The 144,179-nt window shown below is 45.7% G+C and overlaps 1 protein-coding gene across 1 annotated transcript; it reads right to left on the bottom strand.

Moving 5' to 3' along the window:
• Positions 1-24,557: 24,557 nt before the first annotated feature.
• On the bottom strand, positions 24,558-103,090 carry LOC148532065 (scavenger receptor cysteine-rich domain-containing protein DMBT1-like). Its single transcript, XM_088468289.1, is given in 6 exon segments — positions 24,558-24,787; positions 32,819-32,872; positions 46,042-46,350; positions 60,122-60,442; positions 102,773-102,901; positions 102,904-103,090. Coding segments are annotated over 6 exon segments (1,230 nt in total).
• Between the last annotated feature and the right edge of the window lie 41,089 nt (positions 103,091-144,179).

The raw sequence follows: 144,179 nt of genomic DNA on the forward strand, positions 1-144,179 counted from the left end.
CGCCATTTTGCGAATGGCCGCCTAAGCGCCATTTTAGATAAACTCACATTTTAGTACATATGGCGATAATACCATTAGCATCATGCGAGGGCATCTGTGACCATTATCATATGAAGCAAGTGGCCAGGTGACAACTGGCTTGGGTAGATAAGTTTCCTGCATAAGTGTTTGTTCACTACGGGTGGTCTGGCTAGAATAAATAAGCTAGCTTCCTGCAATGACACAGGAAAGGTGGGAGGGCCTGCTGACAGGAGATGTAGAACTATCTGGCCCAGCATGCTAAAATGTTAGAGACAAGGCACTTATCCTCACACACACATTGAATATGTCTTTATATCAAATCCCGAATACTCACACATTTCATATTCACACATAAGTTTCCATAAGCATCAAAATGTATGATTCAAGTTGGTTAAGTTAGTTTAAATGCTAAGAAATAAAGGTTTTTGATAACTAAGGTATTATACATGATAAGCAAGGTGTGTTTGGTCTCGTTCTGATGCATACGCTTTTTACAGCATCCCGGTGTTATCGGTGGAGAGATCGCATCATGCAAACTCAAGTTACGGATCGCAGAACTTACAAGCAACAAAATGTTTAGCTGATGGAATGTTACAGGAGGCGTTACTAGAAAGACCCCTGTTGTCGGAGGCAGGGAAAGTCTATTTGAAACAACCTGTTAAATGTGTCGTAACATATGGTTCTCCTCTGGGAACCAATGAGATCAGCAGGAAGTTTTCCCTTTGTCCTGTTTCAGTCTGGGGGGGAATAAATACATGTGCCCATATACTGGTTTAGGGGTCCATGCTGAAGGTTGTATGTACTAGGGGTCTCTAGTCTGAGGTCTATCTCTGGGTCCGGAGGCGCAAGCATATGTATACTGTACTTGGGTCTGTATTATTTCCTTTTTACGCCTAAATTATGTATGTATAGATTGCGTGTAACTGACTGTACTTTTACCTGAATAATACTTGTGCGTTGGAACCACAGATTCCACTCCTGTCTTTATTTGCGGTCATACTGCGTATGCAATTAGCGTTGTGTTTAGAGGTTTATAGGAAGGTTTTCAGAAGGTATAGGCAGGGGTATATAGAGGTTCATTTCTAATATTGTTAGTTGGGGGCTCGTGAAGAAGTCACTTACCTGCTCACACGGTACATACGGTCATCGATATTTCAGCAAAGGGTGGAGTGGCCACATGCAGGGTTTGCCTGCAACCGCTTTGTGCTGAAAGATCGCTATCCGTCTCCGTGTGAATTAAGGAAGCTGACTAGAATCCAGGGACAAGAGAGGAAAAAGTTTGTTTTCCTCTGTTGATAGAACCTTGTGTTTAGAGGGGTGCCCCAGTATTGCGTACGCGGCTAAAACGCATTTTTGCGTACGCAGTTAAAAAAGTCATTATACGGTTGTGTGGTAGTCACATTAATGTGTATGCGGCTGGGCACACGATAGCGTATACGCACTTCCGGTTCTGCTGCCACATGTTTGAACAAAGCCATTGAGGTTTACATTTTTTTTTTCTATCTACTGTACCAATATCTGGGTAAACATTTATTTTCTGCGCAGAGAAAAAGTGTGTAACAGTGAGTGTATTGTTGGTAGGGGTAAATTATTCCCTAAAGTTAAGGGTACCGTATGATCCTTAAGGGCTAGGTGCAAGGGTTAGCCTAGTCGCTCGGTAAGCAGCTTTACCGTTCTAAACACAGTAGCAGGTGTACATGTTGTCTTTGTTGTATAGAGGTGCGTGAGAGTGGCCGACATATAAACTCTCATAGGTTTGGAAGTTACCTTACTAAAGCTTATCCGGGTCTGGAAGTTGCCTGTTTCAAAACTTATCTAGGTGTGGAAGTGGCCTTACGAAATCTTATCCAGGTGTGTGGGCGCCGCCGACTTAAATCATTCACAGGTAAGTGAAAGTATCTTGATTGTCTTTAACCAGTTTAAATTTTTATTGAAAAGCGTAGGAGTTGTCTCAGAATGGGAGCCACGCAAACAGTAGAAATGTTAGACAATGATGTGCTGCTAATGGAGACTCCAATTGGATCAGCCCGTCGTATTATGCATACTAAGGGCCTGATTCAGACCCACTCACGAGCGGCTGTCCGCTCGCAAGTGGGTCGATGTTATGGACTGAGCATGTGCACGACGGAGGGAGCTCCGTCGTGCGCATGCGCCAGACGCGACGAGCAAAGGAAAGTCCTTCGCTCATTGTGTCCGATCAAAGGGGGCGTGCTGTCAATGTTGATTGACAGCACGCCCCCTTTGGTGGGCGTGCCGGGGGCGTGCCTCCCTGACGGGGGCGTTCCCACGGGAACGCCTCCCGTCAGAAGCCGGCCCACTGACATCACTAGTGATGTCAGTGGGAGTGATTTTGGCTCTGATAGAGCCAAAATCACACCGGAGCTTGCGGTTGAAAACCTCAACCGCAGGCTCCGGCTCGCAAATTCGATGGTCGCGATGGTCTCGACCATCGCGACCATCACAATGCACGCTCGTATAGCCTGTGGGTGGTGACCCACAGCTATACGAGTGTCCAGGAGGACGCTCCATGAAAATGGAGCCCGGCCCTCATTCAGAGCGTGCGCTCTGCTCAGAGCGTACGGCTCTGAATGAGGGCCTAAGTACGGTACTTATGCAATAAGGTATTGTGATATATGGTTTAATATGACGAGAAAGAGTGTTAGACCGGTTCCCAGAATTGGTAGTTTTGACAAAAATGTGTTAGATAATGTCCAGGATCACATCAGTATGGTGCGATCCCGAGAGAAAAAGATTAAGTATTTTGAATGTTTAAAAATATGGCAGCATGAAGGGGATGCTTGGCTTAAAAATGTGCAAATGACGCAAGCTAGCGTTGCGAACGCATTGCCAGAAAATACATCCACGACGCTGAGTTGCAATACGGGCGAGCCGCAAATTGGCGCGCACGTGCGGCAAAGTAGCGTTGTGGAGAGTATTGCCAGCAGTTCACGCTCACCTCCCCCACCTTATGTGGACGGAGGTGCAAGTACAGTTACCAAAAATACCAACAAAAATGTAACAAGTAATTTGTACCCCCTCTTAAGTAACCATAAAGAAAATGTTTATGACGTAGATGATGAGCCTATTGTAATGTCTGCCATTTCCCATGCTGTGCAAATGATAGATGCTGCATCACCACAATCACGGGTGGTGCCGCCATCTCCATCGGTAACAGCAAGGGAAGTGTTAATACACTCTGCACCCATTGAGGAAGTTGTTAATACCATACGTAGCAGCAGCAGATTAAACTCCCAGCCAGGTAATCAGGTCAGAGGTAGCAACGCTGCCGGTCTGCATCCCATTCGGACAATAACTGTTCCGAATGGAAATGCGGATGCAAACGGTGTAGTGCCCACGAGGGAAGTAGTAATGCATTGTCCATGGACAAGGGCAGAACTAAATTCCATCATAAATGATTTCCCTGATCCAAAAAAGGAACTAGCCAAATGTCAAAGATTTTTGAGAAATTTGGGTAGTTCTCATGAGCCCACTAATAAAGATTGGCGTGTGGTGTTAAGGGCCTGCCTGCCACGCAATATCGGCGTGACAAAATTTATCACGGACTGTGTATTGGATGGCGACGTTCCCTTAACAGACCAAGTAAACCAAGGTAACATTTCCCGCATTGTGACTCAATTGGGGGTATATTTTCCAGTAGTAGTTAACTGGAACAAAATCTTCACAATCAAACAAAAAGAGAGTGAAACTGCAGAAGAATATTGCGACCGGGCTCTGCAGGCTATCACCCCGTACACTGGGATAGAAGAGATTAAAGATAGCATTCACCACAGGGGAATGATAGTCACGATATTAATGGACGGGTTAAAAGAGAATTTAAAAACTCGGGTTCAGACCTCACAGCCTGGCTGGCGGGGACTTACAATAGATAACCTCATAGAGTCTGCCATAGAACATGACAAAAACATCTCAAAAAGAGGGAGACCCAGAGCAAAAAATTAATGGCTGTCAGTATACAAGCTCTTCAGAGAATGACGTTAACATCACAGCCAACAGACACGCTTGCACTTGCACACACACTCATGTCAGAACAAGTTGCTCTCACTAACCCCACTCAACAACAAACACAACTCTATCCCACTAACCCAATGCAACCACAGGTCCCAGGATATCCACCCACGTCTTTTTCCCCACAATACCCTTACCCTCCCTATCCTTACCCATATCCACCACCTTTGCACTCTGCTCAAACTTCACAACAACACATGCTTTCACCTGAATCACGGACATGTTTTAATTGCAAACAAACAGGACACTTAAGTAGAAACTGCACAGTAAAAAGAGTATGGACCCCACACCAAGGGAAACCTGGATATCCCCATAAGGGATATGCATGAGATCAGCAAATATTCAGCAAGCACCAGCTCCAATTGTAGCCGTAAATGCTTTATTGGAGAATGGTAGCCAACGCTAGGGGTCAGGTCATACCTGTAGTCTACAGATAGTCAGGTTAACGGGAAGTACTAGGGAAGAACTGGTCTTGATGGTTGATGTAGCTGGCACTGAATATCCTTTTCTTGTAGACACAGGGGCGACCAAGTCAGTGATGAAATCTCCCGTTAATTTACAGGTGACCAACGAGACAATACCAACAATGGGTGTGACAGGTAAAGTGGAACGTTATCCTTTAACAAGGCCTGCAGAGGTTAGTATTGGGCCGTTGCATACCAGACATTCTTTTCTTCTGGCTGCCGCGGCTCCTACTAGCCTGCTGGGCAGAGACTTCTTATGTAAAATGGGATGTGTCATATATTGCACCCCTGATGGTGTATATTTAGATATCCCAGAGAGAATGGTATACGAGGTGCGGGATATGTTAGACACCCCTCAAAGGATAATGTACCACTCTACAGTTTTAAAAGAAAATCCATCACAAGTAGATGAAATGTTGTCCCAAATTCCAGATTCCCTTTGGACAAAAGATGGACAGGACACTGGATTAATGGCAAACGTAAGCCCGGTAATGATAAACTTAAAAAGCGGTAGGCAAGCTCCAAAAATTCCCCAGTACCCACTAAAACAGGAAGTGGAACTAGGGGTGTTTCCAATAATCGAGCGATTATTGCAACAAGGAATTTTAGTTCGTACAGCTAGTGTAGCCAACAGTCCCATCTTTCCAGTAAAGAAGAGTGGTGGGAGGGGTTATAGGCTGGTGCAAGACCTTAGAGGTGTTAATAAGGTAGTAGAGAGCCAATTCCCTGTAGTGCCAAATCCAGCCGTCATCCTGATGCAGATCCCACCAAATGCAACCCATTTCACTGTCATGGACCTCTGCTCTGCTTTCTTCTCTGTGGCTCTCCACCCTGACTGTCAGTATCTATTCGCATTCACATACAGAGGTGTGCAATATACATGGACACGATTGCCCCAAGGTTTCATAGACAGCCCCAGTATTTTCTCCCAGGCATTGCATGACTGTTTACAAGCTTTTCAACCTGCCAATGGATCAGTTCTAATTCAATATGTGGACGATTTATTGCTATGTTCTGACTCATTTATGTCATGTGTGAATGATACTAAACTTTTGTTACTTCATCTCTCGCAAACAGGACACAAAGTGGCTAAGGACAAGTTACAGCCGTGCCAGCCCAGAGAAAAATATTTGGGACACTGCCTAACCCAGGGGTTACGACATCTCACAAATGATAGAATCCAGGCCATACAAAACATGACACTGCCGCAGAATCAACAGCAAATTCGTACCTTCTTGGGAATGTGTGGATATTGCCGAATGTGGATACCAGGTTTTTCTATTTTGGCCTTGCCTTTACAGGAACTAGTCTCTTCCTCAAAGCCCGTCGTGTCATACACATAGAGGAATCAGAACAGGCTGTTCTTAATCTTAAGGATAGTCTGACAAAAGCTCCTGCATTGGGAATACCCGATTATGAAAAACCTTTTGATTTATATTGTACGGAAGCCGATGGTTGTGCTGTAGGTGTCCTTACACAAAAACATGGTGATGCCAGTAGGCCCGTAGCATACTACAGTGCCCAATTGGACACGGTAGCAAGATCACTCCCCACCTGTTTGAGAAGTGTAGCAGCTACCGCTTTATTGGTGAGTAAAAGTGAGGACGTAGTATTGGGCCATGATATGATTGTCTACACTCCCCATGCTGTATCTGCTCTGTTGAACTCAGCTCAAACCAGACACGTCTCCTCGGCTAGGTTCACCAAATGGGAACTAGCCCTAATCGAGCCTGCAAATATTACTGTTAAACTTTGCAGTACGCTGAATCCAGCAACATACCTACCATATGTACAACATGATGTACAAAGGGTGGAAGGAGAGGAGTTGCTGGCGGGAGGTGAGTTCAGCAGACATGATGACACTCACGATTGTATGACATATCTGAATCAGACCTTTACTGCTAGACCTGACATACATGACACACCTTTAGAGAATGTGGATGTGACTTTCTATACGGATGGGAGTTGTCATAGACAAACAGACACAGGTGAATTATGTACAGGTTATGCTGTTGTAAATGACACAGACATCATGGAAGCTAAACCTCTCGGTCCTCCTCACTCAGCCCAGGTGACAGAGTTAGTAGCACTGACTAGAGCATGTGAACTGGCAGCAGGCAAATCTGCTAACATTTACACTGACTCGAGGTATGCGTTCGGGGTGGTGCACGATTTTGGGGCTCTATGGCGTCTGAGAAATTTTATGACAGCAGCAGGCACACCAATTGCACACTCCCAACACATAAAACATCTCTTAGAAGCAATCCAACTGCCGAAAGCAGTGGCAGTAATTAAATGCAAAGCCCACACATGTGAGGATGACCCAGTGTCACTGGGCAACAACAGAGCTGACGAAGCTGCAAAATGGGCAGCGGGGTTAAAAATGCCTTCTCCAATTGAAACAATTATGTCATTCCAAACCATTGATATGCTGAAATTAATTCAGATGCAAAATTTGTGTTCAATTCAGGAAAAATCCATTTGGAAGTCCAAGGGGTGTGGGCAAGAGTCCCCAAGGCATATTACCCCAGCCTGGCTGAAGCAGCACACGGTCTGACTCATCTGGGTAAACAGGGCATGTGAAAGTTGGTGAGGGCATACTGGTGCGCACCAGGGTTTTCTTCACAAGCAGAGAAGATAGCAATGTCCTGTCTGACCTGCTTGAGAAAAAACATAGGGAAAGCGATCCCTACCAAACCATCCCACATTCCACCGACTGTATTAGTGTGCACAGACGTATTCTCTAACTGGGTTGAGGCCTACCCAGCAGCCACTAATACTGCTGCATTTACTGCCAAGAAAATAGTTCAGGAATTTGTATGCAGGTACGGTATCCCTAGAATCATCGAAAGTGATAGGGGTACCCATTTCACAGGTGATGTTTTCCAAAATATGTGTAAGCTGATGGGTATTAATAGCCGACTTCACACCCCCTACCGACCGTAAGCCAGTGCCAAGGTAGAGAGGATGAACGGGACTATTAAAAATAAGCTAAGTAAAATCATGGTGGAGACTGGACTAGGATGGCCAGAGAAGCTTTACCTTTGGTCCTACATAGTATAAGGACCACTTCTAGATTTCCTCTGAATCTGTCCCCATTTGAAATATTGTTTGGTAGACAACCTCATTTGATTATAAGTCCACAGGAAGATCTAAAGGGTAACAACGAGGTAACTGTGAAGTATCTTATATCAATGAGTAAGCAGTTAAAGCATCAGCAGCAGAAACTGAAATTGTTGTCCCATGATATGCCTGAAATGAACTGCCATGATGTTGAACCAGGAGAATATGTAATGATCCGAAATTTCTTACGTTCAGGTTGTTTGACTGATCGGTGGGAAGTTCCATACCAGGTGCTGCTGACAAGTACTACATCTTTGAAGGTGGCCGAGAGAGATACCTGGGCCCATTCCACACTGCAAAAAGGTCAATCAACCGGTGGAGAAACAGGTCGGAGACAAAGCTGATAGTGTGGATCTGTCACTCGCGAGCTTGTTCCGGGAGGATTGAAAAGGTTGTAGTGAGATACCTGAACTGAGAGAAATTTGCAGGTCTTGTTGTGACAATGGACGTGCCTGCTGTGTTCATTTTCATATTCTCTTTTAGAGTGTTCACCATCCTGGTCAGTTCGGGAATATCCAGTGTCTGTGATGGGGGACCTATTGAGGAAACAGGAGCTGATGGCAGTGCTGATGGAGTGGAGAAAGAAGGAGTGCAATGCCAATCAGGGGAGTGTCTGACCAATCTTAGTACTGTTATTGTTAAGAGAGCTGTCATTCCGGATACTCGGGGAAGGTGTGGAGGGTTATCGTCTGAAGATTCCTGTATTTGTGAGTTTTGTGGGTCCCTAGTTGATGAGAACTGTATTCAACGGTGCCAACCTAAATATAACCCGTACTGGGGAGGGTATCCTTTAGAGGATTATCACAGCATGGTAGGCAAAGTGTTAAATCAAACCGATTGCTGGGTGTGTTCACATGTGCCACAGGGACAGCATAATGTAGGGTTGGTGCCATTTCCGCTGAATATCACGGAAATTTTAGAATTACAAAAGGGGAAAACATTGGATGGAAAATTCCTCTCATCCAACCGCCTCATTTCAAACTCTATCAATTTCAAGTAGATAAATCACTTTTGTGTTTAAACATAACCAACCCCAATAAACCCGGAGGTTGGGAAGTGACGGGGAATAATCAGATGATGACCTTCTCACAAAGAGCTGATAATGAGTCCATAAACTATGATCTGCTACGCTCAATTAAATCAAGTGGGAAATATTTTAGGTACCGGTATACATTGAGTTCCACCAAAGAAATGATTGGTAAAGTACCAGATGGTTATTGTGCTAAAATAATACAACCAGAAACTTGCATATACCAGATGGAAGAGCCTGAGATAGGATTGTTTGCAAGAGAAATGTGTTTAATGATAATGATGCATACCATTCCTTATATTCTCCCTGATAATGTATATTTTATATGTGGAAGAAAAGCGTATAAATGGCTCTCCCCGACTTCCGAAGGATTGTATTATCTGGGAAGAGTAGTCCCAGAAGTTATGACCCTCACACATGTTGAAATGTTGGGAATACATAAAAACACACCGTCACCATATCTTCACACATGATATGAACACAGAGGCAAGAGAAATATGATTCCTGGTGATATGCATAAAGCCGCTCAGTTAATCAGTGAGACAACTGGCTTCCAAGTTTTAGCCGCCCTGGATCCCACCAGAATTGCTAGGGGTACATTAAATTTTAGATATATCCAGGAACTTGCTAAATTAATAGATAATATCACCGAGATGTACGATGACACATTCAGGTACACAGGGAGAGAATTGCAAGCGTACAAGAAAGAACTAGTGCAACACAGGCTAGTGTTGAATTATTTAACTGCTGTTACTGGAGGGTATTGCATAATGTTAGCCACCCAATTTGGACTAAAGTGTTGCACTTATGTCACCAATGATACCAGCGACCCTAAGGAGGTGATAGACCAGAAGATGGATGAGATTCTGCAGCTAAAGTGGGAATTTCGTAAGAACCATAATGCATCAGTGGCTGAAGCAGGGGAAAAGATAGAAGGATGGGTGTCATGGTTCTCGGGTCTAGGAGAGTGGGTCCAGGAAGTGATCGCCAGCGTAGGCAAATTCTTGATCCTTATACTGATTGTCATCATAGTAATTGGCATATGCGTCCAGTGTGTTCCTATTGTGTTGAAGTGTGGAAAGTGTGAAAACAGAGTGAAACGAAGGAATGAAACTATGATGGTGGTCAGAAATTATAATATGTATACTGAGGTAGATACAGAACTGCACTACAACCCTGAGCTAGGAAGTACCATCATTTAAATGTATAATATTTAGACATGCATAGAAGATATTATTGAAATGTTATTTATAGAACACCCAGACAATGTAAAGTCTCAAATTCCCCTTCAAGACTGCTGTTATAAGACTGGTGCATTCCCACACCTGTCACATGATCTCCCAAGATCCGCGGTGTGCGTATAATAGTAGTTTTATGTCCCCACCCAGAGACACATTATTGATGGATTAAGGAACACTAAATAATATGTAAATGTAAGCCTAAAATAAATTTATATAACAGATTGTGATAGCATGTTGTTTGCTATCAAAGGGTGGACTATCGAAGCTGAATAATCGAGTAAGACAAGTTCAGTTTAAAATTCAATCACAGCGACGCCATCTTGCGACTGGCCGCAAGACTCCATTTTAGAAATGCGATCGCAAGACGCCATTTTGCGAATGGCCGCCTAAGCGCCATTTTAGATAAACTCACATTTTAGTACATGTGGCGATAATACCATTAGCATCATGCGAGGGCATCTGTGACCATTATCATATGAAGCAAGTGGCCAGGTGACAACTGGCTTGGGTAGATAAGTTTCCTGCATAAGTGTTTGTTCACTACGGGTGGTCTGGCTAGAATAAATAAGCTAGCTTCCTGCAATGACACAGGAAAGGTGGGAGGGCCTGCTGACAGGAGATGTAGAACTATCTGGCCCAGCATGCTAAAATGTTAGAGACAAGGCACTTATCCTCACACACACATTGAATATGTCTTTATATCAAATCCCGAATTCTCACACATTTCATATTCACACATAAGGTTCCATAAGCATCAAAATGTATGATTCAAGTTGGTTAAGTTAGTTTAAATGCTAAGAAATAAAGGTTTTTGATAACTAAGGTATTATACATGATAAGCAAGGTGTGTTTGGTCTCGTTCTGATGCATACGCTTTTTACAGCATCCCGGTGTTATCGGTGGAGAGATCGCATCATGCAAACTCAAGTTACGGATCGCAGATCTTACAAGCAACAAAATGTTTAGCTGATGGAATGTTACAGGAGGCGTTACTAGAAAGACCCCTGTTGTCGGAGGCAGGGAAAGTCTATTTGAAACAACCTGTTAAATGTGTCGTAACATATGCTTCTCCTCTGGGAACCAATGAGATCAGCAGGAAGTTTTCCCTTTGTCCTGTTTCAATCTGGGGGGGAATAAATACATGTGCCCATACACTGGTTTAGGGGTCCATGCTGAAGGTTGTATGTACTAGGGGTCTCTAGTCTGAGGTCTATCTCTGGGTCCGGAGGCGCAAGCGTATGTATACTGTACTTGGGTCTGTATTATTTCCTTTTTACGCCTAAATTATGTATGTATAGATTGCGTGTAACTGACTGTACTTTTATCTGAATAATACTTGTGCGTTGGAACCACAGATTCCACTCCTATAATAATAATCTCCTATAATACCCACTAATCCCTAAGAAGGCTCTCACCTGCTTATTAGTCAGGGGTCGTGGCCAGCTTTGTATTGCCTCAATTTTATTAAGCTGTGGATTTATGAAACCTCTGCCAATGGTGTATCCAAGATACTTTACTTCTTACATCCCTAGACAACACTTTTTTGGGTTGGCTGTCAAACCTGCTTTATAGATGGAGTCCAACACCACTTGTACTCTGGGCAAGCTAGACTGCCAGTCAGGACTATGAATGACCACATCATCTAGATAAGCAGCGGCATACTGTCTATGGGGCCTTAGATCCTATCCATCATTCTTTGGAAGGTAGCAGTTGCCCCATGTAGCCCAAAGGGCAACATCTTGTATTGGATCAACCCCTCTGGTGCAGAAAAAGCTGTCTTTTCTTTGGCATTCTCAGTTAATGGCACTTGCCAATACCCTTTGGTTAAGTCAAGAGTGGTCAAATATCTGGCTGTCCCTAGCCTTTCAATTAGTTCATCTACCCTAGGCATTGGGTAGGCATCGAACTTTGACACACTGTTCAATTTCCGGAAGTCATTGCAGAAACGCACACTCCCGTCTGGCTTTGGAATAAGCACAATGGGACTTGACCACTCACTATGCGATTCTTCAATTACATCCAACTCTAACATTTTTTTTATTTCTTTTGACACTGATTCTCTTTGGGCTTCTCTTAACCTATAGGGCTTTAGGTTAACCTTAACCCCTGGGTCAGTGATTATATCATGTTTAATGACCATGGTTTTTCCTGGTATGTCAGAAAACAAAACCCTATTTCTGATAAGAAATTCCTTAACTTCCTTCTGTTGACTTGCTCACAGGGTTTTTGCCACTGTCACTTCGGGAACCAAGGTCCACGGGTTTACTGGAGGGGCTTGGACAACTGACAGAGCTGCTCTATCCTTCCAGGGTTTTAAAAGGTTTACATGGTATATCTGTTCTGGCTTTCTTTTCGCCGGCTGGTAAACTTTATAATTAACCTGCCCCACTTTTTCTAAAATTTCAAAGGGTCCTTGCCACTTAGCCAAGAGTTTACTTTCTACTGTGGGAATCAACACCAACACTATGTCCCCAGGAGCAGAGAGGCGTAACTGAGCATTGTGGTTGTATACCCTCTGCTGTGCCTGTTGGGTCTGTTCCAAGTGCTCCCTCACCATCGGCACCACAGCAGCAATTCTTTCTTGCATTTGGGAAACATGCTCAATAACGGTTTTATACGGACTGGACTGCCCCTCCCATGTCTCTTTGGCAACATCTAGTAACCCCCTTGGTTATTTCCCATATAACAAATCAAAAGGTGAAAACCCGGTGGAGGATTGAGGTACCTCTCTTATGGCCAACAACAAATAAGGCAACCAGTAATCCCAATTTCTACCCTCCTTGTCGACTACTTTTCTTAGCATATGTTTTAACATCTTGTTAACCCTCTCCAACAACCCATCGGTTTGGGGGTGATAGACCAAAGTTCTTAACTGTTCAATTTTGAACAGGCGGCATAACTCCTTCATGACTTTTGACATAAATGGGGTACCCTGCTCAGTCAGTATTTCCTTAGATATTCCCAACCTGCTAAAGACATGGACTAACTCTCTAGCAATGGACTTTGTTGACGTATTGCGCAATGGTATCGCTTCTGGGTACCTGGTAGCGTAATCCATTATCACCAGAATATATTGATGGCCCTGGGCAGACTTCATTAAGGGTCCAACCAAATCCATAGCTATTCTTTCAAATGGCACCTCTATAATAGGTAATGGGACTAGTGGACTTTTAAAATGTGGTCTGGGAGCATGATACTGACAATCAGGGCAGGATGCACAAAAGTCAGATACCTCCTTATGGACCCCGGGCCAGAAAAACCTCTGCAAAATTTGCTCAGTGGTTTTCTCTACCCCCAGGTGGCCTGCCGTTTTATGACCATGAGCCAGATCTAACACTGTTCTTCTATATACTTTGGGAACTATTACTTGTTCCACAATATCTTCCCCTTTCTTAGTCACCTGATACAAAAAATCCCGACATGCTGCCATGTGAGGATATGACAAAGGACTATCGGGGTCTATGGGTTTACCATCGATCACTTTGACATTCTCCCTGGCTTTTACCAGACTAGGGTCATTTAACTGCTCCACGGCAAAGACCTCTCTTCTGACCTCTAAATCAGGCAAACAATCAACTGGCTCAATAATACTTCCCACCTCAGTGGGAGGCACATCACTTTGCGAGCCACCAGCATGCTCCGCATTTTCTAGTTCGCCAATCATACTAGAAAAAGGGAACATCTCTGACACTGCTATTACACCAGTAACCTTCTCAAACAGGTCAGGGTGAATTAAAATTGGCTTTCCCACAACTTCCAGAAGTGAGCAAAGTCTCTCCCCAATATTGCATCATACATTAAGCTATGTAGCAAACCCACAGACTATTGCAGAAGCACATAGTGTCTTGAAGTTCACTTCTGCAGTAATATAATACTGAGTATCCCCATGTATGCAGGTCACACCAACAGTTTTTAGGGGTTAGCGGGTTCGGATTTCTGAAATCCGAACCCCCCCGAGCCCCCCCGATCCGAGGCAGATCCGAGTCAGGCTCGACTTTTCCCGCCTGACTCGGATCTGAAATCAAGGCAAAACGTCATCATCCCGCCTACCGGGTCTCGCGGGTTTTGGATTCTATATAAGGTACCTGCGTCGGCGCCATTTTCTCACTCGGCTGTGGACAGTGTAGAGGGAGGGTGGGAGTTAGGACTGGCTGGGCTGTGTAGTGTAGTGCAGTGTAGTGTTGTGCTGTGTTGTGCTGCGCTGTGCTGTGCTGCTGTTGTCCATAGGGGCTGTGTCCACTCCTCCAAAGTCCATAGGGGCTGGCTGTGTTGTGCTGTGCTGCTGTTGTCCATAGGGGCTGTGTCCACTCCTCCAAAGTCCATAGGGGCTGGCTGGACTGTGTTGTGCAGTCAGTTGTCCATAGGGGCTGTGTCCACTCCAAAGTCCTGTGCAGTGTCCCAGTCCTAAAGGGGTGCTGTAGTGCTGTCCAGGGGGTGCTCTGTCCATCAGGGGTGCTTCCCCCAAGTGCAAAAAAAATAAATATTTTTTCTGTGTTTGTGAATTGTGTGCGCAGTAGCCGCACATGCATCAACAAAGTAGTGCCAAGCGTCCACCTGTGTCCCATAAGTAAAGGGCCGGCTTGCTTGAACGTTAAAGGGTGCTGTAACCCCCAAAGTGCACTCCAAGCCAAATAAAAAAATATTTTCTGTGTTTGTGAATTGTGTGCACTGTGGCTGCACGTTCATCAACAAAGGAGCAGCGCCAAGCGTGCGCCTGTGTCCCATAAGTAAAGGGCCGGCTGGCTTGTCCGTTAAAGGGTGCTGTAACCCCCAAAGTGCCCTCCAAAAAAAATAAAAAAATAAAAATTTTTGTGTTTGTGAATTGTGTGCGCAGTAGCCGCACGTGCATCAACAAAGTAGCGCCAAGGGCCGGCTGGCTCGTCTGTTAAAGGGTGGTGTAACCCCCAAAGTGCACTCCAAACAAAATAAAAAAATGTTTTCTGTGTTTGTGAATTGTGTGCACTGTGGCTGCACGTGCATCAACAAAGGAGCAGCGCCAAGCGTGCGCCTGTGTCCCATAAGTAAAGGGCTGGCTGGCATGTAGGTTAAAGGGTGCTGTAACCCCCAAAGCGCACTCCAAAAAAAATAAAAAAATATTTTTTTTGTGTTTGTGAATTGTGTGTGCAGTAGCCGCACGTGCATCAACAAAGTAGCGCCAAGCGTGCGCCTGTGTCATAAGTAAAGGGCCGGCTGGCTCATCTGTTAAAGGGTGGTGTAACCCCCAAAGTGCACTCCAAACAAAAAAAATATATATTTTTTGTGTTTGTGAATTGTGTGCGCAGTAGCCACACGTGCAACATCAAAGTAGCGCCAAGTGTGCGCCTGTGTCATAAGTAAAGGGCCGGTTGGCTCGTCCGTTAAAGGGTGCTGTAACTCCCAAAGTGCACTCCAAAAAACATTTATATTTTTTTTGTGTTTGTGAATTGTGTGCACTGTACGTGCATCCTCAAAGCAGCAGCGCCAAGCGTGCGTCTGTCTGTTAAAGGGTGGTGTAACCCCCAAAGTGCACACCAACAAAAATAAAACATTTTCTTCTGTGATTGTGAATTGTCTGCACTGTACGTGCATCCTCAAAGCAGCAGCGCCAAGCGTGCGTCTGTATGTTAAAGGGTGGTGTAACCCCCAAAGTGCACACCAACAAAAATAAAACATTTTCTTCTGTGTTTGTGAATTGTCTGCACTGTACGTGCATCCTCAAAGCAGCAGCGCAAGCGTGCGTCTGTCTGTTAAAGGGTGGTGTAACCCTCAAAGTGCGCTCCACAAAAAATAAAAAATTCTTTTTCTTACTTTGTGAATTGTGTGCACTGTAGATGCATGTGCATCAACAAAGGAGCAGCACCAAGTGTGCACCTGTGTCCCATAAGTAAAGAGCCGGCTGGTTCATTTCTTAAAGGGTGGTGTAACCCACAAAGTGCACTAGTCTCCAAAAAAATAAAAAAATATTTTCTGTGTTTGTGTGCACCTTAGCTGCATGTATATATCAATATAACATAAATGGAGGACCAAACTTTCTCCGATAAAAATAAAATAGGGAAAGATCAAGAACCACTTTCTCCTAGTGCTGAAGCTGCTGCCACTAGTCATGACATAGACGATAACATGCCATCAACGTCGTATGCCAAGGCCGATGCCCAATTTCATAGTAGAGGGCACATACAATCCCAAATGACAAAGTTCAGAAAAATGACCTTAAAAAAAACATTTAAATCATCTGAGAAACGTAAACTTGCCAATATGCCATTTACGACACGGAGTGACAAGGAATGGCTAAGGTCTTTCCCTATGCTCATGACTAGTGGTTCAGCTTCACATGATGATGGAAGCCCTCCTCCCACTAAAAAAATCAAATGAGTTAAGCTGGCAAAAGCACAGCGAAGAACTGTGCGTTCTAAGAAGATATCACAAATCCCCAAGGAGAGTCCAAGTGTGGTGGCGGTTGCGATGCCTGACCTTCCCAGCACTGGACGGGAAGAGGTGGCTCTTTCCACCATTTGCACACCCCTTGCAAGTGCTGAAAGGAGCACCCACAGTCCATTTGCTGATATGCAAATTGAAGATGTCACTGTTGAAGTACAATAGGATGAGGATACTGGTGTTGCTGGCACTGTGGAGGAAGTTGGTGAGGAGGATTCTGATGGTGATGTGGTTTGTTTAAATCAGGCTCCGGGGGAGACAGTTGTTGTCCGTGGGATGAAAAAGCCCATCATGGTCATGCCTGGGCAGAAGACCAAACATTCCACCTCTTTGGTCTGGCAATATTTCTATCCAAATCCGGACAACAACTGTCTTGCCATATGTACCATATGTAAAGGTGAAATAAGTAGGGGTAGGGATGTTAACCACCTAGGAACATCCTCCCTTATACGGCACCTGCAGCGCGTTCCTAAAAAGTTACTGTCAAGTTCAGAAACTTTGGCTAAGACCGTAAGCAGTCCAGGGTCACCTAAATCCCTTTGTCCTGTTATATCCAAGCACCTGCAAACCACACCGTCAACTCCCTCCTCGTCAATTTCCTCCTTAGTCAGGATCGGAAGTAGTCCTGCAGGCCATGTCACTGGCATGACTGACTCTCCTATCCGGGATTCCTCCGGAGGATCCTGCATTGCTACGCCTACTGCTGCTGTTGCTGCTGGGAGTCATTCATCATCCCAGAGAGGAAGTAGGAACACCACTACTTTTACTAAACAATTGACCCTCCAACAGTCCTTAGCGAGGAGGATGAAGTACGACAGCAGTCATCCTGAAGCAAAATGTATAACTGAGGCCTTGACTGCTATGTTGGTGTTAGACGTGCATCCGGTATCCGCCATTAGTGCAGTGGGATTTAGACAATTGATGGAGGTAGTGTGTCCCTGGTTCCAAATCCCGTCTAGACTCCACTTCACTAGGCAGGCGATACAGAGACTGTACAGAAACGTCAGAAAAAGTGTCCTCAGTGTCCTGAAAAATGCGGTTGTACCCAATGTCCACTTAACCACAGACATGTGGACAAGTGGAACAGGGCAGACTAAGGACTATATGACTGTGACAGCCCACTGGGTAGATGTATCACCTTACGCAGCAACAACAGCAGCGTCACCAGTAGCAGCATCTCAGAAACACCAGCTCGTTCCAAGGCAGGCTACGCTGTGTATCACCGGTTTCAGTAAGAGTCACATCGCTGACAACCTCTTAGAGAAACTGAGAGAAACCTCTTAGAGAAATCATCGCCAAGTGGCTTACCCCACTTAGACTCTCCTGGGGATTTGTGATATCTGACAACGCCACCAATATTGTGCAGGCATTACATCTGGGCAAAATCCAGCACGTCCCATGTTTTGCTCACACAATAAACTTGGTGGTGCAGAATTTTCTGAAAAGCGACAGGGGCGTGCAGGAAACGCTTTGGGTGGCCCGAAACATTTCTGTCCACTTTCGCCATTCAGCGACTGCGTGCCGAAGACTGGAGCACCAGCAAACACTCTTGAACCTGCCCCGCCATCACCTGAAGCAAGAGGTTGTGACGCGGTGGAACTCAACCCTCTATATGCTTCAGAGGATGGAGGAGCAGCAAAAGGCCATTCAAGCCTATACATCCACCTATGACATAGGCAAAGGAGGGGGTGTGCACCTGACTCAAGTGCAGTGGAGAATGATTTCCGTGTTGTGCAAGGTTCTCCAACCCTTTGAACTTGCCACACGTGAAGTCAGTTCAGACACTGCCAGCTTGAGTCAGGTCATTCTCCTCATCAGGCTTTTGCAGAAGCAGCTAGAGAAAGTGAAGGAGGAGCTAAGACGGAGCGATTCCGCTCGGCATGTGGAACTTGTGGACGAAGCCCTTCATTCGCTTTGCCAGGATTCCAGGGTGGTTAATCTGTTGAAATCAGACCACTACATTTTGGCCACCGTGCTCGATCCTAGGTTTAAAGCCTATGTGGTGTCTCTCTTTCCGGTCGACACAAGCCTGCAGAGGTGCAAAGACCTGCTGGTGAAAACACTGTTAGCTGAAGCAGAACGTGACATGTCAACAGCTCTTTCTTCATTTTCTGCATGTCCTGTTTATACAACATTTTCCAAGGACAATTCCATCTTGCACCTCTTTTTTTTCTTTGCAATTTGTACTGTTTGGGGCCTAGTTTTTCAAACTGCCATCCTGTCTGCCACTGCAATGTCACTCCTAGCATAGTCATCCAGCTACCTCGGTGCAACCTTTTGGACATAAAAACACTATTGTGAGGTGTATGATGTTCAGAATAGACTGGAAATTAGTGGAAATTAAGGTTATTGAGGTTAATAATAGCATAGGAGCAGAAAAACCCACAAATTCTGTGATTTTAGCTGTTTTTATGCTTTTTTAAAAAAAAATACAGATACAAAACACGAAAAGTGGCCGGTGCACACCCCTAACAGTTTTCCCCTTACGCTTCAAGGGGTTCACCAGTTCAGCTTTCATAAGTGTAACCAGGCTACCAGAATCTAATTTGTTTTTTTATGCCAAGACCCTGGATTGTCTAAAGAGGACAGATCCACGCATAGGAGGAGGTGAGTATGGAATTTTTATTATAGGTACTCCATAGGATTATCTATTTAGAGAAGAGGACAATGTATACAGGGATACATAGGTGAGTATGTGAGATAGTGTGTGCATGTGTGAGTACATGTGTGTGTGCATGTATGTTTTAATTAAATTTTACTTTGCAATGGTGTGTGTGTTCTGTGTTTTTTTAATATTGCTTTTGCTATGGAACTACAAGTACCAGCAGGCCTGTAATGCCCCAGCATGCGGGGGAGGCTTGCTGGAAACTGTAGTTCCACAGCAAAATACAATATTTTACCTTTACTTGCACAACACTGCACAATCAACCCGGCACCCAGGGGTGCTGGGGATAGCCCTGGGGTATTAGCCTGGGCCTGGGGTGCCCTGGAGGGGGGGACCCCTTTATTGGGGGTCCAAAGCTCCTCAGGGATTCCCGGCCTGGGCTGACTAGTGGTCAGGGATGATGCTGCTGCTGGGGAGCCCGGTGAAAGGGCTCCCCTGGCTGTGGCATCACCCCCCCACTAGAGAGAGTTCGGTGCTGGTTCTGGTAAATACAGGGGGACCCTATGCATTTCTTCCCTTTGTATTTCCAGAACCAGGGTTGGCTCAGAGCCCAGTGCCGGTTGCTCTGAATACGAGGGACCCCTATGTCATTTGAACCCCGTATTTTGGCAACCAGGACTGGTTCTCAAAAGCATGGTGCTGGTTGTGCTGAATACGAGGGATCCCTATGTCATTTGTCTTCTGTATTTAGCACAACCAGTACTGGCTTTCCAAACCCGGAGCTGGTTGTTGTTTTTGGGGAGGGGGCCACGCCATTTAAAAAAAAAAAAATGTACATAGGTTTTTTTTATTTCATTAATCACAGAGGCACAGACGGGTCTCATTACCCCGTGCCTGCTTCTGTGTTTGTTTTTTTAAACACAGATGCAGGTATTATGGATATTCCAGATTCGAGCCTGCATCTGTTTGCTGCTACCTACACCGGGTCCTAATGCCTGCACCACCACCGCCCGCACTGCTGCCGTTAACGCCCTCTACCATCCCAAGTTTCTGGCCGCAGCTAATGCCCGCTAACCCCTACCCCCTCTCCCCCGCATCCCGGCTTCCTTCCCCTTCTCCTGGACCCGGCCCCCGCTACCGCCTGCAAACAACGGCCATCTTGGTACACCCAACTGAAGCCACAGTGAATACACCTGCTGGAGGCTCCTACTGTGGCTGCGCAAAAAGTTGAAAAGTCCTATCAATTCAATGGCGCATTCTTGAGATAATAGTTTAAAAACTGTAACTTTCTAAGTTACCTGAACCCCAAAAGCACGTACCCTGGCACAATACCTACCTAATAAAACAAACCCCAAGTCTAAATTCACCCCCTACCTTGAGTTATGCCTTCCCCAAAAAAAGCCCATATGCTACAGCAGAAAAGTGGTCCAACTTGAGAATGTCAGAAAAAAGTGACAGTTGGAACTTTAGATTACTCCCAAATCCTAATTTTTGCCCTGAAAGTTGGCAGGCAGCACCGAGCGACAGTTCTACCCGTTCGTGCCACATTTTAGCTTGGTACCTCCAATAGATTTAGAGGTGTAGCCCCTTAAACACCCTGCCTCCCTCCAGAATTCTCTATGGGAGAATTAGTTTTTTACACGCAGCCTTAATATAAGGGTATAACTGTGCCTTTATAATATAACACACAGTACTGTACAATAGTTTTACACAGATTTTTAATCAATTAGCAAAATGCTAAGTGAATGAACAGAAAAGAAATCTAAATCAAATCAATATTTGGCCTGACCACCCTTTATCCTTCATAAACAGCATCAATTCTCCTAGGTACACCTGCACACAGTTTTTGAAGGAACTCAGCAGGGAGGTTGTTCCAAACATCTTGGAGAACTAATCACAGATGATCTGTGGATGTAGGCTTGCTCAAATCCTTTTGTCTCTTCATGTAATGCCAGACAGACTTGATGATGTTGAGATCAGGGCTCTGTGGGGGCCATATGATTCCTTGTTCTTCTTTACGCTGAAGATAGTTCTATGTTTGGGGTCATTGTCCTGCTGCAGAATAAATCAGGAGCGAATCAGATGCCTCCCTGATGGTATTGCATGATTGATAAGTACCTGCCTGTATTTTTCTCAGCATTGAGGACACCATTAATCCTGACCAATCCCCAACTCCATTTGCTGAAATGCAGCCCCAACCTTGCAAGGAACATCCACCATGCTTCACTGTTGCCTGCAGATACTCATTATTGTAACACTCAGCCCTTTGGCGAACAAACTGCCTTCTGTTACAGCCAAATATTAAAAATTTTAACTCATCAGACCAGACCACGTGCTGCCATTTTTATGAACCCCATGTTTTCATGCATGGTTTAATCGCTTGGGGGCCTATTCATCAACACTAAATTAACGTTTTTAAGGACATTTTCCTTAAATAACGTTATTTTAATATTCATGAAGTATCTTAATGCAGGAGATATCACTGATATGTCCTGGTTAAGTTCCCCTGCGTTAATTTCCACACTCCCCATACATTAGTATGGGGATGTGGAAATTATGATATTCATCAAATTCCAAAAATTATGTATTTTTGGAATTTGATGGAGGTACTATCCGCCACTGTGAGGTGGCGAATAGCAGGTAACACTTACCTGCTTACAGCTGGACAGGTCCCCCGACAGCTCCCTCCGGCGCTCTGGTGCGTCCTTTGGCTCCGGAGGCTGGTCGCACACTGTGTTCTCCCAGCAGAACACAATAAAGATTAGAATTTTTTATTTTTTTTTCTAATCTGTACAGTGGTCTGCTGGGAGACCACATGACAGACCAGCAGGACGGAGCCGGAGGCTGCTGCGCGGACAGGTAAGTGCGGGACGGGGGGAGGTGTGCGGAGGTAGGATTGGGGGGGTACACAAAATTACTGCAGCTCTATGTAGTGCTGCGCATGCGCTGGGTTTACGAATGTAACAGTGCATGCGCAGCACAGATTCCAGCTGCGGTAATGCAGTGTAGTGAGGGAAAACTATCTATTTCCCGAAAAGCTGTCATCGCAGAAATCACAGCTTTTCGGAAAAGATAGATAGTTATGGAGAGGAGGAATGATAAATTCCTCCTGTAATTAGGTAGAACTCCATGCGAGTTCTAAACCTAATTACCTCCATCGAATTTTATGTGTAAATGAATAGGCCCCTTGGCCTTATTTCCACGTCAAAGGTACGGCTTTTTGGCCGCAATTCTTCTGTGAAGACCACTTCTTGACAGATTTCTCCAAACATTAGATGGGTGTACCTGGGTCCCACAGGTTTCTGCCAGTTCTGAGCTGATGGCACTGTTGGACATCTTTTGATTTCAAAGGGAAGTAAACATGATGGGCCAAATGTAATAGGGTGAGAGTTTAGGAAATGAGAGAGTTTAGCAGTAAAACTCTCGCACTAATACATTGATCGAGTTGTATTTTCAAAACAGGAAACACCTGGATCAGAGTTTAAATCTTGAGAGTTTTTGAGTCTGAAAAACATGCAAGTTTGCATATTCTGTGACATTATTGCATTTCTCTCACATTTTCTAAACTCTCACCCTATTACATTTGGCCCATGTGAGAGTTTAATAAAGTGTGAGAGTTTAGTAGTAAACTCTCACATTGGGCAGGTTTTATCTTCAAAATAGGAACAACATCTGGATGAGAGTTTACATTATGAGAGTTTTAAAACATGAGAGTTTGCATGTTCCCGGACTCTATTACATTGGCTCAGTTTCAAAAGTGTGAGAGTTTACTGTTATACTCTCACATTTTCCAAACTCTCACCCTATTACATTTGGCCCGATGTGTCTTTCATCTGATGCACTAAGTATCCTTGGCTGACCAATGCGTCAACGGTCCACAAGGTTGCCTGTTTCTTTGTGCTTCTTCAAAAGAGCTTGAACAGCACATCTTGGAACCCCAGTCTGCTTTGAAATCTTTACCTGGGAGAGACCTTACTGATGCAGTATAACTATCTTGTGTCTTGTTGCTGTGCTCAGTCTTGCCATGGTGTATGACCTGTGACATGAAACGGTCTTTCACAACCTCACCTTTGTAGCAGAGTTTGGCTGTTCCTCACCCAGTTTTAAGCTTCCTACACAGCTGTTTCTGTTCAGTTAATGACTATGTTTCAACCTACATATGAAAATGATGATTATTATCACCTGTTTGTTATGATTGGTTAATCATATATCTGATTATGGGCCTGATTCACTACCTATCACAACTGCGATTGCAATAGCGATTATGCACGCAGTCTCACTGTGATAGTATGCTAATCCATTGTGATCGCTAAGCCGTTGCAGCACAACCTAAGGACTCCCACTTTACCTTACACACATCCGTAATCCTTAGCAAGACTGCAAACCATCGGTAACATCGAGTACCATCGCAACCAGCCACTGAGCCACGAGCTGCAGTTCTGACATTTGTCCAGCGGTTACAGGTAAATAAAGACTGTATAGTCAAGGAGTATATGCAGAGGCGTCACCGGGTCTGGGGACACCCGGTGTGCACTCTAGATAACGCCTGGCTGAAAAGGGGGTGTGGCATAAATAAAGGGGGCGTGGCCTCACCGGGGATCCTGATAACATCACCCCGGGAGCAGCCCAGCATCACCGGAGATGCTGAGCTGCCCCTGGAGACTGGGCAGTCTGCACTGTCGGCTCCTCTTCTATGACAGGAGCATGTCACACTGCAGCACATGGCTCCTGTCACTGCAGAGAAGCCAACAGTTTGGTGTCACCCCCTCCGAGGGTGACACCCAGGTGCGGCCTGCACCCCCCTCATGATGCCACTGAGTCACAGTTAACCTGTGTTAAACATTGCGGTCTTATTCAACTATCTGCCTGTTTCCCTGCAGTCCTGATCCAGAATAAGTGCTTAGGCACAGTCAGCAGTGAAGAAGTGGTGCAGCAGCTACACACACCTCCCACATTTATGATGTTCCAAGGCAGGGGTGTATATATAATGGATGCAGGGTGTGCGGTGCACACGGTGCACCCATATTCTCTAAAACTTACCTCTCCAAGGTCCCGTGATGGGTGTCTCAGCGCTGCTCAAAACGCTGGAAAATGGCTGCAGCTGCCATTTTTCCGGTGTTTTGCGAATGCACAGTGAGGAAATCGCTGGGAAAATGGTGGCTGCCAGTAAGAGAGTAGAGGGCCCCGGACAGGGAATGCACATGGGCCCTCTGCTCTCCTAAGACACCCCTGTTCCAGGTGCTGGTAATGGACCCTGTTGATGACAAGAACTAAACTCCTGCAACTGGGAGAACCACAGTGGTAAGTTATTGACACTTATGGTCGGTGAGTGCATGGTTACTGGTAGTACTGTAAGAGGAACCAGACTACTTGTATGTTAAGTGATAAATAAAATACAGTAGATGATATTTTATACAAAAATACACAATATATAGATGACAAATAACATTTTCTAAAATGTTATTGCTGTTCATAATTTATGTTTAGAACATTTTTCCATGTTATTTACTATTAGGACATGAATCTTATCCTCACAGTATACTGTACATACCTGAGCAGGTGACTCCAGCATCTTCATGATGACCACAGTTGTGTGAGCCCAGCCCATAGTGGGAGCAGTTCCACAAAAGACTTTAATTTCCTTGATAGGTCACGTCATCTAAAATAATCTCCCCTTTTCCTTGGCCAAAATGGGCATTTCCATAAAATGCAATTGGCTTTCCACAACCTACTTGCCGGCATACCACTACTGCATCATTCATATCCCACAGGTCATCACACACTGTTCCCCAAGCTCCCTTATAGAAGATCTCCACACGTCCGGCACATCGATTACTTCCATTAACCAGCCTCAGAGCCATTTCTGGTATAACACAGGGAAAACAATATATTCGTTAAATGTTCAAGTTACACATTATTCAAATTAGAAGACATATTACAGGCCCTTGCCCTTTAGTACCTATCCCCTTTTTAGCTAATAATAATACCAAAGACTATAGGGTCTGATTCAGAGTGGTATGAAAACCCGATGGTTGGTGATCGGCGCATATGTAGGATCTGTACTGTGCATGTGCTGATCAGTATCTGCAATGACGATCACAGTGCCCCCTAAGCTGCAGCATGAGTGATATGATTGGGTGTGCCGAGGCAAGTGTCTGCATTTTTCAACGTAGCTTCACTGGTCCTAACAGCATAATGAGGGTTACTCAGATGGCCAATGTCACACAAGTGATCCGATGGCTGCGTCCTCAAACACAGCAGGGGATCACAGAAGTCAGCAGGAGGCGTCTATTTACACAAGACGGCTCGTGCAGCATTAGTATAATATTGCACAGCTGCTGCATACTAAGGGCCTGATTCAGACCTGAACACAAATGGCATCGCAGCTGCGATCTCTCACGAATAAGCCATTGCGAAAACATGCTAATGAGCCACTCATCCGTCTAGCGCTTAGAGGCTACCACTGAAAGCATCTGGTATCCACTGCCAGGACCGCCATCCGGAGGGACTGCTGTGACTATAGTCCCGGGTCCCGAGAGAAAGGGGGCCCGGGTGACAGCAGAGTGCATATGGGCCAACAGAAGCTGCTGCAGCGATGGTGGTGGCTCCTGATTGGCTGCCAGTCCGTGAGCTTCTATTTGCTCGTGCCCGACACCAAATTCTAAATGCCGCCAGGAGAGTGTAAGCAGCATGAAGTAGCAGCAGCACGGCAATGCAAACGCCTGCCAGCTAGGAGAGGCTGGCCGTGAAGAGAGCATCCAGGGGAACAGTGAGCAGCAGCAGCGGGTGAGAAGCTGGCCGTGTGATGTAAAGAGGAAGTGCCCTCCCACTTCACCATCCAGATATTCCTGGTACAGAGACCCCTGTTATCACACCCTCACTTTGCTCTCACCCTGCACCCTCAATCTGTACTCTCACCCTCAACCTGCACTCTCACCCTCTCACCTTGCACTCTCACCCCCTCACCCAGTACCCTCAACCTGAACTCTCACCCTGCGCTCACCCAGCACCCTCAACCTGCACTCTCACCATGCGCTCACCCAGCACCCTCAACCTGCACTCATTCCCTCAACCTGCACTCTCACCCTGCTCTCACATCCACACCCTCACCCTGCTCTCACCCTCTCACCCTACTCTCACATCCACACCCTCACCCTGCTCTCACCCCTCACCCTGCTCGCATCCCCTCACCCTACTCTCACATCCACACTCTCACCCTGCTCTCACCCCTCACCCTGCTCTCACCCCCTCACCCTACTCTCACCCCCTCACACTGCTCTCACCACCACACCCTCGCCCTGCTCTCACATCCATACCCTTTTTTAAACTGGTTTACCCAATAAATTGATGCCACACCTCCACCCACAATATTCACAGCAACGCCCACCTCTGACAAACTGTCTTCCCACCCAAAGTAAGGGGCCCTGTCTGTTTTGCCAGATTGACTTCCACTTTCAGACGACTTTGTTTAGCGGATTGGCTACTGCTTTCAAATGTGACAATGTCTCTGTTTTTCTTGTGGAGGCCTATGTGTGTGTGTTTTTTCCTGTTTTCTTAGCCCATGGGGGACAATGTATTTGTTTTTCCCTGTGGCAGCCTATATGTGTGTTATTTCCTGTTGGGGCCAATGTGTGTGTATTTTCCCTGTTGGGACCAATGTGTGTATTTTCCCTGTTGGGGCCAATGTGTGTGTTTTTTCTCCTGTGGCGGCCAATGTGTGTGTATTTTCCCTGTTGGGGCCAATGTGTGTGTTTTTTCCTGTGGTGGCCAATGTGTGTGTTTTTTCCTGTGGCGGCCAATGTGTGTGTATCTTCCTTGTTGGAATCTATGTGTGTGTATTTTTCCTGTTGTGGCCAATGTGTGTGTTTTTTCCCTGTTGGGGACAATGGGCCTCATTCAGAGGCGGTCGGAGGATGCAAGCGGTCGCTCAGACACTGGGCGGCCACTTGCATCCTGGCGGCCTGCCTCTGTTGCGGTCGTTAGGCTGTGGGTTAACACCCACAGCTCTAACGACCGCTCGGGTGATGGTCGCGATGGTCAGAGACCATCGCGACCATCGGGGCTTATGACGAGACCCTAGGGTAGGGTCTCACTTGTCGTAAGCCCCGGAGAGCTTCTGGCTCTGTCTGAGCCGGAAGCTCTCCACTGATATCACTAGTGATGTCAGTGGGGCCTCCCCAAACGGTAGGCGTTCCCATGGGAACGCCCCCATTTGGGCTGCCACCCCCCCGGCCCACCTTCCAAACGGGGCGAGCTGTCAATCAACATCGACAGCTCGCCCCCTTTGGATCGAGACCCGCTACGACCGGCGTTGTCGGTCGTAGCGGGTCTCACGCATGCGCACGACGGCGCCGGCGCCGTCATGCGCATGCTCTGTGGGGGCCATCGACCCGGTCCGAGCGCATCGGTGCTAACGACCGGGTCTGAATGACCCCCAATGTGTGTGTTTTTTCCTGTGGCGGCCAATGTGTGTGTATTTTCCCTGTTGGGACCAATGTGTGTGTATTTTCCATCTTGGGACCAATGTGTTTGTATTTTCCCTGTTGGGACCAATGTGTGTATATTTTCCCTGTTGGACCAATGTGTGTGTATTTTCTCTGTTGGGACCAATGTGTGTGTATTTTCCCTGTTGGGACCAATGTGTTTGTATTTTCTCTGTTGGGACCAATGTGTGTATATTTTGCCTGTTGGACCAATGTGTGTGTATTTTCTCTGTTGGGACCAATGTGTGTATACTTTCCCTGTTGGACCAATGTGTGTGTATTTTCCCTGTTGGGACCAATGTGTGTGTATTTTCCATGTTGGGACCAATGTATGTGTATTTTTACCTGTTGGGACCAATGTGTGTGTATTTTCTCTGTTGGGACCAATGTGTGTATATTTTCCCAGTTGGACCAATGTGTGTGTATTTTCTCTGTTGGGACCAATGTGTGTATATTTTCCCAGTTGGACCAATGTGTGTGTATTTTTACCTGTTGGGACCAATGTGTGTGTATTTTCTCTGTTGGGACCAATGTGTGTATATTTTCCCTGTTGGGACCAATGTGTGTGTATTTTCCCTGTTGGGACCAATGTGTGTGTATTATCTGTGTTGGGACCAATGTGTGCGTATTTTCCCTGTTGGGACCAATGTGTGTGTATTTTCTCTGTTGGGACCAATGTGTTCGTATTTTCCCGGTTGGACCAATGTGTGTGTATTTTCTCTGTTGGGACCAATGTGTAAATATTTTCCCAGTTGGACCAATGTGTGTGTATTTTCCCTGTTGGGACCAATGTGTGTGTATTATCTGTGTTGGGACCAATGTGTGTGTATTTTCTCTGTTGAGACCAATGTGTGTGTATTTTCTCTGTTGAGACCAATGTGTGTGTATTTTCTCTGTTGGGTCCAATGTGTGTGCTTTTTCCCTGTTGGGGCCTAAGTGTGTGTTTTTTCCTGTGGCGGCCTACAGATATATCCAGTTGCATCTTTGGCGCTTGTGCGGCAAATCGCAACATGCATGTCGCGAGTCGCGTGTCCGCATAATACCCCATAGGATTACATGGTGCAAACGTAGTGAGCAGCATGGCGTACCAAGGTGCGCGCAGCCGCTGCTAATTGCAAGGCACAAGGCATGCGCACGTTTGCAGTGCGAGCGGCAAGGATGCAAGAGGACACATCTGTATGTGTGTCTTTTTACTGTGGCAGTCTATGTGTGTGTGTTTTTTTCACAAACAACAAACCTATGATCTATTCACTGGATTCACCTAAATAAAATGTTCTCGGGAAAGGAGCACTGATGCCTGTTCAACTTAATCTGAATGGGAAGTAGAGGTTGGAGTGCAGCATGGAACTGTGGGCAGAGCCAGTGAGCAGAGGGCCTGATTCAGAGCCAGACGCTCTGACCAGAGCACTCGCTCTGAATCAGGGCCCTCCTACCTCAACATGGAGCGGCCTCCTGGCCGCTCGCATAGCTGTGGGTGACCACCCACAGCTTATGCAAGCGTCCATGAATCACACAGAGGGCCTGATTCAGAGCCGGACGCTCTGACAAGAGCGCTCGCTCTGAATCAGGACCCTCCTACCTATTATTGGAGCGGCCTCCTGGCCGCTCGCATAGCTGTGGATGACCACCAACAGCTTATGCGAGCAGCCGAAAAAGAGGGTCGTGATGGTCAAGACCATCGCGACCATCGGGCTTGCGACGAGACCCTGCGGTAGGGTCTCGGTGACCGCAAGCCCTGGAGTGATTTTGGCTCTATCAGAACCAAAATCACTCCCACTGACATCACTAGTGATGTCAGTGGGGCCGGACCCAGACGGTAGGCGTTCCCATGGGAACGCCTCTGTCTGGCAGCCACGCCCCCGGCACGCCCACCAAAGGGGGCGTGCTGTCACTCAACATCGACAGCATGCCCCCTTTGGTGCGAGACCCATAACGACGGCTTCCCCGTCGTTATTCGGGTCTCGCGCATGCGCACTAGGGCACCATTGACCCGCTTGCTAGCGCTGAGCGCTCGCAAGCGGGTCAGAATCAGGCCCAGAGTGTATTAGTCAATAAGCTTTCAGTTTATGTTTAAAACATTCTGTATTCCATTGGGTTGATTAATTATTTTAACATAAATGGCCAAATGTCTATAGACAATAATACATTAATCAAGGGCCAATTACTATAGGGTACTCCAGCACAGAAGACCCTCTACCAGAACTGAAAATGTACCTTAAAGTATATCCCTAATAGGGTTTCATAACAAACATGTAGTTATATGATGTGGAAACTGACTGTTTATATAATTCAGACTATTGTACTCTGCGTTATTGGATACTGACTGGGACCCTAATGAGGAAAATCATCAGCCAAGAAATGTGTTAATTAGACATTACTTTTATTTCTATAGTTTAAGGCCCATATTCAATTCATACTTGCCTACTCTCCCAGGACTGTCGGGAGCCTCCCGAAAATCGGGTGCCGCTCCCGACACCCCGCAAGACTAGGCAAGGTCCCCGGATTGGATGCCGGCATCCCGCTAATCCCCGTGCCAGCCGCAAAAGTGGGCGGTGCGGGGGTGTGATGACGCGATTCCCGCTGAATCGCATCATCATAGCCCCGCCGCCTGCCTTGTAATGCCAGTAATATTGGCATTATAAAGCGGGGTGCGGGGCCACTATGATCGCGTCGGCACGCCCCCGCTCCGCCTATTTGATCCGCCTCTATCCTCCTTGCTGGACGGACCTGCCAGCCCCCTCCCGGATTCCCCTGACGAAATGTCGGCAAGTATGATTCAATTTGAGCTGAGCCGCGATAATTTAATGCGGCCTGAAGTTAACGCTGCCTTCGCCTGTTTTGTAGGCGTTAAGGTATCGCGCGATTGCCCGCGTATCCCCGTATTCAATTTGAAAGTAGGCGAAAACAGGACCCGGCGATACTTGGATCGGCGTTAAAAAAATGGGAATTTTCGGGAAATAATCCTAGGACCCCCCTAAAGATGTCCAGACATGGGGGATCACTATGAGAACCCCGTTTTTGGCTGCAAAAGAAAGTCGGGTTTTTAAACAGCCGCGGCAGGTGTTTTTTTTCCCGACTTTGAAGAAGTGATGCAGAAGAGCAATTAGCTTATTTTTTTTGTTTTTAAAAACTATCCCATCAAATTTGGGGTACATGAAAATGGGTACTAGCATTTTTTTAAATTTCTGCAAAAATGCACCTGCCACGGCTATATGAAACCCTGACTTCCTTCAGGAGTTAAAAATGGGGGTACTCATAGTGATCCCCCATGTCTACACATCTTTAGGGGGGTGCCTAGAATATTTCCCAAAAATTCCCATTGTGTTGTACCTGTAAAAAAAAGAAGTACAATTTTTTTCTAAAAATGACATAAGGTCCCCCCCCAAAAGCCAGTGGTGTTTTCTAAAAATATGGGGAACAAAAAGTGTAGGGTTCCACCGTATTTTAGAAACCAACCCAAGACTGCAGAGACCAGTTCTGGTTTTAATTATAGGGGTAAAAAAAATGTGGAGATCCTTCTATATTTAAGACCAGCACCAGACCCAACCGACCGAGGTGTAATGCCACAGCCCGGAGACCCAATCACCGGGGCTCCAGGTCCAAAGCATTAGCACCCCAAATCGGTCAGCGCAAGCCAGTGATCTCGGGGGAGTCGGGGACTCACCTATATCCTGGCGCTGGTCTCCGCAGTAAACCAGGTATTTGGCAAAACAAAAAAAAGAATATACAAGATCCACGCAACAGCTATCAGCATGTTCCATCAGCTGGCATTCGGGAGCTATGAGTATGTGTGGCAACACACATACTGATAGCTGTTGCGTGGATCGTGTATACTTGTTTTTTTGTTTTGCTAAGTACCTGGATTACTGCGGAGACTAGCGCCAGGATATAGGTGAGTATGAATTTTTCTTTACAGAGCCATGTTTTAAGTATATTCTACTGGAGAAGGGGACAGATTCATATGGTATAGGTAAGTATGTGTGAATGGGTAGGTGTGTGTAATAAAGTTATACTGTCACAGTGTGTGTGTTTTGTCTTTTTTTAACTATTTATTTTACAGTGAAGTTACAGGTGCCACATGTCTGCTGGCACTTGTTGTTCCACAAGTGCAAAATGGCAGGCATGCTGGCACTTGTAGTTCTACTGTAAAACACAATAGTTTTACATTATTTGGCCCCCCATTACCTCCATACCCACCAAGCCAAGGGTATGGGGAAGAGCCACGGGCTTCACCTTAAGCCTGTGTTGCTCGGGAGGGGGGGACCCTTTGGGGGATCCCCGACTCCCCCGAGATCACCGGCTTGCGCTGACCGATTTGGGGTGCTAATGCTTTGGACCTGGAGCCCCGATGATTGGATCTCTGGACTGTGGCGTTACACCCCGGTCGGTTGGGTCAGGTGCTGGTCTTAAATATAGGGGTATCCCCACGTTTTTTTTACCCCTATATTTAAAACCAGAACTGGTCCCTATAGCCTTGGGTTGGTTTCTAAAATACGGTGGAACCCTACACTTTTGTTTCCCATATTTTTAGAAACCACCACTGGCTGGCAAGTCTGGGGCTGGTTTGGCTTTTGGGGGGGTACCTTATGTCATTTTTTTTGTAAATTTTTACCCCTTTTTTTACAGGTTAAACAAAACGGGAATTTTCGGAAAATATTCTAGGGACCCCCCTAAAGATGTGTAGACATAGAGGATGACAAAGGGTACCCCATTTTTAACTCCTGAAGGAAGTCGGGGTTTCTAATAGCAGTGGCAGGTGCATAAATGTGGCTTTGAATAAGGTGATGTAGAAGAGCATTTAGAAGGTTTTTTAGGGCAAAACAACTATGCCCATCTAATGTGGGGTACTTGAAATGGAGTTCAGCATATTTTACAGTTGCTAAAGTTACTTAAAAAAATTGTGAAAAACCCACCTGCCGCAAACACCTGCAATCAAAAAAACTCTTAGGGCATACTTGGGGACCCCCCCCCAGAGTCAAGATCGCTATTTTTTAAGTTTGTACCCCAACTTTTTTTTTTCGCCCCTTTTTCAAAGTAAATTTTTGGGGTGTCCTTAATTTTTGTCAAAATTTTTTTTGACACAGATTACCTTTGGGGGACTGTCTGACGGCTGCACGGGGGTTCCGGAAACGTTGCACCCCAAAACCCCAATTCTGCACTTTTTAATGCCAGCCATTCATAGGCGATACTTTACCGCCTATTACATTGCATTGACTTTCCGCCTAGGTGGAAAGTCTTTCAAATTGAATACGGGGTAAAACTAAAACAGGCAATAATGACGTCATCGGCGGTAAATTACCGCGAATCCGGACTTAACCCCTCAAATTGAATACGGCCATATATAGGAAAACATGTAATATATTTATGTGTAATAGAACTCAAAGATCAGACAAAAATATATCATAACTCACCAGTAATTCCTGTAGTGGATTCCGCTATAACAGATGTGAACACCAAAGAGGAAAATCGTCAGCCATAGAATATTTTATTATAGACATTACTTAATTCTTTAGTTAAAATAGGAAAACATGTAATATATTATTATGTGTAACTAAAAGAATGGATATGGAGGATACATGAAATGATTTGGAGTAGCAGCAACTATGGAAAATATTTATAAAAGTTTGGAGAGAGATAAAGTGGAGACAGATAAAGGGGTACATTTACTAAAGTGAGAGTTTTTAGAAGGGTAGATGTAGCCCATAGCAACCAATCAGATTCTAGCTATTACCTTCTAGAAGGAGCAAGTTAAATGTTAAGTAGAAGCTGATTGGTTGCTATGGGCAACATCTCCACTTCTAAAAACTATCACTTAAGTAAATATACCCCTAAGTATCTATCAACCAGCTTCTAACTGTCATTTTTCAAAACAGTCTGTAAAGTGACAGTTAGGAGCTAATAGGTTGGTACTTTATCTCTCTCCACTTTATCTCTCTCCAAGCTTTGTTCTTCCCCTAATATCAGAGGGACTTATTACATATCCAGCCAGATACAATACCTGAAGAGACAGAGTTAATACAAAACTATTTATTACATTAAGCGATAAATTGTAAATTATAAATTAACACCTTCGCTGCTGAGCTTACTTTGACACTTTTTGGGGTTGGTCAGTTTCCAACATCAATCTTAGCAAATTATTTATGCAGTACCCACACAAATTATACCTTGTTTTTTAATGTTATTTTTTTTTTTATACATAATACTCTGCAGACCCGGCCCCGGTGTGAACGGTGCCGACTTGGGAATATCCTGGTTCAGCGCTGGCTAAATTCTGGGTCTGATCCGGTTTGGAACCCTGTTCCAACCTCCGGGTCAGATCCGGAATTTAGGAATAAAAGCAGTATGAGTGGGAAGTGAAGGTTGGAGTATAGCTTGGGACTATGGGCAGAGCCATTGAGCAGAGTGTATCAGACAATAAGCATTCAGTTATATTTTAAACTTGTACTCCACCCACAATACATTTTTAGGTTTGGGTGAAATTATCATTTTAACATAAATGGACAAAAATCTAGAGATCTACAAACAATAATACTTTAATCAAGTAAAGGCCCCCATACATGTACATCAGCAATCAATTGTGTCAATTCTGCAATTTGCAGATGATTGTATAAAAAAATCTGCAATGTATGGGCTTCACAGATCACAGATTGCAAGCAAAAAGTGATTGGAATTGTTAAATCAGATTGTCCAACATGTTGGATTAAATGCCCCCAAACATCAGCAAACTGAAAACCACAATTGAACAATGTGATGATTTGTTGCCCGATATTAGGGTTTCCCAATCTAGCAATCTGCGCCCATACATTACAGATCTTTTTCAGTGACTCGCAGATCATTTTCTTCAAACACAGATCTTCCAACCATCATTTTACTAGTAACGGTCTGTAAAGCTGCTGATCATCTCCATACACTAGCAATCTACAGCCCAACATAGAAGCACAGACGTATCTCACTGGTCCATCCGTGCATCTGTGTTTATTTTTTTTACGCACAGTTGCATGCATCACGGATCTCCCAGATCCATGCATGCAGAGTTGTCTGTGATGGTTAAGTATGTTCATATGTCAAACTCGAATTGCTGTTCTATTTGAGATTTCTATTTGGGTTAGTTTTTGAGTCTTTTGTGGTCGATTTTCCCTATATTTCGGCCGCGATGACAAATTCGAATCCTTAGTAAATTTTGTGGTCCTATTGATGTCTATGGCAAAAGGCTGCCGAGTTGAATCGACGGTCTATGTGTCCGAAAACATGTTACCGTCCAATTTGCCGGTGTTCTCTGCCAAGAATTAGACATCGAATGGAGCAAAGTCGGTAGAGTTTAGCCTGTAGTAAATTCCCAGTATGCAGTTCACGGACGATTTTGATGCCTACTATGTCATTCGAGCTTAGTAAATTTACCCCAAAGATGAACAACATACACTATTGCCCCTGTCACAAATATTCTCCCAAGGAATCCAAAGTGTTATAAAAAAATAAAAATAATCAGCAGCAGTGTCACTGCCGTGTTGGGATTTGTCTGTGGGTCCGTACTTGGGTCTCGGGGCCTGATTCAGCAAGGATCGCAACTGCGATTATGCATGCAATCGGGCGATTGTTGCATTCTGCTCATGCGTATGCATCGCAGTGCGCGTGTGCAAACTAGTCACTGCGATCGGGACTGTGATCGTAGTGACTACGCAGACCCATGATTGACAGGAAATACCATTTGAGGGAGGTGACAGGGGGTGCCAATGCGTTTGAATGCCATTGCATGGGCGTGCATAAATTATCCACTGAGATGCCATACGCAGCTGCGCTGAGGTTAGCAATTCCTGAGTAAGGTCAGACCTTGTGCAAGTGTGTGTGAGGCTACGATTGTACTCGATGTTACCGAGGGTTTTGCAGTCTTGCTAAACATTATGGATGTGTGTAAGGTAAGGGGGGCGTCCTTATGTTGTGCTGCGACTGCATAGCGATCGCAATGGTTAAGCATATCATTGCAGTCAGACTGCATGCGTAATTGCAGTGGCAATCGCAGTTGCGATCCGTACTGAATCAGGCCCTCTGGTGGGAGTGGGTTTCTGGAAACTGGCTGGTTTAATGTAGTTTCTGCTCATAGGACCTGGTTGGAGTATAAACGGAAGCCGAATTATGGCTGCTGATGAGTAAGGATGCTGGAAGTACAGCCGGGATACAATTGGACTGTACTGGATGCTGAAGCACCAGAATGGAACCGAATGCGACTGGATATCTGGATCACCAGGATGGAACTGGTTATTGGACTGCAGCCGATGATGCTGGTTTGTGGACTGGAACCGGTAATACAGGGTATCGGAATGGAATTGATCATACTGGTTATTGGACTGGAGCCGATGGTACAGGATATCGGACTGGAACCGATGGTACAGGATATCGGAATGGAATCGCTGGTACAGGATATAGAAATGGAACCAGTGGTACAGGATCTCCTGCACACAGTTTTTGAAGGAACTCAGCAGGGAGGTTGTTCCTGACATCTTGGAGAACTAACCACAGATGATCTGTGGATGTTGGCTTGCTCAAATCTTTTTGTCTCTTCATGTAATCCCAGACAGACTTGATGATGTTGAGATCAGGGCTCTGTGGGGGCCATATGATCACTTACAGGATTCCTTGTTCTTCTTTACGCTTAAGATAGTTCTATGTTTGGGGTCATTGTCCTGCTGCAGAATAAATTTGGGGCCAATCAGACGTCTCCCTGATGGTATTGCATGATTGATAAGTACCTGCCTGCATTTCTCAGCATTGAGGACACCATTAATCCTGACCAATCCCCAACTCCATTTGCTGAAATGCAGCCCCAACCTTGCAAGGAACCTCCACCATGCTTCACTGTTGCCTGCAGACACTCATTATTGTAACACTCTCAAGCCCTTTGGCAAACAAAATGCCTTCTGTTACAGCCAAATATTAAAATTTTTGACTCATCAGACCAGACCACGTGCTGCCATTTTTCTGCACCCCATGTTTTCATGCATGGTTTAATCACTTGGCCTTGTTTCCACGTCAAAGGTATGGCTTTTTGGCCGCCATTCTTCTGTGAAGACCACTTCTTGACAGATTTCTCCAAACATTAGATGGGTGTACCTGGGTCCCACTGGTTTCTGCCAGTTCTGAGCTGATGGCACTGTGGGACATCTTTTGATTTCAAAGGGAAGTAAACATGATGGGCCAAATATAATGGGGTGAGAGTTTAGAAAATGTGAGAGTTTAGCAGTAAAACTCTCGCACTAATACATTGATCGAGTTGTATTTTCAAAACAGGAAACACCTGGATGAGAGTTTAAATCTTGAGAGTTTTTTGAGTCTGAAAAACATGCAAGTTTGCATATTCTGTGACATTAAGATAACCGAGGTTCGGACTTTTGTCCAGGAATGATGATGTTTGTCCATGCAAGATGACGTTTTGCCTCGTTCTGAGTTCTGTTTTTTTGGAGGGAAAAATCCGAACTCAGCGTGCAAACTCGAACCTATCCGAGCCTGCACATCCCTAGTTTGGAGCCAATTAACCTACCAGTATGTTTTTGGAGTGTGGTAGGAAACCGTAGAACCCGGAGGAAACCCACGCAAGCACAGGGAGAATATACAAACTCCACACATGTAGGGCCGTACGCCAGCATGTCAGAAACCACGGTGTCTTTGGCCCTTTGTTCTGCGGTTCTTCTGCACGGTTCCTTATTAGATTATTGCGTTAAGATTTTGTTATATGACATTAATTTATTACAGCAAACATTCATGTTATAGTCATGCACATGGTTAACATTCGAAAATTATAAGTCAGTACGCACAATGAAGTTATATTGATTTAATATTAATACAAGCAATTAATTACCTCAATCTTGATATGACCATATCGTCCATTAAACTCATTTATTACAGCAAAACATTCATGTTTAGTCATGCACATAGATAAGAAAATAAGTGCGGCAGAGAAGTGTTGATAAGGAAAATATGTATCATGGAGTATTCATCAGTTAATTGATCACAAATGTGTTCTTGCACAATATTACTAATATCACGCTATTACATACTTTCTATTTCATAAATGTACTAAATTACATTACATGGGTATCCATAAGTTTCATAGAGTTTGGGAGTGTCTTGGGACCCTATGACCATGTAGGGACTTGAAGCGTGTGCCGCTCCCCCTCCGACCATGCGCTCAAGTTGGAGTCAGCTTGTGAATGGTATCACGGGCTCATAGTCTAAAATCAAGTATTAGGGGTCTATCACCTCCTCTTCTGTTATTCTTCACTTGTTTACTCGCTTTCTCTATTATAAAATTTTTGGACCACCCTTTTGGTCATAAGCGTGCATGCATAGGAACACCACGTGTCGGTGTGTCATTTTTCTTTTGTCCATATGATTTACCCTTTTACTTTCTGTAGCTGAATTGTATTAATCCCTGTACAGTAATTTATGCTCTTTACCCATAGCCGGTGCTCGTGCATGCATAGGACCACTTCGTTCTGGGGTAATTTTTCTTTTGTCCGTATAATTTTCCCTGATACTTTCGGTAGTTGATTGCATTTTATTCACGTAGGGTTTTCTGGCCCTTTCCCTATAGCTGGTGCCTGCGGTTGGTTTTTCTTACCCAGGAGTGGGTGCTTTTCCATACCGTTTTAATTTGAGAGCTTTGTCTAATACATTGTGAGGCCATACATAAGGTACATTTAGGTGATAACTGCTGGTATGATTTCTATTATCCCCTCAGTGGTCCAGTTCCTCCTCTGACTCAGTATCTGGCATTTGGGAATATTTTATACTTTACATTTTGGTGTTGAAAATGTTTTATATGCCAAATATGGTTCGTAGGAGTTAGGCATGGCATTTTTGCAAGGTAGTCTCATCCCTATTCCAATTGAGACCTAATCATATATATTTATTTTATATACAGATACAGGTTCGACCCGAGTCCACCCTCACATGCAATGCTCTTCAAAATACACCATATCTTATACACGCACCCCCCCCTTTTTATTTTACAAATACATGTTCATATGATTTAGGTGAGCTACACAGCTTACATTGCATCTGATCCCCATTCATATATACCTAATCATATATTTATATATAAATCTTATATAGGGAAACAGGTTTGACCCGAGTCCACCACCCCCACATACAACGTTCTTCTAAGCACACCATATCTTATACACAGCCCTATGTAATAACGGGACACGCCCCTGGCTTGGGTTTCCCCGGGCCGTGGGTAGTGGTCTCCTAATGGCTTTGAGAAGCTCGGTCAGTGTTTATGCGGGGTTGCATATATTGAGGAATACTACATTCCTGGATTTAGGAGCCATCGCTGTGTTGCTTGTGTCAGGGGGGGTGTTTTTTAGGCCCCTGCTGTCATAACAGTCGGGGGCTCTGTTTACAACAAGGGTTGGCATTGTTTCCCCCCCCAGCATCCGATATGTCAGCGTGCTGAGTCCACTAATTAAGCAGCTAGGTATGATTTGAGGCTGTTGTTCCTTGTGTCTCGTTTGCTCTTTACACTGCTGTGCCTGCGCATACGGTTCATTGCCTAATGCAAAGGACCCTGAATTTTGATACTGCCCCTGTTTTTCTTTTATTTCAGACATCGATGTGGCCGGATCCCCTCCTACCGCCACCCCAGGGATCGATATTGTCCCTTCTGTTGTTGCCAGGAATGGAGTCATCAGCGCAGATGATACCCTGTTCAATTCTCAAGCCACCATGGACAGTTTTTGCATGTCGGTCCTTGGCTCCTCAGTCCTTTGATTGCCTATCAGGCTTTGTGGCAGCAGTGAAAGTCTTTCTGGCAGTCTCAGCTCGGCAGGGGATACAGGCTCTATGATGATGGAAGTCCTACGCCTATATTCATGTGGACTAATGATGTGTAATGTTTGTTTGTGGACTTGAGTGCTCCGGCCAACTTGCCACCTTCCTGGTGGGGATCTCGAGGGATTTTGCCCTACTTTTTGCCCTGCTTAGGACAACGTTTGGCTAATGCTATAGTTTAACTTCGTGTAAACAAATCAACAACAAAAATATGAGAATGACATTACTAAGCAATATAAAAAGATCCAGCAGGTTTTTTGTAGGTTTTTACCTCGGGTCAAGTCCTCCTTCCCCCCCTTTCCCTCCCCCCATCACCTCCCTCTGCAATATGTCATAATCACCATACTCATGTATGTTTCATGTATTGCAGGTGGTTTACAGGATTATAGCTCATTTTGTTTATCGGACACTTGTTTATATTTTGGGCAGGTCATCCAGCTTTGCTAGTTTGGGTTGGGAGGCATTAGTGCCCTGTATACGGATGTCAGCGGAGGACTTAGGTTCTCCTTTGGTCTTAGCAATTCACCTGGGAGGGAATGATTTGTGCCGGCAGATGTCGCATTACTTGCGGCTCACTATTTGTTCATGATTAGGGTGGGTCGCTTGGCTTTGGCCAGATGTCATGATAATTTTGTCCGATATTGTGCTAGCCTTTCCTGGTGATGTAGGTGCATGGTTGGGGGGGGGGTAGATTTGTGGAGCATCGCCCTTTAATGGGGTACAAGATGCCCCGCAGGGACTAATTTCATTTATAGAGTGTTTTTTGTTCGGTGTGCGAAGGTTTTAGAGAGTAAGTTGTATGGTGGTGGGCACATTCCACCATTGGGAACATGTGTGGCGGGAAAGAACGGCAGTATCTATAAAGCGTCCACCTTGCTGCAGTTTGAGCGGTGCGCCCCCTTCAATGCATTGGTTAGGCTGATTTTACCCTACTGGGGTCAGCGGCACCTCTCATCGGAGAGGGCTAAAATAGTGCATTGGGATGGGGCTGGATACCGTCTCACTTGCCAGAGAGGGATATCGGCCCTTGCAAGTTTTATATCACTATTACACTTGAATTGGGATAGTGGCCCGTTCAGTGAGTGTTTTACATCTTTGCCTAAGCTAAGTGTGGGGCGTCAGGTTACTGGCCGTTCTTTCTTATGCCACCATACTCTGATTGTAAAATAAATAAAGCTGACCATATATTTTTGATCACATATATACTCGGTCTGTCTCTTTATTTTATTTAAGTTGGTTAAATAACTTTAAGGTTGCACGCATTATATGCCGATGGGGATTTTATTGCATTTCTCTCACATTTTCTAAACTCTCACCCTATTACATTTGGCCCGATGTGTCTTTCATCTGATGCACTAAGTATCCTTGACTGACCACTGCGTCTACGGTCCACAAGGTTGCCCTTTTCTTTGTGCTTCTTCAAAAGAGCTTGAACAGCACATCTTTGAACCCCAGTCTGCTTTGAAATCTTTGCCTGGTAGAGACCTTACTGATGCAGTATAACTACCTTGTGTCTTGTTGCTGTGCTCAGTCTTGCCATGGTGTATGACCTGTGACATGAAACTGTCTTTCACAACCTCACCTTTGTAGCAGAGTTTGACTGTTCCTCACCGAGTTTTAAGCTTCCTACACAGCTGTTTCTGTTCAGTTAATGACTATGTTGCAACCTACATATGAAAATTATGATTATTATCACTAGGGGTGAGCGGGTTCAGATTTCTGAAATCCGAACCCCCCCGAGCCCCCCCGATCCGAGTCCGATCCGAGTCAGGCTCGACTTTTCCCGCCTGACTCGGCTTCTGAAATCGAGGCAAAACGTCATCATCCCGCCTTCCGAGTCTCGCGGGTTTTGGATCCTATATAAGGTACCTGCGTCAGCGCCATTTTCTCACTCGGCTGTGGACAGTGAAGAGGGAGGGTGGGAGTTAGGGCTGGCTGGGCTGTGTAGTGTAGTGTAGTGTAGTGCAGAGTAGTGTTGTGCTGTGCTGTGCTGCGCTGTGCTGCTGTTGTCCATAGGGGCTGTGTCCACTACTTCAAAGTCCATAGGGGCTGGCTGTGATGTGCTGTGCTGCTGTTGTTAATAGGGGCTGTGTCCACTACTTCAAAGTCCATAGGGGCTGGCTGGACAGTGTTGTGCAGTCAGTTGTCCATAGGGGCTGTGTCCACTCCAAAGTCCTGTGCAGTGTCCCAGTCCTAAAGGGGTGCTGTAGTGTTGTCCAGGGGGTGCTCTGTCCATCAGGGGTGCTCCCCCCAAGTGCTAAAAAAAATATATTTTTTCTGTGTTTGTGAATTGTGTGCGCAGTAGCCGCACGTGCATCAACAAAGTAGTGCCAAGCGTGCGCCAGTGTCATAAGTAAAGGACCGGCTGGCTTGACCGTTAAAGGGTGCTGTAACCCCCAAAGTACACTCCAAACCAAATAAAAAAAATTTTTCTGTGTTTGTGAATTGTGTGCGCAGTAGCCGCACGTGCATCAACAAAGTAGTGCCAAGCGTGCGCCTGTGTCATAAGTAAAGGGCCGGCTGGCTTGACCGTTAAAGGGTGCTGTAACCCCCAAAGTACACTCCAAACCAAATAAAAAAAAATTTCTGTGTTTGTGAATTGTGTGCGCAGTAGCCGCACGTGCATCAACAAAGTAGTGCCAAGCGTGCGCCTGTGTCATAAGTAAAGGGCCGCCTGGCTTGACCATTAAAGGGTGCTATAACCCCCAAAGTACACTCCAGTGCAAACCAAATAAAAAAATATTTTCTGTGTTTGTGAATTGTGTGCGCAGTAGCCGCACGTGCATCAACAAAGTAGTGCCAAGCGTGCGCCTGTGTCATAAGTAAAGGGCCGGCTGGCTTGACCGTTAAAGGGTGCTGTAACCCCCAAAGTACACTCCAAACTAAATAAAAAAATATTTTCTGTGTTTGTGAATTGTGTGCGCAGTATCCGCATGTTCATCAACAAAGTAGTGCCAAGCGTGCGCCTGTGTCATAAGTAAAGGGCCGGCTGACTTGACCATTAAAGGGTGCTGTAACCCCCAAAGTACACTCCAAACCAAATAAAAAAAATTTTTCTGTGTTTGTGAATTGTGTGCGCAGTAGCCGCACGTGCATCAACAAAGTAGTGCCAAGCGTGCGCCTGTGTCATAAGTAAAGGGCCACCTGGCTTGACCATTAAAGGGTGCTGTAACCCCCAAAGTACACTCCAGTCCAAACCAAATAAAAAAATATTTTCTGTGTTTGTGAATTGTGTGCGCAGTAGCCGCACGTGCATCAACAAAGTAGTGCCAAGCGTGCGCCTGTGTCATAAGTAAAGGGCCGGCTGGCTTGACCGTTAAAGGGTGCTGTAACCCCTAAAGTACACTCCAAACTAAATAAAAAAATATTTTCTGTGTTTGTGAATTGTGTGCGCAGTATCCGCACGTGCATCAACAAAGTAGTGCCAAGCGTGCGCCTGTGTCATAAGTAAAGGGCCGGCTGACTTGACCATTAAAGGGTGCTGTAACCCCCAAAGTACACTCCAAACCAAATAAAAAATTTGTTTCTGTGTTTGTGAATTGTGTGCGCAGTAGCCGCACGTGCATCAACAAAGTAGTGCCAAGCGTGCGCCTGTGTCATAAGTAAAGGGCCGCCTGGCTTGACCGGTAAAGGGTGCTGTAACCCCCAAAGTACACTCCAGTCCAAACCAAATAAAAAAATATTTTCTGTGTTTGTGAATTGTGTGCGCAGTAGCCGCATGTGCATCAACAAAGTAGTGCCAAGCGTGCGTCTGTGTCCCATAAGTAAAGGGCCGGCTGGCTCATTTCTTAAAGGGTGGTGTAACCCACAAAGTGCACTAGTCTACAACAAAAATAAAAAATTATTTTCTGTGTTTGTGTGCGCCTTAGCCGCACGTATATATCAATATAACATAAATGGAGGACCAAACTTTCTCCGATAAAAATAAAATAGGGAAAGATCAAGAACCTCTTCCTCCTAGTGCTGAAGCTGCTGCCACTAGTCATGACATAGACGATAACATGCCATCAACGTCGTCTGCCAAGGCCGATGCCCAATGTCATAGTAGAGGGCACATACAATCCCAAATGACAAAGTTCAGGAAAATGACCTTGAAAAAAATATTTAAATCATCTGAAGAGAACCGTAAACTTGCCAATAAGCCATTTACGACACGGAAGCCCTCCTCCCACTAAAAAAATCAAACGAGTTAAGCTGGCAAAAGCACAGTGAAGAACTGTGCATTCTAAGAAGATATCACAAATCCCCAAGGAGAGTCCAAGTGTGGTGGCGGTTGCGATGCCTGACCTTCCCAGCACTGGACGGGAAGAGGTGGCTCTTTCCACTATTTGCACGCCCCCTGCAAGTGCTGAAAGGAGCACCCACAGTCCACTTGCTGATATGCAAATTGAAGATGTCACTGTTGAAGTACAACAGGATGAGGATACAGGTGTAGCTGGCACTGAGGAGGAAGTTGGCGAGGAGGATTCTGATGGTGATGTGGTTTGTTTAAATCAGGCTCCGGGGGAGACAGTTGCTGTCCGTGGGATGAAAAAGCCCATCACGGTCATGCCTGGGCAGAAGACCAAACATTCCACCTCTTTGGTCTGGCAATATTTCTATCCAAATCCAGACAACAACTGTCTTGCCATATGTACCATATGTAAAGGTGAAATAAGTAGGGGTAGGGACGTTAACCACCTAGGAACATCCTCCCTTATACGGCACCTGCAGCGCGTTCATAAAACGTTACTGTCAAGTTCAGAAACTTTGGCTCAGACCGTAAGCAGTCCAGGGTCACCTAAATCCCTTTTTCCTGTTTTATCCAAGGAATCGGTGGATGAGGAGGATGAGGACGACATCTTGCCTCCGTAGAGCCAGTTTGTGCAGGGACACATTAATTGCCAGCTTGTTTTGTGGGGGCCCAAACGAACCAATCATTTCAGCCACAGTCATGTGGCAGACCCTGGCGCTGAAATGATTGGTTTGTTAAAGTGTGCATGTCCTATTTATACAACATAAGGGTTGGTGGGAGGGCCCAAGGACAATTCCATCTTGCACCTCTTTTTTTTCTTTGCAGTATGTACTGTTTGGGGCCTAGTTTTTCAAACTGCCATCCTGTCTGCCACTGCAGTGTCACTCCTAGATGGACCACGTGTTTGTGCCGCCCACTCGTATCTCTTAGCATAGTCATCCAGCTACCTCGGTGCAACCATTTGGCCATAAAAACAATATTGTGAGGTGTGAGGTGTTCAGAATAGACTGGAAATGAGTGGAAATGAAAGTTATTGAGGTTAATAATAGCATAGGAGCAGAAAAACCCACAAATTCTGTGATTTTAGCTGTTTTTATGCTTTTTTAAAAAAAAATACAGATCCAAAACACAAAACCCAGAACCCAAAACACGGAAGGGTGGTTTTGGCAAAACCAATCCAGATCCAAAACACGAAGAAAGATCCAGACCCAAAACCAAAACACAAAACACGAAAAGTGGCCGGGGCACACCCCTAATTATCACCTGTTTGTTATGATTGGTTAATCATATACCTGATTATGGGCCTGATTCACTACCTATCACAACTGCGAATGCAATAGCGATTATGCACGCAGTCTTACTGTGATAGTATGCTAATCCATCGTGATCGCTATGCCGTTGCAGCACAACCTAAGGACTCCCACTTTACCTTACACACATCCATAATCCTTAGCAAGACTGCAAACCATCGGTAAAATCGAGTACCATCGCAGCCAGCCACTGAGCCACGAGCTGCAGTTCTGGCATTTGTCCAGCGGTTACAGGTAAATAAAGACTGTAAAGTCAAGGAGTATATGCAGAGGCGTCACCCGGTGTGCACTCTAGATAACCACTGGCTGAAAAGGGGGTGTGGCATAAATAAAGGGGGCGGGGCTGGGCAGTCTGCACTGTCGGCTCCTCTTCTATGACAGGAGCATGTCACACTGCAGCACATGGCTCCTGTTACTGCAGAGAAGCCAGCAGTTTGGTGTCACCCCCTCCGAGGGTGACACACGGGTGCGGCCCGCACCCCCCTCATGATGCCACTGAGTCACAGTTAACCTGTGTTAAACATTGCGGTCTTATTCAACTATCTGCCTGTTTCCCTGCAGTCCTGATCCATAATAAGTGCTTAGGCACAGTCAGCAGTGAAGAGGTGGTGCAGCAGCTACACACACCTCCCACATGTATGATGTTCCAGGTTAGGGGTGTATCTATAATGGATGCAGGGTGTGCGGTGACACGGGCCCCCGGGTCCAGGGGGGGCCTGCACCGCACACCCTGCACCCATATTCTCTAAAACTTACCTCTCCAAGGTCCCGTGTTGGGTGTCTCAGCGCTGCTCAAACCACTGGAAAATGGCCGCAGCTGCCATTTTTCCAGTGTTTTGCGCATGCGCAGTGAGGAAATCGCTGGGAAAATGGTGGCTGATAGTAAGAGAGGAGAGGGCCCCGGACAGGGAATGCACATGGGCCCCCTGCTCTCCTAAGACACCCCTGTTCCAGGTGCTGGTGATGGACCCTGTTGATGACAAGAACTAAACTCCTACAACTGGGAGAACCACAGTGGTAAGTTTTTGACACTTATGGTCGGTGAATGCATGGTTACTGGTAGTACTGTAAGAGGAACCAGACTACTTGTATGTTAAGTGAAATATAAATTACAGTAGATGATATTTTATACAAAAATACACAATATATAGATGACAAATAACATTTTCTAAAATCTTATTGCTGTTCATAATTTATGTTTAGAACATTTTTCCATGTTATTTACTATTAGGACATGAATCTTATCCTCACAGTATACTGTACATACCTGAGCAGGTGACTCCAGCATCTTCATGATGACCACAGTTGTGTGAGCCCAGCCCATAGTGGGAGCAGTTCCACAAAAGAATTTCATTTCCTTGACAGGTCACGTCATCTAAAATAATCTCCCCTTTTCCTTGGCCAAAATGGGCATTTCCATAAAATGCAATTGGCTTTCCACAACCTACTTGCCGGCATACCACTTCTGCATCATTCATATCCCACAGGTCATCACACACTGTTCCCCAAGCTCCCTTATAGAAGATCTCCACACGTCCGGCACATCGATTACTTCCATTAACCAGCCTCAGAGCCACTTCTGGTACAACACAGGGAAAACAATATATTCATTAAATGTTCAAGTTACACATTATTCAAATTAGAAGACATATTACAGGCCCTTGCCCTTTAGTACCTATCCCCTTTTTATCTAATAATAATATCAAAGACTATGAGCCAAATGTAATAGGTAGTCAGTTTTAGTAACAGTACAAACTCGCACTTTCTCGCACTTTTAAAAAGTTGCGACATTGTATCATTGATGTAACCACAAGATTAACATCAATTAATCTTGCGGTTACTATGTAGCGGCTCTCACCATAGACGGCTATGGGGATTTCTCACCATAGACGTCTATGAGAGACAGAGGCTGGCCGCATTCAGCTAATGTACACACATACCTTTGCTTAGTCCGTATGGTTTGTTTTTTTTAATTTTTTTATTTTAACCCCTGGATTGCCTACTTGGAGAAGAGGACGTGATCTACGCATAGGAGAGGTGAGTATGGATTTTTTTTTAAGGTACACCCCTATGGATTACTTCGGATAATAGGTGAGTATGTGTGAGTGTGAGTGTGAGTGTGCATGTATGTTTTATTAAAATTATACTTTCACGGTGTAAGTTTGTTTATTTACGTATTTCTTTAGTTGTGGAACTACAACTGACAGCGGGCCCGTAATGTCCCGCATGCTGGTATTTGTGGTTCTCCAAATACCAGCATGCAGGGGAGGCTTGCTGGTACTTGTGGTTCTACAAATAAAGACAATATGGTAAATTTAATTTTACACTTTCACTTTACACTATCAACTCGGCACCCACCGCCCTAGGGTGCCGGGGATAGCCCCGGGCTATCAGTCTAGGCCTGGGGTGCCCTGGAGAGGGTTACCCCTTTATTGGGGGGTACCCAACTCCCCAAGGATCCCCGGCCTGGACTGACTAGCAGTCAGGGATAATGCTTTGGCCGGGGAAACCGGTGAAAGGTTTTCCCTGGCTGTGGCATTATCCCCCTGCTAGAAAGAGTTCAGTGCTGGTTCTGGAATTTTCAGGGGACCCCTACACATTTTGTCCCCTGATTTTCCAGAACCAGGACCAGCTCAACAAAGCCCTGTGCTGGTTCTTAATATACAGGGGCCCCCTACACATTTTGGCCCCTGTATTTTTAGAACCAGAACAGGCTTTATAAAGCCCGGGGCTGGTTATGCTTTTGGGGAGGGGGTGCACATCATTTTTTTTTATTTTATAACATTTAACATAAGTACACACAGAAACATGTACATATCTCATGGATATGTGCATGTTTCTGTGTTAATCTGACCTGCTCAGGATGTACTCGCTAGCCTGAAGCAGGTCTATTATTTGGGGACTTTTGGTAATCTTTTTTTTGCGAGTCTGAAACAGACACCCTATTACATTGGGCGAGTTGATTGTTTTCAATGTGAAAACATCTGGATGCGAGTTTGAGATTGGAGAGTTTTAGTAACTCTGAAAAATGCGAGTTTTAATGAACAGACACCCTATTACATAGGAGAGTTGTGAAAAATTGCGAGTTTAGCATCAAACTCGCAATTTACCAAAACAGACTACCTATTACATTTGGCCCTATAAGTCTAATTCAGAGTAGAGATGAGCGGTTCGGATTCTGTGGAATCCGAACCGCTCCGAACATTGGGGATCCGAGTCCATCCGAACCCTGTTCGGGTGTTTACCGCCTGACTCGGATCCCCGTTTGGGGCCGAACGGCGGCCGTCTGATGTCGGATTCTCACTAGAGAACCATCCAGATATTCCTGGTACAGAGACCCCTGTTATCACACCCTCACTTTGCTCTCACCCTGCACCCTCAATCTGTACTCTCACCCTCAACCTGCACTCTCACCCTCTCACCTTGCACTCTCACCCCCTCACCCTGTACCCTCAACCTGCACTCTCACCATGCGCTCACCCAGCACCCTCAACCTGCACTCTCACCCTGCTCTCACGCCCTCATCCTACTCTCACATCCACACCCTCACCCTCTCACCCTACTCTCACATCCACACCCTCACCCTGCTCTCACCCCTCACCCTGCTCTCATCCCCTCACCCTACTCTCACATCCACACACTCACCCTGCTCTCACCCCTCACCCTGCTCTCACCCCCTCACACTGCTCTTACCACCACACCCTCGCCCTGCTCTCACATCCACACCCTTTTTTAAACTGGTTTACCCACCAATTGATGCCACACCTCCACCCACAATATTCACTGCAACGCCCACCTCTGACAAACTGTCTTCCCACCCAAAGTAAGGGGCCCTGTCTGTTTTGCCAGTCCGGGGCCCCACAATTTCTGATGGCAGCCCTGTCCACTGCTCACGCACAAAACCAGAAACATCGAAGGCAGATCAGCCGGCCATCAGCCTTCTGAGTAAGTCTCAGCTGTCGCAGACATAGTGAGTCTCCAGATACACAGAGGGTGCTCCTACTGCCAGCATGAACGCAGAGGCTAATTTATGGATGCCCATGAAAACAGTGTTTACAACGGTCCGACACGCCTGCGTTTCTAACCACCCCCCCGTTACCTCTCCAGATGCAGATTTACTAGCCCTAACTGAGCAGTTCCAGCAGCTTAGGCTTACTCAGATGGCCAATGGCAGCGACCATCATGACTGATGGTAATCCGATGCTGAGTCTTCTGACGCAGCACTCGGATTTGTGACGCTGGCAGGAGAGGTATTTTGTCCTTAGACGCTTCCTGTAGCATTAGCATATTCTAGCATCGCTGCTATGTCCAAATACGGACAACTCTCAATCACCCCCTAAAGGCAATGATGCTAATAGTGATTCATAAGCTTGCCTTACAGTACTTGTAGCTTCTTTAGAATCAGAATATGAAAGTAATTATACTAAAGAGTAGCTGCAACCAAATTTAAACAAATACATTTGGGAGGAGTGTAAGGAGTTGAGAGAAAAAAAGTCCTAATTACACTAAGGGCCTGTTTCTGAGTCAACAGCATCTGTGAAATAAACAGACACATCGCCCGTTTTCGGGCCAACTGCGCATGCATCAGAATTGCAAAACAGGGTACACATGAGTCACGCAATGTGTCCGCAGGAGCAAATAGGTGTGTGCATGACGCATCTTGTGCAAATGGAGACCAGCATGAAGTCAGCATTTCTGGCAACAACTGGGTGATATCAAGACACATGTCTCGGCTCTGGGAGTGTCATGGGTGTGTATATACATCTCTGGGCCTGAATCAGACACGCTAGCGAGCGCTGAGTGCTCGCAAGCGGGTCGATAGTGCCCTAGTGCGCATGCGCACGACGGAGGGAGCTCCGTCGTGCACATGCGCGAGACCCGAATAGCGATGGCCAAGCCGTCGCTATGGGTCTCGCACCAAAGGGGGCGTGCTGTCGATGGGGAGTGACAGCACGCCCCCTTTGGTGGGCGACCTGGGGGCATTGCTGCCCAGATGGAGGCGTCCCCATGGGAACGCCTACCGTCTGAGGCCGGCCACACTGACATCACTAGTGATGTCAGTGGGAGTGCTTTTGGCTCTGATAGAGCCAAAAGCACTCCTGAGCTTGCGGCAGCGAGACCCTACCGCAGGGTCTCGTCGCAAGCCCGATGGTCGCGATGGTCTTGACCATCGCGACCATCTTTTTGGCTGCTCGCATAAGCTGTGGGTGGTCACCCACAGCTATGCGAGCGGCCAGGAGGCCGCTCCAATAATAGGTAGAAGGGCCCTGATTCAGAGCGAGCGCTCTTGTCAGAGCGTCCGGCTCTGAATCAGGCGCTCTGTGTGATTCTGAGTTGTGCATACGGGTAAGGGATGTCGGTTATAGAAGGATCTCTTGCACCTAGCATGGGGCTAGTGCTGATACTAATGATGACGGCTGCATCTGCGGACGCTAGAACAGTGGGCAGGATTGACTTCCACTTTCAGACGACTTTGTTCAGCGGATTGGCTACTGCTTTCAAATGTGACAATGTCTCTGTTTTTCTTGTGGAGGCCTATGTGTGTCTGTTTTTCCTGTTTTCTTACTCCATAGGGGACAATGTGTTTGTTTTTTCCTGTGGCAGCCTATATGTGTTATTTCCTTTAGGGGACAATGTGTGTGTATTTTCCCTGTTGGGACCAATGTGTGTGTTTTTTCCTGTGGCGGCCAATGTGTGTATTTTACCTATTGGGGACAATGTGTGTGTGTTTTCCCTGTTGGGACCAATGTGTGTGTATTTTCCCTGTTGGGACCAATGTGTGTGTATTTGCCCAGTTGGACCAATGTGTGTGTATTTTCCATGTTGGGACCAATGTGTGTGTATTTTCTCTGTTGGGACCAATGTGTGTGTATTTTCTCTGTTGGGACCAATGTGTGTGTATTTTCTCTGTTCGGACCAATGTGTGCGTATTTTCTCTGTTGGGACCAATGTGTGTGTATTTTCCCTGTTGGGACCAATGTGTGTGTATTATCTCTGTTGGGTCCAATGTGTGTATATTTTCCAGGTTGAACCAATGTGTGTGTATTTTCCCTGTTGGGACCAATGTGTGTGTATTTTCCCTGTTGGGACCAATGTGTGTGTATTATCTGTGTTGGGACCAATGTGTGCGTATTTTCCCTGTTGGGACCAATGTGTGTGTATTTTCTGTGTTGGGTCCAATGTGTGTGCTTTTTCCCTGTTGGGGCCTAAGTGTGTGTTTTTTCCTGTGGCGGCCTACAGTTATGTCCAGTTGCATCTTTGGCGCTTGTGCGGCAAATCGCAACATGCATGTCGCGAGTCGCGTGTCTGCATAAGACCCCATAGGATTACATGGTGCAAACGTAGTGCGCAGCATGGCGTACCAAGGTGCGCGCAGCCGCTGCTAATTGCATGGCACGAGGCATACGCACGTTTGCAGTGCGAGCGGCAAGGATGCAAGAGGACACATCTGTATGTGTGTCTTTTTACTGTGGCAGCCTATGTGTGTGTTTTTTTTTCACAAAAAACAAACATGATCTTTTCACTGGATTCACCTAAATAAAATGTTCTCGGGAAAGGAGCACTGATGCCTGTTCAACTTAATCTGAATGGGAAGTAGAGGTTGGAGTGCAGCTTGGAACTGTGGGCAGAGCCAGTGAGCAGAGTGTATCAGTCAATAAGCTTTCAGTTTATGTTTAAAACATTCTGTATTCCACCCAAAATATTTTTTATATTTGGGTTGATTAATTATTTTAACATAAATGGCCAAATGTCTATAGAGTAGACAATAATACATTAATCAAGGGCCAATTGCTATAGGGTACTCCAGCACAGAAGACCCTGTACCAGAACTGAAAATGTACCTTAAAGTATAAACCTAATAGGGTTTCATAACAAACATGTAGTTATATGATTTGGAAACTGACTGTTTATATAATTCAGACTATTGTACTCTGCCTTATTGGACACTGACTGGGACCCTAATGAGGAAAATCATCAGCCAAGAAATGTGTTAATTAGACATTACTTTTATTTCTATAGTTTAAGGCCCATATTCAATTCATACTTGCCTACTCTCCCGGGACTGTCGGGCGCCTCCCGAAAATCGGGTGCCGCTCCCGACACCCCGCAAGACTAGGCAAGGTCCCCGGAATGGATGCCGGCACCCTGCTAATCCCCACGCCAGCCGCAAAAGTGGGCAGTGTGGGGGTGTGATGACGCGATTCCCGCTGAATCACATCATTGTAGCCCCGCCCCCTGCCTTATAATGCCAGTAATATTGGCATTATAAAGCCGGGTGCGGGGCCACTATGATGCGTTCGTGTCGGCACGCCCCCGCTCCGCCTATTTGATCCGCCCCCATCCTCCCTGCTGGACGGACCTGCCAGCCCCCTCCCGGATTCCCCTGACGAAATGTCAGCAAGTATTATTCAATTTGAGCCGAGCCGAGATAATTTAACGCGGCCCGAACTTAACGCTGCCTTCGCCTGTTTTGTAGGCGTTAAAGTATTGCACGATTGCCCGCGTATCCCATTATATTAAATTTGAAAGTAGGCGAAAACGGGACCCGGCGATACTTGGATCAGCGTTAAAAAAACTGGAATTTTCGGGAAATAATCCTAGGACCCCCCTAAAGATGTCCAGACATGGGGGATCACTATGGGTACCCCCGTTTTTGGCTGCAAAAGAAAGTCGGGTTTTTAAATAGCCGCAGCAGGTGTTTTTTTTTCCCGACTTTGAAGAAGTGATGCAGAAGAGCAATTAGCTTATTTTTTTCGTTTTTAAAAATGGTCCCATCAAATTTGGGGTACATGAAAATGGGTACTAGCATATTTTTAAGTCCCAAAACGCATTTTTTTTTATTTCTGCAAAAATGCACCTGCCACGGCTATTTGAAACCCTGACTTCCTTCAGGAGTTAAAAATGGGGGTACTCATAGTGATCCCCCATGTCTACACATCTTTAGGGAGGTCCCTAGAATATTTCCCAAAAATTCCCATTGGGATGTACCTGTAAAAAAAAGAAGTACAATTTTTTTTTAAAAATGACTTAAGGTCCCCCCCCAAAAGCCAAACCAGCCCCAGGCTTGCCAGCCAGTGGTGGTTTCTAAAAAAAAGGGAAGAAAAAGTGTAGGGTTCCACCGTATTTTAGAAACCAACTCAAGGCTGCAGGGACCAGTCCTGGTATTAAATATAGGGGTAAAAAACACGTGGAGATCCCTCTATATTTAAGACCAGCACCAGACCCAACCGACCGAGGTGTAATGCCACAGCCCAGAGACCCAATCACCGGGGCTCCAGGTCCAAAGCATTAGCACCCCAAATCATTCAGCGCAAGCCGGTGATCTCGGAGGAGTCGGGGAATCACTTATATCCTGGTGCTGGTCTAAGCAGTAAACCAGGTATTTGTCAAAACAAAAAATGAATATAAAAGTTCCACGCAACAGCTATCAGCATGTTCCGTCAGCTGGCATTCGGGAGCTATGAGTATGTGTGGCAACACACATACTGATATCTGTTGCGTGGATCGTGTATACTTGTTTTTTTGTTCTGCCTAGTACCTGGATTACTGCGGAGACCAGCGCCAGGATATAGGTGAGTATGAATTTTTCTTTGCAGAGCCATGTTTTAAGTATATTCTACTGGACAAGGGGACAGATACATCTGGTATAGGTAAGTATGTGTGAATGGGTAGGTGTGTGTAATAAAGTTATACTGTCACGGGGTGTGTGTTTTGTCTTTTTTTAACTATTTATTTTACAGTGAAGTTACAGGTGCCACATGTCTGCTGGCACTTGTTGTTCCACAAGTGCAAAATGGCAGGCATGCTGGCACTTCTAGTTCTACTGTAAAACACAATAGTTTTACATTATTTGCCCCCTCCATTACCTCCATACCCACCAAGCCAAGGGTATGGGGAAGAGCCCCAGGCTTCACCGTAAGCCTGTGGTGCTCGGGAGGGGGGGACCTTTCTTAGGGGGATCCCTGACTCCCCCGAGATCACCGGATTGCGCTGACCGATTTGCTGTGCTAATGCTTTGGACCTGGAGCCCTGGTGATTGGGTCTCCGGACTGTGGCATTACACCCCGGTCGGGATCCCCACGTTTTTTTTAGCCCTATATTTAAAACCAGAACTGGTCCATGTAGCCTTGGGTTGGTTTCTAAAATACGGTGGAACCCTACACTTTTTGTTCCCCATATATTTAGAAACCACCACTGGCTGGCAAGCCTGGGGCTGGTTTGGCTTTTGGGGGGGACCTTATGTCATTTTTTTTGTAAATTTTTACCCCTTTTTTTACAGGTTAAACAAAACGGGAATTTTCGGGAAATATTCTAGGGACCCCCCTAAAGATGTGTAGACATAGAGGATGATAAAGGGTACCCCATTTTTAACTCCTGAAGGAAGTCGGGGTTTCTAATAGCAGTGGCAGGTGCATAAATGTGGCTTTGAATAAGGTGATGTAGAAGAGCATTTAGAAGGTTTTTTAGGGCAAAACAACTATGCCCATCTAATTTGGGGTACTTGAAAATGGAGTTCAGCATATTTTAAAGTTGCTAAAATTACTTTCAAAAATCGTGAAAAACCCACCTGCCGCAAACACCTGCAATCAAAAAAACACTTGGGGCATACTTGGGGACCCCCCCCAGAGTCAAGTTTGCTATTTTTTAAGTTTGCACCCCAATTCTTTTTTTTTTCGCCCCCGTTTTCAAAGTAAATTTTTGGGGTGTCCTTAATTTTTGTCAAAATTTTTTTTGACACAGATTACCTTTGGGGAACTGTCTTACGGCTTCACGGGGGTTCCCGAAATGTTGCACCCCAAAACCCCAATTCTGCACTTTTTAATGCCTGCCATTCATAGACGATACTTTACCGCCTATTACATTGCATTGACTTTCCGCCTAGGTGGAAAGTCTTTCAAATTGAATATGGGGTAAAATTAAAACAGGCGATAATGACGTCATCGGCGGTAAATTACCGCGACTCCGGACTTAACGCCTCAAATTGAATACGGCCCTATATAGGAAAACATGTAATATATTTATGTGTAATATAACTCAAAGATCAGACAAAAATATATCATAACTCACCAGTAATTCCTGTAGTGGATTCCGCTATAACAGGTGTGAACACCAAAGAGGAAAATCGTCAGCCATAGAATATTTTATATAGACATTACTTAATTCTTTAGTTAAAATAGGAAAACGTAATATATTATGTGTAACTAAAAGAATGGATATGGAGGATACATGAAATTATATGGAGTAGCAACTATGGAAAATAGTTATAAAAGTTTGGAGAGAGATAAAGTGGAGACAGATAAAGGGGTACATTTACTAAAGTGAGAGTTTTTAGAAGGGTAGATGTTGCCCATAGCAACCAATCAGATTCTAGCTATTATCTTCTAGAAGGTGCAAGTTAAATGTTAAGTAGAAGCTGATTGGTTGCTATGGGCAACATCTCCACTTCTAAAAACTATCACTTTAGTAAATATACCCCTAAGTATCTATTAACCAGCTTCTGTCATTTTTCAAAACAGCCTGTAAAGTGACAGTTAGGAGCTGATAGGTTGGTACTTTATCTCTCTCCACTTTATCTCTCTCCAAGCTTTGTTCTTCCCCTAATATCAGAGGGACTTATTACATATCCAGCCAGATACAATACCGGAAGAGACAGAGTTAATACAAAACTATTTATTACATTAAGCGATAAATTGTAAATTATAAATTAACACCTTCACTGCTGAGCTTACTTTGACACTTTTTGGGGTTGGTCAGTTTCCAACATCAATCTTAGTAAATTATTTATGCAGTACCCACACAAATTATACCTTGTTATTTAATGTTATTTTTTTTTTTATATGTTTATAATACTCTGATATTTCCTACAAATAGCAGTATCATGTGTGCCTTAAAGGAAAACTCCACACAAAACAGGAAACGTACAAGAACTTAAAACAAAAATAAAAAAACAAAGCTATGCTCAATTCACTGGATTCACCTAAATAAAATGTTCTCGGGAAAGGAGCACTGATGCCTGTTCTGATGACGTCATCTAAAAGCGTCCACTTCAACGCCGGAAAAATCTGGGTCACTGCAGACCCGGCCCCGGTGTGAACGGCACCGACTCGGGAATATCCTGGGTTTAGCGCTGGCTAAATTCTGGGTCTGATCCGGTTTGGAACCCTGTTCCAACCTCCAGGTCAGATCCGGAATTTAGGAATAAAAGCAGTGTGAGTGGGAAGTGAAGGTTGGAGTATAGCTTGGGACTATGGGCAAAGCCAATGGGCAGAGTGTATCAGGCAATAAGCATTCAGTTATATTTTAAACTTGTTGTACTCCACCCACAATACATTTTAAGGTTTGGGTGACATTATCATTTTAACATAAATGGCCAAAAATCTAGAGATCTACAAACAATAATACTTTAATCAAGTAAAGGCCCCCATACATGTACATCAGCAATCAATTGTGTCAATTCTGCAATTTGCAAATGATTGTATAAAAAAATCTGCAATGTATGGGCTTCACAGATCACAGATTGCAAGCAAAAAGTGATTGGAATTGTTAAATCAGATTGTCCAACATGTTGGATTAAATGCCCCCAAACATCAGCAAACTGAAAACCACAATTGAACAATTTGATGATTTATTGCCCGATATTAGGATTTCCCAATCTAGCAATCTGTGCCCATACATTACAGATCTTTTTCAGTGATTCGCAGATCATTTTCTTCAAACACAGATATTCCAACCTTGGAAGGCCCATCATTTTACTAGTAATGGTCTGTAAAGCTGCTGATCATCTCCATACACTAGCAATCTACAGCCCAACATAGAAGCACAGACGTATCTCACTGGTCCATTCATGCATCTGTGTTTATTTTTTTTACACACAGGTGCATGCATCACGGATCTCCCTGATCCATGCATGCAGAGTTGTCTGTGATGGTTAAGTATGTTCATATGTCAAACTCGAATTGCTGTTCTATTTGAGATTTCTATTTGGGTTAGTTTTTGAGTCTTTTGTGGTCGATTTTCCCTATATTTTGGCCGCGATGACAAATTCGAATCCTTAGTAAATTTTGCGGTCCTATTGATGTCTATGGCAAAAGGCTGCCGAGTTGAATCGATGGTCTATGTGTCCGAAAACATGTTACCGTCCAATTTGCGGGTGTTTTCTGCCAAGAATTAGACATCGAATGGAGCAAAGTCGGTAGAGTTTAGCCTGTAGTAAATTCCCAGTATGCAGTTCACGGACGATTTTGACGCCTTCTATGTCATTCGAGCTTAGTAAATTTACCCCAAGATGAACAACATACACTATTGCCCCTGTCACAAATATTCTCCCAAGGAATCCAAAGTGTTATAACAAAATAAAAATAATCAGTAGCAGTGTCACTGACGTGTTGGGATTTGTCTGCGGGTCCGTACTTGGGTCTCTGGGCCTGATTCAGCAAGGATCACAACTGCGATTATGCATGCAATCGGGCGATTGTTGCATTCTGCTCATGCGTATGCATCGCAGTGCGCGTGTGCAAACTAGTCACTGCGATCGGGACTGTGATCGTAGTGACTACGCAGACCCATGATTGACAGGAAATACCATTTGAGGGAGGTGACAGGGGATGCCAATGCGTTTCAATGCCATTGCATGGGCGTGCATAAATTATCCACTGAGATGCCATACGCAGCTGCGCTGAGGTTAGCAATTCCTGAGTAAGGTCAGACCTTGTGCAAGTGTGTGTGAGGCTCCGATTGTACTCGATGTTACCGAGGGTTTTGCAGTCTTGCTAAACATTATGGATGTGTGTAAGGTAAGGGGGGCGTCCTTATGTTGTGCTGCGACTGCATAGCGATCGCAATGGATTAGCATATCATTGCAGTCAGACTGCATGCGTAATTGCAGTGGCAATCGCAGTTGCGATCCGTACTGAATCAGGCCCTCTGGTGGGAGTGGGTTTCTGGAAACTGGCTGGTTTAATGTAGTTTCTGCTCATAGGACCTGGTTGGAGTATAAACGGAAGCCGAATTATGGCTGCTAATGAGTAAGGATGCTGGAAGTACAGCCGGAATAGCATTGGACTGTACTGGATGCTGAAGCACCGGAATGGAACCGAAATGCGACTGGATATCTGGATCACCAGGATGGAACTGGTTATTGGACTGCAGCCGATGATGCTGGTTTGTGGACTGGAACCGGTAATACAGGGTATCAGAATGGAATCGATCATACTGGTTATTGGACTGGAGCCGATAGTACAGGATATCGGACTGGAACCGATGGTTCAGGATATCGGACTGGAACCAATGGTACAGGATATCGGAATGGAATCGCTGGTACAGGATATAGAAATGGAACCAATGGTACAGGATCTCCTGCACACAGTTTTTGAAGGAACTCAGCAGGGAGGTTGTCCAAACATTTTGGAGAACTAACCACAGATGATCTGTGGATGTAGGCTTGCTCAAATCCTTTTGTCCCTTCATGTGATCCCAGACAGACTTGATGATGTTGAGATCAGGGCTCTGTGGGGGCCATATGATCACTTACAGGATTCCTTGTTCTTCTTTACACTTAAGATAGTTCTATGTTTGGGGTCATTGTCCTGCTGCAGAATATATTTGGGGCCAATCAGACGCCTCCCTGATGGTATTGCATGATTGATAAGTACCTGCCTGCATTTCTCAGCATTGAGGACACCATTAATCCTGACCAATCCCCAACTCCATTTGCTGAAATGCAGCCCCAACCTTGCAAGGAACCTCCACCATGCTTCACTGTTGCCTGCAGATACTCATTATTGTAACACTCTCAAGCCCTTTGGCAAACAAACTGCCTTCTGTTACAGCCAAGTATTAACATTTTTGACTCATCAGACCAGACCACGTGCTGCCATTTTTCTGCACTCCATGTTACCTACACAGCTGTTTCTGTTCAGTTAATGACTATGTTTTAACCTACATAAGAAAATGATGATTATTATCACCTGTGTGTTATGATTGGTTAATCATATACCTGATTATGGGCCTGATTCACTACCTATCACAACTGCGATTGCAATAGCGATTATGCACGCAGTCTCACTGTGATAGTATGCTAATCCATTGTGATCGCTATGCCGTTGCAGCACAACCTAAGGACTCCCACTTTACCTTACACACATCCGTAATCCTTAGCAAGACTGCAAACCATCGGTAACATCGAGTACCATCGCAGCCAGCCACTGAGCCACGTGTTGCAGTTCTGGCATTTGTCCAGCGGTTACAGGTAAATAAAGACTGTAAAGTCAAGGAGTATATGCAGAGGCGTCACCCGGTGTGCACTCTAGATAACCCCTGGCTGAAAAGGGGGTGTGACATAAATAAACGGGGCGTGGCCTCATCGGGGATCCTGATAACATCACCCCGGGAGCAGCCCAGCATTACCGGAGATGCTGAGCTGCCCCTGGAGACTGGGCAGTCTGCACTGTCGGCTCCTCTTCTATGACAGGAGCATGTCACACTGCAGCACATGGCTCCTGTCACTGCAGAGAAGCCAACAGTTTGGTGTCACCCCCTCCGAGGGTGAGACACGGGTGCGGCCCGCACCCCCCTCATGATGCCACTGAGTCACAGTTAACCTGTGTTAAACATTGCGGTCTTATTCAACTATCTGCCTGTTTCCCTGCAGTCCTGATCCAGAAAAAGTGCTTAGGCACAGTCAGCAGTGAAGAGGTGGTGCAGCAGCTACACACACCTCCCACATTTATGATGTTCCAGGTTAGGGGTGTATCTATAATGGATGCAGGGTGTGCGGTGACACGGGCCCCGGGGTCCTGGGGGGGCCTGCACTGCACACCCTGCACCCATATTCTCTAAAACTTACCTCTCCAAGGTCCCGTGTTTGGTGTCTCAGCGCTGCTCAAACCACTGGAAAATGGCTGCAGCTGCCATTTTTCCAGTGTTTTGCGCATGCGCAGTGAGGAAATCGCTGGGAAAATGGTGGCTGCCAGTAAGAGAGGAGAGGGCCCCGGACAGGGAATGCACATGGGCCCCCTGCTCTCCTAAGACACCCCTGTTCCAGGTGCTGGTGATGGACCCTGTTGATGACAAGAACTAAACTCCTACAACTGGGAGAACCACAGTGGTAAGTTTTTGACACTTATGGTCGGTGAATGCATGGTTACTGGTAGTACTGTAAGAGGAACCAGACTACTTGTATGTTAAGTGAAATATAAATTACAGTAGATGATATTTTATACAAAAATACACAATATATAGATGACAAATAACATTTTCTAAAATGTTATTGCTGTTCATAATTTATGTTTAGAAAATTTTTCCATGTTATTTACTATTAGGACATGAATCTTATCCTCACAGTATACTGTACATACCTGAGCAGGTGACTCCAGCATCTTCATGATGACCACAGTTGTGTGAGCCCAGCCCATAGTGGGAGCAGTTCCACAAAAGAATTTCATTTCCTTGACAGGTCACGTCATCTAAAATAATCTCCCCTTTTCCTTGGCCAAAATGGGCATTTCCATAAAATGCAATTGGCTTTCCACAACCTACTTGCCGGCATACCACTTCTGCATCATTCATATCCCACAGGTCATCACACACTGTTCCCCAAGTTCCCTTATAGAAGATCTCCACACGTCCGGCACATCGATTACTTCCATTAACCAGCCTCAGAGCCATTTCTGGTACAACACAGGGAAAACAATATATTCATTAAATGTTCAAGTTATACATTATTCAAATTAGAAGACATATTACAGGCCCTTGCCCTTTAGTACCTATCCCCTTTTTATCTAATAATAATATCAAAGACTATGGGCCAAATGTAATAGGGTGTCTGTTTTGGTAAATTGCGAGTTTGGTGCTAAACTCGCAATTTTTCACAACTCTCCAATGTAATAGGGTGTCTGTTCACTAAAACTCGCATTTTTCAGTTACCCAAACTCTCCATTCTCAAACTCACATCCAGATGTTTTCACATTGAAAACAATCAACTCGCCCAATGTAATAGAGTGTCTGTTTCAGACTCGCAAAAAAAAGATTACCAAAAGTCCCCAAATAATAGACCTGCTTCAGGCTAGCGAGTACATCCTGAGCAGGTCAGATTAACACAGAAACATGCACATATCCATGAGATATGTACATGTTTCTGTATGTACTTATGTTAAATGTTTTTAATTAAAAAAAAATGACGTGCACCCCCTCCCGAAAGCATAACCAGCCCCGGGCTTTATAAAGCCTGTTCTGGTTCTAAAAATACAGGGGCCAAAATGCGTAGGGGGCCCCTCTATATTAAGAACCAGCACAGGGCTTTGTTGAGCTGGTTCTGGAAAATCAGGGGACAAAACGAGTAGGGGTCCCCTGAAAATTCCAGAACCAGCACCAAACTCTTTCTAGCAGGGGGATAATGCCACAGCCAGGGAAAACCTTTCACCGGTTTCCCCGGCCAAAGCATTATCCCTGACTGCTAGTCAGTCCAGGCCGGGGATTCCTGGGGAGTTGGGTACCCCCCCAATAAAGGGGTACCCCACTCCAGGGCACCCCAGGCCTAGACTGATATCCCAAGGCTATCCCCGGCACCCTAGGGCGGTGGGTGCCGGGTTGATAGTGTAAAGTGTAAACTTAAATTTTCCATATTGTCTTTATTTATAGAACCACAAGTACCAGCAAGCCTCCCCTGCATGCTGGTATTTGGAGAAACACAAATACCAGCATGCGGGGCATTACGGGCCCGCTGGCACTTGTAGTTCCACAACTAAAGAAATACGTAAATAAACAAACTGACACTGTGAAACTATAATTTTAATAAAACATACATGCACACTCACACTCACACATACTCACCTAGTATCCTAAGTAATACATAGGGGTGTACCTGAAAAAAAAAATCCATACTCACCTCTCCTATGCGTAGATCACGTCCTCTTCTGCAAGTAGGCAATCCAGGGGTTAAAATAAAAAAACGGAAAAAAAACTAACCATACGGACCGAGCAAAGTTATGTGTGTACACATACCTTTGCTCCGCGTAAATGACCGGGGCACACGTGTGCCCCGTCAGTGAAGGGGTCATCAGCCAATCAGGGAGCATCTCCGTCGGAACAGCTCCCTGATTAGCTGAATGCGGCCAGCCTGTGTGTCCCATAGACTTCTATGGTGAGAAATCCCCATAGACGTCTATTGTGGGAACCGCTACATCGTAGCCGCAAGATTAATTGATGTTAATCTTGTGGTTACATCAATGATAGAATGTCGCGCCTGTATTTTTAGAACCAGAACAGGCTTTATAAAACCCGGGGCTGGTTATGCTTTTGGGGAGGGAGTGCACGTTTTGTTTTTTTAAACACACACAGAAGCCATCACGGATCTCACTGATTTGTGATGGCTTCTCTAAAACTCGTACCTTTTAATGCTACTCGTATTAAAAGGTGTCAGTTTACATAGGCCCTGATTCAGACCCGGACGCAAGTGGCCGGACGCACGTAAGCGCTCGCTCGTAATTTACTACGCAGCTATTCTTCAGCCCCATAGTCTACCAACCCCTCCTCTAGCTAACGAGCGAGCCAAATTGCGACCGTACATCTCCAATTGTGCATGCAGGGATCGCACCAGTCCAAACCGGAAGTGGGCCTGTCAGTTTTCGATTACCTGCTCGTTCATTCTGCATACATCCTTTAATCGTATCATGCCAATCAACAGATCAATTAGCTTAATTGCTCTTCACCTTTTTTTTTCTTTTTTTTTTTTCAGGTTCAATAAACTTTACTCTTGTCCGTGTTTGTTTTTTCACGCAGAATACGTACGGTTTAAACAATGGTTTCCTTTATCCAAAATACATGTTTTGGGCTTTTTTCATATTGTTTTCTGTGTTTTGTCTGACGCATATTTTACTTGTTTAATTTTTTGGTTTAAAAAAACATGTCACTGCATTAAGCCAATCATAACTCTCATTATATTTTTGAGCCTGTCGAACACATGACTCATACATTAACCAATAGAATGTTTCCTGTTAATTTTCCAAATACATTAGCCAATCAAAATTAGTATCTTGTCTTTATTAAAACTGTTTTTTCATAAATCCACCATTGCCATCATTAGAGCCATTGCGTTCACCAGGCGGGAGCTTCTCGTCCTGACGGAGGTAATGGACCGGCGGATAACCAGCCAGCCTCCCCCCATCAGCAACAGAGAAAAGCGATCCGCCTATGCGAAGGTTCGCCGCCTCCTGCGCTCCTTCGGCTCACGCCGACAGATTGGCCAGCTGGAGCGCAGGTGGTCTGATCTCCAACGACGGACACCACGCTTGCTGGCATGTTTTCGCCAGCGTATAGCAGAAAGTAAGTTTTTTTAATTTCGCTTTCCATTTTTATTTTGCGGCCCTATCTGCGTGTGCATGTTTTCATTCTTGCCCTGTTTGTTTATTTACTATATATCTGCGTGTGCATGTTTTCATTCTTGCCCTGTTTGTTTTAGGGATGTGCAGGCTCGGTTTTACTCGGATTTACTCGGTTCTTATTGCCACTTTACCGCAAATTCAGATTTATTATATTGGCTATCCAAAACACATAATAAGCGATAGCCAATAAAATGCCGTTTAAAGATCCGAGTAAATCCGAGTAAAACCGAACCCGCTCACCCCTAGTTTGTTTCTTTACTACATATCTGCGTGTGCATTAATTATAACTTAAATTGTTATCCATCATTTAGGGGTAGAGCGCAGTCTACGCCGGCATCGGCAGCGACGCCGTCGGCCTCGTCCCCTATCCCCAACTCCCAGCCAATCCTCCTCTCCCCACCCTACCCCTAATTGACCCTCAAACCCAGCCGGGCCAGACCCGGACGCCCATCCCTCTCCGATACTTCCCATCCCTCAAAATTCCCCCTCCCCTCAACCCCCCTCTCTCTTTTCATCACCCTCCGCTCCAACCACCCCTCTCTTTTACACCCCCTCCCCCCCTTCAGAAATCACCCCTCCTCCAACCGACCTGCATTTGCCGACCTCCGAGGAGGACGATGGTGGTGCTACAGGTCCAGGCGTCATTGGCAACGGTATGTTTCCCTTTTTTTTTTTTCTGAGTCTTTATTTGGAATGTACTTTGGCCAAGAATGTTGGCTTTGAATTGTAATGTTTTGCAAAATTGACACTTTTTCTAAAGTTGTATTTCCTTTGGAAGTTGTTGGTCAAACCAAATTTCGGGTTTTTGGTATTAAGCACCTCAATTTTTTAACCCACAGAGGACCAGAGGTGGCTGACGGAGGCAGCAGCATGTGTGCAGAGGCTGAGGGGCCATGTTATAGGCATGCTGGTGGTCCTCGATCACATGGCGGAGATCCTTCGTCCTTAATTTTTTTGTTTTTGCCAAATTTGGCCATGTTTTCGTAAAAATAAAGAAAATATTCCTACAAATGTACGCTAATTGATTGTGTAATTCTGAAATTAGCAGCTGTGATTTCCACCTGCATACGGTTTCGTGCTAAACAAAAAAACTGTTTTCAAAACACATTACAAGCTGGTTTGCAATTCAAAGTTGATTGTTTTTCTGACAAGCCGTGATTAATCGATGAAACATCGTGGAGGCCCGGACCGGAGGACAAGGCCATCGCCATTGTGGTCGAGTAATCCACACCCCAAGCTGTGCGAGCAATTTGAACGGAAAGAGGATCAGCCAGTGACGTATGACTTGGTACGAACACATTTCACGTTCGCATCAGAAAATTTATGTACGCCCAAAAAACGCTTCGCCACGCCTGCGTTTTTCCATCTCCACCCCCGTCAACGCCCAAAAACGCCCTGTTCTGTCAATCACATTTCACATGTCACTTCCTGTACGCAATTTGACGAACGAGACAAAAAAAGCTGGCAATCTGCCTTACGCACATGCGCAGTGGTTTCCTAACATCGGAACGCAACGAGCATACTGATGCTAACGAACGGCTCTGAATGAGGGCCCTAGTCCTAAATTCGCCTAAACTCGCAAATGCAGTAGCCTCGAGCTGAAAATTTCACAGGCTATTGAATTTGCAAGTTTCAGTACAAACTCGCACTTTTTAAAAGTGCGAGAAAGTGCGAGTTTGTACTGTTATTAAAATAGACACCCTATTACATTTGGCCCTATAAGTCTAATTCAGAGTGGTATGCAAACCTGATGGTTGGTGATCGGCGCATATGCAGGATCTGTACTGTGCATGTGCTGATCAGTATCTGCAATGACGGCATTAGTATAATATTGCACAGCTGCTGCATACTAAGGGCCTGATTCAGATCTGAACACAAATGGCATCGCAGCTGCGATCTCTCACGAATATGCCATTGTGAAAATATGCTAATGAGCTTAGAGGATACCACTGAAAGCATCTGGTATCCACTGCCAGGGCCGCCATCAGGGGGGACTGCTGTGACTATAGTCCCGGGCCCCCGAGAGAAAGGGGGCCCGGGTGACAGCAGAGTGCATATAGGCCAGCAGCATTTTGAAGTTGGTGCCGGCCACGAGCAAATCATAGCTGGTGAACCTGCAGCCAATCAGAAGCTGCTTCTGCGGCGGTGGTGGCTCCTAATTGGCTGCCGGTCCGTGAGCTTCTATTTGCTCGTGCCTGCCACCAAATTCTAAATGCCACCGGGAGAGTGTAAGCAGCATGAAGTAGCAGCAGCACAGCAATGCAACCGCCTGCCAGCTAGGAGAGGCTGGCCGTGAAGAGAGCATCCAGGGGAACAGTGAGCAGCAGCAGCGGGTGAGAAGCTGGCCGTGTGATGTAAAGAGGAAGTGCCCTCCCACTTCACCATCCAGATATTCCTGGTACAGAGACCCCTGTTATCACACCCTCACTTTGCTCTCACCCTGCACCCTCAATCTGTACTCTCACCCTCAACCTGCACTCTCACCCTCTCACCTTGCACTCTCACCCCCTCACTCAGCACCCTCAACCTGCACTCTCCCCCTGCGCTCACCCAGCACCCTCAACCTGCACCCTCACCCTGCTCTCACCCCCTCACCCTACTCTCACATCCACACCCTCACCCTGCTCTCACCCTCTCACCCTACTCTCACATCCACACCCTCACCCTGCTCTCACCCCTCACCCTCCTCTCATCCCCTCACCCTATTCTCACATCCACACTCTCACCCTGCTCTCACCCCTCACCCTGCTCTCACCCCCTCAACCTACTTTCACATCCACACTCTCACCCCCTCACACTGCTGTCACCACCACACCCTCGCCCTGCTCTCACATCCACACCCTTTTTTAAAATGGTTTACCCACCAATTGATGCCACACCTGCACCCACAATATTCACAGCAACGCCCACCTCTGACAAACTGTCTTCCCACCCAAAGTAAGGGGCCCTGTCTGTTTTGCCAGTCCGGGGCCCCACAATTTCTGATGGCAGCCCTGTCCACTGCTCACGCACAAAACCAGAAACATCGAAGGCAGATCAGCCGGCCATCAGCCTTCTGAGTAAGTCTCAGCTGTCGCAGACATAGCGAGTCTCCAGATACACAGAGGGTGCTCCTACTGCCAGCATGAACGCAGAGGCTAATTTATGGATGCCCATGAAAACAGTGTTTACAACGGTCCGACACGCCTGCGTTTCTAACCACCCCCCGTTACCTCTCCAGATGCAGATTTACTAGCCCTAACTGAGCAGTTCCAGCAGCTTAGGCTTACTCAGATGGCCAATGGCAGCGACCATCATGACTGATGGTAATCCGATGCTGAGTCTTCTGACGCAGCACTCGGATTTGTGACGCTCTTAGGAGGGGTATTTTGTCCTTAGACGCTTCCTGTAGCATTAGCATATTCTAGCATCGCTGCTATGTCCAAATACGGACAACTCTCAATCACCCCCTAAAGGCAATGATGCTAATAGTGATTCATAAGCTTGCCTTACAGTACTTGTAGCTTCTTTAGAATCAGAATATGAAAGTAATTATACTAAAGAGTAGCTGCAACCAAATTTAAACAAATACATTTGGGAGGAGTGTAAGGAGTTGAGAGAAAAAAAGTCCTAATTACACTAAGGGCCTGATTCTGAGTCAACAGCATCTGTGAAATAAACAGACACATCGCCCGTTTTCGGGCCAACTGCGCATGCATCAGAATTGCAAAACAGGGTACGCATGAGTCACGCAATGCGTCCGCAGGAGCAAATAGGTGTGTGCATGACGCATCTTGTGCAAATGGAGACCAGCATGAAGTCAGCATTCTGGTAGCAACTGGGCGATATCAAGACACATGTATCGGCTATGGGAGTGTCATGGGTGTGTATATACATCTCTGTGTGATTCTGAGTCGTGCATACGGGTAAGGGATGTCGGTTATAGAAGGATCTCTTGCACCTAGCATGGGGCTAGTGCTGATACTAATGATGACGGCTGCATCTGCGGAGGCTAGAACAGTGGGCAGGATTGACTTCCACTTTCAGACGACTTTGTTCAGCGGATTGGCTACTGCTTTCAGATGTGACAATGTCTGTTTTTCTTGTGGAGGCCTATGTGTGTGTGTTTTTTCCTGTTTTCTTACCCCATGGGGGACAATGTGTTTGTTTTATCCTGTGGCAGCCTATATGTGTGTTATTTCCTGTTGGGACAATGTGTGTGTATTTTCCTTGTTGGGACCGATGTGTGTGTTTTTTCCTGTGGCGGCCAATGTGTTTATTTTACCTATTGGGGACAATGGTCTCTATTTATTAACATTATTTTAGTACCATTGTAGTTACTATAGGGCAATTGGAGTAGAATTAGTAAAATTCTACTCCAACCCCTAAGTATCACTTATTTTTAGTAAAGCAGATCGCATTTCCCATAACTGTAATGGGAAATGTGATCCGACCATTGTTACTAAAAATAAATTGTAAAAAAATACCAGGGAAAGCCCTGTGATAATAACGCCACCTGGAGGTGGCGTTATCCAGGGTCTCCCCCGGTTACCGGGCTCCCACTCTGCTCTAACGGGGAGAGCAGAGGCGGGGGCCGGTACCAGTAATCATCTGTGTGGTCTAAATAGACCGCAAGCTGATTACTGTCAAAAAAAGAAGAAAAAAATTGAAACATTTTTTTTTTACTTACCTGAATCCAGGGACCGGTGATCGGGCCTCCGGTGATGGCTCCTCTCCGGTCAGCTGGTCTCCCATAGTGCACTGCGGCCTGGTCATCAGGTGATCGGGCCCCAGTGCAGTATGGGAGATCACCTGATCGGGAAGCCCGGAGAAGATCACCGGAGGCCAGGAGGATGCAGGTAAGTGTAATGAAGGGAGGGGGGGTCGCGGGGGTCTGCGATCGCGGGGGGCGGAGCTTAGCATTGGTGGGGGGTAGCAGCGAAGGTGGGTCAGTGCATGCACGGGCTCTTAGTCGCGGTATTTTCGGAAAAAATACCGCGACTAGAGTGCGGATGGGATCTGCATGGACAGAGCTTCATCGCAAGCTCTGTCCCTGCAAGGGATTTATAGTAAATCCCTGTGATATTGCCTGAATTCGCAATGCGAATTCACTCGGTAATATCACACTACAATCCGCATTCAATATGCGGATTGTAGTAAATAGAGCCCATAGTGTGTGTATTTTTCCTGTGGCGGCCAATGTGTGTGTATTTTCCAGTTGGGACCAATATGTGTGTTTTTTCCTGTGGCGGCCAATGTGTGTGTATTTTCCCTGTTGGGACCAATATGTGTATTTTTTCCCTGTTGGGGCCGATGTGTGTGTATTTTCCTTGTTGGAACCTATGTGTGTATATTTTTCTTGTTGCGGCCAATGTGTGTGTTTTTCCCTGTTGGGGACAATGTGTGTGTTTTTTCCTGTTGCGGACAATGTGTGTGCTTTTTCCTGTGGCGGCCAATGTGTGTGTATTTTCCTTGTTGGAACCTATGTGTGTGTATTTTTCTTGTTGCGGCCAATGTGTGTGTTTTTCCCTGTTGGGGACAATGTGTGTGTTTTTTCCTGTTGCGGACAATTTGTTTGTTTTTTCCTGTGGCGGCCAATGTGTGTATATTTTCACTGTTGGGACAAATGTGTGTGTATTGTCCCTGTTGGGATCAATGTGTGTGTATTATCTGTGTTGGGACCAATGTGTGTGTATTTTCCCTGTTGGGACCAATGTGTGTGCTTTTTCCCTGTTGGGGCCTGTGTGTGTTTTTTCCTGTGACGGCCTACAGATGTCCAGTTGCATCCTTGGTGCTTGTGCAGCAAATCGCAACATGCATGTCGCGAGTCGCGTGTCCGCATAGGATTGCATGGTGCAAACGTAGTGCGCAGCATGGCGTACCAGGGTGCGCACAGCCGCTGCTAATTGCATGGCGCGAGGCATACGCACGTTTGCAGTGCAAGCGGCAAGGATGCAAGAGGACACATCTGTATGTGTGTCTTTTTACTGTGGCAGCCTATGTGTGTGGTTTTTTTTTCACAAAAAACAAACATGATCTTTTCACTGGATTCACCTAAATAAAATGTTCTCGGGAAAGGAGCACTGATGCCTGTTCAACTTAATCTGAATGGGAAGTAGAGGTTGGAGTGCAGCTTGGAACTGTGGGCAGAGCCAGTGAGCAGAGTGTATCAGTCAATAAGCTTTCAGTTTATGTTTAAAACATTCTGTATTCCACCCAAAATATTTTTTATATTTGGGTTGATTAATTATTTTAACATAAATGGCCAAATGTCTATAGAGTAGACAATAATACATTAATCAAGGGCCAATTACTATAGGGCACTCCAGCACAGAAGACCCTGTACCAGAACTGAAAATGTACCTTAAAGTATATCCCTAATAGGGTTTCATAACAAACATGTAGTTATATGATGTGGAAACTGACTGTTTATATAATTCAGACTATTGTACTCTGCGTTATTGGACACTGACTGGGACCCTAATGAGGAAAATCATCAGCCAAGAAATGTGTTAATTAGACATAACTTTTATTTCTATAGTTTAAGGCCCGTATTCAATTCATACTTGCCTACTCTCCCGGGACTGTCGGGAGCCTCCCGAAAATCGGGTGCCGCTCCCGACACCCCGCAAGACTAGGCAAGTCCCCCGGAATGGATGCCGGCACCCCACTAATCCCCGTGCCAGCCGCAAAAGTGGGCGGTGCAGGGGTGTGATGACGCGATTCCCGCTGAATCACATCATCGTAGCCCCATCCCCTGCCTTATAATGCCAGTAATATTGCCATTATAAAGCGGGATGCGCACTGCGCAGCCACTATGATGCGATCGCGACGGCACGCCCCCGCTCCGCCTATTTGATCCGCCCCCATCCTCCCTGCTGGATGGACCTGCCAGCCCCCTCTCAAATTCCTCTGCCGAAATGTCGGCAAGTATGATTCAATTTGAGCCGAGCCGCGATAATTTAACGCGGCCCGAACTTAACGCTGCCTTCGCCTGTTTTGTAGGCGTTAAAGTATCGCACGATTGCCCGCGTCTCCCCATATTCAATTTGAAAGTAGGCGAAAACGGGACCCGGCGATACTTGGATCGGCATTGAAAAAACGGGAATTTTCGGGAAATAATCCTAGGACCCCCCTAAAGATGTCCAGACATGGGGGATCACTATGGGTACCCCCATTTTTGGCTGCAAAAGAAAGTCGGGTATTTAAATAGCCGCGGCAGGTATTTTTTTTCCCGACATTGAAGAAGTGATGCAGAAGAGCAATTAGCTTATTTTTTTCATTTTTAAAAATGGTCCCATCAAATTTGGGGGTACATGAATATGGGTACTAGCATATTTTTAAGTCCCAAAATGCATTTTTTTAAATTTCTGCAAAAATGCACCTGCCACGGCTATTTGAAACCCTGACTTCCTTCAGGAGTTAAAAATGGGGGTACTCATAGTGATTCCCCATGTCTACACATCTTTAAGGGGGTCCCTAGAATATTTCCCAAAAATTCCCATTGTGTTGTACCGTTAAAAAAAAGTAGTACAATTTTTTTTTAAAAATTACATAAGGTCCCACCCCAAAAGCCAAACCAGCCCCAGGCTTGCCAGCCAGTGGTGGTTTCTAAAAATATCGGGAACAAAAAGTGTAGGGTTCCACCGTATTTTAGAAACCAACCCAAGGCTGCAGGGACCAGCTCTGGTTTTAAATATAAGGGTAAAAAAAATTTGTGGATCCCTCTATATTTAAGACCACCCCAAAACCCCAATTCTGGACTTTTTAACGTCTGCCATTCATAGGCGATACTTTACCGCCTATTACATTGCATTGACTTTCCGCCTAGATGGAAAGTCTTTCAAATTGAATACGGGGTAAAACTAAAACAGGCGATAATGACGTCATCGGCGGTAAATTACCGCGAATCCGGACTTAACGCCTCAAATTGAATACGGCCCTATATAGGAAAACATGTAATATATTTATGTGTAATAGAACTCAAAGATCAGACAAAAATATATCATAACTCACCAGTAATTCAAGTAGTGGATTCCGCTATAACAGATGTGAACACCAAAGAGGAAAATCTTCAGCCATAGAATATTTTATATAGACATTACTTAATTCTTTAGTTAAAATAAGAAAACATGTAATATATTATGTGTAACTAAAAGAATGGATATGGAGGATACATGAAATGATATGGAGTAGCAACTATGGAAAATATTTATAACATTTTGGAGAGAGATAAAGTTTAGACAGATAAAGGGGTACATTTACTAAAGTGAGAGTTTTTAGAAGGGTAGATGTTGCCCATTGCAACCAATCAGATTCCAGCTATTATCTTCTAGAAGGTGCAAGTTAAATGTTAAGTAGAAGCTGATTGGTTGCTATGGGCAACATCTCCACTTCTAAAAACTATCACTTTAGTAAATATACCCTTAGGTATCAATCAACCAGCTTCTGTCATTTTTCAAAACAGCCTGTAAAGTGACAGTTAGGAGCTGATAGGTTGGTACTTTATCTCTCTCCACTTTATCTCTCTCCAAGCTTTGTTCTTCCCCTAATATCAGAGGGACTTATTACATATCCAGCCAGGTACAATACCGGAAGACACAGAGTTAATACAAAACTATTTATTACATTAAGCGATAAATTGTAAATTATAAATTAACACCTTCACTGCTGAGCTTACTTTGACACTTTTTGGGGTTGGTCAGTTTCCAACATCAATCTTAGTAAATTATTTATGCAGTACCCACACAAATTATACCTTGTTTTTTAATGTTATTTTTTTTTTTATATAATACTCTGAATTTCCTACAAATAGCAGTATCATGTGTGCCTTAAAGGAAAACTCCACTCAAAACAGGAAACATTGTACAAGAACTTAAAACAAAATTAAAAAAACAAAGCTATGCTCCATTCACTGGATTCACCTAAATAAAATGTTCTCGGGAAAGGAGCACTGATGCCTGTTCTAAGTAATCTGATACCCCTTTACACCAGAGCTAAAACTCGGGTTATTACCGGGTTAACCCGGGTAGCTCCTTGGTGTAAAAGGTGACTGGGTTGGATTCCCGGGTGGAGTGACCCAGCAATCCAACCCAGGTAACTTGCAGTGATTTTTTACGGGAATAACCCGTGAAACCCTGCAGTGTTAACAGCGCGATCTGGGTCACGATGACCTGGATCGTGCGGCATGCCTGCCGATTGGCCTGCTTCAGTGGCTCTTGGAGATGACATAATCTCCAAGCGTCCACTTCAACGCCGGAAAAGCCGGGTCACTGCAGGCCCCGGTGTGAACAGCGCCGACTAGGGAATATCCTGGGTCCAGTGCTGGCTAAATTCTGGGTCTGATCCGGTTTGGAACCCTATTCCAACCTCCGGGTCAGATCCGGTATTTAGGAATAAAAGCAGTTTGAGTGGGAAGTGAAGGTTGGAGTATAGATTGGGACTATGGGCAGAGCCATTGAGCAGAGTGTAACAGGCAATAAGCATTCAGTTATATTTTAAACTTGTTGTACTCCACCCACAATTAGGGGTGAGCAGGTTCGGATTTCTGAAATCCGAACCCCCCCGAGCCCCCCCGAGTCCCCCCGATCCGAGGCAGATCCGAGGCAGGCTCGACTTTTCCCGCCTGACTCGGATCTGAAATCGAGGCAAAACGTCATCATCCCGCCTTCCGAGTCTCGCGGGTTTTGGAACCTATATAAGGTACCCGCGTCGGCGCCATTTTCTCACTTGGCTGTGGACAGTGAAGAGGGAGGGTGGGAGTTAGGGCTGGCTGGGCTGTGTAGTGTAGTGTAGTGTAGTGCAGAGTAGTGTTGTGCTGTGCTCTGCTGCGCTGTGCTGCTGTTGTCCACTACATCAAAGTCCATAGGGGCTGGCTGTGTTGTGCTGTGCTGCTGTTGTTAATAGGGGCTGTGTCCACTACTTCAAAGTCCATAGGGGCTGGCTGGACTGTGTTGTGCAGTCAGTTCTCCATAGGGGCTGTGTCCACTCCAAAGTCCTGTGCAGTGTCCCAGTCCTAAAGGGGTGCTGTAGTGTTGTCCAGGGGGTGCTCTGTCCATCAGGGGTGCTCCCCCCAAGTGCTAAAAAAATAATATTTTTTGTGTGTTTGTGAATTGTGTGCGCAGTAGCCGCACGTGCATCAACAAAGTAGTGCCAAGCGTGCGCCTGTGTCATAAGTAAAGGGCCGGCTGGCTTGACCATTAAAGGGTGCAGTAACCCCCAAAGTACACTCCAGTCCAAACCAAAAAAAAATTATTTTCTGTGTTTGTGAATTGTGTGCGCAGTAGCCGCACGTGCATCAACAAAGTAGTGCCAAGCGTGCGCCTGTGTCATAAGTAAAGGGCCGGCTGGCTTGACCGTTAAAGGGTGCTGTAACCCCCAAAGTACACTCCAGTCCAAACCAAAAAAAAAAATTATTTTCTGTGTTTGTGAATTGTGTGCGCAGTAGCCGCACGTGCATCAACAAAGTAGTGCCAAGCGTGCGCCTGTGTCATAAGTAAAGGGCCGGCTGGCTTGACCGTTAAAGGGTGCTGTAACCCCCAAAGTACACTCCAGTCCAAACCAAAAAAATATATATCTTCTGTGTTTGTGAATTGTGTGCGCAGTAGCCGCACGTGCATCAACAAAGTAGTGCCAAGCGTGCGCCTGTGTCATAAGTAAAGGGCCGGCTAGCTTGACCGTTAAAGGGTGCTGTAACCCCCAAAGTACACTCCAGTCCAAACCAAAAAAAAAATTATTTTCTGTGTTTGTGAATTGTGTGCGCAGAAGCCGCACGTGCATCAACAAAGTAGTGCCAAGCGTGCGCCTGTGTCATAAGTAAAGGGCCGGCTGGCTTGACCGTTAAAGGGTGCTGTAACCCCCAAAGTACACTCCAGTCCAAACCAAAAAAATATATATTTTCTGTGTTTGTGAATTGTGTGCGCATTAGCCGCACATGCATCAACAAAGTAGTGCCAAGCGTGCGCCTGTGTCATAAGTAAAGGGCCGGCTGGCTTGACCGTTAAAGGGTGCTGTAACCCCCAAAGTACACTCCAGTCCAAACCAAAAAAAATAATTATTTTCTGTGTTTGTGAATTGTGTGCGCAGTAGCCGCACGTGCATCAACAAAGTAGTGCCAAGCGTGCGCCTGTGTCATAAGTAAAGGGCCGGCTGTCTTGACCATTAAAGGGTGCTGTAACCCCCAAAGTACACTCCAGTCCAAACCAAAAAAATATATATTTTCTGTGTTTGTGAATTGTGTGCGCAGTAGCCGCACGTGCATCAACAAAGTAGTGCCAAGCGTGCGCCTGTGTCATAAGTAAAGGGCCGGCTGGCTTGACCGTTAAAGGGTGCTGTAACCCCCAAAGTACACTCCAGTCCAAATCAAAAAAATATATATTTTCTGTGTTTGTGAATTGTGTGCGCAGTAGCCGCACGTGCATCAACAAAGTAGTGCCAAGCGTGCGCCTGTGTCATAAGTAAAGGGCCGGCTGGCTTGACCGTTAAAGGGTGCTGTAACCCCCAAAGTACACTCCAGTTCAAACCAAAAAAATAATATTTTTTGTGTGTTTGTGAATTGTGTGCGCAGTAGCCGCACGTGCATCAACAAAGTAGTGCCAAGCGTGCGCCTATGTCAAAAGTAAAGGGCCGGCTGGCTTGACCGTTAAAGGGTGCTGTAACCCCCAAAGTACACTCCAGTCCAAACCAAAAAAAAAATTATTTTCTGTGTTTGTGAATTGTGTGCGCAGTAGCCGCACGTGCATCAACAAAGGAGCAGCGCCAAGCGTGCGCCTGTGTCCCATAAGTAAAGAGCCGGCTGACTCATTTCTTAAAGGCTGGTGTAACCCACAAAGTGCACTACTCTCCAGCAAAAATAAAGAAATATTTTCTGTGTTTAGCCGCACGTATATATCAAATCGATATAACATAAATGGAGGACCAAACTTTCTCCGATAAAAATAAAATAGAGAAAGATCAAGAACCACTTCCTCCTAGTGCTGAAGCTGCTGCCACTAGTCATGACATAGACGATAACATGCCATCAACGTCGTCTGCCAAGGCCGATGCCCAATGTCATAATAGAGGGCACATACAATCCCAAATGACAAAGTTCTGGAAAATGACCTTGAAAAAAACATTTAAATCAGCTGAAGAGAAACGTAAACTTGCCAATATGCCATTTACGACACGGAGTGGCAAGGAACGGCTAAGGTCGATCCCTAGTATGTTCATGACTAGTGGTTCAGCTTCACATGAGGATGGAAGCCCTCCTCCCACTAAAAAAATCAAAAGAGTTAAGCTGGCAAAAGCACAACGAAGAACTGTGCTTTCTAAGAAGATATCACAAATCCCCAAGGAGAGTCCAAGTGTGGTGGTGGTTTCGATGCCTGACCTTCCCAGCACTGGACCGGAAGAGGTGGCTCTTTCCACCATTTGCACGCCCCCTGCAAGTGCTGAAAGGAGCACCCACAGTCCACTTGCTGATATGCAAATTGAAGATGTCACTGTTGAAGTACAACAGGATGAGGATACTGGTGTAGCTGGCGCTGAGGAGGAAGTTGGCGAGGAGGATTCTGATGGTGATGTGGTTTGTTTAAATCAAGCTCCGGGGGAGACAGTTGTTGTACGTGGGATGAAAAAGCCCATGACGGTCATGCCTGGGCAGAAGACCAAACATTCCACCTCTTTGGTCTGGCAATATTTCTATCCAAATCCGGACAACAACTGTCTTGCCATATGTACCTTATGTAAAGGTGGAATAAGTAGGGGTAGGGACGTTAACCACCTAGGAACATCCTCCCTTATACAGCACCTGCAGCGCGTTCATAATAAGTTACTGTCAAGTTCAGAAACTTTGGCTAAGACCGTAAGCAGTCCAGGGACACCTAAATCCCGTTGTCCTGTTGTATCCAAGCGCCTGCAAACCACACCGTCAACTCCCTCCTCGTCAATTTCCTCCTTAGTCAGGATCGGAAGTAGTCCTGCAGGCCATGTCACTGGCATGAATGACTCTCCTATCCCGGATTCCTCCGGAGGATCCTGCATTGCTACGCCTCCTGCTGCCGCTGCTGCTGTTGCTGCTGCTGGGAGTCGTTCATCATCCCAGAGAGGAAGTAGGAACACCACTACTTTTACTAAACAATTGACCCTCCAACAGTCCTTAGCGAGGAGGATGAAGTATGACAGCAGTCATCCTGAAGCAAAACGTATAACTGAGGCCTTGACTGCTATGTTGGTGTTAGACGTACGTCCGGTATCCGCCATTAGTGCAGTGGGATTTAGACAATTGCTGGAGGTAGTGTGTCCCCGGTTCCAAATCCCATCTAGATTCCACTTCACTAGGCAGGCGATACCGAGACTGTACAGAAATGTCAGAAAAAGTGTCCTCAGTGTCCTGAAAAATGCCGTTGTACCCAATGTCCACTTAACCACGGACATGTGGACAAGTGGAACAGGGCAGACTAAGGACTATATGACTGTGACAGCCCACTGGGTAGATGTATCACCTTATGCAGCAACAGCAGCAGCGTCACCAGTCACAGCATCTCAGAAATGCCAGCTCATTCCAAGGCAGGCTACGCTGTGTATCACCGGTTTCAGTAAGAGGCACACCGCCGACAACCTCTTAGAGAAACTGAGGGAAATCATCGCCCAGTGGCTTACCCCACTTAGACTCTCCTGGGGATTTGTGATATCTGACAACGCCACCAATATTGTGCGGGCATTACATCTGGGCAAATTCCAGCACGTCCCATGTTTTGCTCACACAATAAACTTGGTGGTGCAGAATTTTCTGAAAAGCGACAGGGGCGTGCAGGAGATGCTTTGGGTGGCCCGAAAAATTTCAGGCCACTTTCGCCATTCAGCGACTGCGTGCCGAAGACTGGAGCGCCAGCAAACACTCTTGAACCTGCCCCGCCATCACCTGAAGCAAGAGGTTGTGACGCGGTGGAACTCAACCCTCTATATGCTTCAGAGGATGGAGGAGCAGCAAAAGGCCATTCAAGCCTATACATCCACCTATGACATAGGCAAAGGAGGGGGTATGCACCTGACTCAAGCGCAGTGGAGAATGATTTCCGTGTTGTGCAAGGTTCTCCAGCCCTTCGAACTTGCCACACGTGAAGTCAGTTCAGACACTGCCAGCTTGAGTCAGGTCATTCCCCTCATCAGGCTTTTGCAGAAGCAGCTGGAGAAAGTGAAGGAGGAGCTAAGACGGAGCGATTACGCTCGGCATGTGGGACTTGTGGATGAAGCCCTTCATTCGCTTTGCCAGGATTCCAGAGTGGTCAATCTGTTGAAATCAGACCACTACATTTTGGCCACCGTGCTCGATCCTAGGTTTAAAGCCTATGTGGTGTCTCTCTTTCCGGCCGACACAAGCCTGCAGAGGTGCAAAGACCTGCTGGTGAACACACTGTCAGCTGAAGCGGAACGTGACACGTCAACAGCTCCTTCTTCATTTTCTCCCGCAACTGGGGCTGCCAGGAAAAAACTTAGGTATCCTAAGCAACCCGCTGGCGGTGATGCAGGGCAGGCAGGACCAAGTTTGGACATCTGGTCCGGACTGAAGGACCTGGCAACAATTTCTGACATGTCTACTGTCACTGCATATGATACTGTCACCATTGACAGAATGGTGGAGGATTACATCGGTGACAGCATCCAAGTAGGCATGTCAGACAGTCCATACCTGTACTGGCAGGAAAAAGAGGCAATTTGGAGGCCCCTGTACAAACTGGCTCTATTTTACCTGAGTTGCCCCCCCTCCAGTGTGTACTCCGAAAGAGTGTTTAGTGCAGCCGGGAACCTTGTCAGCGAAAGGCGTAGGAGGTTGCTTCCACAGAATGTGGAGAAGATGATGTTCATCAAAATGAATTATCAGCTCTTCCAGGGAGACCAGCCTCAGAACGTACAGAGGGACCTGTGGTGGTGGATTCAAGTGGGGACGAGTTAATACTTTGTGAGGATGAGGATGTACACACTGAAGAGGGTGAGGAATCGGTGGATGAGGAGGATGAGGATGACATCTTGCCTCCGTAGAGCCAGTTTGTGCAGGGACACATTAATTGCCAGCTTGTTTTGTGGGGGCCCAAACGAACCAATCATTTCAGCCACAGTTGTGTGGCAGACCCTGGCGCTGAAATGATTGGATTGTTAAAGTGTGCATGTCCTGTTTATACAACATAAGGGTGGGTGGGAGGGCCCAAGGACAATTCCATCTTGCACCTCTTTTTTTTCTTTGCATTATGTACAGTTTGGGGCCTAGTTTTTCAAACTGCCATCCTGTCTGCCACTGCAGTATCATGCCTAGATGGGTCACATGTTTGTGCCGCCCACTTGTGTCGCTTAGCATAGTCATCCAGCTACCTCGGTGCAACCTTTTGGACATAAAAACACTATTGTGAGGTGTGAGGTGTTCAGAATAGACTGGAAATTAGTGGAAATTAAGGTCATTGAGGTTAATAATAGCATAGGAGCAGAAAAACCTACAAATTCTGTGATTTTAGCTGTTTTTATGCTTTTTTTCAAAAAAATACAGATCCAAAACGCAAAACCCAGAACCCAAAACACGGAAGGGTGGTTTTGGCAAAACCAATCCAGATCCAAAACACGAAGAAAGATCCAGATCCAAAACCAAAACACAAAACACGAAAAGTGGCCGGTGCACACCCCTACCCACAATACATGTTTAGGTTTGGGTGAAATTATCATTTTAACATAAATGGCCAAAAATCTAGAGATCTACAGACAATAGTACTTTAATCAAGTAAAGGCCCCCTTACATGTACATCAGCAATCAATTGTGTCAATTCTGCAATTTGGAGATGATTGTATAAAAAAATCTGCAATGTATGGGCTTCACAGATCACAGATTGCAAGCAAAAAGTGATTGGAATTGTTAAATCAGATTGTCCAACATGTTGGATTAAATGCCCCTGAACATCAGCAAACTGAAAACCACAATTGAACAAATTGTAGATCTGTTGCCCGATATTAGGATTTCCCAATCTAGCAATCTGCGCCCATACTTTACAGATCTTTTTCAGTGATTCGCAGATCATTTTCTTCAAACACAGATATTCCAACCTTGGAAGGCCCATCATTTTACTAGTAACGGTCTGTAAAGGTGCTGATCATCTCCATACACTAGCAATCTACAGCCCAACATAGAAGCACAGACGTATCTCACTGATCCATCCGTGCATCTGTGTTTATTTTTTTTACACGCAGTTCATGCTTCACGGATCTCCTTGATCCATGCATGCAGAGTTGTCTGTGATGGTTAAGTATGTTCATATGTCAAACTCGAATTGCTGTTCTATTTGAGATTTCTATTTGGGTTAGTTTTTGAGTCTTTTGTGTTCGATTTTCACTATATTTCGGCCGCGATGACAAATTCGAATCCTTAGTAAATTTTGATGTCTATGGCAAAATGCTGCCGAGTTGAATCGATGGTCTATGGGTCTGAAAACATGTTACCGTCCAATTTGCGGGTGTTCTCTGCCAAGAATTAGACATCGTCGGTAGAGTTTAGACTGTAGTAAATTCCAAGTATGCAGTTCACGGACGATTTTGACGCCTTCTATGTCATTCGAGCTTAGTAAATTTATCCCAAAGACGAACAACATACACTATTGCCCCTGTCACAAATATTCTCCCAAGGAATCCAAAGTGTTATAATGATCGCAATGGATTAGCATATAATTGCAGTCAGACTGCATGCATAATTGCAGTCGCAATCGCAGTTGCGATCCGTACTGAATCAGGCCCTCTGGTGGGAGTTGGTTTCTGGAAACTGGCTGGTTTAATGTAGTTTCTGCTCATAGGACCTGGTTGGAGTATAAACGGTAGCCGAATTATGGCTGCTGATGAGTAAGGATGCTGGAAGTACAGCCGGGATAGCATTGGACTGTACTGGATGCTGAAGCACCGGAATGGAACCAGAATGCGACTGAATATCTGGATCACCAGGATGGAACTGGTTATTGGACTGGAACCGATGATGCTGGTTTGTGGACTGGAACCGGTAATACAGGGTATCGAAATGGAATCGATCGTACTGGTTATTGGACTGGAGCCGATGGTACAGGATATTGGACTGGAACCGATGGTTCAGGATATCGGACTGGAACCGATGGTACAGGATATCGGAATGGAATCGCTAGTACAGGATATAGAAATGGAACCAATGGTACAGGATCTCCTGCACACAGTTTTTGAAGGAACTCAGCAGGGAGGTTGTTCCAAACATCTTGGAGAACTAATGACGATATTAAAATGAACCTCTATATACCCCTGCCTGTACCTTCTAAAATCCTACCTATAAACCTCTAAGGATGACGCCAATTTGCGTACGCAGTCATACAGTAAATAAAAGACTCCAGACTTGGAACGTGTGGTTCTGAAGCACAAAGTATTATTCAAGTAAAAAGTACAGTCAGTTACACGCTATTGATCCAGACACAATTAGACGTAAAGGAATTATACAGACCCCAAGTACAGTATACATATGCAGCGCATTCTGGTCCAGATGTTAGGCATCAGCAAGAAACCCCTCGTCCCTCAGCGTTCAGCAAGAAGACTTAGAACCCAGTGTTTGAGCACACATATTTATACCCCCCCAGAATAGACAGGACAATAGAGAAGTTTGTTGCTGATATCATTGGTTCCCAGGGGAGAAGCATCTGTTACAGAGTGTTTAACAGACAGTTAATAGACTCACCCAGCCTCTAACAGCTGGTGGTCTCTGCCCTCCCACCCCCATGCTGCATCCTAACAGTTGTTCATAAAATATACATTTTGTTGCTTGAAGTCTCTGCGGTCCATAAGTTGAGAATGCATGATGCGATCTCCACACCGATAGTACCGGAATTCTGTTGAAAGAGTACACATCAGCACGAAACCAAACACGGCTCTCTTAGCATGTATAAAACCTTAGTTAGCAAATATCTTTATTTCACAGCATTTAAACTAACAGAACCAATTTAAATCTTATACTTTAAAGCTTATTAAACCTTATGTGTGAATATGTAATGTGTGAGTATGCAGGGTTTGATATAAGGATGCTAGTTAACTTGGGGTAGATGCGTGCGCATGAAGCTAACAACCAGCGTTTTCATACAGGATCTTATGCATTCGCTAATATGCGATTAGTTAACAGCGCAATTGTGCGTATTAATGTGTGTATGTGAAATGGTGAAAGATGCAATCGCATGATGCTAATAAACAGCATTCGCATGCAGGATATTGTGCATTCGCTACTGGGCGTCATGTTAGCAGCTCAATTGTGCGTAATGTGCGGTGTTTATGCATGAGATTCCATCTATGATGGACTTAACATATTCATATATATATATACATGTACATACATACACACACACATATCATTCCTCACTCACAGTTTCAGACTGCAATGCAAATGTGTTACCTCCAGCTGTGAAGCTGGGGCCATTCTGTCTGGGTGTGGGGCTAAAACCTGTTTAGGATTCAGACAAATTCAATTGTGTAGATCAATGCCTGGGTTATATTACAATTGCCACAACTATACTTGTCTACATACAGGGATTCCCAATTTGTATGTAAAACACTCACAGTTTCTGGTGCATTGTCTATTCTATTTACTTCTTCTCAGGAGGCTGTTCTTCTAGTTGCACTTGGTAGATTATCAAAAACATTGCCATCTGTTCTTAGCTCGTGAGTTGTAACTTAAAGTGACGCTGGTCGCAAAATGGCGTCTTGCAGATTCTTGTTTCTAAAATGGAGTCTAGCTGCCATTAGCAAGATGGCGTCGCGCACGCTTCATTTTTAAACTGATCTTGTCTCATCCAATTATCCAGCTTCGACAGTCCACCCTTTGATAGCGAACAACATGCTATCACAATCTGCTATTAGAATTTAATTTAGGCTTACAGTTACATATTATTTAGTGTTATTATGGGATGGCACAAGGTGGTTCTTAATCCATCTATAATGTGTCTCTGAGTGGGGACATAAAACTACTATTATACGCACACCGCGGATGTTGGAAGATCATGTGAAAGGTGTGGGGATGCACCACTTATAAAAGCAGTCTTGAAGGGGAATTTAGACTTTACATTATCCGAGGTGTTTTAAAAATAACATTTCAATAATACATTCTATGCATGTCTAAATATAATACATTAAATGATGGTATTTCCTAGCTCAGGGTTGTAATGCTGTTCTGTATTTACCTCGTTATTCATACTGGCCACCATCATAATTTCGTTCTTTCATTTTACTCTACTTTTACATTTTCCACACTTCAACACAAATAGGAACACACCGGACACATATGCCAATTATTATGATGACAATCAGTATAAGGATTAAGAATTTGCCTATGCTGGCGATTACTTCCTGGACCCATTGTCCTAGACCTGAGAACCATTTCACTGGGTTCAGCCATGAAACCCATCCTTCTATCTTTTCCCCTACTTCAGCCACTGAAGCATTATGGTTCTTACAAAACTCCCATTTTAGCTGCAGAATTTCATCCATCCTCCGGTCTATCACCTCCTTAGGGTCGCTGGTATCATTGGTGACATAGGTGCAACATTTTACTCCAAATTGGGTGGCTAACGTTACGCAATACCCTCCAGTAACAGCAGTTAAATAATTCAACACTAGCCTGTGTTGCACCAGTTCTTTCTTGTACGCTTGCAAATCTCTCCCTATATACCTGAATGTGTCATCGTACATCTCGGTGATATTATCTATCAATTTATCAAGTTCCTGAATATATCTAAAATTTTGTGTTCCCCGAGCTATCCTGGTGGGTTCCAGTGCCACTAAAACTTGAAAGCCAGTTGTCTCACTAATTAACTGAGTGGCTTTATGCACATCACCAGGTATCATGTTCTTTTGCCTCTGTGTTCATATTGTGTGTGAAGATATGGTGATGGTGTGTTTTTATGTATACCAAGCATTTCAACATGTGTGAGAGTCATAACTTCTGGAAGTATTCTTCCCAAATAACATAACAATTACAATACTAAAATTGGTCAGACACTCCCCTGATTGGCATTGCACTCCTCCTCCTGACTCCACTCCATCAGCACTGCCATCAGCTCCCATTTCCTCAATCGGTCCTCCATCACAGACACTGAGTATCCCCAAACAGATCATCACGACAAAAACTCTGGAAAAAAAAAGAACTAGGATAACCACAGCAGACCACTCCATTGCTGGAAGCACTGATCTACACATTTCTTTAGCTCAGATATCTCACCGTCACCTTTTTAATCCTTCCGGCACAAGCTCGCAATTGACAGGTCCACGTTACCGGCCTTGTCTCCGCCTTGTATCTCCACCGGTTGGTTAACCGCCCTATAGTGAGTGGAATGGACCCACGTATCTTCCTCGACCACCCTTTGAGGATGTTGTATCATCAGATACGGACCTGTCCACCGATCAGTCAAACAACCTGGGCTAAAAAAAATTTGGATCATAACAAATTCTCCAGATTTGACATCATGACAGTTTGCATTAGACAAGTTAGTTAATAACACTTTCAATTTCGGTTATTCTCATTCATCTTCGTGAGACCCTGCACAGTAACCTCATTAGCATATTTTCACATGAGGCTGCCTGTTTGAACAGTATCTCAAAGGGGGGCAAATAAAGGAAAAGACAGTCTGGGATAATCTTAGTGTTGTTACCTATCACCTTACACATGTTCTTGGAAACGTCACCTGTAAAATAAGTCCCCCTATCATTTTTAATAATTCTAGGGAGATAGTATCTGCATACAGGTTCCTGCAATTAAATCTTGTTATTAATAGCTACTGCTCTAAATAATGTCTGGGCCACTGGGTTGGATAGTATTCCGAGTAGTCGACCTCAGTCTGGCATGGCTGCCGTTTATCCTTAGCAACCTTGTGTCCTATGAGTGGGAGACAAAGCACAACAGTTAATATCATTTAAACATGACCTAAAATACAACAATAAATCGTCCACATTTTACATTAGAACAGATCCATTGATAGGTTGAAAAGGTTGTAAACAGTCATATAAGGCCTGGGAGAAGATACTGGGGTTACCTATGAACCCATGGGAAACTCGTGTTCCTGTGTGGTGTTCTTCACTTTGCAGTTCTTACTTACGTGTCCCACTTGGTGACAGTTAAAACATATTTTTGAATGGGTTGGATGAAAGGATTGTTGTGGGAGTTGAGCAAGAGGAAAAGATGGAGGGTATGGGTAAGGATGTGAAGGATAAGGGTATTGTGGGAGGTATGAAGTTTGTGGGTAGTATGAGGCCTGTGGTTGTGTATGATATGTGGGGTAAGGATGTATTTGCTGTGGTGTGGGATTGGTGAGGACATGTAATTGTTCAGGTGCAGGTGTGTGTGGTGGTGCAGGTGTGCGGTTGGCTGTGATGTTATTGTCATTCCTTCCAGAGCTTGGATACTGACAGCCATTAGTTTTTCGCTCTGGGTCTCTCTCTTCTTTGTGATATTTTTATCATGTTCTATGGCAGACTCTATGAGGTTATCTATTGTGACTCCCCTCCAGCCAGGTTGTGAGGTCTGAACCCGAGTCTTTAAGTCATCTCTCAGACCATCCATGAGTACCGTGACTATCATTGCCCTGTGGTGAGTGCTATCTTTAATATCTTCTAACCCAGTGTACTGGGTGATAGCCTGCAGAGCCCGGTCGCAATAATCTTCTGCAGTTTCACTCTCCTTTTGCTTAATTGTGAAAATTTTGTTCCAGTTAACTACTACTGGAAAATATATACCCAATTGAGTTACAATGCGGGAAATGTTACCTTGGTTTACTTGGTCTGTTAAGGGAACGTCACCATCCAATACACAATCCGTGATAAATTTGGTCACAACGGTATTACGTGGCAGACAGGCCTGTAACACCACACGCCAATCTTTATTAGTTGGCTCATGAGAACTACCCAAATTTCTCAAAAATCTTTGACATTTGGCTAATTCCTTTTTTGGATCGGGGAAATCATTTATGATGGAATTTAGTTCTGCTCTTGTCCAGGGACAATGCATTACTACTACCCTCGTGGGCACTACACCGTTCGCATCTGCATTTCCATTTGGAACAGTTATCGTCCGAATGGGATGCAGACCGGTAGCGTTGCTACCTCTGACCTGGTTACCTGGCTGGGGGTTTAATCTGCTGCTGCTACGTATGGTATTAACAACTTCCTCTATGGGTGCAGAGTGTGTTAACACTTCCCTTGCTGTTATCGATGAAGATGGCGGCACCACCCGTGATTGTGGTGATGCAGCATCTATCATTTGTACAGCATGGGAAATGGCAGACATTACAATAGGCTCATCATCCACATCATAAACATTTTCTTTATGGTTGCTTAAGAGAGGGTACAAATTGCTTGTTACATTTTTATGGGTATTTTTGGTAACTGTACTTGCACCTCCATCCACATAAGGTGGGGGAGGTGAGCGTGAACTGCTGGCAATACTCTCCACAATGCTACCTTGCCGCACGTGCGCGCCATTTTGCGGCTCGCCCGTATTGCAATTTAGCATCGCGGATGTATTTTCTGGCAATGCGCTCGCGACGCTAGTTTGCGTCGCTTGCACATTTCTAAGCCACGCATCCCCTTCATGCTGCCACAATTTTAAACATTCACAATATTTGACCTTTTTCTCTCGGGAGCGCATCAAACTGATGTGATCCCGGACATTATCTAATACATCCTTATCAAAACTACTAATTCTGGGAAACGGTCTAACACTCTTCATCGTCATTTTAACCCATACATAACAATATCTTATTGCATAAGTACCATACTTAGTATGCATAATACGACGGGCCGATCCAATCGGAGCTTTCATTAGCAGCACATCATTGTCTAACATCTCTACTGTTTGCATGGCTCCCATTCTGAGACAAAATCCTACGCTGTTCAATAAAGATTTAAACTGGTGAAAGACAATCAAGATACTTTCACTTACCTGTGGACGATATTAACAGGATGCGCCCACACACCTGGATAAGATTTGAAAAAGGCAACTTCCACACCCGGATAAGATTTAGTAAGGCAACTTCCACACCTATGGAAGTTTATATGTCGGCCACTTCCACGCACCTCTCTACAACAAAGACAACATGTACACCTGCTACTATGTATAGAACGGTAAAGCTACTTACCGAGCGGCTAGACTAACCCTTGCACTTAGCCCTTAAGGATCATATGATACCCTTAACTGTCCAACAAATACTCACTGTTACACACTTTTTCCTGCGCAGAAAAATACACGTTAACCCAGATATTGATAACAATTGAAAAATGTAAACCTCAACGGCTTTGTTTAAATACCGTGGCAGCACAACCGGAAGTACGTATACGCTATTGTGTGACCAGTCACATACAAAATAATGCGACTACCACACAACTGTATGACAACTTTTTAGCTGCGTACGCAAAAATGCATCTTTACTGTGCGCAAAAATGCGACTCAGCCGCGTACTCAATACTGCGGCAGCCTTTTAAATGTTAGGTTCTATCAACAAAGGAAAACAAACTTTTTCCTCTCTTGTCCCTGGATTCTAGTCAACTTCCTTTGCTCACACGAAAACGGATAGCGATTTTTCAGCACAAAGCGGTTGCAGGAAAACCCTGCATGTGGCCACTCCACCCTTTGCTGAGATATCGATAGCCGTATGTGCCCTGTGAGTAGGTAAGTGACTTCACTCGATGAGCCCCCATCTGACGATATTGAAATGAACCTCTATATACCCCTGCCTGTACCTTCTAAAATCCTACCTATAAACCTCTAAGGATGACGCCAATTTGCGTACGCAGTCATACAGTAAATAAAAGACTCCAGACTTGGAACGTGTGGTTCCGAAGCACAAAGTATTATTCAAGTAAAAAGTACAGTCAGTTACACGCTATTGATCCAGACACAATTAGACGCAAAGGAATTATACAGACCCCAAGTACAGTATACATATGCAGCGCATTCTGGTCCAGATGCTAGGCATCAGCAAGAAACCCCTTGTCCCTCAGCATTCAGCAAGAAGACTAAGAACCCAGTGTTTGAGCACACATATTTATACCCCCCCAGAATAGACAGGACAATAGAGAAGTTTGTTGCTGATATCATTGGTTCCCAGGGGAGAATCATCTGTTACAGAGCATTTAACAGGCTGGTTCAAATAGACTCACCCAGCCTCTAACAGCTGGTGGTCTCTGTCCTCCCACCCCCATGCTGCATCCTAACAGTTGTTCATAAAATATACATTTTGTTGCTTGTAGTCTCTGCGGTCCATAAGTTGAGAATGCATGATGCGATCTCCACATCGATAGTACCGGAATTCTGTTGAAGAGTACGCATCATTAGCAAATATCTTTATTTCACAGCATTTAAACTAACTGAACCAACTTAAATCTTATACTTTAAAGCTTATTAAACCTTATGTGTGAATATGTAATGTGTGAGTATGCGGGGTTTGATATAAGGATGCTAGTTAACTTGGGGCAGATACGTGCGCATGAAGCTAACAACCAGCGTTTTCATACAGGATCTTATGCATGCGCTAATATAGGATTAGTTAACAGCGCAATTGTGCGTATTAATGTGTGTATGTGAAATGGTGAAAGATGCAATCGCATGATGCTAATAAACAGCATTCGCATGCAGGATATTGTGCATTCGCTACTGGGCGTCATGTTAGCAGCTCAATTGTGCGTAATGTGAGGTGTTTATGCATGAGATTCCATCTATGATGAACTTAACATATTCATATATATATATATATATATAAGTCCAAGATAACCGGCACTCCTAAATAACCTGCAACCACTCCGGTGCCTTTCCAAAAAAATGATTAGCATGCAGGTATATACGGGCGGCACTCAAGAGGTTAAATAACTTCAAATGAAGACCATGACACTGGTCGTAATGGAAATCGACGTTTCAGGGACAACTCCCTTTTATCAAGACTTGATAAAAGGGAGTTGTCCCTGAAACGTCGATTTCCATTATGACCAGTGTCATGGTCTTCATTTGAAGTTATTTAACCTCTTGAGTGCCGCCCGTATATACCTGCATATATATATATATATATATATATACATGTACATACATACACACACACATATCATTCCTCACTCACAGTTTCAGACTGCAATGCAAATGTGTTACCTCCAGCTGTGAAGCTGGGGCCATTCTGTCTGGGTGTGGGGCTAAAACCTGTTTAGGATTCAGACAAATTCAATTGTGTAGATCAATGCCTGGGTTATATTACAATTGCCACAACTATACTTGTCTACATACAGGGATTCCCAATTTGTTTGTAAAACACTCACAGTTTCTGGTGCATTGTCTATTCTATTTACTTCTTCTCAGGAGGCTGTTCTTCTAGTTACCCTTGGTAGATTATCAAAAACATTGCCATCTGTTCTTAGCTCGTGAGTTGTAACTTAAAGTGACGCTGGTCGTAATATGGCGTCTTGCAGATTCTTGTTTCTAAAATGGAGTCTAGCTGCCATTCGCAAGATGGCATTGCACATGCTTCAATTTTAAACTGATCTTGTCTCAGCCAATTATCCAGCTTCGACACTAACCACAGATGATCTGTGGATGTAGGATTGCTCAAATCCTTTTGTCTCTTCATGTAATCCCAGACAGACTTGATGATGTTGAGATCAGGGCTCTGTGGGGGCCATATGATCACTTACAGGATTCCTTGTTCTTCTTTACACTTAAGATAGTTCTATGGTTGGGGTCATTGTCCTGCTGCAGAATATATTTGGGGCCAATCAGACGCCTCCCTGATGGTATTGCATGATTGATAAGTACCTGCCTGCATTTCTCAGCATTGAGGACACCATTAATCCTGACCAATCCCCAACTCCATTTGTTGAAATGCAGCCCCAACCTTGCAAGGAACCTCCACCATGCTTCACTGTGGCCTGCAGATACTCATTATTGTAACACTCTCAAGCCCTTTGGCAAACAAACTGCCTTCTGTTACAGCCAAATATTAAAATTTTTGACTCATCAGACCAGACCACGTGCTGCCATTTTTATGCACCCCATGTTTTCATGCATGGTTTAATCACTTGGCCTTGTTTCCACGTCAAAGGTATGGCTTTTTGGCCGCAATTCTTTTGTGAAGACCACTTCTTGACAGATTTCTCCAAACATTAGATGGGTGTACCAGGATCCCACTGGTTTCTGCCAGTTCTGAGCTGATGGCACTGTTGGACATCTTTTGATTTCAAATGGATTTCTAAACTCTCACCCTATTACATTTGGCCCGATGTGTCTTTCATCTGATGCACTAAGTATCCTTGGCTGACCAATGCGTCAACGGTCCACAAGGTTGCCCGTTTCTTTGTGCTTCTTCAAAAGAGCTTGAACAGCACATCTTGGAACCCCAGTCTGCTTTGAAATCTTTGCCTGGGAAAGACCTTACTGATGCAGTATAACTATCTTGTGTCTTGTTGCTGTGCTCAGTCTTGCCATGGTGTATGACCTGTGACATGAAACGGTCTTTCACAACCTTACCTTTGTAGCAGAGGGCCTGATTCAGAGCCAGACGCTATTTGCGGACGGTCGTTCTGAAAAAGGGACCAGATATTTAAATTAAGCGCACACTCTTTGCAGTCTGTTGACGCCTCTATGTCTGAACGAGTGAACGAAACATGCGCTCGCTATTTTGTAAAAACGCCCCCTGGCCGCTCGCATCATACGTCATCTCCGCTATTTATTAGATTAATCGAGTACATCGAACGGCGTATGAACTGCTCGCTATTCTTGTGGTAGCATTTTCCTACCGCAATCATGCGAGCAGTTGTCGAAGCTGAATAATTGAGTAAGACAAGTTCAGTTTAAAATTCAATCACAGCGACGCCATCTTGCGACTGGCCGCAAGACTCCATTTTTGAAATGCGATCGCAAGATGCCACTTTGCGAATGGCCGCCTAAGCGCCATTTTAGATAAACTCACATTCTAGTACATGTGGCGATAATACCATTAGCATCATGCGAAGGCATCTGTGACCATTATCATATGAAGCAAGCGGCCAGGTGACAACTGGCTTGGGTAGATAAGTTTCCTGCATAGTGTTTGTTCACTACGGGTGGTCTGGCTAGAATAAATAAGCAAGCTTCCTGCAATGACACAGGAAAGGTGGGAGGGCCTGCTGACAGGACATGTAGAACTATCTAACCCAGCATGCCACACTGCTAAAATGTTCACTCAGTTAGAGACAAATGCATTTTCATACACACATTAAATATGTCTTTATACCAAACCCTGAATACCCACACATTTCATATTCATACATAAGGTTCAATAAGCTTTAAAGTGTATGATTCAAGTAGGTTCAGTTAGTTTAAATGCTAAGAAATAAAGATATTTGTTAACTAAGGAATTATACAAGATAAACACGTCATTCTTGGAGTTGTTCTGATGCATACTCTTTCCACTGTTTCACGATGCTATCGGTGAGGAGATCGCATTATGCATTCTCGAGTTATGGACCGCAGAACCTACAAGCAACCAAAATGTATATTTTAGATTCAACTGTTAGGATGCTGAAGAAGGCGTGAGGAGGCTGTTAGAGGCAGGGAAACTCTGTTTAAACCAGCCTGTTAGATGCACTGTAACAGATGCTTCACCTCTGAGAACCAATGACATCAGCAACAGACATACCTTTTGTCTTGTTTATACTGGGGGGTATAAGTATGGGTGCACGGACACCATTTGGGAGTCTTTGTGCTGAATGCTGAATGATGAGGGGTCTCTTGCTGAAGCCTATCTCTGGGTCCAGAAGCGCCTGCGTACGTATACTGTACTTGTGGTCTGTATGATTTACTTTTGCGCCTAAATTGTGTCTTGATCAATTGCGTGTAACTGTCTGAACTTTTACCTGAATATCACTTGTGCTTTGGAACCACAGGTTCTATGTCTAAGTCTTTATTTATGGTGTGACTGCATACGCAAATTAGCATCATCCTTAGAGGTTTATAGGAAGGATTTTAGAAGGTACAGGCAGGGGTACATAGAGGTTAATTTCTAATATTGTTAGTTGGGGGCTCGTGAAGAAGTCACTTACCTGCTCACACGGTACATACGGTCATCGATATTTCAGCAAAGGGTGGAGTGGCCATATGCAGGGTTTGCCTTTGTGCTGAAAGATCGCTATCCATCTCCGTGTGAATTAAGGAAGCTGACTAGAATCCAGGGACAAGAGAGGAAAAAGTTTGTTTTCCTCTGTTGATAGAACCTTGTGTTTAGAGGGGTGCCGCAGTATTGCGTACGCGGCTAAAATGCATTTTTGCGTACGCAGTTAAAAAGTCATTTTACGGTTGTGTGGTAGTCACATAATTGTGTATGCGGCCGTTCGCACAATAGCGTATACGCACTTCCAGTTCTGCTGCCACGTGTTTGAACAAAGCCATTGAGGTTTACATTTTTTTTTCTATTACCAATATCTGGGTTAAATGTGTATTTTTCTGCGCAGGAAAAAGTGTGTAACAGTGAGTGTATTGTTGGTAGGGGTAATTTATTCCCTAAAGTTAAGGGTATCATATGATCCTTAAGGGCTAGGTGCAAGGGTTAGCCTAGTCGCTCGGTAAGCAGCTTACCGTTCTAAACACAGTAGCAGGTGTACAAGTTGTCTTTGTTGTATAGAGGTGCGTGAGAGTGGCCGACATATAAACTCTCATAGGTCTGGAAGTTACCTTACTAAAGCTTATCCGGGTGTGGAAGTGGCCTGCTTCAAATCTTATCCAGGTGTGGAGGTTGCCTTACTAAATCTTATCCAGGTGTGTGGGCGCTGCCGACTTAAATCGTCCACAGGTAAGTGAAAGTGTCTTGATTGTCTTTAACCAGTTTAAATTTTTATTGGAAAGCGTAGGAGTTGTCTCAGAATGGGAGCCACGCAAACAGTAGAGATGTTAAGCAATGATGTGCTGCTAATGGAGGCGCCGATCGGATCGGCCCGCCGTATTATGCATACCAAGTACGGTACTTATGCAATATGGTATTGTGATATATGGTTTAATATGACGAGGAAGAGTGTTAGACCGTTTCCCAGAATTGGTAGTTTTGACAAAAAAGTGTTAGATAATGTCCAGGATCACATCAGTATGGTGCGATCCCGAGAGAAAAAGATTAAGTATTTTGAATGTTTAAAACTATGGCAGCATGAAGGGGATGCTTGGCTTAAAAATGTGCAAACGACGCAAACTAGCATTGCAAACGCTTTGCCAGAAAATACATCCATGACGCTGAATTGCAATACGGGCGAGCCGCAAATTGGCGCGCACGTGCGGCAAGGTAGCATTGTGGAGAGTATTGCCAGCAGTTCACGCTCACCTGCCCCACCTTATGTGGATGGAGGTGCAAGTACAGTTACCAAAAATACCAACAAAAATGTAACAAGTAATTTGTACCCCCTCTTAAGTAACCATAAAGAAAATGTTTATGACGTAGATGATGAGCCTATTGTAATGTCTGCCATTTCCCATGCTGTGCAAATGATAGATGCTGCATCACCACAATCACGGGTGGTGCCGCCATCTCCATCGGTAACAGCAAGGGAAGTGTTAATACACTCTGCACCCATTGAGGAAGTTGTTTATACCATATGTAGCAGCAGCAGATTAAACCCCCAGCCAGGTAATCAGGTCAGAGGTAGCAACGGTGTCGGTCTGCATCCCATTCGGACAATAACTGTTCCGAATGGAAATGCGGATGCAAACGGTGTAGTGCCCACGAGGGAAGTAGTAATGCATTGTCCATGGACAAGGGCAGAACTAAATTCCATCATAAATGATTTCCCTGATCAAAAAAAGGAATTAGCCAAATCTCAAAGATTTTTGAGAAATTTGGGTAGTTCTCATGAGCCCACTAATAAAGATTGGCGTGTAGTGTTAAGGGCCTGTCTAACATGCAATACCGACGTGACAAAATTTATCACGGATTGTGTATTGGATGGTGACGTTCCCTTAACAGACCAAGTAAACCAAGGTAACATTTCCCGCATTGTGACTCAATTGGGTATATATTTTCCGGTAGTAGTTACCTGGAACAAAATCTTCACAATCAAACAAAAGGAGAGTTAAACTGCAGAAGACTATTGCGATCGGGCTCTGCAGGCTATCACCCAGTACACTGGGATAGAAGATATTAAAGATAGCATTCACCACAGGGGAATGATAGTCACGATATTAATGGACGATTTAAAAGAGAATTTAAAAACTCGGGTTCAGACCTCACAGCCTGGCTGGAGGGGACTTACAATAGATAACCTCATAGAGTCTGCCATAGAACATGACAAAAACATCTCAAAAAAGAGGGAGACCCAGAGCGAAAAATTAATGGCTGTCAGTATACAAGCTCTGGAGGGAATGACGTTAACACCACAGCCAACAGACACGCTTGCACTTGCACACACACTCATGTCAGAACAAGTTGCTCTCACTAACCCCACTCAACAACAAACACAACTCTATCCTACTAACCCAATGCAACCACAGGTCCCAGGATATCCACCTACTTCTTATCCCCCACAATACCCTTACCCTCCCTATCCTTACCCATATCCACCACCTTTACCCTCTGCTCAAACTCCACAACAACACATGCTTTCACCTGAATCACGGACATGTTTTAATTGCAAACAAACAGGACACTTAAGTAGAAACTGCACAGTAAAAAGAGTATGGACCCCACACCAAGGGAAACCTGGATATCCCCATAAGGGATATGCACAGAGATCAGCAAATATTCAGCAAGCACCAGCTCCAATTGTAGCCGTAAATGCTCTATTGGAGAATGGTAGCCAACGATAGGGGTCAGGTCATACCTGTAGTCTACAGATAGTCAGGTTAACGGGAAGTACTAGGGAAGAACCGGTCTTGATGGTTGATGTAGCTGGTACTGAATATCCTTTTCTTGTAGACACAGGGGCGACCAAGTCAGTGATGAAATCTCCTGTTAATTTACAGGTGACCAACGAGACAATACCAACAATGGGTGTGACAGGTAGAGTGGAACGTTATCCTTTAACAATGTCCGCAGAGGTTAGTATTGGGCCGTTGCATACCAGACATTCTTTTCTCCTGGCTGCCGCGGCTCCTACTAACCTGCTGGGTAGAGACTTGTTATGTAAAATGGGATGTGTCATATATTGCACCCCTGATGGTGTATATTTAGATATCCCAGAGAGAATGGTATACGAGGTGCGGGATATGTTAGACACTCCTCAAAGGATAGTGTATCACTCTACCGTTTTAAAAGAAAATCCATCACAAGTAGATGAAATGTTGTCCCAAATTCCAGATACCCTTTGGACAAAAGATGGACAGGACACTGGATTAATGGCAAACGTAAGCCCGGTAATGGTAAACTTAAAAAGCGGTAGGCAAGCTCCAAAAATTCCCCAGTACCCACTAAAACAGGAAGTAGAACTAGGGGTGTTTCCAATAATCGTGCGATTATTGCAACAGGGGATTTTAGTTCGTACAGCTAGTGTAGCCAACAGTCCCATCTTTCCAGTAAAGAAGAGTGGTGGGAGGGGTTATAGGCTGGTGCAAGACCTTAGAGGTGTTAATAAGGTAGTAGAGAGCCAATTCCCTGTAGTGCCGAATCCAGCTGTCATCCTGATGCAGATCCCACCAAATGCAACCCATTTCACTGTCATGGACCTCTGCTCTGCTTTCTTCTCTGTGCCTCTCCACCCTGACTGTCAGTACCTATTCACATTCACATACAGAGGTGTGCAATATACATGGACACGATTGCCCCAAGGTTTCATAGACAGCCCCAGTATTTTCTCCCAGGCATTGCATGACTGTTTACAAGCTTTTCAACCTGCCAATGGATCAGTTCTAATTCAATATGTGGACGATTTATTGCTATGTTCTGACTCATTTATGTCATGTGTGAATGATACTAAACTTTTGTTACTTCATCTCTCGCATACAGGACACAAAGTGGCTAAGGACAAGTTACAGCCGTGCCAGCCCACAGTAAAATATTTGGGACACTGCCTAACCCAGGGGTTACGACTTCTCACAAATGATAGAATCCAGGCCATACAAAACATGACACTGCCGCAGAATCAACAGCAAATTCGTACCTTCTTGGGAATGTGTGGATATTGCCGAACGTGGATCCCAGGTTTTTCTATTTTGGCCTTGCCTTTACAGGAACTAGTCTCTTCCTCAAAGCCCAATTGCATCACACACACTGAGGAATCAGAACAGGCTTTTCTTAATCTTAAGGATAGTCTGACAATAGCTCCTGCATTGGGAATACCCGATTATGAAAAACCTTTTGATTTATATTGTACGGAAGCCGATGGTTGTGCTGCAGGTGTCCTTACACAAAAACATGGTGATGCCAGTAGGCCCGTAGCATACTACAGTGCCCAATTGGACACGGTAGCAAGATCACTCCCCACCTGTTTGAGAAGTGTAGCAGCTACCGCTTTATTGGTGAGTAAAAGTGAGGACGTAGTATTGGGCCATGATATGATTGTCTACACTCCCCATGCTGTATCTGCTCTGTTGAACTCAGCTCAAACCAGACATGTCTCCTCGGCTAGGTTCACCAAATGGGAACTAGCCCTAATCGCTCCTGCAAATATTACTGTTAAATGTTGCAGTACGCTGAATCCAGCAACATACCTACCATATGTACAACATGATGTACAAAGGGTGGAAGGAGAGGAGTTGCTGGCGGTAGGTGAGTTCAGCAGACATGATGACACTCACGATTGTATGACATATCTGAATCAGACCTTTACTGCTAGACCTGACATACATGATACACCTTTAGAGAATGTGGATGTGACTTTCTATACAGATGGGAGTTGTCATAGACAAACAGACACGGGTGAATTATGTACAGGTTATGCTGTTGTAAATGACACAGACATCATGGAAGCTAAACCTCTCGGTCCTCCTCACTCAGGTGGCAGAGTTAGTAGCACTGACTAGAGCATGTGAACTGGCAGCAGGCAAATCTGCTAACATTTACACTGACTCGAGGTATGCGTTCGGGGTGGTGCACGATTTTGGGGCTCTATGGCGTCTGAGAAATTTTATGACAGCAGCAGGCACACCAGTTGCACACTCCCGACACATAAAACATCTCTTAGAAGCAATCCAACTGCCCAAGGCAGTGGCAGCAACTAAATGCAAAGCCCACACATGTGAGGATGACCTGGTGTCACAGGGCAACAACAGAGCTGATGAAGCTGCAAAATGGGCAGCAGGGTTAAAAATGTCTTCCCCGATTGAAACAATTATGTCATTCCAAACCATTGATATGCTGAAATTAATTGAGATGCAAAATTTGTGTTCAATTCAGGAAAAATCCATATGGAAGTCCAAGGGGTGTGGGCAAGAGTCCTCTGGGCTCTGGAGGGATGGACATGGTAAGCCAATAGCCCCCAAGGCATATTACCCCAGCCTGGCTGAGGCAGCACACGGTCTGACTCACCTGGGCAAACAGGGTATGTGCAAGTTGGCGAGGGCATACTGGTGCGCACCAGGTTTTTCTTCACAAGCAGAGAAGATAGCAATGTCCTGTCTGACCTGCTTGAGAAAGAACATAGGGAAAGCGATCCCTACCGAACCGTCCCACATTCCTCCGACTGATGGACCTTTCCAGGTGATACAAATTGATTTCATCCAATTACCACCCTGCAGGAACCTTAAGTATGTACTAGTGTGCACAGACGTATTTTCTAACTGGGTTGAGACCTACCCAGCGGCCACTAATACTGCTGCGTTTACTGCCAAGAAAATAGTTCAGGAATTTGTATGCAGGTACGGTATCCCTAGAATCATTGAGAGTGATAGGGGTACCCATTTCACAGGTGATGTTTTTCAAAATATGTGTAAGCTGATGGGTATTAATAGCCGACTTCACACCCCCTACCGACCGCAGGCCAGTGCCAAGGTAGAGAGGATGAACGGAACTATTAAAAATAAGCTAAGTAAAATCATGGCAGAGACTGGACTAGGATGGCCAGAAGCGTTACCTTTGGTCCTACATAGCATAAGGACCACTCCTAGGTTTCCTCTGAATCTGTCCCCATTTGAAATACTATTTTGCAGACAACCTCATTTGGTTATAAGTCCCCAGGAAGACTTGAAGGGTAACAACGAGGTAACTGTAAAGTATCTTATATCAATGAGTAGGCAGTTAAAGCAACAGCAGCAGAATTGAAATTGTTGTCTAATGATATGCCTGAAACTAACTGTCATGATGTTGAACCAGGAGAATATGTTAGGATCAGAAATTTCTTGCGTTCAGGTTGTTTGACTGATCGGTGGGAAGGTCCATACCAGGTGCTGCTGACGAGTACTACATCTTTGAAGGTGGCCGAGAGAGATACCTGGGTCCATTCCACTCACTGCAAAAAGGTCAATCAACCGGTGGAGAAACAAGGCGGAGACAAGGCTGATAGTGTGGACCTGTCGCTCGCGAACTTGTTCCGGGAGGATTGAAAAGGTTGTAGTGAGATACCTGAACCAAGAGAAATTTTGCTGGACTTGTTGTTAAAATGGACAGGCCTGCTGTGTTCATTCTCATATTCTCTTTTAGAGTGTTCACCATCCTGGTCAGTTCGGGAATATCCAGTGTCTGTGATGGGGGACCGATTGAGGAAACAGGAGCTGATGACAGTGCTGATGGAGTGGAGAAAGGAGGAGTGCAATGCCAATCAGGGGAGTGTCTGACCAATCTTAGTACTTTTATTGTTAAGAGAGCTGTCATTCCAGATACTCGGGGAAGGTGTGGAGGTTTATCGTCTGAAGATTCATGTATTTGTGAGTTTTGTGGGTCCCTAGTTGATGAGAACTGTATCCAACGGTGCCAACCTAAATATAACCCGTACTGGGGAGGGTATCCTTTAGAGGATTATCACAGCATGGTAGGCAAAGTGTTAAATCAAACTGATTGCTGGGTGTGTTCACATGTACCACAGGGACAGCATAATGTAGGGTTGGTGCCATTTCCACTGAATATCACGGAAATTTTAGATTTACAAAAAGGGAAAACTTTGGATGGAAAATTCCTCTCATCCAAACCACCTCATTTCAAACTCTATCAATTCCAAGTAGATAGATCACTTTTATGTTTGAACATAACCAACCCCAATAAACCCGGAGGTTGGGAAGTGACGGGGAATAATCAGACGATGACCTTCTCACAAAGAGCTGATAATGAGTCCATAAACTATGATCTGTTACGCTCAATTAAATCAAGTGGAAAACATTTTAGGTACCGGTATACATTGAGTTCCACCAAAGAAATGATTGGTAAAGTACCAGATGGTTATTGTGCTAAAATAATACAACCCGAAACTTGCATATACCAAATGGAAGAGCCTGAGATAGGATTGTTTGCAAGAGAAATGTGTTTAATGATAATGATGCATACCATTCCTTTTGTTCTCCCTGATAATGTATATTTTATATATGGAAGAAAAGCGTATAAATGGCTCTCCCCGAGTTCCGAAGGTTTGTGTTATCTGGGAAGAGTAGTCCCAGAAGTTATGACCCTCACACATGTTGAAATGTTGGGAATACATAAAAACACACCGTCACCATATCTTCACACGCAATATGAACACAGAGGCAAGAGAAATATGATACCTGGTGATATGCATAAAGCCGCTCAGTTAATCAGTGAGACAACTGGCTTCCAAGTTTTAGTCGCCCTGGATCCCACCAGAATTGCTAGGGGTACATTAAATTTTAGATATATCCAGGAACTTGCTAAATTAATGGATAATAACACCGAGATGTACGATGACACATTCAGGTACACGGGGAGAGAATTCCAAGCGTACAAGAAAGAACTAGTGCAACACCGGCTAGTGTTGAATTATTTAACCGCTGTTACTGGAGGGTATTGCGTAACGTTAGCCACCCAATTTGGAGTAAAATGTTGCACTTATGTCACCAATGATACCAGCGACCCTAAGGAGGTGATAGACCAGAAGATGGATGAGATTCTGCAGCTAAAGTGGGAATTTCATAAGAACCATAACGCATCAGTGACTGAAGCAGGGGAAAAGATAGAAGGATGGGTGTCATGGCTGAACCCAGTTAAATGGTTCTCGGGTCTAGGGGAATGGGTCCAGGAAGTGATCGCCAGCAAAGGCAAATTCTTGATCCTTATACTGATTGTCATCATAATAATTGGCATATGCGTCCGGTGTGTTCCTATTGTGTTGAAGTGTGGAAAATGTAAAAATAGAGTAAAACGAAAGAATGAAATTATGATGGTGGTCAGAAATGATAATATGTATACCAAGGTAGATACAGAACTGCATTACAACCCTGAACTAGGAAGTACCATCATTTAAATGTATAATATTTAGACATGCATAGAAGATATGATTGAAATGTTATTTATAGAACACCTCAGATAATGTAAAGTCTCAAATTCCCCGTCAAGACTGCTGTTATAAGACTGGTGCATTCCCACACCTGTCACATGATCTCCCAAGATCCGCGGTGTGCGTATAATAGTAGTTTTATGTCCGCACCCAGAGACACATTATTGATGGAGTAAGGAACACCTTGTGCCATCCCAGAATAACACTAAATAATATGTAAATGTAAGCCTAAAATAAATTTATATAACAGATTGTGATAGCATGTTGTTTGCTATCAAAGGGTGGACTGTCGAAGCTGAATAATTGAGTAAGACAAGTTCAGTTTAAAATTCAATCACAGCGACGCCATCTTGCGACTGGCCGCAAGACTCCATTTTTGAAATGCGATCGCAAGACGCCATTTTGCGAATGGCCGCCTAAGCGCCATTTTAGATAATCTCACAGTTTAGTACATGTGGCGATAATACCATTAGCATCATGCGAAGGCATCTGTGACCATTATCATAAGAAGCAAGTGGCCAGGTGACAACTGGCTTGGGTAGATAAGTTTCCTGCATAGTGTTTGTTCACTACGGGTGGTCTGGCTAGAATAAATAAGCAAGCTTCCTGCAATGACACAGGAAAGGTGGGAGGGCCTGCTGACAGGACATGTAGAACTATCTAACCCAGCATGCCACACTGCTAAAATGTTCACTCAGAGACAAATGCATTTTCATACACACATTAAATATTTCTTTATACCAAACCCTGAATACCCACACATTTCATATTCATACATAAGGTTCAATAAGCTTTAAAGTGTATGATTCAAGTAGGTTCAGTTAGTTTAAATGCTAAGAAATAAAGATATTTGTTAACTAAGGAATTATACAAGATAAACACGTCATTCTTGGAGTTGTTCTGATGCATACTCTTTCCACATTACGCATTCTCGAGTTATGGACCGCAGAACCTACAAGCAACCAAAATGTATATTTTAGATTCAACTGTTAGGATGCTGAAGAAGGCGTGAGGAGGAAGACCCCTAGAGGCAGGGAAACTCTGTTTAAACCAGCCTGTTAGATACACTGTAACAGATGCTTCACCTCTGAGAACAAATGACATCAGCAACAAACATACATTTTGTCTTGTTTATACTGGGGGGGTATAAGTATGGGTGCACGGACACTATTTGGGAGTCTTTGTGCTGAATGCTGAATGGCGAGGGGTCTCTTGCTGAAGCCTATCTCTGGGTCCAGAAGCGCCTGCGTACGTATACTGTACTTGTGGTCTGTATGATTTACTTTTGCGCCTAAATTGTGTCTTGATCAATTGCGTGTAACTGTCTGAACTTTTACCTGAATATCACTTGTGCTTTGGAACCACAGGTTCTATGTCTAAGTCTTTATTTATGGTGTGACTGCGTACGCAAATTAGCGTCATCCTTAGAGGTTTATAGGAAGGATTTTAGAAGGTACAGGCAGGGGTACATAGAGGTTCATTTCTAATATTGTTACAGTTCAGGCTAAAAGACAACAAGTGACGTGGTCGATGACGCTGTTTTGTTAATTATGCACACCCTTAAAACGCCCGTTTTGACCGTTTGGCACGCCTGCGTTCGGATCTCCACTCCCTGTTTTCAAGCACCTTCCCCTGTTACCACCCACAAACGCCTCATCCTGTCACTCAAATTATCAGGCATTCGCTATTTTGCGAGCACACGATTTCCGACCGCACTGACTGGTTGGCGCATGTGCATTACAACCCATACGCATGCGCAGATGTGCGAACATCACTCGGAACGAACGAGCGGCCGCTTACGAGCGGCTCTGAATCAGGCCCAGAGTTTGGCTGTTCCTCACCCAGTTTTAAGCTTCCTACACAGCTGTTTCTGTTCAGTTAATGACTGTGTTTCAACCTACATATGAAAATGATGATTATTATCACCTGTTTGTTATGATTGGTTAATCATATACCTGATTATGGGCCTGATTCACTACCTATCGCAACTGCGATTGCAATAGCGATTATGCACGCAGTCTTACTGTGATAGTATGCTAATCCATTGTGATCGCTATGCTGTTGCAGCACAACCTAAGGACTCCCACTTTACCTTACACACATCCGTAATCCTTAGCAAGACTGCAAACCATCGGTAACATCGAGTACCATCGCAGCCAGCCACTGAGCCACGTGCTGCAGTTCTTGCATTTGTCCAGCGGTTACAGCTAAATAAAGACTGTAAAGTCAAGGAGTATATGCAGAGGCGTCACCCGGTGTGCACTCTAGATAACCCCTGGCTGAAAAGGGGGTGTGGCATAAATAAATGGGGCGTGGCCTCACCAGGGATCCTGATAACATCACCCCGGGAGCAGCCCAGCATCACCGGAGATGCTGAGCTGCCCCTGGAGACTGGGCAGTCTGCACTGTCAGCTCCTCTTCTATGACAGGAGAATGTCACACTGTAGCACATGGCTCCTGTCACTGCAGAGAAGCCGTCAGTTTGGCATCACCCCCTCCGAGGGTGACACACGGGTGCGGCCCGCACCCCCCTCATGATGCCACTGAGTCAAAGTTAACCTGTGCTAAACACTGCGGTCTTATTCAACTATCTGCCTGTTTCCCTGCAGTCCTGATCCAGAATAAGTGCTTAGGCACAGTCATCAGTGAAGAGGTGGTGCAGCAGCTACACACACCTCCCACATTTATGATGTTCCAAGGCAGGGGTGTATATATAATGGATGCAGGGTGTGCGCTGCACATGGGCCCCCATATTCTCTAAAACTTACCTCTCCAAGGTCCCATATTGGGTGTCTCAGCGCTGCTGAAAACGCTGGAAAATGGCAGCTGCTGCCATTTTTCCGGTGTTTTGCGCATGCGCAGTGAGGAAATCGCTGGGAAAATGGTGGCTGCCAGCAAGAGAGGAGAGGGCCCCGGACAGGGAATGCACATGGGCCCCCTGCTCTCCTAAGACACCCCTGTTCCAGGTGCTGGTGATGGACCCTGTTGATGACAAGAACTAAACTCCTACAACTGGGAGAACCACAGTGGTAAGTTATTGACACTTATGGTCGGTGAGTGCATGGTTACTGGTAGTACTTTAAGAGGACCCAGACTACTTGTATGTTAAGTGAAAAATAAATTACAGTAGATGATATTTTATACAAAAATACACAATATATAGATGACAAATAACATTTTCTAAAATGTTATTGCTGTTCATAATTTATGTTCAGAAATGTTTCCATGTTATTTACTATTAGGACATGAATCTTATCCTCAGTATACTGTAAATACCTGAGCAGGTGACTCCAGCATCTTCATGATGACCACAGTTGTGTGAGCCCAGCCCATAGTGGGAGCAGTTCCACAAAAGAATTTCATTTCCTTGACAGGTCACGTCATCTAAAATAATCTCCCTTTTCCTTGGCCAAAATGGGCATTTCCATAAAATGCAATTGGCTTTCCACAACCTACTTGCCGGCATACCACTTCTGCATCATTCATATCCCACAGATCATCACACACTATTCCCCAAGCTCCCTTATAGAAGATCTCCACACGTCCGGCACATCGATTACTTCCATTAACCAGCCTCAGAGCCATTTCTGGTACAGCACAGGGAAAACAATATATTCATTAAATGTTCAAGTTACACATTATTCAAATTATAAACAATATTAAGATAAAGCGCTCTGTGGTGTTGGATCTAATATATAAATGTCAATACGATAGTATGTAAACTATCCGTAGTCCCGTATCTTAAATATATCGGTATTTAATAACAAAACTGGTTAGCAAAAACTTGGGGCTGTGTGTTCAGAACTGGATTGATTTGGTAAGAGATGTTGTAGGATTACACGGCTCTCTACATGTATATATACCACAGTCTGCTTTTAATAACAAGCTGGTGGGCAATAACTTGAGGCTGGGTTTTCAGGACTAAAACCTTATACGTCTGGAATTCTGGTGTGGCATAAATACCACTATGGTATAGTCAAGGTGTGTCTCTCCAATAGATGTGATATATCAATCAACAGACAACATGTATTTCAGGTGGGCAAAAACTGTCGGCAGGATATTCAAAAATATAATATTCTTGTAGCAATATGCTGATTGCAGATAGGCAAAAACTGTAGGCAGGTTGTTGTATGCAATATAGACCTTTAACCAGGATACGTTAAAAGCGTAACCTCCTCTCCTCCACTGCTCTCTCCACCTCAGGAAAGGAACGTAGTATCAGAGAGACATGCGACACTGGAATTGCAGTTGCTTTAGGTATGGAATATTTGCTTACCTGACCATGAAGTCTGCTGGTCCTGTGTCACTCTGTGTCCGCAATCACTGTCTGTGAGTATGCAGGGGGAGGCTATGATACTATAAATGACTGATCGTCAAATAATACAACACTGTTTTATTGAACAGTATTGAAATGATACAGAATAACAGAGAGCAAAATACCCTTCAAACAGGGATTGAAATTAAAAGTACATATATGCTCATAAAAATGACCCAACGCGTTTCATCTCTTATAGAGACTTTATCAAGGGCAATTAATGTTCCCAGTATGTGATCCATCTTATATAGGCAGCCTCTTTGATCATCAGTCCCCATGTGTAGCGGCGCCGCACTTCCGGATAGTCACTTCCGGGTCGCGCGCGCCGCGTGTGTAGGGGCGGAAGTCATACACAACTGCTCCCAGCGTCTATCTAAATGTCAGGTGATGTAACCACACAAGCGGCAGCATAGAATGCCACACCGCTCTCCGTTTGCACACATCAGAGGCAACATAGAAGCCTGGCTTCTATGTCCTCAGATATGGCGGCGGCCATTTTTGGTTGGGTCTAAACTGGATACACACTACTAAGGACGAATATGGCATCCATATAGTAGTTTGCACACATCAGAGGCAACATAGAAGCCTGGCTTCTATGTCCTCAGATATGGTGGCGGACATTTTTGGTTGGATTTGATCTGGATACACACTACTAAGGACGAATAGGACATCCATATAGTGTGAGAAGCTACTATTTATAAAATATAATTGAGCATTTATAACATATGGGATGCACACATTAAAGATTAAACTAACAACAAATGTTGAAGTAAACTGTAGATTAAGGTTGTTATCATTGATATAGGACAGAAATTGTAGTAACGATTGTTCATCACCTCGCCAAATACACAGCACATTATCTATATAACGTCTCCATAGGACCAAGATCTGGTCCAATGAGAGGTTTGGGGCGAACTTTACTTCAACATTTAGTAAGAATAAGATCGTTTTCCTAGATTTGGAGATTTTTGTTCAAGATAACAAACTGCATACTAAAACACATCATAAGGCTGTAGACGTAAATAGCTATATACTGGCACAAAGCAACCACCATCCGAGTTGGATAAAGGGGATCCCCAAGGGCCAGTTCACACGCCTGAGACGCAATTGCACTAAATTAGAGGATTATACTGAACAAGGTTTTGATTTAAAACAAAAATTTAAAGAGAAAAAATATAATATGGAGGTAGTGGAAGAAGCTTATAGGGAATTGGAAGCGAGACCGAGAGAGACACTGCTCAAATATTCAAAAACGGAACCAGTAAATACTATTGAACAACATGAGAAAGTGTACTTCGTGACCAACTATTCAGGTGCCTCCAGCAAAGTACAGAGCATACTTAAGAAACATTGGCATATTCTGAGTCTGGACGAGAACCTAAAAAATTTAATTCAAGATAAACCAAATGTGGTGTTTCGGAAAGCCCCAGATATAAAACAAAAAAAAGTTCATAATCATCTCCGAGACACTACTAATAATATAAGACAGAAGACTATCGATGGGATTAATGTTAGAGAGGGATTCTATCATTGTGGAAGGTGCTCCAATTGCAAGTCGTTGGGGTACACAAGCACGAGACCCATAAGTGTTATAAAATCCAACCAAACTGACAAGGAATATAGTATTAGAGGTACACTATCATGTGATAGTGATAACCTAATATATTTGCTTGAATGCCCATGTGGGTTACAATATGTGGGACGCACCACAAGAACCCTTAGACAAAGGATTTATGAACACTGTCGGAATATTCGAAGGGCATTTGAGAACCGCAGTGTTTCAGAACATTTTAGAAATACCCTTAGTTGCGACCCCAAAGGTTTGAAGTTCACGGGGATTGACAAAGTCACTTATAACTGGAGGGGAGGAAATAAATTAGAAGTCATCAACCGTAAAGAGAGCAGATGGATATTTAATCTGCAGACCCTACACCCTGAGGGCCTTAACATAGACCCCTAAATGTATTGGACGAATACCCCTAAAATACACCTATTATAATGGTCCATCATATTCTTATAAGTACAATGTATATGTAGAACATTCATCTCTAATTGATTACTCTATTTTATTTTATTTTATTTTACTTTATTTCATTAATGGTATATAAAGTGGTATATCTTGGATCTTCCTTTAGCAAGTTTCAGGCCTTATGCTTTTATTTATACAAAAGGTAAAGGGGTAGCGCACTGGAGTGATTGTTTCTGTGGTGGGTGTGCAGCTTAGTAAAAGAGATTGTCCAGTTCTCTAGTTGTGTTAAAATACATATAGTGTACAGCGCTCACCCTTAGCAGATAGATAGTGCTTTAAATGGTGTATTGAATGAAATGAAAAGAAAAGATGGTTGTCAAATATATGAACAATCGTGGATTTATTGGATATAATGATTGTCCACATAGAATGTGTTGGTCAGATCAAAACAAAACAAAACCAAACGAAAACAAGATTAAAAATATGGTAAATGTAGACAAAAAACAAAAAAACCAAAGTCAGAATCAAAGGTTGAAATCAAAACCAAAACCACATCAGCAATATCCAGCTGAAAAATATGTGTGGTTCTCCTATTGATGAATGGCCCCTGGAGTTCTTATATAATAGCTAAAGCAATCTGTTATGTTCTACATGCAGTAGAATGATATACGGTGCTGATGATGTGGCCCAGATGTGATGGACTTAGTAACGGCGGTGCCCGGGTTCCCTTCAGGACGGGACACAGCGGCTGTGCGGCAGTGTGGCAGGGATCCCTGGCAGGCAAGGCTGACGGAGTATGGGGTCAGTGCCGCATGTGGTAGCTGTGACACCGAGTCCCTACTACGCGTCTGCCTGTGTCGCCTAGAGATGGGGTGGCCCAGCGTTGACCTTATGCTTTTATTGTTACTCACTCACATCAAGTGATCTACAGTTAAACAGAACCAATATATTATCATTAAAAAAAAATTTTGTTGTTAGTTTAATCTTTAATGTGTGCATCCCATATGTTATTAATGCTCAATTATATTTTATTATAGTAGCTTCTCACGCTATATGGATATTCTATTCGTCCTTAGTAGTGTGTATCCAGATCAAATCCAACCAAAAATGTCCGCCACCATATCTGAGGACATAGAAGCCAGGCTTCTATGTTGCCTCTGATGTGTGCAAACGACTATATGGATGCCATATTCGTCCTTAGTAGTGTGTATCCAGTTTAGACCCAACCAAAAATGGCTGCCGCCATATCTGAGGACATAGAAGCCAGGCTTCTATGTTGCCTCTGATGTGTGCAAACGGAGAGCGGTGCGGCATTCTATGCTGCCGCTTGTGTGGTTACATCACCTGACATTTAGATAGACACTGGGAGCAGTCGTGTATGACTTCCGCCCCCACACACGCGGCGCACGCGACCCGGAAGTGACTATCCGGAAGTGCGGCGCCACTACACATGGGGACTGATGATCAAAGAGGCTGCCTATATAAGATGGATCACATACTGGGAACATTAATTGCCCTTGATAAAGTCTCTATAAGAGATGAAACGCGTTGGGTCATTTATATGAGCATATATGTACTTTTAATTTCAATCCCTGTTTGAAGGGTATTTTGCTATTCTGTTATTCTGTATCATTTCAATACTGTTCAATAAAACAGTGTTGTATTATTTGACGATCAGTCATTTATAGTATCATAGCCTCCCCCTGCATACTCACACACAGTGATTGCAGACACAGAGTGACACAGGACCAGCAGACTTCATGGTCAGGTAAGCAAACATTCCATAACTAAAGCAACTGCAATTCTAGTGTCGCATGTCTCTCTGATACTACGTTCCTTTCCTGAGGTGGAGAGAGCAGTGGAGAGGAGGTTACGCTTTTAACGTATCCTGGTTAAAGGTCTATATTGCATACAACAACCTGCCTACAGTTTTTGCCTATCTGCAATCAGCATATTGCTACAAGAATATTATATTTTTGAATATCCTGCCGACAGTTTTTGCCCACCTGAAATACATGTTGTCTGTTGATTGATATATCACATCTATTGGAGAGACACACCTTGACTATATCATAGTGGTATTTATGCCACACCAGAATTCCAGACATATAAGGTTTTAGTCCTGAAAACCCAGCCTCAAGTTATTGCCCACCAGCTTGTTATTAAAAGCAGACTGTGGTATATATACATGTAGAGAGCCGTTTAATCCTACAACATCTCTTACCAAATCAATCCAGTTCTGAACACACAGCCCCAACTGTTGCTAACCAGTTTTGTTATTAAATACCGATATATTTAAGATACGGGACTACGGATAGTTTACATACTATTGTATTGACATTTATATATTAGATCCATTACCACAGAGCGCTTTATCTTAATATTGTTTATATCTGTTTAGGAAGTGGGGATACTTCCAGAGAGAGCCGCTAGTGGTAGACTAACATCTCCCCATCTATGAGCGCCGACTGCTTTATGTTGTTTTGACATTATTCAAATTAGAAGACATATTACAGGCCCTTGCCCTTTAGTACCTATCCCCTTTTTATCTAATAATAATATCTATGGGCTCTATTTATTAACATTATTTTTACTAAAATAAAGTGAAAAAGGGTGTTTTCACACCCTTTTCACATTATTTTAGTATCACCTATAGTTATTACAGGACAATTGGAGTAGAATTAGTAAAATTCTACTCCAACCCCCAGTATCACTTATTTTTAGTAAAGCAGATCGCATTTCCCATAATTGTAATGGGAAATGTGATCCGACCTAAGTTACTAAAAAATAAATTGTAAAAAAATACCGGGGGAAGCCCTGTGATAATAACGCCACCTGGAGGTGGCGTTATCCAGGGTCTCCCCCGGTTGCAGGGCTCCCACTCTGCTCTAACGGGGAGAGCAGAGGCGGGGGCCGGTACCAGTAATCAGCTATGTGGTCTAAGCAGACCGCAAGCTGATTGCTGTAAAAAAAAGAAAAAAAAAATGAAACATTTTTTTTTACTTACCTGAATCCAGGGACCGGTGATCGGGCCTCCGGTGATGGCTCCTCTCCGGTCAGCTGGTCTCCCATAGTACACTGGGGCCCGGTCATCAGGTGATCGGGTCCCAGTGCAGTATGGGAGATCACCTGATCGGGAAGCCCGGAGAAGATCACCGGAGGCCAGGAGGATGCAGGTAAGTGTAATGAAGGGAGAGGGGGGGTCGCGGGGGGGGGGAGGGGGGTCGCGGGTGGTCGGTCGGCGCATGCCCGGGCTCTTAGTCGCGGTATTTTTTCCGAAAATACCGCGACTAGAGTGCGGATGGGATCCGCAGGGACAGAGCTTTATCGCAAGCTCTGTCCCTGCAAGGGATTTATAGTAAATCCCTGTGATATTGCCGGAATTCGCAATGCGAATTCACTCGGTAATATCACACTACAATCCGCATTCAATATGCGGATTGTAGTAAATAGAGCCCTATAAGTCTAATTCAGAGTGTTATGCAAACCCGATGGTTGGTGATCGGCGCATATGTAGGATCTGTACTGTGCATGTGCTGATCAGTATCTGCAATGACGATCACAGTGCCCCCTAAGCTGCAGTATGAGTGACATGATTGGGTGTGCCGAGGAAAGTGTCTGCATTTTTCGACGCAGCTTCACTGGTCCCAACAGCATAATGAGGGTTACTCAGATGGCCAATGTCACACAATTGATCCGATGGCTGCATCCTCAAACACAGCATGGGATCACAGAAGTCAGCAGGGCCTGATTCTGAGTCAACAGCATCTGTGAAATAAACAGACACATCTCCCGTTTTCGGGCTAACTGCGCATGCATCAGAATTGCAAAACAGGGTACGCATGAGTCATGCAATGTGTCCACAGGAGCAAATAGGTGTGTGCATGACGCATCTTGTGCAAATGGAGACCAGCATGAAGTCAGCATTTCTGGCAGCAACTGGGCGGTATGAAGACACATGTATCGGCTATGGTAGTGTCATGGGTGTGTATATACATCTCTGTGTGATTCTGAGTCGTGCATACGGGTAAGGGATGTCGGTTATAGAAGGATCTCTTGCACCTAGCATGGGGCTAGTGCTGATACTAATGATGACGGCTGCATCTGCGGAGGCTAGAACAGTGGGCAGGATTGACTTCCACTTTCAGACGACTTTGCTCAGCGGATTGGCTACTGCTTTCAGATGCGACAATGTCTCTGTTTTTCTTGTGGAGGCCTATGTGTGTGTGTTTTTTCCTGTTTTCTTACCCCATGGGGGACAATGTATTTGTTTTTTCCTATGGCAGCCTATATGTGTGTCCTGTTGGGGAAAATGTGTGTGTATTTTCCCTGTTGGGGCCAATGTGTGTGTTTTTTCCTGTGGCGGCCAATGTGTGTGTTTTTTCCTGTGGCGGCCAATGTGTGTATTTTACCTATTGGGGACAATGGACCTCATTCAGACCCGCTCGCAAGCGCTGAGTGCTCGCAAACGGTTTGATGTTTAGGCCCTGTGCACACACAGCGGCCGCACTGCGCGTGCGGAGCAAGAGAGAAATTCTCTCGCTCCGGAGCTCACTACAAAAGGGGCGACTGTCGATGGTGATCGACAGCTCACCCCGTTTTGTAGGCGTGGCGGGGGGGTGGTATCACAAACAGAGGCATTCCTTAAGGAACGCCTGCCATTTTGTGGGCGGCCACACTGACATCAGCAGTGATGTCAGTGGGGAGCTTCCTGCTCGATCAGAGCAGGAAGCTCCCTAGGGCTTGCGGTTGCCGAGACCCAACCTTAGGGTCTCGTCCGCAAGCCCCGATGGTTGCAATGGTCTTGACCATCGCGACCATCAACCTGGTCGCCCACAGCTTAGCTAGCGAGCAGGAAGCCGCACTTCAAAAGAGAAGTGGCCGCCCACATTCAGAACGAGCGCTCGCATTTTGCGAGGGCCTCTGAATGAGGGCCAATGTGTGTGTATTTTTCCTGTTGAGGCCAATATGTGTGTATTTTCCCTGTTGGGGCCAATGTATGTGTATTTTCCGTGTTGGAGCCAATGTTAGTGTATTTTCCCTTTTGGGGTTATGTGTGTGTTTTTTTTCACAAAAAAACAAAGCTATGCTCCATTCACTGGATTCACCTAAATACAATGTTCTCGGGAAAGGAGCACTGATGCCTGTTCAATGTAATCTGAATGGGAAGCAGAGGTTGGAGTGCAGCTTGGAACTGTGGGCAGAGCCAGTGAGCAGAGTGTATCAGTCAATAAGCTTTCAGTTTATGTTTAAAACATTTTGTATTCCACCCAAAATATTTTTTTAGATTTGGGTTGATTAATTATTTTAACATAAATGGCCAAATGTTTATAGACAATAATACATTAATCAAGGGCCAATTACTATAGGGCACTCCAGCACAGAAGACCCTGTACCAGAACTGAAAATGTACCTTAAAGTATAAAACCTAATAGGGTTTAATAACAAACATGTAGTTATATGATTTGGAAACTGACTGTTTATATAATTCAGACTATTGTACTCTGCCTTATTGGACACTGACTGGGACCCTAATGAGGAAAATCATCAGCCATGAAATGTGTTAATTAGACATTACTTTTATTTCTATAGTTTAAATAGGAAAACATGTAGTGGATTCCTCTATAACAGATGTGAACACCAAAGAGGAAAATCGTCAGCCATAGAATATTTTATATAGACATTACTTAATTCTTTAGTTAAGATAGGAAAACATGTAATATATTATGTGTAACTAAAAGAATGGATATGGAGGATACATGAAATGATATGGAGTAGCAGCAACTATAGAAAATATTTATAAAAGTTTGGAGAGAGATAAAGTGGAGACAGATAAAGGGGTACATTTACTAAAGTGAGAGTTTTTAGAAGGGTAGATGTAGCCCATAGCAACCAATCAGATTCTAGCTATTACCTTCTAGAAGGTGCAAGTTAAATGTTAAGTAGAAGCTGATTGGTTGCTATGGGCAACATCTCCACTTCTAAAAACTATCACTTTAGTAAATATACCCCTAAGTATCAATCAACCAGCTTCTAACTGTTATTTTTCAAAACAGCCTGTAAAGTGACAGTTAGGAGCTGATAGGTTGGTACTTTATCTCTCTCCACTTTATCTCTCTCCAAGCTTTGTTCTTCCCCTAATATCAGAGGGACTTATTACATATCAAGCCAGATACAATACCGGAAGAGACAGAGTTAATACAAAACTATTTATTACATTAAGAGATTAATTGTAAATTATAAATTAACACCTTTGCTGCTGAGCTTACTTTGACACTTTTTGGGGTTGGTCAGTTTCCAACATCAATCTTAGTAAATTATTTATGCAGTACCCACACAAATTATACCTTGTTTTTTAGTGTTATTTTTTTTATATATATAATACTCTGAATTTCCTACAAATAGCAGTATCATGTGTGCCTTAAAGGAAAACTCCACTCAAAACAGGAAACATTGTAGAAGAACGTAAAACAAAATTAAAAAACAAAGCTATGCTCCATTCACTGGATTCACCTAAATAAAATGTTCTCGGGAAAGGAGCACTGATGCCTGTTCTAAGTAATCTGATACCCCTTTACACCAGCGCTAAAACCCGTGTTATTACAGGGTAACCCGGGTAGCTCCTTGGTGTAAAAGGTGACTGGGTTGGATTCCCGGGTGGAGTGACCCAGCAATCCAACCCAGGTAACTTGCAGGGTTTTTTACGGGAATAACCCGTGAAACCCTGCAGTGTAAACAGCATGATCCGGGTCACGATGACCTGGATCGTGCCGCATGCCTGCTGATTGAATGGCTTCAGTGGCTCTTGGAGATGATGTCAAGTCCAAGCGTCCACTTCAACGCCAGAAAAGCCGGGTCACTGCAGACACGGCTCTGGTGTGAACGGCGCTGACTTGGGAATAACCTGGGTCGGCGCCGGCTAAATTCTGGGTCTGATCCGGTTTGGAACCCTGTTCCAACCTCCGGGTCAGATCCGGAATTTAGGAATAAAAGCAATATAAGTGGGAAGTGAAGGTTGGAGTATAGCTTGGAACTATGGGCAGAGCCATTGAGCAGAGTGTATCAGGCAATAAGCATTCAGTTATATTTTAAACTTGTTGTACTCCACCCACAATACATTTTTAGATTTGGGTGAAATTATCATTTTAACATAACTGGCCAAAAATCTAGAAATCTACAAACAATAATACTTTAATCAAGTAAAGGCCCCCCATACATGTACATCAGCAATCAATTGTGTCAATTCTGCAATTTACAGACGATTGTATAAAAAAATCTGCAATGTATGGGCTTCACAGATCACAGATGGCAAGCAAAAAGTGATTGGAATTGTTAAATCAGATTGTCCAACATGTTGGATTAAATGACCCCAAACATCAGCAAACTGAAAACCACAATTGAACAATTTGAAGATTTGTTGCCCGATATTAGGATTTCCCAATCTAGCAATCTGCGCCCATACATTACAGATCTTTTTCAGTGACTCGCAGATCATTTTCTTTAAACACAGATCTTCCAACCTTGGAAGGCCCATCATTTTACTAGTAATGGTCTGTAAAGGTGCTGATCATCTCCATACACTAGCAATCTACAGCCCAACATAGAAGCACAGACGTATATCACTGGTCCATCCGTGCATCTGTGTTTATTTTTTTACACACAGGTGCATGCATCACGGATCTCCCTCATCCATGCATGCAGAGTTGTCTGTGATGGTTAAGTATGTTCATATGTCGAACTCAAATTGCTGTTCTATTTGAGCTTTCTATTTGTGTTAGTTTTTGAGTCTTTTGTGTTCGATTTTCACTATATTTAGAATGTAAGCTCTTACGAGCAGGGCCTCTACCCTCTTGTGCTTCTCCTTACTTTACTTACACCTACTTCTTACCCCCCACCAGGGCACCTAACACTTGGTTGCTTACGCTCTGTTGCATATCTAGGTGTTATGGTCACTTATGTATCAATGTTGTCCTATTTTGTACTGTAAGTCAGTTGTCAAATTATTTGTTTGTTTACTTTGTAAGGACCTGCGGAGCACTTGTGGTGCCATATAAATAAAGGATAACAATAATAATAATAATAATAATAATAATAATAATATTTCGGCCACGATGACAAATTCGAATCCTTAGTAAATTTTGTGGTCCTATTGATGTTTATGGCAAAAGGCTGCCGAGTTGAATCGATGGTCTATGTGTCCGAAAACATGTTACCGTCCAATTTGCGGGTGTTCTCTGCCAAGAATTAGACATCGAATGGAGCAAAGTCGGTAGAGCTTAGCCTGTAGTAAATTCCCAGTATGCAGTTCACGGACGATTTTGCTGCCTTCTATGTCATTCGAGCTTAGTAAATTTACCCCGAAGACGAACAACATACACTATTGCCCCTGTCACAAATATTCTCCCAAGGAATCCAAAGTGTTATAACAATTCTAATAATCAGCAGCAGTGTCACTGACGTGTTCGGATTTGTCTGTGGGTCCATACTTGAGTCTCTGGGCCTGATTCAGCAAGGATCGCAACTGCGATTATGCATGCAATCGGGCGATTGTTGTGTTCTGCGCATGCGTATGCATGGCAGTGTGCATGTGCAAACTAGTCACTGCGATCGGGACTGTGATCGCAGTGACTACGCAGACCCATGATTGACAGGAAATACCATTTGAGGGAGGTGACCGAGGGTGGTCAGCGAAATGCAGGCGTGCCAGTGCGTTTGAATGCCATTGCATGGGAGTGCATAAATTATCCACTGAGATGCCGCACACAGCTTGGCCTTTCACTGCGTGCGCTGAGGTTAGCAATTCCTGAGTAAGGTCAGACCCTGTGCAAGTGTGCGTGAGGTTCCGAGTGTACTCGATGTTACCAGGGTGGGACTGGCCCACAGGGGTACAGGGAATAACCCCGGTGGGCCCCACTGTCTGAGGGTCCACCCCTTCCTCTAGGGATCAGGTTCCAGACTGTGCACTTGAACTATACATTATACATATGTTACATTATACTGCACAAGACTATGGTGTATTTTCTACAGTGTATTGCTGTTATTAATCTGGTACATTAACATGCATGCATGCACTAGCAGTATTTTCTATATATACATATATTTAAAGTGGCCCAGACCATGCACTCTCTAATGGTTAGCCAAGCCTCTGTGGAGGCTGACCACACACCCTCTGGAGGCTGGTCACACCCCTAAGTATGGGCCCTTATCATTGCATTTCCCCCGGTGGGTCCTTTATTCCCCAATCTGACACTGGATGTTACCGATGGTTTTGCAGTCTTGCTAAACATTATGGATGTGTGTAAGGTAAAGTGGGCATCCTTATGTTGTGCTGCGATGGCATAGTGATCGCAATGGATTAGCATATCATTGCAGTCAGACTGCATGCGTAATTGCAGCCGCAATCGCAGTTGCGATCTGTACTGAATCAGGCCCTCTGGTGGGAGTGGGTTTCTGGAAACTGGCTGGTATAATGTAGTTTCTGCTCATAGGACCTGGGGTGGAGTATAAACGGAAGCCGAATTATGGCTGCTGGTGAGTAAGGATGCTGGAAGTACAGCCGGGATAGCATTGGACTGTACTGGATGCTGAAGCACCGGAATGGAACCGGAATGCGACTGGATGTCTGGATCACCAGGATGGAACTGTTTATTGGACTGGAGTCGATGATGCTTGTTTTTAGACTGGAACCGATAATACAGGGTATCGGAATGGAATCAATGGTACTGGTTACTGTACGCCGCTGCCATTTTTCTGGTGTTTTGCGCATGCGCAGTGAGGAAATCGCTGGGAAAATGGCAGCTGCACTATTTCCCCTGCGATCTGTGCATGCGCAGTAGACTCTGGGCACTCTCTAGTGCCCAGAGTCTACTGATGCTGAGGTTGCCGCCCGCCAGTAAGAGAGGAGGGGGCCCTGGACGGGAAATGCACATGGGCCCCCTCCTCTCTTAAGACACCCCTGTCCCAGGTGCTGGTGATGGACCCTGTTAATGACAAGAACTAAACTCCTACAACTGGGAGAACCACAGTGGTAAGTTGTTGACATGTTGTTGTGCATGGTTACTGGTAGTTCTGTAAGAGGAACCAGACTACTTGTATGTTAAGTGAAAAATAAATTACAGTAGATGATATTTTATACAAAAATACACAATATATAGATGACAAATAACATTTTCTAAAATGTTATTGCTGTTCATAATTTATGTTTAGAACATTTTTCCATGTCATTTACTATTAGGACATGAATCTTATCCTCATAGTATACTGTACATACCTGAGCAGGTGACTCCAGCATCTTCATGATGACCACAGTTGTGTGAGCCCAGCCTGTGAGGAATATAGTGATATGGCACATACTGTAGTGCAAATTATATTTCTCACGTCATAGCAGATTGGTAATTAAAAGCCATAGAATAACTGGGCTCTCTCATCAGAGCAATACAGGAGAGACGCTTGAGTAATGATCTGGCGTATCATATCCCCGCACCTCTTCTTAAATTGGGAGGTGTGAAGAATCATAGATTTTATATGATTTAGTTTGTTCCATAATAATTGGTTGTTAAACTCTGGCCCCTCACTGATCAATAAGATGATAATGTCTCACATGATAATCATTCTTTGAAGTGTCCAAGGCAGGGGAGCTTTTTGGTTAGAGTCTTGCCCAGCTAATGAAATTAACAGATACAGGCCAAGTTCCCACTAGCCTGTTAATGAAATTAGGAAATACAACACAGATTTGTGTAGCTCAGAGCTCATGTGTGTGTCCACTCAATTATGGTAACATTGTCACCAGGGCATGTGTATTGCTCAGCCTTTGTGTCTGCATCTATAGACAGTCAGCACCATAGGGGGTAAAACAAATAGTAACCAGGCTGACATTCAGATGTGATGAGATATGGCAGATCAAAGATCAGTCATATTTGGATGGTTTATGTGACAAAATTGATGTATCAGTGATAGCTGGAAGCTTGGAAAATTATATACCTATAACGGGACTCCATATCCAGGTTGTGTGCAAATCCTAGATCACTGAGACATACAGTTTTGAAGATATGAGATATCTCAGGAATGCACTATGACAACCACATCATATTTACACTTTTATAGCAGACAAAATATGGATCAGTATGATGAACATCCCATATTGTAGGTAGCCCATCCACAGGGGAATTGGGTTTATTCTATAATAAGTTTAAAGGGATCTAAACTTAGCTGGGAGGTTCCTGTCCTTCAATTATCTAATCCACCAATCAGAGCAGACTGTGATGACATCACCTGAGGTGTGATACTCTTCTGATAAAAGGGATTGAAGCCCTGTCTTCTTTGTTCAAACTGGGGGATCAATTTGTCACATTGAAGTTTAACCTGCATTCCTTGCATTTCTTACCATCCCTCCTGGGCAGAACGCTGCATGTTTTCTGTAAGTCTACCTCTAACATTTTTATTTTATATTGCTGTATGTACCTTTGTAACCATTCTTTTCTCTGTAACATTCTTTTTTAAGCATTGTACTAACTTTTGTGTAAATAAAGTATTCTTTATTAGTTTATTTCATATATGCTCTGAAACCTAGTCTTTGAAGAGATTATTAGTCCGATAGGGTGACGCTACATATATTGTTAAGTAAGGGAAGCAGAGGGTTGGTCTCAGCGAACTGTGTGGTTGTCTGGGATGCCGAGTCTGTGCACTTGTAGAGAGGTTAAGCTAAAGATTAACTGCATGGGAATCTTGTTGTCGAGCCTGTGCAATTATTGGGACAATAGAGGACCGGTGGCCTCTTGAAATCATTTCCATCTGTGGTGGCAGTTTAGTAAGTACGGTATTTGTATTACGGCGCTCTGTTTGTAGCAGAGTTGCCCCCCCCATGTCAGGGATACTAGGTACGGGTCCCTGACAAATCCCATTTAAGGAGAGGTGCAGAGATATGATCCACGAGATCATTCCTCAAGCGTCTCTCCCATATTGCCCTGACGAGAAAGCCCAGTTATTCTATGGCTATTAATTACCAATCTGTTATGACATGAGAACTATAATTCGCACTATGTGCCATATTGCTATGATAAATTGTGCTATGACCTGAGTTTGTGTACCGATTATGCATTAAAATGTACTACTGATGATTTATGTTTAGAGGTACAGAATAATGAGGAAATGTATATTGAAAATGGCGGCTGTACCATTTCCCCAGCGATCTGTGCATGCGCAGTAGACTCTGGGCACTCTCTAGTGCCCAGAGTCTACTGATGCTGCGGTGGCCGGCCGCCAGTAAGAGAGGAGGGGGCCCCGGATGGGGAATGCACATGGGCCCCCTCCTCTCTTAAGACACCCCTATTCTAGGTGCTGGTGATGGACTCTGTTGATGACAAGAACTAAACTCCTACAACTGGGAGAACCACAGTGGTAAGTTATTGACACTTATGGTCATGAGTGCATGGTTACTGGTAGTACTGTAAGAGGAACCAGACTACTAGTATGTTAAGTGAAAAATAAATTAGACCTAGGTTCAGGTCTGCCCTGTGAACAGGGTTGACCTGGGAGTAACCCAGATCGAAGGTGCAGTGTAAATGGGGTCTGACCTGGGTCCGATCTGGGTTGGAACCATGAACCTCAGCAGGTCCTCTCCGGCTGCTCCCGGAATAGTGCCCTAAAAAATAGGTAAGTATGGCCCAGACACTGCCAGAAAATGCAAAGTGTGCATCTGTCAGTTACCACAATCTTCATTTGAGCAAAATAAATGAAATCCAAAGAGAAAAGGCACCGCATGAGGCACATGTTCTCCTTTCATAAATGACCTGTAATATCTATATGAAATGATAATAGTCAGAGATAAAATTTACTTTCTTCTCTGATTAATCTGAAAGCAGCATTTTAAATCAAAGCACTCATCATCCTTTGCTCAGGCTAGTGTGCAGCCTTATATTGGCTTGATTTTAAGCTTATATTGTTTTGTGTTGGATTTTTTTAACATGGAGTTAAATATATGTGAAAGTAACGCATAAAATAAAAGTAAGTCACAACAAAACATAAAAGTCAAGGCACATGCAGCACATGCAGTTAAATAATAAAATGCATATATAAAGCAAATACATAGGAAAGACATGTAACAAAAAATAGGGGACAAACATATACCGTATATAGAGAGAGAGAGAGAGAGAGAGAGAGAGAGAGAGAGAGAGAGAGAGAGAGATAGTAGAAATAGAGAATTTATATATATATATATATATATATTAGGGGTGTGCACCGGCCACTTTTCGTGTTTTGTGTTTTGGTTTTGGATCTGGATCTTTCTTCGTGTTTTGGATCTGGATTGGTTTTGCCAAAACCACCCTTCCGTGTTTTGGGTTCTGGGCTTTGTGTTTTGGATCTGTATTTTTTTGAAAAAAAGCATAAAAACAGCTAAAATTACAGAATTTGTAGGTTTTTCTGCTCCTATGCTATTATTAACCTCAATAACCTTAATTTCCACTCATTTCCAGTCTATTCTGAACACCTCACACCTCACAATAGTGTTTTTATGTTCAAAAGGTTGCACCGAGGTAGCTGGATGACTATGCTAAGCGACACGAGTGGGCGGCACAAACACGTGACCCATCTAGGCGTGATACTGCAGTGGCAGACAGGATGGCAGTTTGAAAAACTAGGCCCCAAACTGTACATAATGCAAAGAAAAAAAAGAGGTGCAAGATGGAATTGTCCTTGGGCCCTCCCACCCACCCTTATGTTGTATAAACAGGACATGCACACTTTAACAAATCAATCATTTCAGCGCCAGGGTCTGCCACACAACTGTGGCTGAAATGATTGGTTCGTTTGGGCCCCCACAAAACAAGCTGGCAATTAATGTGTCCCTGCACAAACTGGCTCTACGGAGGCAAGATGTCATCCTCATCCTCCTCATCCACCGATTCCTCACCCTCTTCAGTGTGTACATCCTCATCCTCACAAAGTATTAACTCGTCCCCACTTGAATCCACCACCACAGGTCCCTCTGTACATTCTGGAGGCTGGTCTCCCTGGAAGAGCTGATAATTCATTTTGATGAACATCATCTTCTCCACATTCTAAGGGAACCAACCTCCTACGCCTTTCGCTGACAAGGTTCCCGGCTGCACTAAACACTCTTTCGGAGTACACACTGGAGGGGGGGCAACTCAGGTAAAATAGAGCCAGTTTGTACAGGGGCCTCCAAATTGCCTCTTTTTCCTGCCAGTACAGGTATGGACTGTCTGACATGCCTACTTGGATGCTGTCACCGATGTAATCCTCCACCATTCTGTCAATGGTGACAGTATCATATGCAGTGACAGTAGACATGTCAGAAATTGTTGCCAGGTCCTTCAGTCCGGACCAGATGTCCAAACTTGGTCCTGCCTGCCCTGCATCACCGCCAGCGGGTTGCTTAGGATACCTAAGTTTTTTCCTGGCAGCCCCTGTTGCGGGAGAAAATGAAGAAGGAGCTGTTGACGTGTCACGTTCCGCTTCAGCTGACAGTGTGTTCACCAGCAGGTCTTTGCACCTCTGCAGGCTTGTGTCGGCCGGAAAGAGAGACACCACATAGGCTTTAAACCTAGGATCGAGCACGGTGGCCAAAATGTAGTGGTCTGATTTCAACAGATTGACCACCCTGGAATCCTGGCAAAGCGAATGAAGGGCTTCATCCACAAGTCCCACATGCCGAGCGGAATCGCTCCGTCTTAGCTCCTCCTTCACTTTCTCCAGCTGCTTCTGCAAAAGCCTGATGAGGGGAATGACCTGACTCAAGCTGGCAGTGTCTGAACTGACTTCACGTGTGGCAAGTTCGAAGGGCTGGAGAACCTTGCACAACACGGAAATCATTCTCCACTGCGCTTGAGTCAGGTGCATACCCCCTCCTTTGCCTATGTCATAGGTGGATGTATAGGCTTGTATGGCCTTTTGCTGCTCCTCCATCCTCTGAAGCATATAGAGGGTTGAGTTCCACCGTGTCACAACCTCTTGCTTCAGGTGATGGCGGGGCAGGTTCAAGAGTGTTTGCTGGCGCTCCAGTCTTCGGCACGCAGTCGCTGAATGGCGAAAGTGGGCAGAAATTTTTCGGGACACCCAAAGCGTCTCCTGCACGCCCCTGTCGCTTTTCAGAAAATTCTGCACCACTAAGTTTATTGTGTGAGCAAAACATGGAACGTGCTGGAATTTGCCCAGATGTAATGCCTGCACAATATTGGTGGCGTTGTCAGATATCACAAATCCCCAGGAGAGTCTAAGTGGGGTAAGCCACTGGGCGATGATTTCCCTCAGTTTCTCTAAGAGGTTGTCGGCGGTGTGCCTCTTACTGAAACCGGTGATACACAGTGTAGCCTGCCTTGGAACGAGCTGGCGTTTCTGAGATGCTGCTACTGGTGACGCTGCTGCTGTTGCTGCGTAAGGTGATACATCTACCCAGTGGGCTGTCACAGTCATATAGTCCTTAGTCTGCCCTGTTCCACTTGTCCACATGTCTGTGGTTAAGTGGACATTGTGTACAACGGCATTTTTCAGGACACTGAGGACACTTTTTCTGACGTTTCTGTACAGTCTCGGTATCGCCTGCCTAGTGAAGTGGAATCTAGACGGGATTTGGAACCGGGGACACACTACCTCCATCAATTGTCTAAATCCCACTGCACTAATGGCGGATACCGGACGCACATCTAACACCAACATAGCAGTCAAGGCCTCAGTTATACGTTTTGCTTCAGGATGACTGCTGTCGTACTTCATCCTCCTCGCTAAGGACTGTTGGAGGGTCAATTGTTTAGTAAAAGTAGTGGTGTTCCTACTTCCTCTCTGGGATGATGAACGACTCCCAGCAGCAGCAACAGCAGCAGCGGCAGCAGTAGGCGTAGCAATGCAGGATCCTTCGGAGGAATCCCGGATAGGAGAGTCAGTCATGCCAGTGACATGGCCTGCAGGACTACTTCCAATCCTGACTAAGGAGGAAATTGACGAGGAGGGAGTTGACGGTGTGGTTTGCAGGCGCTTGGATACAACAGGACAACGGGATTTAGGTGTCCCTGGACTGCTTACGGTCTTAGCCAAAGTTTCTGAACTTGACAGTAACTTTTTATGAACGCGCTGCAGGTGCCGTATAAGGGAGGATGTTCCTAGGTGGTTGACGTCCCTACCACTACTTATTACACCTTTACATATGGTACATATGGCAAGACAGTTGTTGTCCGGATTTGGATAGAAATATTGCCAGACCAAAGAGGTGGAATGTTTGGTCTTCTGCCCAGGCATGACCGTGATGGGCTTTTTCATCCCACGGACAACAACTGTCTCCCCCGAAGCCTGATTTAAACAAACCACATCACCATCAGAATCCTCCTCGACAACTTCCTCCTCAGCGCCAGCTACACCAGTATCCTCATCCTGTTGTACTTCAACAGTGACATCTTCAATTTGCATATCAGCAAGTGGACTGTGGGTGCTCCTTTCAGCACTTGCAGGGGGTGTGCAAATGGTGGAAAGAGCCACCTCTTCCCGTCCAGTGCTGGGAAGGTCAGGCATCGCAACCACCACCACACTTGAACTCACCTTGGGGATTTGTGATATCTTCTTAGAAAGCACAGTTCTTCGCTGTGCTTTTGCCAGCTTAACTCTTTTGATTTTTTTAGTGGGAGGAGGGCTTCCATCGTCATGTGAAGCTGAACCACTAGTCATGAACATACTAGGGATCGACCTTAGCCGTTCCTTGCCACTCCGTGTCGTAAATGGCATATTGGCAAGTTTACGTTTCTCTTCAGCTGATTTAAATGTTTTTTTCAAGGTCATTTTCCTGAACTTTGTCATTTGGGATTGTATGTGCCCTCTATTATGACATTGGGCATCGGCCTTGGCAGACGACGTTGATGGCATGTTATCGTCTATGTCATGACTAGTGGCAGCAGCTTCAGCACTAGGAGGAAGTGGTTCTTGATCTTTCTCTATTTTATTTTTATCGGAGAAAGTTTGGTCCTCCATTTATGTTATATCGATTTGATATATACGTGCGGCTAAACACAGAAAATATTTTTTTATTTTTGCTGGAGAGTAGTGCACTTTGTGAGTTACACCAGCCTTTAAGAAATGAGCCAGCAGGCTCTTTACTTATGGGACACAGGCGCACGCTTGGCGCTGCTCCTTTGTTGATGCACGTGCGGCTACTGCGCACACAATTCACAAACACAGAAAAAAAAAATTTTTTTGGTTTGGACTGGAGTGTACTTTGGGGGTTACAGCACCCTTTAACGGTCAAGCCAGCCGGCCCTTTACTTATGACACAGGCGCACGCTTGGCACTACTTTGTTGATGCACGTGCGGCTACTGCGCACACAATTCACGAACACAGAAAATAATTTTTTTTTGGTTTGGACTGGAGTGTACTTTGGGGGTTACAGCACCCTTTAATGGTCAAGCCAGCCGGCCCTTTACTTATGACACTGGCGCATGCTTGGCACTACTTTGTTGATGCACGTGCGGCTACTGCGCACACAATTCACAAACACAGAAAATATATATTTTTTTGGTTTGGACTGGAGTGTACTTTGGGGGTTACAGCACCCTTTAACGGTCAAGCCAGCCGGCCCTTTACTTATGACACAGGCGCACGCTTGGCACTACTTTGTTGATGCACGTGCGGCTACTGCGCACACAATTCACAAACACAGAAAATATTTTTTTTTTTGGTTTGGACTGGAGTGTACTTTGGGGGTTACAGCACCCTTTAACGGTCAAGCCAGCCGGCCCTTTACTTATGACACAGGCGCACGCTTGGCACTACTTTGTTGATGCACGTGCGGCTACTGCGCACACAATTCACAAACACAGAAAATATATATTTTTTTGGTTTGGACTGGAGTGTACTTTGGGGGTTACAGCACCCTTTAACGGTCAAGCCAGCCGGCCCTTTACTTATGACACAGGCGCATGCTTGGCACTACTTTGTTGATGCACGTGCGGCTACTGCGCACACAATTCACAAACACAGAAAATAATTTTTTTTTGGTTTGGACTGGAGAGTACTTTGGGGGTTACAGCACCCTTTAACGGTCAAGCCAGCCGGCCCTTTACTTATGACACAGGCGCACGCTTGGCACTACTTTGTTGATGCACGTGCGGCTACTGCGCACACAATTCACAAACACAGAAAATATATATTTTTTTGGCTTGGACTGGAGTGTACTTTGGGGGTTACAGCACCCTTTAACGGTCAAGCCAGCCGGTCCTTTACTTATGACACAGGCGCACGCTTGGCACTACTTTGTTGATGCACGTGCGGCTACTGCGCACACAATTCACAAACACAGAAAATATATATTTTTTTGGTTTGGACTGGAGTGTACTTTGGGGGTTACAGCACCCTTTAATGGTCAAGCCAGCCGGCCCTTTACTTATGACACAGGCGCACGCTTGGCACTACTTTGTTGATGCACGTGCGGCTACTGCGCACACAATTCACAAACACAGAAAATATATATTTTTTTGGTTTGGACTGGAGTGTACTTTGGGGGTTACAGCACCCTTTAATGGTCAAGCCAGCCGGCCCTTTACTTATGACACAGGCGCACGCTTGGCACTACTTTGTTGATGCACGTGCGGCTACTGCGCACACAATTCACAAACACAGAAAATATTTTTTTTTTTGGTTTGGACTGGAGTGTACTTTGGGGGTTACAGCACCCTTTAACGGTCAAGCCAGCCGGCCCTTTACTTATGACACAGGCGCACGCTTGGCACTACTTTGTTGATGCACGTGCGGCTACTGCGCACACAATTCACAAACACAGAAAATATATATTTTTTTGGTTTGGACTGGAGTGTACTTTGGGGGTTACAGCACCCTTTAACGGTCAAGCCAGCCGGCCCTTTACTTATGACACAGGCGCATGCTTGGCACTACTTTGTTGATGCACGTGCGGCTACTGCGCACACAATTCACAAACACAGAAAATAATTTTTTTTTGGTTTGGACTGGAGAGTACTTTGGGGGTTACAGCACCCTTTAACGGTCAAGCCAGCCGGCCCTTTACTTATGACACAGGCGCACGCTTGGCACTACTTTGTTGATGCACGTGCGGCTACTGCGCACACAATTCACAAACACAGAAAATATATATTTTTTTGGCTTGGACTGGAGTGTACTTTGGGGGTTACAGCACCCTTTAACGGTCAAGCCAGCCGGTCCTTTACTTATGACACAGGCGCACGCTTGGCACTACTTTGTTGATGCACGTGCGGCTACTGCGCACACAATTCACAAACACAGAAAATATATTTTTTTTTGGTTTGGACTGGAGTGTACTTTGGGGGTTACAGCACCCTTTAATGGTCAAGCCAGCCGGCCCTTTACTTATGACACAGGCGCACGCTTGGCACTACTTTGTTGATGCACGTGCGGCTACTGCGCACACAATTCACAAACACAGAAAATATATATTTTTTTGGTTTGGACTGGAGTGTACTTTGGGGGTTACAGCACCCTTTAACGGTCAAGCCAGCCGGCCCTTTACTTATGACACAGGCGCACGCTTGGCACTACTTTGTTGATGCACGTGCGGCTACTGCGCACACAATTCACAAACACAGAAAATATTTTTTTTTTTGGTTTGGACTGGAGTGTTCTTTGGGGGTTACAGCACCCTTTAACGGTCAAGCCAGCCGGCCCTTTACTTATGACACAGGCGCACGCTTGGCACTACTTTGTTGATGCACGTGCGGCTAATGCGCACACAATTCACAAACACAGAAAATATATTTTTTTGGGGTTTGGACTGGAGTGTACTTTGGGGGTTACAGCACCCTTTAACGGTCAAGCCAGCCGGCCCTTTACTTATGACACAGGCGCACGCTTGGCACTACTTTGCTGATGCACGTGCGGCTACTGCGCACACAATTCACAAACACAGAAAATAATTTTTTTTTGGTTTGGACTGGAGTGTACTTTGGGGGTTACAGCACCCTTTAACGGTCAAGCCAGCCGGCCCTTTACTTATGACACAGGCGCACGCTTGGCACTTCTTTGTTGATGCACGTGCGGCTACTGCGCACACAATTCACAAACACAGAAATAATTTTTTTTTTGGTTTGGACTGTAGTGTTATTTGGGGGTTACAGCACCCTTTAATGGTCAAGCCAGCCGGCCCTTTACTTATGACACAGGCGCACGCTTGGCACTACTTTGTTGATGCACGTGCGGCTACTGCGCACACAATTCACAAACACAGAAAATATATATTTTTTTGGTTTGGACTGGAGTGTACTTTGGGGGTTACAGCACCCTTTAATGGTCAAGCCAGCCGGCCCTTTACTTATGACACAGGCGCACGCTTGGCACTACTTTGTTGATGCACGTGCGGCTACTGCGCACACAATTCACAAACACAGAAAATATATATTTTTTTGGTTTGGACTGGAGTGTACTTTGGGGGTTACAGCACCCTTTAACGGTCAAGCCAGCCGGCCCTTTACTTATGACACAGGCGCACGCATGGCACTACTTTGTTGATGCACGTGCGGCTACTGCGCGCACAATTCACAAACACAGAAAATAATTTTTTTTTTGGTTTGGACTGGAGTGTTCTTTGGGGGTTACAGCACCCTTTAATGGTCAAGCCAGCCGGCCCTTTACTTATGACACAGGCGCACGCTTGGCACTACTTTGTTGATGCACGTGCGGCTACTGCACACACAATTCACAAACACAGAAAATATATTTTTTTGGGGTTTGGACTGGAGTGTACTTTGGGGGTTAAAGCACCCTTTAACGGTCAAGCCAGCCGGCCCTTTACTTATGACACAGGCGCACGCTTGGCACTACTTTGCTGATGCACGTGCGGCTACTGCGCACACAATTCACAAACACAGAAAATATTTTTTTTTTTGGTTTGGACTGGAGTGTACTTTGGGGGTTACAGCACCCTTTAACGGTCAAGCCAGCCGGCCCTTTACTTATGACACAGGCGCACGCTTGGCACTACTTTGTTGATGCACGTGCGGCTACTGCGCACACAATTCACAAACACAGAAAATAATTTTTTTTTGGTTTGGACTGGAGTGTACTTTGGGGGTTACAGCACCCTTTAACGGTCAAGCCAGCCGGACCTTTACTTATGACACAGGCGCACGCTTGGCACTTCTTTGTTGATGCACGTGCGGCTACTGCGCACACAATTCACAAACACAGAAATAATTTTTTTTTTGGTTTGGACTGGAGTGTACTTTGGGGGTTACAGCACCCTTTAATGGTCAAGCCAGCCGGCCCTTTACTTATGACACAGGCGCACGCTTGGCACTACTTTGTTGATGCACGTGTGGCTACTGCGCACACAATTCACAAACACAGAAAATAAATTTTTTTTTGGTTTGGACTGGAGTGTACTTTGGGGGTTACAGCACCCTTTAATGGTCAAGCCAGCCGGCCCTTTACTTATGACACAGGCGCACGCTTGACACTATTTTGTTGATGCACGTGCGGCTACTGCGCACACAATTCACAAACACAGAAAATATATATTTTATTGGTTTGGACTGGAGTGTACTTTGGGGGTTACAGCACCCTTTAACGGTCAAGCCAGCCGGCCCTTTATTTATGACACAGGCGCACGCTTGGCACTACTTTGTTGATGCACGTGCGGCTACTGCGCACACAATTCACAAACACAGAAAATATATATTTTTTTGGTTTGGACTGGAGTGTACTTTGGGGGTTACAGCACCCTTTAACGGTCAAGCCAGCCGGCCCTTTACTTATGACACAGGCGCACGCTTGGCACTACTTTGTTGATGCACGTGCGGCTACTGCGCACACAATTCACAAACACAGAAAATAATTTTTTTTTTGCTTTGGACTGGAGTGTACTTTGGGGGTTACAGCACCCTTTAACGGTCAAGCCAGCCAGCCCTTTACTTATGACACAGGCGCACGCTTGGCACTACTTTGTTGATGCACGTGCGGCTACTGCGCACACAATTCACAAACACAGAAAATAATTTTTTTTGGGGTTTGGACTGGAGTGTACTTTGGGGCTTACAGCACCCTTTAATGGTCAAGCCAGCCGGCCCTTTACTTATGACACAGGCGCACGCTTGGCACTACTTTGTTGATGCACGTGCGGCTACTGCGCACACAATTCACAAACACAGAAAATATATATTTTTTTGGTTTGGACTGGAGTGTACTTTGGGGGTTACAGCACCCTTTAACGGTCAAGCCAGCCGGCCCTTTACTTATGACACAGGCGCACGCTTGGCACTACTTTGTTGATGCACGTGAGGCTACTGCGCACACAATTCACAAACACAAAAAAAATATTATTTTTTTAGCACTTGGGGGGAGCACCCCTGATGGACAGAGCACCCCCTGGACAACACTAAAGCACCCCTTTAGGACTGGGACACTGCACAGGACTTTGGAGTGGACACAGCCCCTATGGACAACTGACTGCACAACACAGTCCAGCCAGCCCCTATGGAATTTGAAGTAGTGGACAGCCCCTATTAACAACAGCAGCACAGCACAACACAGCCAGCCCCTATGAACTTTGAAGTAGTGGACAACAGCAGCACAGCGCAGCACAGCACAGCACAACACTACTCTGCACTACACTACACTACACTACACAGCCCAGCCAGCCCTAACTCCCACCCTCCCTCTTCACTGTCCACAGCCGAGTGAGAAAATGGCGCTGACGCAGGTACCTTATATAGGATCCAAAACCCGCGAGACTCGGAAGGCGGGAAGATGACGTTTTGCCTCGATTTCAGAATCCGAGTCAGGCGGGAAAAGTCGAGCCTGACTCGGATCGGACTCGGATCGGGAGGGCTCGGGGGGGTTCGGATTTCAGAAATCCGAACCCGCTCACCCCTTATATATATATATATATATATATATATTATATATATTAGTGACACACACCTTTAGAGAGATGGTCTTACTCTTACCTGCTGTCGAGGGCAGTGGTAATGTAAGACGTACAATGCAGAATTCTAGAGCCACAGAGCCCATGTTGGCAGGTGAGTACTGTATGCGAGCACCTGGTGCTGTCTGCTTATATACAGTTTAAAAAACTGATTCCTGGCAGCTACTTGTAAACCTTGGAAGAACCAGGAACTTGGCACATAGCAACTACTGAAATTAATGTCGAAGGATTTGTTCATGAGCATGAAATTCAACCACTACTACTACTTCCAACTTAGGGGCATATTTAGTAAATATTATTTACTAAAGGTCGATTTTGATAAATTTTAAATCAATCTAAATCGATGTTGTGTTTCTAAGGCTAAATCACACATTTATGTATAGAGAGGTGTTTAGGTGCGCTGTCAATGAGCAGCCATTTACTAACATGAATTGTAATTCTTGCAAGCGAAATCACTTGTATTTTTTTCTCCTTTATGAGCCTATACATTATTAGCTCCACCTGGCCAACAAAATGTAAGTATCCAGGGCCGGATTAAGGCTTGTGGGGGCCCCAGGGCAACTAAATTGTGGGGGCCCCCTCCAAGCTACATTCAAACCCCCCACCCCCGGTGACGACTCACATGGCGTGGCGGCTGGCAGAGCTGCTTCTGAGTCCCCTCCTCAGCGTCACCCTCCTTCCTTATCATTATCCCAGCTCATATCAGCCCCCCCTTTTCATTACCTGCTCATCATTACCATCCTCATATTGCCCCCTCATTACATTGCCCCCATTGTTTTTGCCCTCCTCACATTGCTCCCCTCACTCATCATTACTTAGCTCATGTGACATCACCCTCCGTCATTACCCTCCTCACCATAGGCAAAACTAGGCATCTGGTCATGGGTGGTCCTACATGCTTCTTTGTGTCACTCAAGCCTTGTTCCCTGTGTGTCACCTACAGCCTACTGCCACATATCTTTTCATCATTTTGGCACATGTCTCTAGAACCTCTGGTTCCCTGTATCACTCCAGCCTGGTGCTCCATGTCACCTACAGCCTTCTGTGTCGACTCCAGCCTCCTGCCCCATTGTCTCTCCTCCTCCTGCCCTCTGTGTCCTCTCCAGCCTCCTGTATCCCCTCCCAGCCTCCTATGTCCCCCCAGCCTCCTGTGTCCCCCCCAGCCTCCTGTGTCCCCCCCCCACCAGCCTCCTGTGTCCTCCCCCAACCTCCTGTGTCCCCTTCCAGGCTCCTGTGTCCCCTTACAGTCTGCTGTGCCCTACAGCCTTCTGTATCACCTACAGCCATCTGTGTCACTTGAAGACCGACCTCCACCTACTGTATATACCTTCTATTTTTTAACAGCCTACCCACTCCTCTAACATTCAAGTGGTCCAGCATTCGGTCCTCCTGTTCATGGTGACTGCACGCTGCCTGCTCCTCCAGACTCAGCTCTTTTTCTCAGACACAGGCAGCCATACAGAGTGCACGCAGCATCACGTCACGCATGTAAACAAAAGGAGGCAGAGCTTGAGTCGGGATGGGTCCGGACCAGAAGTAGCAGCAGTTGCTGCTTGCTAGTTGAAGTCTTCTCCCTCCCGGTCCTGGGACAGCAGTTTCAACAGCGGTCAGTTAGATTTAATATGTAGCGATCTTGATCTGGCTAATAAGTGACTCCATACATCACCACCCCATATTTATTACAGCGCTCACATCACCCCCTCCCATCATCCTGTGGCCTGTCATCATTACACCCCCTCACATATCACCTGGATGCTTGAAGCTGTCACTGACAGTCACCGCACCTTCCGTGAGGTCAGCTTGCCTTACAGAGCTTGGTGCGGCTACATCCACCGGGCGTTAAGTGCCCATCTGCAATCTACAACCTGCTGCCAGTGTGGGGGCCCCTCTTTGAGTGGGGGCCCCGGGATGACCGCCCCTGTCGCCCTCCCCTTAATCCAGCCCTGTAAGTATCTGACTTACCACGAGTTGCAATGGCAATTAAAATCTACTGCAGAAATTCAGTATTGATTAGGTGCAGGCAGTGGCGTAACTAGAATATTTGGAGCCCAGGGCAAATCTAAAAATAGAGACCCCCCCCATGTGCGCGCACAAAAAAAATGGGTGTGGTCACAAGGGGCATGGCCACTTAAAAATGGGGCATGTCAACATGACACACAACCCTATCTCATCACAATGAACATTCCTTTCAATTCCATATACGCCTTAATGCAGTGTCCCTTATACAGTCCCCCTTATGCAGTGGTCCCCCGTAGTGGTTCCCCTTATGCAGGCCCCCAGTAGTGCCCTTTATACAGTACCCCCAGTATGCAATGTCCCCAGTAGTGGGCCATCTTATGCAGGCCCCCAGTAGTGCCCCTTATACAGTACCCCAGTAGAGGTCCCTCTTATGCAGCCCCCCATTATTTCCCCTTATACAGTGCTCCCAATAGTGGTCCCCCTTATGAAGGTCCCCAGTAGTGATCCCCCTTATGCAGTGCCCCATGTAGTGGACGCCCCTATGCAGTGCCCCTAGTAGTGGTCCCCCTTATGCAGGCCCCCAGTAGTGATCCCTCCTATACAGTGCCCCCTGTAGTGATCCCCCCTATCCAGTGCCCCTTATACAGTGCCCCCTGTAGTGGTCCTCCCTATTCAGTGCCTCCAGTAGTGGTCCAGTGCAGTGCCCCTTGTGCACCCAGTAGTAAGCCCCTTATATAGTGTCCCCCAGTAGTAGTTCCCCCTATGCAGTGCACCAGTTGTGGTCATCCCTATGCAGTGTCCCTGATATAGTGCCCCCAGTAGTATTCCCCCCCTTGCAGTGCCCCCAGTAGTGGTCCCCCAATGCAATGCCCTTTATTTAGTGCCCCCAGTAGTAGTCCCCCCTATGCAGTGCCCCCAGTAGTGGTCCCCCGATGCAGTGCCCTTTATATAGTAGTAGTCCCCCCCTATGCAGTGCCCCTAGTAGTGGTCCCCCCTCTGATGCAGTGCCCCCAGTAGTAGCCTCCCTAGTAGTAGTCACCAGTAGAGGTTTCCCCCAAATGCAGTGCCCCAGTAGTAGACCCCCCCAGTAGTGGTCCCCCCCTGATGCAGTGCCCCCAGTAGTAGCCCCCCCCCAGCAGAGGTCCCCCCTTCAATGCAGAGCCCCCAGTAGTGCAGGCAAACACATGAGTAAAAAATAAAACACTTACCTGAATCCCTGCTCCAGCTCCATCTCCTGCTCCCGCCAGGGCCGGATTAAGGCCTACATGGGCCTGGAGCTGAAAATGTTCAAGGGCCTATACTGAGAAGGGGAAGAGCTGTGAACGGTGCTGTGTGGCTGTGGTCAGAGTCACCTTGGTGTATACACCCCCTAAACTATGACCACAATGTCTCCCTAACTACATAGAAATAGAAAAATTGCATAATTTTGTTTTTTTGGGGGGGACGGTGGACTAGAAAAACTATTTAAATACTTAAAATTTATGGCCAGTTAGGCAACTGGTAATCATTCTGTCATGTTGATGGGCCTATTTTTATTTGGAGGCCTGGAGCTGTAGCTCCATCTGCCCCATTGTTAATCTGGCCCTGGCTCCCGCCACCATCCACACTGCAGTCCTCCCGGGCTGGCTGGCACGCTCTGCATTATGGGAGAGATGTCATGACGTCTCTCCCATCATCCACTGCAGGAGCTGGAAGGCGGAGCTCATGATTGAGCTCCAGCCTGGCTCTTGCAGTGTGCGCAGCAGCAGCCAATGAGAGTCTGTCTGACTCTCATTGGCTGCTGAAACACACACATTGCCGCCACGCTGGCGGCGGTGTGCGTGTAATTGTGTAGTGCGACTGCACTCACTGCGGTCTGCACTACACAGGCTAACTAGGATGGGCCGGTACCATGGCTGGTGGCACCCTCCCATGCCGCCAGTCCCATGGCACCCAGGGCATGAGCCCTGGTGGCCCTTCCCTAGCTACGCCAATGGGTGAAGGAACAGGGCTGCCATTAGAAATTGTGGGGCTCGGGACTGACAAAACATGCAGAGCCCCCCTCCATGTTTCTACAACTACAACCCTACAGTGTCTACCCAGCCAGCACCTCTTCTGTCTCTCTAGACAGTACTCCTTCTGTCTCTCCAGACAGCACCACTACTCACTTTCCAGATAACCCCTGCATCAAACCAACAGACACTTACTTACTCCTGTGTATTCTGGCTGCTCCTCTTCACGCTGTGGCTGGTTTCTGTCAGTGGTGCGGCGCACTTGATGTTATTATATCACGTGCATCTTGTCTCAATAAGAAAAAAAATCTTTAGTTGCAATCCCCCAGACACATAATTCTCTCTATGATCCCCCCACATCCCCTTGTATTAATATCACCCCCACACATTCCCCTCTCAACCATCCCCTATAGATGCCCTCTCGCTCTCCAATCCCCCCACATCCCCTCTCTCAGCAATCCCTCCATATTCTCCTCTCTCAGCAATCCCCCCATATCCCCCTCTCTCTCAGCAATCCCCTTCACATTCCCCTGTCTCTCTCTCAGTGGCCCCTTCCACATTCCCTTCTTTCTCAGCAATCTCCCCCACATTACCCTCTCTCTCAGTGATCCCCTCCACATTCCCCTCTCTCTCTCTCAGTGGTCCCTTCCACATTCCCCTCTCAGCAATCTCACCAACATTACCCTCTCAGCAATCACATCCACATTCCCTTCTCTCTCTCTCAGTGATCCCCTCCACAATCCCCTCTCTCTCAGTGATCCCCTCCACATTCACCTCTTTCTCAGCAATCACCTCCACATTCCCCTCTCTCTCAGCAATCACCTGCACATTCCCCTCTTTCTCTCCCTCTCAGCGATGCCCTCCACATTCCCTTCTCTCATAGTGATCCCCTCCACAATCCCCTCTCTCTCTCTAAGCGATCCCCTCCACATTCCCTTCTCTCTCAGTGATCCCCTCCACATTCCCCTCTGTCAGCAATCCCCTCCACATTCCCCTCTCTCTCAGCGATGCCCTCCACATTCCCTTCTCTCTCAGTGATCCCCACCACATTTGCCTATCTCTCTCAGCGATCCCCTCCACATTTCCTTCTCTCTCAGTGTTCCCCTCCACATTCCCCTCTCTGTCAGCAATCCCCTCCACATTCCCCTCTCTCTCTCTCTCTCTCTCTCTCTCTCTCAGCGATGCCCTCCACATTCCTTTCTCTCTCAGTGATCCCCTCCACATTCCCCCCTCTCTCTCTCTCTCTCTCTCTCTCTCTCAGCGATCCCCTCCACATTCCCCTCTCTCTGTGATCCCCTCTACATTCTTCTCTCTCTCTCAGCGATGCCCTCCACATTTCCTTCTCTCAGTGATCCCTCCCACATTCCCCTCTCAGCAATCACCTCCACATTCCCCTCTCTCTGCAATCCCCTCCACATTCCTCTCTCTCTCCCTCTCAGCGAACCCCTCCACATTCCCTTCTCTCTCAGCAATCCCCTCCACATTCCCCTTTCTCTCAGCAATCACCTCCACATTCCTCTCTCTCTCTGCAATCCCCTCCACATTCCTCTCTCTCTCTCAGCGATGTCCTCCACATTCCCCTCTCTGTCAGCAATCACCTCCACATTCCCCTCTCTCTCTGCAATCCCCTCCACATTCCCTTCTCTCTCAGCAATCCCCTCCACATTCCCCTCTCTCTCAGCAATCACCTCCACATTCCTCTCTCTCTCTGCAATCCCCTCCACATTCCTCTCTCTCTCTCTCTCTCTCTCTCTCTCAGTGATGTCCTCCACATTCCCCTCTCTGTCAGCAATCACCTCCACATTCCCCTCTCTCACAGCAATCCCCTCCACATTCCCCTCTCTCTCTCTCAGCGATGCCCACCACATTCCCCTCTCTGTCAGCAAACCCCTCCACATTCCCCTTTCTCTCTCTCTCTCTCTCTCTCTCTCTCAGCGATGCCCTCCACATTCCCTTCTCTCTCAGTGATCCTCTCCACATTTCCCCCCCATCTCTCTCTCTCTCTCTTAGCAATCCCCTCCACATTCCCTTCTCTCTCAGTGATCCCCTCCACATGCCCTTCTCTCTCTCTTTCTCTCCGAAATCCCCTCCACATTCCCTTCTCTTTCAGCAATGCCCACCACATTCCCCTCTCTGTCAGCAATCTCCTCCACTTTCCCCTTTCTCTCTCTCTCAGCGATGCCCTCCACATTCCCTTCTCTCTCAGTGATCCCCTCCACATTCCCCTCTCTCTCTCTATCTCTCTCTCTCTCAACGATCCCCTCCATATTCCCTTCTATTTCAGTGATCCCCTCCACATTCCCCTCTCTCAGCAATCCCCTCCACATTCCCTTCTCTCTCAGTGATCCCCTCCACATTCCCTTCTCTCTCAGTGATCCCCTCCACATTCCCTTCTCTCTCTTTCTCTCTCTCCGAAATCCCCTCCACATTCCCTTCTCTCTCAACAATGCCCACCACATCCCCTCTCTGTCAGCAATCCCCTCAACATTCCCCTTTCTCTCTCTCTCATCAATGCCCTCCACATTCCGCTCTCTCTCAGCAATCCCCTCCACATTCCGCTCTCTCTCAGCGATACCCTCCACATTCCCTTCTCTCTCAGTGATCCCCTCCACATTCCCTTCTCTCTCTCTCTCTCTCTCTCTCTCTATCTCTCTCTTCGAAATCCCCTCCACATTCCCTTCTCTCTCAGCGATGCCCTCCACATTCCCCTCTCTGTCAGCAATCCCCTCCACATTCCCCTTTCTCTCTCTCTCAGCGATGCCCTCCACATGCCCTTCTCTCTCAGTGATCCCCTCAACATTCCCCTCTCTCTCTCTCAGCGATCCCCTCCACATTCCCTTCTCTCTCAGTGATCCCCTCCACATTCCCCTCGCAGTCAGCAATCACCATCACATTCCCCTCTCTCTCAGCAATCCCCTCCACATTCCTCTCTCTCAGCGATCCCCTCCACATTCCCTTCTCTCTTATTGATGCCCTCCACATTCCCCTCGCAGTCAGCAATCAACACCACATTCCCCTCTCTCTCAGCAATCCCCTCCACATTCCTCTCTCTCTCAGTGATCCCCTCCACATTCACCTCTCTCTCTCTCTCTCTCTCACCGATGCCCTCCACATTCCTTTCTCTCTCAGTGATCCCCTCCACATTCCCTCTCTCTCTCTCTCTCAGCGATCCCCTCCACATTCCCTTCTCTCTGTGATCCCCTCTACATTCTTCTCTCTCTCTCAGCGATGCCCTCCACATTTCCTTCTCTCAGTGATCCCTCCCACATTCCCCTCTCTCTCAGCAATCACCTCCACATTCCCCTCTCTCTGCAATCCCCTCCACATTCCTCTCTCTCTCCCTCTCAGCGAACCCCTCCACATTCCCTTCTCTCTCAGCAATCCCCTCCACATTCCCCTTTCTCTCAGCAATCACCTCCACATTCCTCTCTCTCTCTGCAATCCCCTCCACATTCCTCTCTCTCTCTCTCTCAGCGATGTCCTCCACATTCCCCTCTCTGTCAGCAATCACCTCCACATTCCCCTCTCTCTCTGCAATCCCCTCCACATTCCCTTCTCTCTCAGCAATCCCCTCCACATTCCCCTCTCTCTCAGCAATCACCTCCACATTCCTCTCTCTCTCTGCAATCCCCTCCACATTCCTCTCTCTCTCTCTCTCTCTCAGCGATGTCCTCCACATTCCCCTCTCTGTCAGCAATCACCTCCACATTCCCCTCTCTCACAGCAATCCCCTCCACATTCCCCTCTCTCTCTCTCTCAGCGATGCCCATCACATTCCCCTCTCTGTCAGCAATCCCCTCCACATTCCCCTTTCTCTCTCTCTCTCAGCGATGCCCTCCACATTACCTTCTCTCTCAGTGATCCTCTCCACATTTCCCCCCCCTCTCTCTCTCTCTCTCTCTCTTAGCAATCCCCTCCACATTCCCTTCTCTCTCAGTGATCCCCTCCACATTCCCTTCTCTCTCTCTCTTTCTCTCCGAAATCCCCTCCACATTCCCTTCTTTCAGCAATGCCCACCACATTCCCCTCTCTGTCAGCAATCCCCTCCACTTTCCCCTTTCTCTCTCTCATAGCGATGCCCTCCACATTTCCTTCTCTCTCAGTGATCCCCTCCACATTCCCCTCTCTCTCTCTCTCAACGATCCCCTCCATATTCCCTTCTATTTCAGTGATCCCCTCCACATTCCCCTCTCTCAGCAATCCCCTCCACATTCCCTTCTCTCTCAGTGATCCCCTCCACATTCCCTTCTCTCGCACTTTCTCTCTCTCTCCGAAATCCCCACCACATTCCCCTCTCTCTCAGCAATCCCCTCCACATTCCTCTCTCTCAGCGATGCCCTCCACATTCCCTTCTCTCTCAGTGATCCCCTCCACATTCCCCTCTCTCTCTCTCTCTCTTTCTCTCTCAGCGATCCCCTCAACATTTCCTTCTCTCTTAGTGATCCCCTCCACATTCCCCTCTCTCAGCAATCCCCTCCACATTCCCTTCTCTCTCAGTGATCCCCTCCACATTCCCTTCTCTCTCAGTGATCCCCTCCACATTCCCTTCTCTCTCTTTCTCTCTCTCCGAAATCCCCTCCACATTCCCTTCTCTCTCAACAATGCCCACTACATCCCCCTCTCTGTCAGCAATCCCCTCAACATTCCCCTTTCTCTCTCTCTCATCAATGCCCTCCACATTCCGCTCTCTCTCAGCAATCCCCTCCACATTCCGCTCTCTCTCAGCGATGCCCTCCACATTCCCTTCTCTCTCTCTCTCTCTCTCTCTCTCTCTCTATCTCTCTCTTCGAAATCCCCTCCACATTCCCTTCTCTCTCAGCGATGCCCTCCACATTCCCCTTTCTGTCAGCAATCCCCTCCACATTCCCCTTTCTCTCTCTCTCAGCGATGCCCTCCACATGCCCTTCTCTCTCAGTGATCCCCTCAACATTCCCCTCTCTCTCTCTCAGCGATCCCCTCCACATTCCCTTCTCTCTCAGTGATCCCCTCCACATTCCCCTCGCAGTCAGCAATCACCACCACATTCCCCTCTCTCTCAGCAATCCCCTCCACATTCCTCTCTCTCAGCGATCCCCTCCACATTCCCTTCTCTCTCAGTGATCCCCTCCACATTCCCCTCGCAGTCAGCAATCAACACCACATTCCCCTCTCTCTCAGCAATCCCCTCCACATTCCTCTCTCTCTCTGCGATGCCCTCCACATTCCCTTCTCTCTCAGTGATCCCCTCCACATTCCTCTCTCTCTCTCTCAGCAATCCCCTCCACATTCCCTCCACTCTCAGTGATCCCCTCCACATTCCCCTCTCTCTCAGCAATGCCCACCACATTCCCCTCTCTGTCAGCAATCCCCTCCACATTTCCTTTTCTCTCTCTCTCAGCGATGCCCTCCACATTCCATTCTCTCTCAGTGATCCCCTCAACATTCCCCTCTCTCTCTCTCTTTCTCTCTCTCAGCGATCCCCTCCACATTCCTTTCTCTCTCAGTGATCCCCTCCACATTCCCCTCACAGTCAGCAATCACCACCACATTCCCCTCTCTCAGCAATCCCCTCCACATTCCTCTCTCTCTCAGCGATGCCCTCCACATTCCCTTCTCTCTCAGTGATCCCCTCCACATTCCTCTCTCTCTCTCTCTCTCTCAGCAATCCCCTCCACATTCCCTCCACTCTCAGTGATCCCCTCCACATTCCCCTCTCTCTCAGCGATGCCCACCACATTCCCCTCTCTGTCAGCAATCCCCTCCACATTTCCTTTTCTCTCTCTCTCAGCGATGCCCTCCACATTCCATTCTCTCTCAGTGATCAACTCCACATTCCTCTCTCTCTCTCTCTCTCTCTCTCTCAGCAATCCCCTCCACATTTCCTCCACTCTCAGTGATCCCCTCCACATTCCCCTCTCTCTCTCTCTCTCTCTCTCAGCGATGCCCTCCACATTCCTTTCTCTCTGAGTGATCCCCTCCACATTCCCCTCTCTCTCTCTCTCTCTCTCTCTCAGCGATCCCCTCCACATTCCCTTCTCTCTGTGATCCCCTCTACATTCTTCTCTCTCTCTCAGCGATGCCCTCCACATTTCCTTCTCTCAGTGATCCCTTCCACATTCCCCTCTCTCTCAGCAATCACCTCCACATTCCCCTCTCTCTCCAATCCCCTCCACATTCCTCTCTCTCTCCCTCTCAGCGAACCCCTCCACATTCCCTTCTCTCTCAGCAATCCCCTCCACATTCCCCTTTCTCTCAGCAATCACCTCCACATTCCTCTCTCTCTCTGCAATCCCCTCCACATTCCTCTCTCTCTCTCTCTCTCTCTCTCAGCGATGTCCTCCACATTCCCCTCTCTGTCAGCAATCACCTCCACATTCCCCTCTCTCTCTGCAATCCCCTCCACATTCCCTTCTCTCTCAGCAATCCCCTCCACATTCCCCTCTCTCTCAGCAATCACCTCCACATTCCTCTCTCTCTCTGCAATCCCCTCCACATTCCTCTCTCTCTCTCTCTCTCTCTCAGCGATGTCCTCCACATTCCCCTCTCTGTCAGCAATCACCTCCACATTCCCCTCTCTCACAGCAATCCCCTCCACATTCCCCTCTCTCTCTCAGCGATGCCCACCACATTCCCCTCTCTGTCAGCAATCCCCTCCACATTCCCCTTTCTCTCTCTCTCTCTCTCAGCGATGCCCTCCACATTCCCTTCTCTCTCAGTGATCCTCTCCACATTCCCCCCCCCTCTCTCTCTCTCTCTCTCTCTTAGCAATCCCCTCCACATTCCCTTCTCTCTCAGTGATCCCCTCCACATTCCCTTCTCTCTCTCTCTTTCTCAAAGAAATCCCCTCCACATTCCCTTCTCTTTCAGCAATGCCCACCACATTCCCCTCTCTGTCAGCAATCCCCTCCACTTTCCCCTTTCTCTCTCTCTCAGCGATGCCCTCCACATTCCCTTCTCTCTCAGTGATCCCCTCCACATTCCCCTCTCTCTCTCAACGATCCCCTCCATATTCCCTTCTATTTCAGTGATCCCCTCCACATTCCCCTCTCTCAGCAATCCCCTCCACATTCCCTTCTCTCTCAGTGATCCCCTCCACATTCCCTTCTCTCGCTCTTTCTCTCTCTCTCCGAAATCCCCACCACATTCCCCACTCTCTCAGCAATCCCCTCCACATTCCTCTCTCTCTCTCAGCGATGCCCTCCACATTCCCTTCTCTCTCAGTGATCCCCTCCACATTCCCATCTCTCTCTCTCTCTCTCTCTCTCAGCGATCCCCTCAACATTTCCTTCTCTCTCAGTGATCCCCTCCACATTCCCCTCTCTCAGCAATCCCCTCCACATTCCCTTCTCTCTCAGTGATCCCCTCCACATTCCCTTCTCTCTCAGTGATCCCCTCCACATTCCCTTCTCTCTCTTTCTCTCTCTCCGAAATCCCCAATACATTCCCTTCTCTCTCAACAATGCCCACCACATCCCCCTCTCTGTCAGCAATCCCCTCAACATTCCCCTTTCTCTCTCATCAATGCACCCCACATTCCGCTCTCTCTCAGCAATCCCCTCCACATTCCGCTCTCTCTCAGCGATGCCCTCCACATTCCCTTCTCTCTCAGTGATCCCCTCCACATTCCCTTCTCTCTCTCTCTCTCTCTCTCTCTCTATCTCTCTCTTCGAAATCCCCTCCACATTCCCTTCTCTCTCAGCGATGCCCTCCACATTCCCCTCTCTCTCAGCAATCCCCTCCACATTCCTCTCTCTCAGCGATGCCCTCCACATTCCCTTCTCTCTCAGTGATCCCCTCCACATTCCCCTCTCTCTCTCTCTCTCTCTCTCTCAGCGATCCCCTCAACATTTCCTTCTCTCTCAGAGATCCCCTCCACATTCCCCTCTCTCAGCAATCCCCTCCACATTCCCTTCTCTCTCAGTGATCCCCTCCACATTCCCTTCTCTCTCAGTGATCCCCTCCACATTCCCTTCTCTCTCTTTCTCTCTCCGAAATCCCCTCCACATTCCCTTCTCTCTCAACAATGCCCACCACATCCCCCTCTCTGTCAGCAATCCCCTCAACATTCCCCTTTCTCTCTCTCTCATCAATGCCCTCCACATTCCGCTCTCTCTCAGCAATCCCCTCCACATTCCGCTCTCTCTCAGCGATGCCCTCCACATTCCCTTCTCTCTCAGTGATCCCCTCCACATTCCCTTCTCTCTCTCTCTCTCTCTCTATCTCTCTCTTCGAAATCCCCTCCACATTCCCTTCTCTCTCAGCGATGCCCTCCACATTCCCCTTTCTCTCAGCAATCACCTCCACATTCCTCTCTCTCTCTGCAATCCCCTCCACATTCCTCTCTCTCTCTCTCTCAGCGATGTCCTCCACATTCCCCTCTCTGTCAGCAATCACCTCCACATTCCCCTCTCTCTCTGCAATCCCCTCCACATTCCCTTCTCTCTCAGCAATCCCCTCCACATTCCCCTCTCTCTCAGCAATCACCTCCACATTCCTCTCTCTCTCTGCAATCCCCTCCACATTCCTCTCTCTCTCTCTCTCTCTCTCAGCGATGTCCTCCACATTCCCCTCGCAGTCAGCAATCACCACCACATTCCCCTCTCTCTCAGCAATCCCCTCCACATTCCTCTCTCTCAGCGATCCCCTCCACATTCCCTTCTCTCTCAGTGATCCCCTCCACATTCCCCTCGCAGTCAGCAATCAACACCACATTCCCCTCTCTCTCAGCAATCCCCTCCACATTCCTCTCTCTCTCTGCGATGCCCTCCACATTCCCTTCTCTCTCAGTGATCCCCTCCACATTCCTCTCTCTCTCTCTCAGCAATCCCCTCCACATTCCCTCCACTCTCAGTGATCCCCTCCACATTCCCCTCTCTCTCAGCAATGCCCACCACATTCCCCTCTCTGTCAGCAATCCCCTCCACATTTCCTTTTCTCTCTCTCTCAGCGATGCCCTCCACATTCCATTCTCTCTCAGTGATCCCCTCAACATTCCCCTCTCTCTCTCTCTTTCTATCTCTCAGCGATCCCCTCCACATTCCTTTCTCTCTCAGTGATCCCCTCCACATTCCCCTCACAGTCAGCAATCACCACCACATTCCCCTCTCTCAGCAATCCCCTCCACATTCCTCTCTCTCTCAGCGATGCCCTCCACATTCCCTTCTCTCTCAGTGATCCCCTCCACATTCCTCTCTCTCTCTCTCTCTCTCAGCAATCCCCTCCACATTCCCTCCACTCTCAGTGATCCCCTCCACATTCCCCTCTCTCTCAGCGATGCCCACCACATTCCCCTCTCTGTCAGCAATCCCCTCCACATTTCCTTTTCTCTCTCTCTCAGCGATGCCCTCCACATTCCATTCTCTCTCAGTGATCAACTCCACATTCCTCTCTCTCTCTCTCTCTCTCTCTCTCAGCAATCCCCTCCACATTCCCTCCACTCTCAGTGATCCCCTCCACATTCCCCTCTCTCTCTCTCTCTCTCTCTCTCTCTCAGCGATGCCCTCCACATTCCTTTCTCTCTGAGTGATCCCCTCCACATTCCCCTCTCTCTCTCTCTCTCTCTCTCTCAGCGATCCCCTCCACATTCCCTTCTCTCTGTGATCCCCTCTACATTCTTCTCTCTCTCTCAGCGATGCCCTCCACATTTCCTTCTCTCAGTGATCCCTCCCACATTCCCCTCTCTCTCAGCAATCACCTCCACATTCCCCTCTCTCTCCAATCCCCTCCACATTCCTCTCTCTCTCCCTCTCAGCGAACCCCTCCACATTCCCTTCTCTCTCAGCAATCCCCTCCACATTCCCCTTTCTCTCAGCAATCACCTCCACATTCCTCTCTCTCTCTGCAATCCCCTCCACATTCCTCTCTCTCTCTCTCTCTCTCTCTCAGCGATGTCCTCCACATTCCCCTCTCTGTCAGCAATCACCTCCACATTCCCCTCTCTCTCTGCAATCCCCTCCACATTCCCTTCTCTCTCAGCAATCCCCTCCACATTCCCCTCTCTCTCAGCAATCACCTCCACATTCCTCTCTCTCTCTGCAATCCCCTCCACATTCCTCTCTCTCTCTCTCTCTCTCTCAGCGATGTCCTCCACATTCCCCTCTCTGTCAGCAATCACCTCCACATTCCCCTCTCTCACAGCAATCCCCTCCACATTCCCCTCTCTCTCTCAGCGATGCCCACCACATTCCCCTCTCTGTCAGCAATCCCCTCCACATTCCCCTTTCTCTCTCTCTCTCTCTCAGCGATGCCCTCCACATTCCCTTCTCTCTCAGTGATCCTCTCCACATTCCCCCCCCCTCTCTCTCTCTCTCTCTCTCTTAGCAATCCCCTCCACTTTCCCTTCTCTCTCAGTGATCCCCTCCACATTCCCTTCTCTCTCTCTCTTTCTCAAAGAAATCCCCTCCACATTCCCTTCTCTTTCAGCAATGCCCACCACATTCCCCTCTCTGTCAGCAATCCCCTCCACTTTCCCCTTTCTCTCTCTCTCAGCGATGCCCTCCACATTCCCTTCTCTCTCAGTGATCCCCTCCACATTCCCCTCTCTCTCTCAACGATCCCCTCCATATTCCCTTCTATTTCAGTGATCCCCTCCACATTCCCCTCTCTCAGCAATCCCCTCCACATTCCCTTCTCTCTCAGTGATCCCCTCCACATTCCCTTCTCTCGCTCTTTCTCTCTCTCTCCGAAATCCCCACCACATTCCCCACTCTCTCAGCAATCCCCTCCACATTCCTCTCTCTCTCTCAGCGATGCCCTCCACATTCCCTTCTCTCTCAGTGATCCCCTCCACATTCCCATCTCTCTCTCTCTCTCTCTCTCTCTCTCAGCGATCCCCTCAACATTTCCTTCTCTCTCAGTGATCCCCTCCACATTCCCCTCTCTCAGCAATCCCCTCCACATTCCCTTCTCTCTCAGTGATCCCCTCCACATTCCCTTCTCTCTCAGTGATCCCCTCCACATTCCCTTCTCTCTCTTTCTCTCTCTCCGAAATCCCCAATACATTCCCTTCTCTCTCAACAATGCCCACCACATCCCCCTCTCTGTCAGCAATCCCCTCAACATTCCCCTTTCTCTCTCATCAATGCACCCCACATTCCGCTCTCTCTCAGCAATCCCCTCCACATTCCGCTCTCTCTCAGCGATGCCCTCCACATTCCCTTCTCTCTCAGTGATCCCCTCCACATTCCCTTCTCTCTCTCTCTCTCTCTCTCTATCTCTCTCTTCGAAATCCCCTCCACATTCCCTTCTCTCTCAGCGATGCCCTCCACATTCCCCTCTCTCTCAGCAATCCCCTCCACATTCCTCTCTCTCAGCGATGCCCTCCACATTCCCTTCTCTCTCAGTGATCCCCTCCACATTCCCCTCTCTCTCTCTCTCTCTCTCTCTCTCTCAGCGATCCCCTCAACATTTCCTTCTCTCTCAGAGATCCCCTCCACATTCCCCTCTCTCAGCAATCCCCTCCACATTCCCTTCTCTCTCAGTGATCCCCTCCACATTCCCTTCTCTCTCAGTGATCCCCTCCACATTCCCTTCTCTCTCTTTCTCTCTCCGA

Source organism: Taudactylus pleione, unplaced genomic scaffold (genome assembly GCF_031769625.1).
Source record: "Taudactylus pleione unplaced genomic scaffold, aTauple2 ptg000085l, whole genome shotgun sequence".
In the NCBI taxonomy this organism is placed as follows: Eukaryota; Metazoa; Chordata; class Amphibia; order Anura; family Myobatrachidae; genus Taudactylus; species Taudactylus pleione.